Source organism: Mesocricetus auratus, unplaced genomic scaffold (assembly GCF_017639785.1).
Source record: "Mesocricetus auratus isolate SY011 unplaced genomic scaffold, BCM_Maur_2.0 Super-Scaffold_100025, whole genome shotgun sequence".
NCBI lineage: Eukaryota > Metazoa > Chordata > Mammalia > Rodentia > Cricetidae > Mesocricetus > Mesocricetus auratus.
Window position 1 is genome coordinate 25,761,074 of NW_024429206.1, and position 124,351 is coordinate 25,885,424.

General features: G+C 50.8%; 3 protein-coding genes, 1 long non-coding RNA gene and 1 pseudogene across 5 annotated transcripts; 3 read left to right on the forward strand and 2 right to left on the reverse strand.

Annotated features, from left to right (window-relative positions):
• The first annotated feature begins 591 nt into the window (after positions 1-591).
• On the forward strand, positions 592-63,661 carry Srrm3 (serine/arginine repetitive matrix 3). 2 transcript variants are annotated; one of them, XM_040731141.1, is made up of 16 exons: positions 592-771; positions 30,043-30,299; positions 33,546-33,647; positions 42,832-42,960; positions 43,039-43,119; positions 43,505-43,534; positions 44,629-44,691; positions 44,811-44,846; positions 46,004-46,054; positions 46,531-46,629; positions 47,179-47,356; positions 57,547-57,896; positions 58,203-58,427; positions 58,520-58,657; positions 59,079-59,157; positions 61,983-63,661. In XM_040731141.1, the coding sequence occupies exons 2-16, from the start codon at positions 30,067-30,069 to the stop codon at positions 62,193-62,195; spliced, it is 2,007 nt and encodes a 668-aa protein (XP_040587075.1). In that variant the 5' UTR covers positions 592-771; positions 30,043-30,066; the 3' UTR covers positions 62,196-63,661. The 2 variants fall into 2 exon arrangements, with proteins under 2 accessions (XP_040587075.1, XP_040587076.1); XM_040731142.1 differs by lacking the exon at positions 59,079-59,157 and having other exon boundaries at positions 594-771.
• On the reverse strand, positions 42,955-46,545 carry LOC121133922. The gene is made up of 3 exons (XR_005870933.1): positions 46,445-46,545; positions 45,946-46,013; positions 42,955-45,860 (listed from the first exon to the last, which is right to left on the reverse strand). It is a non-coding gene; the product is annotated as an uncharacterized LOC121133922 (long non-coding RNA).
• A 15,016-nt stretch (positions 63,662-78,677) lies between the features above and the next one.
• Hspb1 (heat shock protein family B (small) member 1) lies at positions 78,678-80,306 on the forward strand. The gene is made up of 3 exons (XM_005080371.4): positions 78,678-79,206; positions 79,824-79,887; positions 79,992-80,306. The coding sequence occupies exons 1-3, from the start codon at positions 78,822-78,824 to the stop codon at positions 80,179-80,181; spliced, it is 639 nt and encodes a 212-aa protein (XP_005080428.1). The 5' UTR covers positions 78,678-78,821; the 3' UTR covers positions 80,182-80,306.
• Positions 80,307-85,504: 5,198 nt separating this feature from the next.
• LOC101822600 lies at positions 85,505-86,119 on the forward strand (annotated as a pseudogene).
• An 11,906-nt stretch (positions 86,120-98,025) lies between these two features.
• Positions 98,026-121,723, reverse strand: Ywhag (tyrosine 3-monooxygenase/tryptophan 5-monooxygenase activation protein gamma). The gene is made up of 2 exons (XM_005080372.4): positions 121,421-121,723; positions 98,026-101,238 (listed from the first exon to the last, which is right to left on the reverse strand). Exons 1-2 carry the CDS (start codon positions 121,505-121,507, stop codon positions 100,582-100,584), a joined length of 744 nt encoding a protein of 247 aa, XP_005080429.1. The 5' UTR covers positions 121,508-121,723; the 3' UTR covers positions 98,026-100,581.
• Between the last annotated feature and the right edge of the window lie 2,628 nt (positions 121,724-124,351).

Sequence of the window (124,351 nt, forward strand, 5' to 3'; positions counted from 1 at the left end):
GGCATGACGGTTGCTGTGAGTTTGAGGTCAGCCAGGGACACACAGCAACACTGTCTCACAGAACCTCGCTGAGGAGGAAGCTTGGTATATGTCAGGTACAGGGCTGGGTGTGTGTGCATGATCCCAGCATAATGGAGACAGAGGATCAGAAGCTCAATGTCATCCTTAGTTACACAGTGAATGTGAGCTCCAGCAAGGAGTGCATGAGACACTACTAAAAAAGAAGAAATGGAGGGAGGACAGGGGGTGGACAGGATAAAAGAACTCTCTCCCCAGTGGGTTTTATTTTTACACCCCTACACAGCCTACCTGGCCCATCCACCAGGACACAATGACAAGGACATCTTTGGAAGTGTCCCCTAGCTGTCTAGCTACGCCCAGCCTACAGGGAAAATGCTGGTAAGAACTCTAGATACCGAGGGCCGTGCCCAGTTCCAAATTAATAACTGCTTTTGCTTTTAGGCAGCACTCACTAGACATGCCCCGCCCCCTGCTGGGCCCCGCATCCGCAGCACCAGGTACTCCAGGCCTGCAGAGGGCGATGGAAACCGCGGACTCCGGGATGCTCTAGCCACCAAGCAGACCAGGAGGCCGCCTCGATGGTGGTGCGCTGTCCAGCATTTCAGCAATCGGCAGCTGCGCCCGAGGGAAGACGGGGGCGCGGGGCCGTGGGGAGGCCACAGAGCAGCCTTTCGAAGCAAAAGATCGGGGACAAACGGAACCTGGAAGCCCAGCTGCAGCACCCAGAAGACTGCAGAGGTCAGCGGGGAGGTAAGAGCCTCTGATGGGGCGGGGGTGTTTCCCAGAGGGGCTGGGCTGGGCTGGACCTCAGGCCTCCCCAGCCAGAGGACCCAGATGTGCAGAGGATCAGTGTTGAGGGGCTGATTGCTGTAATTATCTGTCCGAGGGGTCGGGAGAGGTAGAATTGGAGACAGAGAATGGGGTTCTTTTCACCTAGACTGATGGAGAAAGTGTGAATTCAAGGGTCAAGGGGAAGACTCTCCTGGACATAAATTGACCATGCTCCAGCCCATCAGCATTCCAAGAAGGCCATCATCCAGTTGCCCTCCCCCCAGCTCAGGGGAAGCACCTGCTCCCGAGGGAAAGGAGACCCAGATGCAGGGACACTGTAGACACCCAATCACTTGCAGAGGTGGGGAGAGCAGGCCACCCTCCCAAAACTGGATGCTGGGCCTCTCTCCAGCAGGGGGATGCCTGCATTAGGGACAGTCTGGCCTTTTCCCCAGCTACCCAAATGCCCCGGGGAGGCAGGCGCTGGCAGTGAGAACTGGGTCTCTCACAGACTGGCATTTATTCTCACACTGGGAATCGGATTGAGGTTGCAGATGTGAAAATAGCCACAGGAGTTTGGAAGGACATTCTGCAAGAATTCTTAAGACCCAGGGTGGGTCTAGCCTTGTAGCAGATCTCTGGTAAAGGACTGTGGAGAACAACACAGACTCTGGCTTCTCCCACTTTCTTCCGAGGGCTCCTGTCTGGTCAGGGAGACCTCCTGCAGCTCTTGTTTCTGACAGCTTGTCCAGGAAGATGTGGCTCTCTCTTCCCAGCCATAACTTCTCATGCCCCCCCACCTCTCCACTCACCTGCTCCCGGCATGATCATACCTGGACTCATCTTTTATCCTGCATCAAAAGCAAAAGCGGTTACTTTGAAGGGCAGTAAGAGTTCTTCCACCCAGGGAGTCATCTTAAGGTCATGATCTGGGCTGGTACCAGGTTCCCCCCTTCACAACCCAGAAATAGAACTCTGTTGACTAGGAAATCACTCCTACAGAACACTAGTTTGGGGGTTACTTGACTTTATATCCTATACCACTCTCCTAGGTGGGGTGGAGGAGGTATTCTTGGAGGATGACTAAAGAGGGTGGATTGGGTTTTCAGAGGTGGGTGGTTCGAAAGTCATGGACTCTGAATTTAAAAAGACATGGAATTAAATGTAGGTTATGTGAGTTAAGGTAAACCCTTAACCTTTCTGAGATTGCCTCCTAATGTGTAAACTCTCTTTTGTTGTTGAGGATGACTCTTGAATTGCTTACTGAGAGAGTGGGCAGGATCTTTTGTGGTTAAACTACTGGGATAATCTATATAATGAATGGGAAGCTGTTTAAACAGTAAGGTCAGTGAGATTGCTCAATGATATAAAAGCATTTGCCTCCAAGCCTGACAATCTAGGTTCAATCCCTTGGTCCCACATTATGGAAGGAGAGAACCAAATCCCACAAGGTGTCCTCTGACCACATGTTCACCGTCACTCATGTCTCTCCCCCCCACTAATAAATAAATGTAAACTAGCCCGGAGGTGGTGGCACACGCCTTTAATCCCAGAATTTGGGTGGCAGAGGCAGGTGGATCTCTGGGTACAAAGTCAGGACTGCACAAAGAAACCCTGTCTTGAAAAGCAAAACAAAGAAAAAAAACCCCAAAACTATAAGATGCTAAAAATGCCGGATGAATGCTAGTGAAGAGATTACAAGTAAACGTTCCTTACAGAGATACAGAGAGGTGTCTGAAGTCTGGCTTTGGACTCCCCAAAGACATTTCCGTTGGGAACCATATTAATCGAGGGTATCCACCAGGTATTCACCGGCTTCCATACTTGGCATAAGGCTGCAATGAACCCAGCTAATCCTCACCAACGCTTCCCTAGGAAGATCTCATTGGTGCTTTTTAGAGCTGAGAAATGAGGCTTAGATGACTTTTTCAAGGTCACAGAGCCACTTAATCTATCTTCCCCGGGGCAGAAATATTGCTGATGACCTGTCCCAACCTCTGGTTGTCAAGGTCCAGAATACATGTCAGTCTCCTCACTCAGGATGTCAGCTTGCAGGTGTGGAAACTGAGGCACAGTTGAGATGACTGTCCCAAGGTCACTGGGATGTTTGGTGGCAGAACATACTTTGAACTGGCATCTGTGCACCCCTCCTGCAAGCCTGCCCAAGGAGAGAAGTCCCATCTGGTCACCCTGCCTCCTCCACCCAGCTGACCTCAGCAAGCCAGTGGCTGCCAGTTACCTCCTGAGTGGTTAACTCTCACCCCCCACACACACACAGCTGCCAACCCTGTTGGAATCCACCTCCTTTTCTACCCGCATCTCCTCCTCAGCCCACATATAACTCACTCTGGGGCCAACACCAGGGCTTCCTGATCTTAGAAGTAGGATAGGGAGATGATGAGGGAGGGGATTACACGGTCGCATCAATTTTTTGTTTTCTTGCAGTTCTGGGGGGGGGATCTTAGGCCTTGCACACGCTAAGCAAGTACTTTCTCATTCAACTACATCCCCAACCTGTGTCTCTGCCTTAACCTGCTCTGAACTATCACATGACTGTGACCTCCACACACCCACTCATCTGGTCAAGAGATGCTACCGTCTTCCCTCTGCAGAGGATCCAAACAAGACCTACACGTATGACATGGTTTTTTTTTTATCAAGGACTTGGTGTGCTCTAAGACTGCTGTCTCTGGGGACCAGAGTGGCTTCCAGAACACTATGCTGTTCTCAGTTCTCCATGCTCTCCTGGGTAACCAGAGCACTGTAGACTAGGAGAATTCAGGCATAACGTGGGGTGAGAAAATGGCAGGGCTGGGGACAGGAGTCCAAGGGTATTTCTGAGCCCGCTCCAGTCCTGACTTCTTGTTTGACCTTCAACAAGTCCCTTCAAATCTCCTACGCCCAGTGTCCCTGTGTAGAAAGTGATAGAATCTCACAAGATGACCACCCAAAGTTCCCATCAGCACCAGGAATTTTAAGATCTCTCTACTCAATAAATCTTACGTCAGGCAGGCTTGATAGTGAAGGCCTGTGATCCCAACTTTGGAAAGCTGAGGTAGGAGGATTTTTAGGTCAAGATGAGTCTGGGCAAAAGAATGAATTCAAGACCAGCTTAGACAACTTAGCAAGACCCTGTGTCAAAGTAAAAATAGGCCCAGAGATACAATTCAGTGGTAGATGATTTGTTTAGTAAGTGAACTAGGGTCCCATCCCTTCTAATGGGCGTGCACGCACGCATGCGTGCGAGCGCACACACACACACACACACACACACACACAAATCTGGAGGCTGAGGACAGGGCTCAGTCAGTAGCATTTGTTATCTAAACATGAGGACCTGAGTTTGGATCCCCAACACCCACACAAAAACCTGGGCACTATGGTATACATCCACAATCCAACCATTGGGAAGATGGGAAAAAAAGCTAGAGCCCTCTGGTCAGCCAATTTAGCTAATCAGCAATCTCCAGGTTTAGTGAGAGACCCTGTTCCAAAAAATAAAGTGGAGAGCAGTTGAGAAAGACACCCACCGTCAACATCTGACCTTCACATTCATATAAACACACATGCATTTACACCCACCTACACCCACACCCACACACCCACCCCCCCCCACACACACACGTGCGCGCGTCAGGAAGCCTGTGGTTCAGTCAACAGAAGCAGAAGTTACCTCCAGTGTTGTAAGGTTTGATCTATCAGCTGCTGCAGCTGAGATTTCAAAATCCACCTGTCCTTCCCAACGACAGAATCAACTTCCAGAGGGGGAAACCTAACCTAGAGAGGCCTCCTGGCTGCTCTGAGGGTCCCAGATACCATGCGGAACGAAGATTAAACACCTCTCCAGTCTGAATTTGGAGTGACCAGCTAGGACACCACAAATGCCCTCCATATACCTACCAGGGCTGTTCATGAAAGCCGGGGAGGCCCCAGCACTCTCCACACAGGACAGAAACAAGGGGGGGCTGCTGGCTGAGGGCACTTTGGGGAATCAGGGAGAGAAAGGACTTTTGCAGCTGATTTCTATGGGGAAGGCTGGACCTGAACAGGAGTGTCTTGTTAGGACAACTAATACAAGAGGGCCGGGAGTAAAGAGAGACCTGCCTGGTTGTGACACAGAGAAGGGCCGGGGAGCTGAGGGAGGGGGGAATTAATGGAGGGACCTGCCGAGGGGCAGAAGCCTCTGCAAGGAGAAGGGATTCACAGACGTGACCCTGAAGGACAAGTGTGACCAGTGAGTTGGGAGAAGGGAGCTGGGCTGTAACATGGAGAGGAAAAGGAAGGAGGTCAGGGGTCAGGAGAGGGCTCAGTAGAGGAAGCGATTGCTGCACAAACACTCGAACCTGAGTTCAATCCCCAGCCCCAATATTAAAAAAAAAAAAAGCTAAGCAGATGGTGCACACTTGTAATCCCAGCACCAGGGAGGCAGACTCGGGCAGGTCCCTGGGACTCTCTGCACAGCCTAGGCCAACTTGCAAGCCCCAGATAGAAAGTAGAGGCCCTGCCTCAAAGTACAAGGTGAAGAGACCCAGGTGGACAGCTGAGAGGGTCGGGGCTTGTGACGCCAGACTTCGTCACCCAGTTTGATCCCAGGGACTCACGAGGTGAGATGGGAAGACCAAGTCCCACAAGCTGTCCTCTGATTGTCATGCATGCCTTAGCACACGTGTGCATGCACACACACACACACACACACACACACACACGCACACACGCATGCGCACACAAATGGGAAGGAAGGTGGAGAAGTAGGAAGTAAGAGACAGGGTGAGAGGTCCAGAGGCTTTGATAGGGAGAAATTCACAGCCAGGTCTCACAACTGCAGTCTGGTCCAGCCCTGTCCATCGCGTGGTGACACCGTGCTTTCTTGCTCCTTCACTGACTTCTGGGTCACGGGCACAGGAGGACAGCAGTTCCATTTGCGCCCTAGCCCTCTTAGCCCTGCGTCATTCAAAATGAGACTCTTGGGGGGGGGTTGGGCAGCTGATCAAGGTCTGTGCCGACCACTGGCCTTATAGAAAGGCCTTCGGTAACTACGTAGACTTTGGCTCTAGAGCAGCCCCCCAGCCCCCCAGGGGTCCCCCAGTATTAAAAGCTGCCAGCCTGCGGCGATGCTTCCTCAGCAGGCAGCCTAGTTTCAGCCTCTGCCGCCCTCGCCCTGGCCTCCTGCCCACTGCAGAGGCTGCTGTGCCAGCCAAAGCCAGCAGGCAGAGCCCGGATCCCTCAGCATCTTGCTGGGGCCTCTGAAAGCTATGAGAGGCTGGGCCAAGCTCCCTGATCCTGGAGTGTCAACAGTATCTTCACATGGGGGGGGTCCCCTCCCTACCCCTGTTTCCCAGAATTACCCAGGATAGAAATAGGCAGGCAACAACACGTAGTGCTAAATTCTTTCTTTAGCAAGGCCTTGATGTATGTCAAGGGCTAGCCTAGGCTAAACTTAGACTTGCGACAATCCTCCGACCTTCCAAGTCCCAAGTGCTGGGATTACAGGTATATACCACCACCATACCTAGCACGTGTTGAATCTTTTGATTTTACAAATGGTTTTCAAGCAGGCCAAGATTTTCAACCCCTAGGAGAGAGCACTGCTTAGCATGTTCAAGGCCCTGGGCTCTGCCATCAGTGCCTTTCCCTCCTCCTCCTCCTCCTCCTCCTCTTCCTCCTTTTCCTCCTCTTCTTTGATGGGGTTTCTGTGTAGCTCTGGCTGTCCTGGAACTTTCTCTGTAGACCAGGCTAGCCTCAAACTGAGAGACCTGCCTGACTGTGCCCTAAGTGCTGGGATTAAAGGCGTGCTCTACCACCACCTGGCAACTTTAAATTTTTTACAAGGTTGGATGTACAGCATAATGGTAGAGCACTGTTTCGAATCCCCCAGTGAGGGGCTGGAGGTGTGAGTCAATGGCAGAGCCTCTGCTAGCATGTACAAAGTCTTGGGTCCATTCATTCCTAACACCACCGGAAGGAAAGAAGGAAGGAAGGAAGAAAGGGAGGGAGGGAGGGAGGAAGGAAGGAAGGAATGAAGGAAGGAAAGAAAGGAGGGAGGGAGGAAGGAAAGAAGGGAGGAAGGAAAGAAGGAAGAAGGAAGGAAAGAGAAAGAAAAGAAGGAAAAACACTCTTACTACAAAGATCTCCCAGGCTTCTCCTACATGCTCATAGCTGCATGAAATTAAGTCTCTGGGAATGCGCTGTTGGTAGATATCTGCATCCATTTGTTTTTACTCTAGCCTGAGCATCCTTAGGTGTCTTCAGGGGTTGTTCAAAAGCATACTTTTTTCCTCGTGCTGGAGCTTGAGCCCCCTTGAGGCCCTAAAAAGAGTGGGTGTGGCTATAGGTGTGGCTGTGGGTGTGGCTGCTTCCCAGCAAGCCAGGGAGAGCAGAAAGCCTTGACTGTGACCCACCTGTCTCAGGCAGGCACAGTCTCAGGGTCTGGGGGCTGTGGGATTTTTTCCTTGAAAGGAATGACTGTGAGGCCTGGGACAGACGAGCCTGAAAGTGAGGTAGTGAGGTAGCGCTGTCTCTCATGTCCTATGCCAGGGACTACAGAAGGAAGTGGCCAAAACTGCTGGTGGGGAATAGGTCACACATCCCCTGGGGAGATTATGGAGGATCTGCAGAACTTCAGAGGAAAGAACTCAGAGCTGGAACCAGATGATAACCATCTCCTAGGCTCTGCTTTCGGTTGAGCCCAGCCTCCATCCTCAGGACTGTCTCCTGTCCTGTTAAGTGGGTATCTGCCTCCTGGTGCACAAGAAGTCATGGATGATGAGTTTGACAGCAATTCCATAAGGATAAGATCCAGTATACACCTGAGACAGCAGGTGCCATCTGAGTGGATGGCTTGATACAATCCGCTTGGTGAGTGTCTCTTTGTTCCTGGGCACCCTGTCATCCCACAGGACACAAAGGTCAATCTGACCCTGACCTTGACCTTGAAGATCCCCCAGGGCAGTTGTGGGAACTGACAGTCATGGGCCTCTGAGGTCCAGCTAGACAGAATGTCTAGACAGAGCAATGTGGGTTACAGGAGGAGGCCCCTGGGAGAGGCAATGCCTCCTTTGGAGACTGATAAAGAAGGTGCCAGAGCAGTGACACTCAGGAGGGTAAGGACATGGAGGGGTGGAAAGTGCTTGGTGAACCAGAGCCAGAGGGACCCGCCTGCCATCCCAGCAATGGAGGCAGGGTGATAAAGAGCATCAGACCAGCTTGAGTACACAGGGGGACTTTCTCAAAAACCTGGCAGAGAGAGAAGAAGGGAGGCAGGAAAAGAGAAATATACCAGTCACTAAGGGCAGAGGCCAGAAAGGAACTACTGCTCACTGAAGGAGAAGCTAATGCCCACTAGGGCAGGAAGCAGCCCACGACTGGAGGGGGACAGGCCCTGCTTCTGGGAGAGTCGACAGGGATGAACGCGCATGTGCCCACGCCAGAATCTTCTAGAGAAAAAGGAAGGCCAATGGTGGGAAGAAAGCTAAGGACAGAGCCTTCAGTCTATCCCCAACTGATAGCACAGCCCTTAGCACCCTACAAAGACCCCTGGTTAGCAGAGTGTGCCTTGGGGCTGGGAGAGTAGCAGAGCCACCCCAGAGAGACACCGGAAGTATTCTGGGAGAGGTGGAAGCTGGGACACTCGGCTGGTCCTGCTGATAGCCAATCTCAGCCCCTCCCATCATCTGGTCCTAGACACCTACTCAGTAGCCTCCAAAGAACACCTCTCTTTGCTGTGCGTGTGTGTCTGTGTGTGTGTGTGCACATGCATGGGTGTGTATATGTGTGTGTTTGTGTGTGTATGTGTCCTGTGCATGTGTGTGTACGTGTGCACACGTGTGTGTCTGTATGTGCATGTGTGTGTGCACACGTGTGGATGTGTATATGTATGTGTACATGTGCCTGTGTGTGTGCGCGCGCGTGCGCGCGCGCACATGCGCGCGCATACAAAGAACAGAGTTAATGTCAGCCGATGTCTTATTTATGTATCTGCCTGTTTACTTATTTATAGTCGGGGTCTCTCACTGGCCTGAGCTCACCACGAAGGAGAGGCTGACTGGTTAGGAAGCTCCAGGGCCCTGCTTATCTCTGCCTGCCAGCACTGTGATGATAAACACACTTTCTTAGAAAACAAAACAAAACAAAGACTCTGGGGCTAGAACTCAGATCCTCCAGCTGCCCAACGAGCACTTTGCTGACTGAGTCAACCCCTCTGGCCCTGCTGTCTGCTTTTGCTTTGTTTTTATTTATTTTGTCTGTTTGTTTGTATTCTTTTAGATTTTTATTTTCACCTATTGTGCTCAGGCACACATATCCTGTGGGTATCACAGGGCAAAACCTCACAGGAGTGGATTTTGAGGATCCAACTCAGGTTAGCAGGGTTGGCAGCAAGGAACTTTCTTTACCCACTGAGCCATTTACTAGTCCAGGGTGGTTTTGTTTGTTTGTTTTTATTTTTCTGGTTTTGTTGGGGTTTGTTGTTGTTGGGTTTTGTTTTGATTTGGTTTGTTATTTTGAAGACAAAGTCTCATGTATCCTAGGCCAACCTTGAATTTGATACACGGCCAAGGCTGGCCTTGAATTCCTGATCCCCCACCTCTACCTCCCAAGTGCTGGGATTACAGATGTGTGCCACCACACCTTGCTCTCCTCCGTTGCTTTTGAATTCTTTCTTCCTCCAGCCCCTTCTCTGGAGTAGCGGAGGGCTGATGTACCTTCATTCGGTCACTCACCAAGGCTTTGCTTGGCACCCCCCTTCTCTTAGAAATTTTGTAATCCCTCATCCCCAGGCCCATGTGGGGCATGCAGGAAGATGTAGAACCACCTTGGCACTGAAGAAAACTTGCCCAGAATCCCCTGTGAAAGGCTGGGCATGGCTCTGCAGCAGAGTGCTGTCCTGGCCTTCACGAGGCGTTGAGCCTCCATCCCTACAAAAAGCAAAATGTCCTTTGTGCCTGGAGTGGGTGATGTTTCTGCAGGTGACATGGCGTAGACGGGAGTGTGTGAGGGTGGCCTCGGGTCTAGTGCACAACAGGGCTTCCTGGCTGGACAGCTTCAGAGCCAGCGTCACAGATGGGCCTCACAGAATCCATGCAGGTCTGCCAGGAGGAAGGATGCTCCTGAAGGAGGAATGGAGATGAGGGAAAGCCCTGGGCCAAGGAGCTTGGGATGGAGCGTGGGATGGAGGCAGCTTGTGGGGACGGTAGCGCCAGGTGTGGACGCAGGGTCTGTGTTTGTCCTGCAGGCAGCATAGAGCACGAACAATGTTCCCAGCGGGGACCCACGGACAGACCTGCTTGGAGAAGGGCAAGTGTGACTTAGACAGATGGAGATGGGAGGGAGATGATGCATTTCTCCGGACACGAGTCACATGACCTGGGGCCAATCCGGGACACCCAAATTCACTGCAGCATGATCTGATGATACAGCATGCCTGCCTGTGTTTCTGGAAGAGTCTGGGATAGAAAATTCCTACAACCCAACCCAAATGGTGGGTTGGGAATCTGAGTATGAGTCTAAGGGTAAATTTTGCTTTGTTTTGTTTTATTTTCTTTTTTTTCAAGACAGGGTTTCTTTGAATAGCTCAGGCTGTCCTGGAACTCTCTCTGTAGACCACGCTGGCCTTGAACTCACAGAGATCTTCCTGCCTCCGCCTCTTGAGTCCTGCGATTAAAGGCTGCACCACCACCCAGAAAAGGGTCAAATATTAAAGCACCCAGATGCTAGTACACACTGAGTTGGGAAGCAGAGAAGCAGGAAGTGAATCTCATCAATGGAGCACTCTCCTAGTATAGGGAGCACTCACCTAGCATGGTGAGGCCCTGGGTTCCCAGCCTCAGAAAACTAAGAGAAAATAAAAATGTGAAAGAATAATTCTAACACTCAGGAAACTGAGTTGTAGGATGGAGAGTTCCAGACCAGCCTGGACCTTGTCTCAACAAAAAAATCACAAAACTCAGTGGTAGAGCAGGTGCACACCTAGGCCTTGCAAAATAAGTTCTTTTTGAACAGCTGAGAACTATTGCATCATTCTTAAATATGTGGTTCCCTCTGCCGGAAATGCCTTTCTTCCTCCTCCTCTGCCTCCTTCATCTCCAGGCTCTGCTCAGACAGCTCCTGTGAGGTGTGTCAAGTCAGGCTGTCACCTGTGTGTCCCCAAGGCTCCTTCTTGTTCAGCCCTTGACATCTCTACGCTTAGTCGTCTTGGTTCCCCGTTCCTCGTTTCCCAGGTGCCAGGCTCTGCTACTTCAGTTCAGGCATCTTTCTCATCCTCACAGCATCCTGTGAAGTAGGGGTTCGCACCTGAGGGAAGCCGAGGGGTGGACCTCAGCTTAGAAGCAGTGGGTGGCGCTACACTGCTCCCAGGTGCTCAGACATTTGAAGGCAAGGGCCCCATGCTGCATAGGTTGGCCATTGGGAAGTTCATTCCCTTCTCTTTGGAGCGGCCTATAAGTTGATCATTCCCATCCAGGGCTGCTGCGTAATGTGTGGGTGGAGTCCACGATGGCCTTGGCGACGGTGATAAGCAATGAGGCTTGTGATCTGGGAAGGAGCAGGAAGTGGTCACAGATGATCCACTCTGGGACCTTAGAGCAGTCTCTCAGACAGATGCAATTCCCCTTCCTCTCCCACAGAGGTCTTCTCTGGCAGGGGTTGACTCCAGGTCCCTGTGCATGCTAAGCAAGTGATAACCCTCTGGGCCACATCCCTAGCTCCTCACTAAGGGTTGCTAAGCAAGGGCTCTACCACCAAGCGAATCCCCCACACTAGTTTTGCTTTTTATTTGCAGACAGGTTCACTAAGTTGCCCGGGCAGGCCTGAGATCCCCTGGGGATGACAGACCTGTGCTCAGAGACCCAGCTCATATTCCCCTTTCCACCCTGGCCAGGGTCTAGGCAGAGCTCATGGCAGAAGTGGATTTGAAAACTGACGGCAAAGCAGGGAAGTCAGGCGTGGGAAGGCATTGAATGGCCACCTCTCCCGGCGTGACACCAAGAGACTCACCCTTCCTTCCCAGAGAATCAAGGGCCCCCTTCACAGCCCCACTCGCCGTCCCAGAGGGATCCATGGGTTATTGTCAATGATGTTGTTAATTAACTACTTAATTAACTATTTTGGATAATCAGATTAATTGACATTAATTGGTTACCGTTTGTCGAGGACCCTGAAAAGCTGTGCCTCTCAGAGTTGAAGTGCGTGTCGAGCACTGGGCAGAGGTCTGGGAAGGAACTGTCACCATGCTCTCCAGCTGAGGCTGAGCAGGTGGCAGGCTGGGCCAGGACCAAGCGCTTCCAGGCACGGCTCGGGTCTGAGACTCTCCCTCTAGCATGCCGAGCTTTTGAGAGCTTTGGCAACTCTTCTGACTCGGTGCATCAAGAAAAGGGTTGGGGGTTGGAGAGGTGGCTTCCATGGTGAAAGCACTCGCCACCAAATCTGACATGACTTGAGTTCAAGCCCCTGGGACCCACATGGTGGGAGAGCCGAACTGAGTCCTTCAAACTGTCAGACGACATCTGCACACACACACACACACACACACACACACACACACACACACACACACACACACACACACACAATCTTTCAACCAGTTTAACTGCGTTTGGCGCCTCCACCAGGCTGAGCCTGCCTCCTTTATGAGTTAGAGCTCAGAAAAGTGTAGCTTCTCCTGTCTTTCTTTCTTTCATTCTCTTTAATAAACCAGCCAGAGTCCAAGCATGCTCTCCCCCCCCCCCGTTCTGTGCTTTCTCTCCCTTTCTCTGAAGCCCCCCCCGCCATGTAGCTGCTTGCTTTCTTGAACCCTAACCCAAAACAGCACAGCGGTTTTCTTCCTCTTAACCACCCCCACCCTGCAGCTGCCTGCCCAGTTGTGCTTTTTAATTTTCTCTCAAAATTGTAATAACTAGCATCCCCCCGCCCCCGCCTCAGATAAAACGAAACAAAAAAGAGGTTTGACATCTGGGCATAGTGGTTATGAGACTGAGACAAATTTGACGAGCTCCTGGGCTACATAGTTTGAGGCTAGCCTGGGCTACAGGGGGAGACAGTGTCTCAAAGAAAGAAAAGGCTTGAAAGGAATGGAGGGGGAGGGACTCTGGGGAATGGATCTGTTGGCAAAGAGCTTGCTACACATGTGAGAACCTGAATCTGATGGCCAAAGCTGGGCGTGGCAGTGTATAATTGTGACGCCAGTGCAGGGGAGATGGAAACGGGAGGGTATCTGGGCTCACTGGCCAACCAGACCAGCTTAATTGATGAGCTGTAGGTCCCAGTGAAGGATCCGTCTCAAAAACCAAGCTAGGCCAGCCTTGATGGCGCACCCCTTTAATCCTAGCACTTGGGAAACAGAGGCAGGAGGATCTCCGTGAATTCAAGGCCAGCCTGGTCTACAAAGTGAGTTCTGGGCTTTCACACAGAGAAACCCTGTCTTGAATCCCCCTCTCCAAAATTCATTCATTAATTTAAAAATTTAAAAATAAAAACCAAGGTAGACAGCTCCCGAGGACTGGATTGATTTCTGGCAAACCTTCATCAGAACCTACACACACCTAAGAAAAATAAAAAAGAACCAAAGAAAAGAGGAAAACTCTCCTTCCCCCATCCACAAGGGAAGTCCTCCTAAAGAGAAGCCTAATTCTGCATATGCTGTAGTGTAAGTAGGTCACCACGTAACAACTGCACACACAACCAAACTTTTTTAAAAACCCAGAATAATGGAAAGACAAACAAACAAATCTCTGGGAGGTTGGTGGCATGTGCCTTTAACCACTGGGAGGCAGAGACAGTTGGCTCTCTGAGTTCAAAGCCAGCCTGGTCTGCAGAGTGAGTTCCAGGACAGCCAGGGCTGCATAGAGAGCTTTGTTATGAAAAAACCAAGAAGTAAAAGCCCAGGAAAGATGAGCAGGAGAGGGCTGATAAAACGTGCAATAGTAAGCAGTGATGGGAAAGGCTGATTTGCATTATTTAGTCAATTTCAGCCCCGCAAGCCCACAGCGCATTTCAATGCCTGTTGAAAAAACATGACTTACCGTTTTAAATTACAGCACTTGAAACAACAACAGGAAAAATTACTATGAAATTCACCCTACGTTTTGAGAAGAAAAAAAAAGCCAGCCCACTCAAAAATGTGAGTGTGAATTTGTCTTCAGAGACGGTTTTCCCAAATCAAATGGTTCCCACATCAAATCCAAGTTCAAAGCAGAACGAGGACTCGGGAGCTACGGTCTTGTTTTTGTGAATTTTTGTAGGTTTTTACCTTACTGAGAGTGCAGGCTTGACACTCGGGTCCCCATTGACTGACCCCTTCGTGGCTCCCTGCCCCGTCTCTGGGCCTTCGTGGTGAGTCTCTGCTCTTTCTTCCTAAGAGACTACACTCTTCTTTGGTGCAGTGAGTGTGTGGACTTTTACACCAGAGATGCACATAAGTGTGTAGCAAGAAAGGTTTCATTTGGTGAGAGGATGGAGCTCCCAGTACAGGAGTGCTTCTCCGGCAGGAAGAGGGACTCCAAGCTTGAGTACAGGGATCGTTAGTGTGGAAGGAAAGACACAGGGAATGAACATGATGTGGCTTTCTGTCTCTCACTCCCTTTACTGCCCAATCTTGCAACCCCTGGGGGAGGAAGGACCAGGAGATACTGGAGGCTGTTGCCTAGCAACGAGAGTCGCATCTGGATCAATAGGGATGGCAGTGATGCTCCAGCCCCCAGCCCGACTCTCTTTGGCTCTCTCTTTGATCTCAGCTGGCCCAGCAGGAACCTGAGGGGGATGCCCAGGGTAGCCTGCTTGATTAGAGCCAAGTCAATAGAGGGAATTTTCCATAATGAGGTTATGTGGATGGAGGGGGCATCTGCCCCAGACTCCACCAACACTCTCTCCAACGGGAGAAAGCAGCTGTCTGGTCAGTACTCGCCTCTCCTACCAAGAGCTTCTGAGTTGACACATCACCTCTCAGCTCTTATTTATTTATATAATTGTTCGTTTGTTTGTTCAGTGTGGTGTGTGTGTGGGTATGTGCAGGTAGGTGTGTGGTATGTGTAGGTGTGTGTGTGGTATGAACAGGTGTGTGTGTGTAGTATGTGCAGGTGTATGTGTGGTATGTGCAGGTGTGTGTGTGTGCAGGTATGTGTGTGGTACGTGCAGGTGTGTATGGTATGTGTAGGTGTGTGTGTGGTATGTGTAGGTGTATGTGTGGTATGTGTAGGTGTGTGTGTGGTATGTGTAGGTGTGTGTGTGGTATGAACAGGTGTGTGTTAGCATGTACAGGTGTGTTTGTGAGGTATGTGCAGGTGTGTGTGTGGTACATGCAGATGTGTGTATTGTATGTGCAGGTGCATCTGTGGTTTATGCAGGTGTGTGTTCAGATGCACATGTGTTCAGATGTTGGTTCTCAGAGCTCACGTCCTCCTTTTTATTCAGTCTGAGGCCCCAGCTCGTGGAATGGTGTCGCACGCATTTAGGGTGGGTTGCCTCCTCAATTAACTTACTCTAGAAAACTCAAACATGTGTTCAGAGATCTGTCTTCCAGATGATTCCACATCCTGTCAAACTGAAGATAAAAACCATCACGGTAACCCAGGCTGGCATCCAACTCGGGGCTGCCCCAGCCTCCATGTGCTGGTGTCATACATAGGTGCCACCATGTCCAGCTTCCTCCCAAGTTCTATTGTTCTCCAGGGACAAAGAGGCCAACCCCAGATAGATCTATGAGGGAAACTGATCTCAAGGAGAAGGGATCTGGACAGCCAGTCTCTAACTCAGCTTCCTTTCTTCAGCCCAGCTTCTGGGAATGGAATCTTCTTATCCTGGGGGCGGAGGAAGCTGGGATGAATATACAGGCTCCTCTGATTTCATGTCAAAGTCATTCCCGGAGAGTGGTGCGGGTTGATCCTCAGAACCCACTGGTACAAAGGAGACAAGTGACTCTCACCCTGTAACCTTCACAAGTGGGCCTTGTTATGACGTGTGCACTGTGTGTAAGTGCACATGTTCATATATGCACACATGCATGCACACACACACAGCCCTTACCCACTGAGCCTTCTCCACTACCCACTGAGGATGACCTTGAAATTCTGGTCCTCCTGCCTGTACCTCCCAAGTGCTGGGATTACAAGTGTGCATCATCACTCTAATCTTATGCTGTGCTGGAGATGGAACCCAAGGCTTTGTGCAGGCTGGCAAGCATTCTGCCAACTGAGTCACATTCTTTTTTTTTTAAAGATTTATTTATTTATTACATATACACCAGATTGAATTGTAGATGGTTGTGAGCCACCATGTGGTTGCTGGGAATTGAACTCAAGACCTCTGGAAGAGCAGTCAGTGCTCTTAACCTCTGAGCCATCTCTCCAGCCCCCTGAGTCACATTCTAAGCCCCTAGTTCTGGTTTCATTAGCTGTCTACTGATTTGGACTGGTCTGTATGGTATTCGAGAGCAGTGTTGCCTGTTCTAGTCTATTCCAGAGTCTGTAGGCCCTGCTGCCCTGGTTGGTATTGCTAATTGAACTCCTGTCTTGATGGGGTCTGTCCCATACGAATCTCTTCTCTATGGCCCACTCTAAACCTCAGGGTCTGCACCATCACCACTTGGACTGTGTGTCCCAGACTATAGCTCCTCCTCAAGCACATAGCAGAGGCCAGCTTGGCTTCGGGAATCTACCATCCCAGCTGCTGCTGATCTGGGAATTCAAGTTGGAAGCCCTGGAGTAGGGGGAGGAGCTTGGTTAGCAGACAAGTCCTCCGTATCTCACTCAGAGACTGGGCTGGTTCCAGGGCTTGTGATGAGGATGACAATGTAGCTTGGGTAAGTGTCAAAAGTACACCAACTGGACATTGGGAGCAAGGACCAAGGACAGCTTCCACTGAAGTCCCTAGAGACGACAGTGGTAAAACACAGGAAGTGAGCACTCAAGCACTATAAACACAGGCCAGGCTTCATTCATTTATTTAATTTTTAGTTTATGTGCATTGGTGTTATGTCCACATGTCTGTCTGTGTGAAGGTGTCAGGTCCCCCTGGAACTGGAGTTACAGACAGTTGTGGGCCGCCATGTGGGTGCTGGGAATTGAACCTGGGTCTTCTGGAAGAGCAGCCAGTGCTCTTAACTGCTGAGCCATCTCTCCAGCCATAAAGGCTAGATTTTTATTAGTTAGTTAATCGGTTGCTGTGTACCATGACACAAGCATGTGGTGGTCAGAGGATAGCTTGGAATCCGTTCTCTCTTCCCACCATGTAAGTTGGAGACGAACTCAGGTCCTCAGGCTTGTTGGCAAGCAGATTTATCCACTGAGCTATTTGCCTGGCCAAGGTTGGACTTTTGCTATTGTTGTTTATTTTGACATAAGGTCTCATGCAGCACAGGTAGATCTTGAATTCACAGTGTAGCCAGGGATGACCTCAAACTATTTTTTTTTTTTACGAGACAGGGTTTCTCTGTATTGTTTCGGAGGCTATCGGTCCAGCCCAGCCTCGAACTCACAGAGATCTGCCTGCCTCTGCCTCCCGAGTGCTGGGATTAAAGGCGTGCGCCACCACCGCCCGACTGACCTCAAACTATTGATCCCCCTGTTTCCACCTTCAAGTGAAGAGATTGTCACAGTTGGCTGCTCTGTGTGAAGTCCCATACCAGGCACTAAGGACAGGAAGACAAACTAACTCAAACATTCTCTTTAGAGAGACCTCAGCCAAGCTGGGCCTTGTGGTGTATGTCTGAAATCCCAACATGTAAGAGACTGAGACAGAGCCAGGTGGTGGTGGCGCACGCCTTTAGTCCCAGCACTCGGGAGGCAGAGGCAGGCGGGTCTCTGTGAATCTGAGGCCAGCCTGGTCTACAGAGCGAGTTTTAGGACAGCCAGGGCTGTTGCATAGACAAACCCTGTCTCAGAAAAAAAGAGAGACTGAGACGGAGGAATCCTGAGTAGGTCCAATATAATGAATTAGGTATGGTGGTGCACACCTCTAATCCCGGCCCTTGAGAGGCAGAGGTTGGTGCGCTCTGTGAGTTGGAGGCCAGCCTGGCCTACACAGTGAATTCCAGGCCAGCCAGGACTACCTGGTGAGACACTATCTCAAGAACAGGGCTGGGGACAGGGCTTAGCTGGTAAGGTGCACAGAGCCCTGGGCTTGATCTTGAGCGCTGCAGACACTGGGCATGTTGAGGCAGAAAAATCAGGAGTTCAAGGCCAGCCTGAGCTACACAAGACAATAAATAATTAAACAAACAAGCAAACAAGCCGGTCACTCAGCCAGAGATAGAACATAGCAGAACAAGAGCAGAAGCCAAAAGGTGACCTCAGAGTCACATGCCCCGGGAGGACATATTTTAGAAAATCATTGGAGGCTTCAGGGAAGAGGTGACATTGTCCATTTTAGCAGGATGAATAGAGGAGTGAGGCATTCCAGACACAAGGAACGGCATAGGCTGGTGTGTTCTGACTAAAGCAGAATACAGTAGGAGCGATGGGACCTAGCCTGAGACTGGTTACCCCGAACCTCACACTGTCAGAACAGCCGTGCTTTCTCCTAGACCAGGCATGCTCATCTCCACCGCCCGCCTTGGGTCACCGTGTCACCCGTGTTCACCAGCATAGACTGGGGCTGCAGAGAAGGCGTGGGGCCAAGCTCCGGCCCAGGTCCAGGTGGTTAGACAGAGGCCTAGACTGAACAGGAGAGGGCAGGAGAAGGGACCATAGGGCATGCTGTCAAGGCACGGGGGGGGGGGCTCCTGCACTGCACCAGCCAGGCTGCCTATCTGCCCCCTAGGCCCCACCTTGGCTTCCTCCCAGGAGCCCTGGTGGAAGGAGCTCCCGCCAAGATCTTCCTCCGGCTCCAGCAGGGCCCCAGGAATCTCCAGCCACTGAATAATTGAAAGGAAGCAGTTTGGTCTTTTCCTCCCAGCCAGCATCTTCTGGAGGGTTGGGTAACAGCCGGCAGCTCAGGCTCTTCCCCAGAGACACCAAGGAGGCTGGAAGGAAGCCGCCTTAACCCTCTCACTGCCAGACGCCAGCTCCTCTGGCTTCCAGCTCTCTCAGCCCACTGTGGCATCTCCCCCTCCTCCTCTCTTCTTTCTTCCTCCTCTCCTTCTCCTTAAGTCAGGGTCTCATAGATCCCAGGATGACTCCAAACTCCCTCAATTGCTGAGGATGGTATTGAACACTTTACCTTCTGAGTGCTGGGATTACAAGTTTGTGACACCCCAATCTGTTTATGCTGGAAATCAAAACCAGGGCCTTTTCCGTGGTGCTGAGCTACACCCCCAGTAACACATGTGTGTCTGTTTTGTTTGTTGCTTTGAGGCAGAGGCACAGTCTCGCTCTACTACAGCCCAGTCTGCCCTGAAACTCACTGTATAGCACAGGCTGGCCTGAACTCATGCCTTCCTGCTTCAGCCTCCCAAGTGCTGGGACCACAGGTGTCCACCAGCTAGCTGCACAGAAATTGTACACACACCAGTTCCTTCATTCTCCATAACCTCTTTGAGAGGAAGTACTCATGCTAAGTCCCATTTTACAGACGAAGAGGCAGGGTGATGGCACAGACCTTTAATTCCAGGACTCTGGAGTCCAAAGCAGAAAGCTTACACACCCAAGGTCAGCCTGGGACGCATAGCCAGACCCTGTGTCAAAAGCGAATAAGCATGGGTAAAGGGAGACCAAAAGCAGATTGGGATGCGGCTTAGTTGGTGGAGTGTGATCCCAGCACTCGGGAAGTGGAGACAGGATGGCCAGAATTTCAAGGCCATCCTTGGCTGCCTAGACATTTTGAAACCAGTCAGAGCTAAGAGAGACCCTGTCAATATAAAAAGGAGAGACATCAGCAAGATGGCTCAGTGGGTGAAGGCACTTTCCACCACAGTTCAGTTTCCAGGACCCAGATGGTGCAAGGAAAGCGTAAACTCTTCCAAGTTTGGCCTCCACACTTGTGCCATGGCGAAAGCGCCCAGAAATAAATCCAATTTTTAAAATGAGAAAGAGAAGGGGAGGGGGAGCAAACTCCTCCAGGAAGAGCTCCCACCATCATGCTGGTCTTCACTCATTCCAATTCACCTCACGGAACACGCCTCCCCTACACACACACACACACACACACACACACACACACACACACACACACACCAACACATCCCATACATTTTAAACATCTCCTTTCCAGCCTTCATTCCTTGATTTCCCTCTAGAGGGCGCTAGAGCAACCACTCTGTGGGTAGCTTTGAAGGGCAGATTCCAAGGCTCAGAGAGCTGTGGTCATGACCCCTAGAACTCTTGGGGGTCATGGGCAGGGAGCACAGAGGAGGCATCAGTCTCTGTGGTTGCTGCTCTGTGACCACTCCTATGCTCTCAGTCTGAAGAAGCTGAGGGTCCCCATGGGGCGAGGGAGGAGACAGGGTCCTGCCCCTAGGGACATGTGAGTGTTCTGGCTTCAAAGTCAGACTTCAAAGCCAGGAGTGACCCACCTTGACCATAATGGAGCTGACTTTCTTTCCCAGCTTGATAAAAGACGTTGACAAAACATTGTTGAACCTTGGGGATTTTTGTTTGGTTTGATTATCTATCTATCTATCTATCTATCTATCTATCTATCTATCTATCTATACACATACATACATACATACATACATACATACATACATACTCTCTATTCCCACTCCTGCTCAGCTCTTTTATTATTGCCTGTATGATGGAGGATGTTCCAGGACCACAGATAACATTCACAGAATTGATTCTTTTCTCCCACCTTTATGTGGGTTCCAGGGATCAAACTCAAGGCCTCAGGCTTGCATGACAAGCCCTTTTATCCTCCCCGTTTTTAACTTGTTTGCTTGTTTATTTCTTTGATGTTTCCTTCCTGTAGTCTAAGCTGCCTTCAAAGTGTTGCAGAGTCAAAGATGATCTTGGACTTTTGGTCCTTCTGCCTCCGTCTCCCAAGTGCTGGGATTGCAGGTGTGCCATCTGGTGGACCTTTTTTTTTTTTTTTCTTTAAGTTTTTGAGATTGGATCTCTGGATCTCTCACTAAGCTGCCCAAGATGTCCTTCATCTCACCTTGTAGCCCAGGCTGGCAATGAACTTCTCACACTCCTTCCTCAGCCTCCAGAATTCTGGGATTGTAGCCACACCTGGTCATCATTATGCCAGCACCCTCCCTGACCATTCCAGACAAAAATGCAGACAAAAATGCGAGGGCTGTGCTAATCTCTCTGTATTATTCCAGTTTGGTGTGTGTGCTTCGGGAGCAAGGACAGAAGCTTGTACACTTGAGCGCATTGAGGCCCTGGGTCCTGAGAGTCCCCCTGCAAATGTAGATAGATCTCCAGCAGTCAGGGGCAGGGGAAGGCCAGAGAAGTTCTGTTCCTACTGAGCGAAAGCCCAACCACACCCCAACCCGCCCGCTGTGCTGCGTGCGCTGTCCGTGGTGCTGACGTCCTGATGAGGAAGAAGAGAGCTGTTTTGCTGAGACCAGCAAAGGGCTGGGTGGGAGGAAGGCTGAGGGAGGGGTGTGGGTGGCCTGGAACCTCTCTGTAAAAGCCTCCAAAGACTGTCTAGACTGCCCTGGGTCTGTGCTCTATCTACTCTGTTCTTCAAACACTCAAGGACTTTGCTCACTCTGATGTTTTTTTTTTTTTCCTGCATTGTTTTGAGATGGGGTCTCATGTAGCCCAGAGCCACTTGAATTCACTCTGTAGCTCTGAAGATGACCCCAAGCTTCTGGTTGTCCCACCTCCGCCTCCTGAGTGCTTCGATAACAGGTGTGCCTCGCAAGGGTTGCAGCATTTTGGTTGGCGTGTGTGGTGCTCAGTATCAAAGGCAAAGCTTCCTGCATGCTAAGCAAGCGCTCTACCAACCCAGCCACACCCTCAGCCCTTGCTCTGGTCTTTTTCTATTCTGTTATGGGGTTCCAAAACTAGACCAGTGGTGACACTTTCAGAGAATCTTCCCTTGATGTCCGGGGTCTCCTCATGCCTTTTGTGTCCAAACCAGAGCAAGCACCACTGACTGCTAATATTAATGACAGCCAGTGCTGTTTGCAAGACATTGTGTCCTGAGGTGGTATTCCCCAAACCTTCGTCTGTGACCACAACTTAGAAGGAAAGTCAGAGGTGGTGGCTTGAACCTGTAATCCCAGCGTTCAGAAGACAGAGGCAGGAAGATCAAGAGTTCCAGGAAAAAAATCTGTCTAGCACTTGGGAGATGGAGCAGGAGGACCAGAAGTTCAAGGTCATCCTTGGTTGCAATAGTTAGTTCAAGGACAACTTGGGAACACGAGACTGTGTTCATATATATATATATAGATAGATATAGATATAGATATAGATATGGAGAGTTTCGGGCCATGCTTGGCTATCTAGTGAGGCACTGTCAAAAGAAAGAAAGAGAAAAAAAACCGCATCACCTAGGGAACTATAATAATTTCACCACCAGAGATTTGGATCTGAGCTGTATCACAGCTTGATTGACATATAAAATATAGGACACCCAATTAGATCTGAACTTCAGAGAAACAATGAATAATTTTTAGAAGCTTGTCCCAAATACGAACTTCATGAAATTCAAATTTTATTTAACAAGAGAGCCTTGTGTTTTTATTTGCCAAATGTGACAACAGCTCTCAGAATTCTTAACAGAAGTCTCAGCCCAGTGTGGCCTGAATCGTCTACGATCCCTCAAATGTGTGACGATAGGGACTCTGGCCAGCTGTGTCTTCTCATGTACCCACTTGTAGGCATCATACTTTTGTTGATGTAGCTGAAGATAGCTTGGACTTCTGGCATCCTCTTTGTCATATTGACTTAAACTGGGTGTATGATCACTGAAAATCCCTCAGTGCTTCCTAAATATATTAATTCTAAACACTGCTAGCCCACTCCGGTTTTAGAATGTTAGTTGAGGGGGGCCCAGATTCAACATGTGCTGTTTCTCAAAATCCTTTCCTACCTTCATACCTTCATCCCTTTGTTTCCATCTGTTCAATCGTTTTTTGGTCTGTGACTATATTTGTGAGCTCTTCCAGACTGCGTCCTCAGGAAATCTGATCTTCAAGGTATCCCTGTTCTATCCACTCACTAAGCAAGCATGTGTGCTGTGGCCCTCCAGTATATACCTACATCTATTATGTTATTTAACCTCTGTTTTGAATACATGTGAATCAATGGATTATAATAGAAAAAGACAGGATATAGATTCCTTATCAAACTGCTAGGGCCCAGAAGTGTTTGCAGTTTCCATTGTATTTTTGCAGATTTTGGAATATTTTCATGAATGTGAACATGTAACTCAGAGACTTGTGCTGACTTGACTAAGTAGGGCACTGGATGCTGAGCTGTAATCAACCCATCCTCTTGTTTTGTTTTTTTTTCTTTTTGTCTGAAACAGTTGTGTTTCATGTATCCTAGACTGGCCTGGAACTCACTAGGTAGCCCAGGGTGACCCCAGGGTGACCCCACCTCCCAAGTGCTGAGATGACAGGTATGCACCACCAAACCTGGTTTATGGGGTACTGGGAATGGAACCCAGGGCTTCACCCAAGCTAGGCAAATACTCTACCAACTGAGCCACATTTCTGAGAAGAGAGAAAAAGAGAGAGAGAGATAAAGAGAGAATGAATGTGTGTCTGTATAAGCTCCATGTGCCTTTTGTGTCATTTTTCAGGGTTTGGGGTTTTATTTATTTGCTTGTATTGGTTTTGGTTGATTGGTTTTGGTTTTCTGAGTTAGGGTATCTCACTGACCTACTGACCTGGAGTTCATCAAGTAGTTCAATGGACTCCAGAGACCCACCTGTTCCACCTTCCCCATGAGGTGGAGCGTGCACCAAGACACCTAACACTTTATGTGATTTCTGGGGACACAACTCAGGTCATAGGACCTACAAAGCAGGCACCCTACCCACTCACTGGGTTATTGCCCAAGTCCCTGTCTTGGTTTTGGGTTTTGTTTGTTTGTTTTGTTTTGTTTTTTGAGACAAGCCCTGTAGTCTTATGAACTCCTGTAGTCCAAACTGGCCTTGAACTCACAACCTTCCTGCCTTGCCTCCCAAGCCTGGGATTACAGATATGCACCACCATACCCAACTATTTATGTCTTATGCTTGTCTTATGCACATAGCCCATAGACTACTCTCCATCTTAAATTGATTTCAATTGCATATGTGTGCCCAGGCACACAAGACACAGCGCACTTGTGGAGGTCGGAGGACAATCTGAGAATGTTGCAGGCTCTCTTTTTCCACCACGTGGGCTCCAAGGCTCAAAGTCAGATCATCAGTCTCGGCCGAAACCACCTTTACCTGCTGAGTCATCTCGAGAGCCCTGTAGGTGATGCTAAACAGTATTTTTAGTGTCTCTGTTTATACTGCAGTCCGTCACATGATTCCAGATGTAAAGGTCATGTTGACCCCCCAAAAGTGCACATTTCAGATTTTGGAATCGGAGCTGTTGAAGGTGTTTTAGCTCCCATCAGCACGGTGAGACCTTCTCCTGGTGAGTCTCATATGACTTTGTAAAAGATGACACCAAACAGGCTCGGTGGTCCATACCTATAGTCCCAGAACTCAGGATGCAGAGGAAGGAGAACCAGAAGTTCAAAGCCATCCTCCGCTATGCATGTTTTAAGGGCAGTCTTGCCTACATGACACTCTTTTTGGTGTGTGTGGGGGGAGGGGGAACAGGTCTGTCAGTCAGGTGCAGTGACCCATGCCTGTAACCCCAGCACGTGGGAAGCTGAAGCAGGAGGTCAGTGAAAGTTGCCCAACCTGGATTACATACAGAATTTCAAACCAATTAGGACTATAGAGCAAGACTCTATCTCAAGCATCCCAGCTCCCCAAAAGAGGCTGAGGCCTCCAAAGTTTCTCTCTACAGCTTTCAAGCCCTCCTGCACTGTGAGTGTGGGGTCTGCTCTGAGAAGCTAGGGCAGTGCCCGGTTACAGGCTCATAGTCAGTCAGGCATGGTAGTCAGATGCTAACACATTGAGCCTCAGTGTCCCAATGCCATATCAGAGATGTGGGCCAAAATGGCAGGGGAGTGGCTCAAACTTCCTACCTAGAACAAGACTTCCAGGGGAGGTAAACTTTGAGCTGGACTCCAGGGAATGAATAAAAGCTCCTTGTGTGGAGAAGAGGAGAATAGAAATTTTAACCCAATTGAACTACCTGAGCAAAGACCAAATGGAAGCATGAGGGCCTGGATGCTGATTTAGAATGGAATGTGGCAAGAGAAGTTTCAAGATAGCAGTGTTGCCGGGCGTTGGTGGCGCACGCCTTTAATCCCAGCACTTGGGAGGCAGAGGCAGGTGGATCTCTGTGAGTTCGAGGCCAGCCTGGTCTACAAGAGCTAGTTCCAGGACAGCCTCCAAAGCCACAGAGAAACCCTGTCTCGAAAAACCAAAAAAAAAAAAAAAAAGATAGCAGTGTTGCTCAGTGGTAGAGTACTTTCCTGCAATATGCCTGTGAGTGTCTGGGGGTGTGTGACTCTGCAGTAGAGTACCTGCCTAGAATCCCCAGTGAGGGGCTGGGGGTGTGGCTCAGTGGCAGAGCACCTGCCTAGAATCCCCCAGTGAGGGGTTGGGGTGTGGCTCAGCTGTAGAGAGTCAGGGGAAGACCCTGGCTCCCATTCCCAGCACAGTAATTTAAGGAAAAGAAGGCAGAACGAGGGGGGGTGTGGAGACAGCAGGGCTGACTGTGCCGTGTGCCCTATCCCATCCGCCTTTTGTAACGGTCTTTGATTCTCCCAGTCCTGCTCATTGAGCTCTGCTTATGCAGCCACTTGATTGACAGTAGGGATTCAAGCTCCAAGGCTACTCTAGGCTTGTAAATCTACAGTGACAGCAGCAAGTGACAAGAGATTGGGGAGGGTGGCACCAGCCAGCCGGGCAAGGAAAAGCTTCTGAAAGTTAGTGTTGCCTGTGAGTGTTGACTAGGAAGCTGGAGGAGGGCATCCTGGGAACCAGGCACGATGGCTAAAGCCTGGGAGGCTGAGGGAGGAGGAAGGTGAACTGGTGGCCAACCTGGGCTACATGGTAGTTCAAGATCAGTGTGGACTATGGAGTGAGACACCATCTCAAAAACAAAGAGCATGATGGGAGATTGAGCTACACGTTGGCAGGCCTGGAGATAAGAGGGAGGCACGATGTATGTGGCTAGACCCCGAGGCAGGGCTGTGTCACCATGATAAGACAAGATAGCAGGCTATCTGGAGTCTGAGTCAATACGTGACTCAGACTCTGTGGCCTTGGGCTGATCTTCCAGGGTGTTCATGAAGACAGAGGTCTGGGGGCAAGGAGGCCAGACAGGGTATGAGACAGAGGATGAAGATGGTGTCAGGGGAAGATAATGAGTGGATGAATGGAAACCATAGTGAAGAGAGAGGTGAGGGACCAATTTTTTGGGGGGAGTGGGGTTCGAGGCAGGGTTTCTCTGTGGCTTAGGAGGCTGTCCTGGAACTAGCACTTATAGACCAGACTGATCTCGAACTCACAGAGATCCGCCTGCCTCTGCTCCCGAGTGCTGAAGGATCAAATTTTGTATTGTATTTGTGTGTGTGTGTGTGTGTGTGTGTGTGTGTGTGTGTGTGCCTGAGTAGAACTGGGGTTGAGGTTCAGGGCTGTTCAATGGGCAGGGGTGGGCAATTGGCAAGGTTGGAGATGAAGAGAGATGGGTTTGGACAGTGTCTTAATGTCTTGTTGCTGTGTTAAATACTCTGACAAGAATCAGAAATTGTGGCACACACCTTTAATTCCAGCACTCAGAGCCACAGGCAGGCAGATCTCTGTACATTTGAGGCCAGCCTGGTCTACATATCAAAGTCCTGGCCAGAGCTACATAAGGAGACCCTGTCAAAAAAATTCATTTCCTCTGAAGAAAGCAATCTAAGAGGGAAAGCCCGCAATGCAGTGTTGCCACCCATGACTGCAGCAAAGTCCAGGGTTAGGGACTTGAATCAACTAGTCACATCACATTCGCAGCCAAGAGCAGAGAGCAATGGATTCATGTACGCATGCCAGAGTTCAGCTCACATTCACAGCCTACGGAGTGACGCCACCCACAGTGGACAGATCTTCCCACTTGAATGAATGTAATCAAGATAGCTCTCATTAGGCATGCCTACGGCCAGCTTACACTGGACAGTCCCTCACTGAGACTCCTTTCCCAGATGACTCGAGATTATGTCAAGCTCTAACCATTTGGAGCAGACTCCTTCTCTAAGATCCTAGGAACTCTCCTCGCCTGTGGAATTTGGATGGTGCTCCTATCCGTAGCTGAGAATCAGAGGCTCAGGGATGGGCACTACTACCCTCAAGGTCACACAGCAAAGAACAGAGGAGGCTGACCTAGAACCCTGTTGGCTGGAATTCACAAGGACATGGAGAGGGGCTTAAGTCTCTCTTACCACTGTCACTCTGTCCCCTTGTGAGTTTCTCCAGACGGCCCTTCCTTCTGCCTTCCCACTTCTGTGGCTCTCAACAAGAGTAGAAAAGTCAATCTTCATTCATGTGTTTCCTGGAGACAGGATCCCACTATATAACTTTAGCTGGCCTGGAACTTATTATGTAGACCAGGCAGCTTCCAGCTCACAGAGATCCGCCTGGCTCTGCCTCCCAGGTACTGGTATTAAAGGTGTGTGACACCACCCACAGCTAAATATGAATTTCTAAGTAACTTATTTATTATTATTTTATGTGCATTGGTGTTTTGCCTGAAAGAATGTTCATGTGAGGGAGCCAAATCTCATATAATGAATTTACAGACATGTGGGTGCTAGGAATTGAACCCAGGTCCTCTGGAAGAACAGCCAGTGCTCCTAACCTCTGAGCACCAAATAAGCCCCCAAATAAGAATTTTTTAAAAACTTATTTATGTATGTCTGCTTGTCCATTTGAGCACTGTGTGTGTGGTGTGCTCAGAGGCCAGAAAGGGGTGTTGGGTCCTCCATACTAACAAACTGTTATGAACAGTCCACTACGGATGCTGGGAATTGAACCCAGGTCCTCTGCAAGAGCAGCAAGTGCTCTTAAGTGCTGAGCAATCTGTTTGGGCCAATTGGTCAGGTCATTTTTTTGTGTGTGGAAGGGGTATTTCTCTGTGGCTTTGGAGGCTGTCCTGGAACTAGCTCTTGTAGACCAGACTGGTCTCGAACTCACAGAGATCCACCTGCCTCTGCCTCCCAAGTGCTGGGATTAAAGGCATGCACCACCACTGCCCGGCATGGCCAGGCCATTTTTAAAGAAGTTAATTGGGGCTGAGGCTGTAGCTCAGTTGATACAGTGCTTGCCTGGCATGTGCAAAGCCCTAAATTCCATCCCCAGGGTGGGGGTTAAAGGAAAGAGCGTTGCTGAGATGGTTCCTAACTCTACATGCCCAACCCTTCCCTGTATCCTTCCCATCCCACACCCTGAGAATGAGGCCTTCAGTTGCTTAGCAACAAGCAGAGTCTTGGAGAAAGGACCCGGAAATAGCTTAGGAGGCGGTTCCCACTGTTCATATAGAGGTCGTGTGTGTGTGTGTGTGTGTGTGTGTGTGTGTGTGAGTGTGTGTGCGTGTGTGTGTGTGTGTGTGTGTTCTACTTTTGGCCTAGCACAGTGTCAAGGCTTATTCCTCCAAACCATGCTGTCTCCCATTCCATTCTGAGCACACTAGAGGACACGGCTGCCTGGAAAGCTAATTTTCCATGTCACCTTGGGCAGTCCTTGGGGGCAGCATTTCCAGAACAAAGAAGAGGTCATCGTATTGAGACTACCCCCTGCAATGTTAGCTTTGGAAAAGTTAGCCAGGCGCAGCGGAGACTGAAAACTGCACCCGGAGCAGGAAGGGAATGGAACCTGGAGACACCCACATTTCTGCAGGGTTGCTGTGGATGCAGAACGCAAGCCAGGAGCACCCTGAACAAAGCCAGAACAGCACCCTGGGCGACGAGCCTGGTGGCTGGAGATGCTGCTTAGACATTAAGCACTTCCCTAGCAGGCCCCAAGTCCTGGGTTTCAGTGCCAGCCCCCATATGGTGGTTCACAACTACACATAAACCCAGTTCCAGGGGATCCAATGTCCTCTCTGACCTCAAACACCAAGCAACATATGTAGTGCACATACATGCATGCAAGCAAAACTCTCACACACGAAAGAAAATGGATACGTCTTAATATCTTTTTTTTCACACAATTTTTTTTCCGAGGCAGGATTTCTCTGTGTAGTCCTGGCTGTCCTGGAACTCCATCTGTAGATCAGCCCTGCCTCAAGCTCAGAAACACCTGCATCTGCTCCCACAGTGCTGGGATTAAAGGTGGGCAGGCACCACTAAGTCCTGTCCGGCAATATATATATATATATATATATATATGTATATATATATATATTTTTTTTAAAGAATGAAGCTGTGACTCAATGGCAGACTGCTTGCCTGTCATTCCTGAAGTCCTGGGTTTGATCCTCAGCACCAGAAAATAAGATTTCTTTTTGAAATCTTGTATTCATATTCAAAGGCTAGGTGTGGTGGCGCAGGCCCTTAGTCCCAGCACTTGGTAGGCAAAGGCAGACAGATCACTGAGTTCTAGGCCAGCCTCATCCACAGAGGGATTCCAGGACAGCCAGGGCTATAGAGAGAGAGAGAAGAAAGGGAGGGGGTAGGGAAGGGAGGAGGGAGGGAGGGAAGGAAGGAAGGAATGTTGTATTCATTTATTTATTGGGTTTCGTATGGAGGTCAGAGAACAATTTGCAGGAATCGGCTCTCTCCTCCTGTCATGCGTGTTCTGAGCGTTGAACTCAGGCCATCATCTAGGCAGCAAGTGCCTTTACCCTCCAAGCCACGTCTCTGGAACCATGTAAGATTTTCTTTAAAGTCACCTGGGACTGGAGGGACTGGGACCCAGTGTGTAGACAGCTTGCTCAGCATGCACAATGTCCGGGGTTCCATGCCCAGGACCACATAAGCCGAGTGTGGTGGCGCAAGTCACTTAGGAGACTGAGCCAGGAGGACCAGAAGTTTAAGGTAATACTTGACTACACAGAGAGTTGGAGAGCAGGCTGGGCTAAGGGGAAAAAAAAATGAAAAAAAACACAAAGATGCCCACACACTTTACAAATGGGGAAAGACTAGCGTGAGATACATTCATGTCCTGAAGTGATGGTGCCAACCTGTCGCCCGCTCTCTCCCTCTACAGCCTAAGAGCAAGCGGATTAGAGCCGCGAGTGGGCCCTAAACCTCCAGGATTAAGCCATATAGTGAAAGCTTAGCGGATGGCCGAGAGGTGACCACCCCGCCTTGTGTTTTGTTTGTCCCGCAGGGCCCGCCGCGGAGGACAGCTGTCATGTCCTCCACCGTGAACAACGGGGCTGCCGGCATGCCATCCCCGCCCGACGCCGCCAACGGCTTCCCGCAGCCCGGCGCCTCGTCCGGGACCTGGCCGCGCGCGGAGGAGGAGCTGCGCGCCGCCGAGCCCGGCTTGGTGAAGCGCGCACACCGGGAGATCCTGGACCACGAACGCAAGCGGCGCGTGGAGCTCAAGTGCATGGAGCTACAAGAGATGATGGAGGAGCAGGGGTGAGTGGGGAGGGGCGAGAGGGGCGGGGTCAGGGGGAGATGATGTGGGGCGAGGTCAGACTACGTTCAAGACTTGAAGCTGGGAGCTGTCAGGGGGCGGGGTTGGGGCGTGGTGGGGCGGGGCTAGGACAAGGAAGGTTGGTGTGCCGACTGCAAGGGGCTGTGTCTAGAGTGTGATGTGATGGGACCAGGATAGGGGTGTGGCCGTGAACTTGGCAGTGGTAGAGTTGTGTCCAGGGACTTGGTGTGGCAGAGCTGCACTCCAGAGCTCGGTACACCCACAAGGGGCTTGGCTGCTCTAATCGAGGCAACCTGACCTGGATGTGGTGGAGCTGTGCCCAGGATATTAGTGCAGCAGGATAGGGCATGGCCGAGACCAGTAGTAGGCAGGGAGCTTGGCCTTGCATGGTGAGTGATTGGGATGTGGCCAGGGCCTGATCGGGCTTGTGGCAGGTCCCTTGTCTGATGAGACTGAAGGTCGACCTTAGTCTGCAGTGCTGGTGTGGGCGGGACCAGAAAAGGTCTGGCAGAACAAATGCAGGGTTGGAACAGGGTGGGAGTGTTCAGGGAGACCTGGGTACCTCAGTTGGAGCCCAGGGCTGAATCTAAAGAGCACTGGGAGCCAACAATCTCATCCAGCAAGGAAGCAGGGTCTGGACCAGCTAAGTGGAGCCACAAGCCCAGGCCACCTTCATTTATCTGTTGGTTCAGACAACTCAGAAACTGTCTCTGAAGATCTAGACTAAGCTCCAGCTCGCAGAAGCCACAGAGACACGTTCTCCATGCCCTAGATATATCCAGTGTCGTGAAGCATATATAAACGTATATGACAGCTCAAGGCCTCGGTTTCCACAATCTATAAAATGGATAGAGATGCCAAGCCAGGCAAGAAAACACAAGCGTCCTTCTAAGTATCCAGGCTTCCTGCAGCTTCTGCTAAGTCATCATGACCTTTAACACTGCAAGCTGAGCTTTCCCCCTTGAACCAGTCACTGGGATGGATAATGCTGGCCTGGGAAGTCACTCCTGTCCTCAGTCATACATACAAACTCACAAAAGCACTCACATGCGCGCGCGCGCGCGCGCACACACACACACACACACACACACACACACACACACACAGAATCTCACACACGGGCATATACCCAGACACACACTTGCACTCATGCACACACATGCCTGAACAAATACACTCACATTCACAAATGCACACACATGCATGCAAGCTCACACACACACACATGCACACACAGTTTTTTCAAGACAGGGTTTCTCTGTGTAGCTTTGGCTGTCCTGGAACTTGTTCTGTAGACAAGGCTGGCTGTGAACTCACAGAGAGCTACCTGCCTCTGCCTTCCAAGTGCTGGGATTAAAGGTGTGCACCACCGCTGCTCAGATCACACACACACTTTTATTTTTTTATTTTTTATTTTTTTTGGTTTTTTCGAGACAAGGTTTCTCTGTGGCTTTGGAGGCTGTCCTGGAACTCACTCTGTAGGCCAGGCTGGCCTGGAACTCAGAGATCCGCCTGCCTCTGCCTCCCGAGTGCTGGGATTAAAGGCATGCGCCACCAACGCCCGGCTCACACACACACTTTTAAAAAGAAAAAATTAAAGTGCCAAGTGGTGATGCCTTTAATTCCAATACTCGGGAGGCAGAAGCAGGTGTATCTCTTTGAGTTCAAGGCCAGCCTGGACTACAAAGTAAGTTCCAGGACATCCAGGTCTACACAGAGAAACCCTGTCTTGAAAAAACAATAAATAGGGCTGGAGAGATGGCTCAGCAGCTAAGGACACTGGCTGATCTTCCAGAGGTCCTGAGTTCAATTCCCAGCAATCACATGATGGCTCACAAACATCTGTAATGAGATCTTGTGTCCTCTTCTGGCCTGCAGGGATACATGCATATAGAACACTGTATACATAATAAATAAATTAATTAAAAAACAATAAATAAATGTAAATAAAGGACATGTTTGGGTTTTGCTTAAAAAAATAAGCTTTTGAAGCCGGGCATTGGTGGCGCATGCCTTTAATCCCAGCACTCGGGAGGCACAGGCAGGCGGATCTCTGTGAGTTCGAGGCCAGCCTGGTCTACAGAGTGAGTTCCAGGACAGCCTCCAAAACAATACAGAGAAACCCTGTCTCGAAAAACCAAAAAAAAAAAAAAATAAGCTTTTGAAAGCCAAATTAGCCTTCTGTAAAATGTTTGTTGAGGAAAAGATAAACAAGAAAGAAGAGAGGGAAAAGCATGCCATTTCCAAGAACAGACTGAGTGGTGAGGGTTGTGCCTGCTCTGGGAAGAGGCCGTGGATCCCGAGCAGAAGACAAAGCAAGATGAGACCCTCTCCTCTCCTCCCCTGCCTATATTCTGTCACCGTGTCTTCCATTGTGAAGAATGCAAACCCTGGAGGTCATGACCCAAGATTCATTCATTAACAGACATTTTGTTAGTGCTGCATCAGTCATCGGGGGCAGCCTGTGATTCCAACTCTGAAATGCAGGAGCATTACAGGGTAGAGAGCAGCTTGGATTACAAGTGAGTTGCAAGCTAGTCTGAACTACATAGCAAGACTCTATTATCTAGATAGATAGATAGATAGATAGATAGATAGATAGATAGATGAGAGAGAGAGAGAGAGAGAGAGAGAGAGAGAGAGAGAGAGAGAGAGCTGGAGAGCTGCTCTTCCAGAGGATCTGGTTTGATTCTCAGCACCCACATGGTGGCTCACAACCATCTGTAACTCCAGTTGGAGGGGACCTGTAATAGTAATGCCAACTCTTAAATGTTAGGTGAGCCGAATAAACAGTATTAGGAAAGGTGATAGGGAAAAGAAAAATACAAAATGCAGAGAGAGGAAAGGAGAGGAATGGAGAACAAGTGTGTGGGTAGGAGAGGGGGGGAAAGGAAGGAAGGAAGGAAGGAAGGAAGGAGAAAAGGGGGGAAGGAAGGAAGGAGAAAAGGGGAAGGAGGAAGGAGGAAGGAAGGAATGAAGGAGAAAAGGGGAAGGAAGAAGGGAAGAATGGAGGGAAGAGAGGAGGGGCTGAAAGAAAGCAGAAGATGGGGAGGGGAGAGGAGAAGGGCAGGGAGAGGACACATTGAGAGAGAATAACAAAACTCCTACAAAAGAAGCAGTTACCAATGAGAGCATGCACTGTGGCCAAGGACTGGGAGCAGGTGGGGGTGAGCTGAGGTGGTGACCTAAAATCAGCAGCAAGCCCTCATGGTCTCTGTGCCCCACAGGTACTCAGAGGAGGAGATCCAGCAGAAGGTCGGGACCTTCCGGCAGATGCTGATGGAGAAGGAGGGAGTAGTGGCCAGGGAGGACCGGCCTGGGGCCCACATGTGAGTATTCGCCTGGGTGACAGGGAGGGAGAGGGCATCTCATGCTGTAATGGGGGGTTCCAGATATACTATTAGGGGCTGGGGTGAGTGACGGAGAGATCAAGGACTCTGCCCATTGGAAGTTCTGGCATAGCCCAGAGTTCAGGAATGGACTCCTGAAGCCCCTGAGGGCCATTTGTTGGCCACCTGGGTCCTGTATATGGGTCAGCAGCAGGAAGGCCCAGATCTCAAATCAAGGATCATAGATAGCTACAAGCTTCAGAGATGTTCAGACTCCAACATTACCACTGACTTGTTTTACCACAAGCAAGCTACAAGCTAATCTGTGGGTTACTTATTCCCACCTATAAAATGAACTCCAGAAGAAGCATGTGATGTGCCCTAGATTGTAGAAACCCAAATGCCAATGGGCAGGGGGCTGGTTCAACTGTTAAGCACCTGCCTAGAATCCCCCCAGTGAGGGGCTGGAGTATGACTCAGCCATAGAGCACCTGCCTAGAATCCCCCAGTGAGGGGCTGGGGTGTGGCTCAGTGGGAGAGCACCTGTCTAGAATCCCCCAGTGAGGGGCTGGAGTATGACTCAGCCATAGAGCACCTGCCTAGAATCCCCCAGTGAGGGGCTGGGGTGTGGCTCAGTGGGAGAGCACCTGTCTAGAATCCCCCAGTGAGGGGCTGGAGTATGACTCAGTCATAGAGCACCTGCCTAGAATCCCCCAGTGAGGGGCTGAAGTTATTTGGTGGTAGAATGTTTGGCTTGAACCCACCAGAGCGGGGTTGTGGCCAGGCATTAGAGCACTTACCTAGCATGCTGAAGGCCCTAAATTCAAGCCCCAGGATGGGAAGGAAAAATGTGTAGAAAATGGTGCAGGTTGAATTAGGGAGAGGGCAAAGGGTAGCCCCACGCCACAGAGTGTACTCAGCAAATTCTACAGGATGCATGCAGAGGGTAACCCCCTTGCTAATGGTCCTTTCCCGACCCAGCACTGAGGTTGTGCAGGAGGCTGCAGGAAAGGCTCGTGCTCTTTCTCTCGGCAGTGGGACCGCTTAGGAGCAGGTACCTTCCTGAGTTCCCAAACCTCTGTACACTTCTGTCTGGCAAAAACTTGACCAGTGATTCTAGATTCTGAAACAGGAGAACTGTCATACTACATATAGAGTTCAAGACCAGAGGCAAGTGGATCTTTGAGTTAAAAACCAGCCTGGTCTACAGAGTGAGTTCCAGGACAGCCAGAGCTGTAACACAGAGAAATAAGGTCTCCAAGGCTCTGTGAGCCACTATGGTTGCTAGGGAAGAGACATTTTGCTCTTGTTCTAGCGTTTATTTACTTAGTGTGTGTGCTCACATGCTTACACAAGTGTGTGTGCATGTGTATGTGAATGTGAGTGTGCATGAGTGCCCGAGTGTGCTTGTGGAGGTCAGAGGACAATTCTGGGAGTTACTTTTCTCCTTCCACTACGCGTTGGTGCTCCAAACTAAACTCATGCTGTCCGTGGTGCTGAATCTGAGCTTGCCTGCTTAGGTCTGACGCATACCGCTTAAGGATTTACCAGGATATACCGGTGAGGAAGGGCTTGCCACTGTCTGGTCACATATGAACCCGGAATCTGAGCCAGTTTTTACATGCCTAGGAGATAGAGATAGACACTCCATTACATCTGTCAAAATCCCTAAGTCCAAGGATACCATCCTGGCTGCTGGATCCCAGCTGTATGACTTGGGCAGACTCTGACTTCTCTGGCTTTCCATATCTTTATATTTAAAATGAAGGTACTGATGCCCACCTCATAGGCTAGCTCAGAGGTAGCGCACTTGCCTAGAATCCCTCAGGGAAGGGCTGGGGCATGAACCAGCTGTAGAGTGCTTGCTTGGAACCCCCCCCCCAAGCCCTGAGGGTTATTTGAAGCCCATGTGTGTGTAGTTATTTGAAGCCCATGTGTGTGTAGTATGCAGGAGGTTCTGTTTCCATCTCCAGCACGAGAAAGACGTAAATGGATGAGAGTGTGAGGATCAGTACCTGGCGCATGGCAAACACGCCCCACTGCATTAGGTGACTGTGCCATCATCTATGCACCGCCAGCAACCCATGAGCTCAGCTTCACTTATCCCCTTCCGCCTGGCTGTCTCCACGCTGCCCGCCAACTGCCAGACTCCACAGAGCCCAGTGCCCACATTTATGCCTAGGTCTCCAATCGTGACCTTCCATGATTTATAGACTACTGTTTGGGGGCATGTTAGGTAAGTTCTCTACCACACAAATATGCCCCTGGCCCCAAATTTGGAAGCTCCTACTGCTTAAACACTAAGAGTAAGTTGTTGGGGAGCTGGCACAGTGATTGGAAGTACTTGTTGCAGAGGACCCAGGTTCAAATCCTAGCACCCACATGGTGGTTCATAGCCATCCCTAACGCCAGTTCCAGGGGGATCTGAGGTCCTTTTCTGACCTCTGCGGGTTTCAAGCATGTACATGGTGCATGTACAAACAGGCAAGCAAAACACTCGCACAAAAAATAAAATTTTAAAAATCTAATTACAAAATTGAACAATGGAGGCGCACCTAGAATGAAAGTGCTCCACCCTAAGAACTTTTGGGGGTCACCAGGAGCTCACACTAGCTTCAGGACAGAGGTGGTATCACCCCTAGAAAGCGACCACCCCTCACCCTTGGGCTAACGGACTGACCTGAGCAATTGTTTCTTGTGATGATCTTCTCTCCAGACTGCCGTCAGATTATTATCCTGTCGCCATGCCTAGAAATGACCCTACAGAAGTCAGGAGAAGGTTTTTGACAGGAAGCATAGTACAATGACGTGTTGTTTGGGGACGTTTCCCTGGAAATGTTGGAAGGCGGGTCCCTTAGGTGTTGGGAGCACCATGTGCTTGTTCCCTTTCCAGACCCGTGGTCAAAGTATGTGACACAGACAACTCGGGCTGTTTTGTTCATGGTATAGGAGGTTTAATTCATTGCGGCAGAGGAAGCATGTAGGGATAGAGGCCATGCATCACTGCGGCCAGAAACTAGCAGAGAGACAGGAAGGGAAAAGGACAAGGTCAGTCTATCAAAGACATTCCCCACAATAACCCACTTCCTCCAGAAGTTCACCGAGCCTCCCAACAGCTTACTGTGTGTGTGTGTGTGTGTGTGTGTGTGCGCGCGCACATGCTCACGTGTGTAAATATGCATGTTCCATGGCATACATTTGGAGGACAACTTGCAGGGGTCAGGTCTCTCTTTTCACTGTCGGGCACCAGGGATTGAACTCAGGTCATCAGACTTGATAGCAAGTTCCTTTACCCTCTGAGCCATCTCAGCTGCCAGATACTCAGAGAGAGAGAGAGAGAGAGAGAGAGAGCGAGAGAGAGTTTCATAGTTATATAATATAGCAAAGTGTTTGAGAAAGCGTAGAAAGCAGGCTTGCAGAGGCAGTGTTTACAAGCTACTTCCTAACACAGGGTGAGCAAAATCTAGTCATCTTCTCAACACGTCTAATTTTAGACGTGGTGTGACCTCCCTGTACCTCATCATTTTATCTGCGAGATAGGAATTTTAATGATGGCTCCCATGTCAAAGGCTTGTTCGGAATGCTCAATGATTAAATGAGATAAATACATGGAAAGTGCTCCCAATACTGTCTGGCACCCGGGCTAGCAATTATCATAATAGACATAGGATCAATGTTTGCCCTGCACTTCGAGGCACGAGATGAGAGAATTCAGGCCTGATTCTTCCCTGTTCTCACTACCGTTGAAGGCCCGTGTAAGGCCAGGCGGCACGGTGACCGGGTGCATGAGCAGAGAAGAAAGACCCTTTGCCCAGAGTCCCACCACTACTTTGGCTCACTCCTCTGCTGCTTGGACCGGTCCGCCCCTGGCTAATGGAAAACAAAACAGTTAAGTAAGCAGTGTCGTCACATGGCTCAGCGGGTAAAGGGGTGTTTGCCGTCAAACCTGATGACCTGAGTTTGATCCCTGGGACTAACATAGTGGATAAATAGAATAAAATCCAGCAAGTCATCCTCTGACCTCTACAGGCACATTGTAGCACACATGCTCACACACACACACACACACACACACACACACACACACGATTGCTTCTCACTGGTTGTTCTTCATGCCGTGTGTGTGTGTGTGTGTGTGTGTGTGTGTGTGTGTGTGTGTGTGTGTGTGTGTGTGTGTGTGTGGAGGCCACAGGTCAGCCCTGGTATCTTCCCCAGTCTCTATCTACCTTGACTCTCTCACTGACTGGGCGCTCACCATTAGGCTAGACTGGCTGGCCAGCACACTCCTGTCTCTCTCTTTCTCCTCAACGCTGGGCTCACTTGAGCACATCCTTACACCCAGCTTTTCACGTGGCTCTGGGATTGAACTCCGGTCCTTATGCCTGCATAGCAAGCCCTTTACCAACTAAGCCATCTTCCCCATTTCCCTCTCCATTTTTAGTTTCTTTGAGAATAGGTTTCACGTAGCCTACACCGGCCTCCAACTTGCTGACCTGCAACTCCTGATCCCCCTGCCTCCACCTCCCAGGTGCATGCCGTTGCATCTGACTCAATGCACCCTTTCACCTCATAGCCAACCATCTATGCCTGTGTCGGTCACCTCTATGGTGGGATGGCACTCCCATCCCCCCATACCCGTCTCCCTACCTCACAGACACAATGAACCATCAACTAGGTGACGAACATGGGTTTAAGAGTAAGACGTGTTAAGTAAATCTGGGGTTCGGCACACTGAGGCCAGAGCAACACAAAAAATAAAGGCGAAAAAGTAATGATAGATGAGGGCTGGGGAGATGATGGCTCGGTGAGTAAAACGCCTGGGGCAAACGTGTGAGGAACTGCATTTGGATTCTCAGCGCACCTCTGCAAGATGAGCACCAGAGAGGCAGAAACACGTGGGTCCCAGGGGTTTGCTGCCTAGCTAGCTAGTTCTACCAGTGAGCTCCAGGTTCAGTGAGAGATCTTGTCTCCAAAAACTAAGGTGGAAGGGCTGGAGAGATGGCTCAGAGCGCTTGTTACTCTTGCAGAGAACCAGGACTCAGCTCCAGCACCCACATGCTAGCTCACGACCACCCCTAACTCCAGTTCCAGGGAATTCGACGCCCTCTTCTGGCCTCCACAGGCACTGCATGCACGTGGCGCACAGACACTTGTGTAGGCAAAACGTTCACACAAAATAAATTTCTTCAAATGCAGTTGCAAGTTAAGGAGGAAGACACCCTGGAGATGGCGCCATCAGAGAAGGGATCACAGAGGAGGGAGAAGCAGCAGAGAGTAAGGGGTGCATGGAGGACGTCAGTGGTCAACCTAACTGGGCAGTTACAAAGACCAGAAAGGTCCTGTGTTAGGCATTGCCCAAAGCAACTTGATTTTGTAAATGACCTTCATCATGTTCCAGTCTGTATCAGATAAAGCTCCCTCCTCCCACCAGCTCACCCACAGGCTACTTGTGACACCCTTTCCTTTAGCTAAAGACTGTGTTTTACATGCCATGCGTTTGTGTGGCCGAGGAGCTGTGTGAGCGGCGATGGACCTTAGAACTCAAGAGGGCTGGATGTGTCACTGGAGGGAGACAAGGACAGATGGAAGGAAGCCACTAGCTTCAAGATGAGCAAGAGCAGAGAGCTTTGAACTAAAGGATGTGGGGGTGCCTGGAGGATCACATTAGTCTATCATCACCCCAAAAGCTTCCCAAATATCTGAGTGGTGGCTCCAAGGCTGTCACGGACAGCTTGGCATTTCAAGATGGATCATAATTATTGTTTTTCAATGTGCTAGGGACTGAGCACAGGGCCTCATACTAAAGAAGAGTTTTACCACTGAGTCATACCCCTAACCCTGTACTGGGGGATTCTAGGCAGTGACTCTACCACTGAGCCATAGCCCAGCCCCTCATGGGGAATTTTCAGGTACTCTACCACTGAGTCACACCTCCAGCCCCTCACTGGGGGATTCTAGGCAGGTGCTCTACCACTGAGCCATGCCCCAGGCCCTCACTGGGGGATTCTAGGCAGGTGCTCTACCACTGAGCCATGCCCCAAGCCCCTCACTGGGGGATTCTAGGCAGGTGCTCTACCACTGAGCCATGCCCCAAGCCCCTCACTGGGGGATTCTAGGCAGGTGCTCTACCACTGAGCCACAATCCCAGCCTCCTTACTGGGGGATTCTAGGCAGGTGCTCTACCACTGAGCCACACCACAGCCCCTCACTGGGGGATTCTAGAACAGCTGCTCCATCGCTGAACCACCATCACAGCCCTCTTTTTACTTTTTAGTTTGAGACCAGGTTTCCTCTAAATTGCCAGCGACGGTATATGCATGTGTATTCATGTATGTAAGTGTATGTTCACACCCGTGTGTGTACATGTGTGGGCATGTAGAAGCCAGAGGACAACAGAAAGTCTTCCTCTATTTTTCTCTACATGAGTTTTTGTGCCAGGGTCTCTCTGTACCTGGTACTCACCACTTCTGTTGGATACTCTGGAGCCCCAGGGCTCTTCCTGTCTCCAACTTCTATCTCTAGGATTACAGGTATGTGCTGTCATGCCTGGGTTTTTATGCAGACGCTGGAGACCCGAACTCTAGGCCTATGGTTGTGCAGTAAGCTATCTGCTAAGCCCCGGCCCTTTTATTTCTTTTTTTTTGTTGTTGTTTGTTTGTTTGTTTTTGTTTTGTTTTGTTTTTACGAGACAGGGTTTCTCTGTATTGTTTTCGAGGCTGTCGGTCCAGCCCAGCCTCGAACTCACAGAGATCTGCCTGCCTCTGCCTCCCGAGTGCTGGGATTAAAGGCATGCGCCACCACCGCCCGGCTCCTTTTATTTCTTACTTTTAAAATTTATTTTGAGAGCGACAAAGGGAAAGAGAAGGGGGAGGGGTGGAGAATGATGTATCACAGCACATGTATGGAGATCAGATAACCATTTGCAGGGAGGGGTCAAGTCTCTCTGTCCATCATGGGGGCACTGGGGATCGAACTCAGGTCCTCAGGCTTGGAAGTACATGCCTTTACCTACTGAGGCATTTTGTCAGCCTTTAGTTATTTGTTTATGTAGCTATTGAGACGGGGTTTCTGTAGATTGGTTCAGGCTTACCCTGAACTTGTATGTAGTCCAGCTGACCTCAAACTCGGGATCCTCCTGCCTCCTCTTCCTGAGTACTGGGGTTACAAGCATATACCACCGTGCCTGGCGCAAAGCCTTTCTTTAGCCCTGTCACCATAGACAGTCTCCCTCCCTCCCATCCTTTGTGTGCTGTTTCTGAGTCCCTTCCAGGAAGAGGCTGTGGTGTGTAAGGCAGCAGATGCCCCCTGGGAAGTCATCACTGCTAGGGAATGCCCTGGTCAGGGGCCAGGCTGGTGTGTCCAGAGCTCCAGAGGGAGTCCTCCTTAACCCTCTGCTCCCAGCCAGGGGCTTGCTTCTCTCTTCCTGTGGAGATAAGGTCCCCAGCTGTCAGCCAGCACAGGCATTCTGGATTCCAATCTATTTTGATAATCCAAAGCTGGTACCCTTGTCTTGGCCTCTCTTCTCTGTGCGGGAAAGGGCGAGCTGTGCGTGGGTGGTCCCGAGAGTGCGTGGGTGTGGGTGTTATGTTGAAGCCAGGGAACTGTCTCCAGCATGGAAGGCGAAGAAGGTGGGGATGAGGGGGAGACAGGTCTGTGGAAGGTCATTTGTAGTCTTGATCGATTAAAAAGAAGGGAGGGAGAGAGAGAGACAGAGACAGAGAGAGAGAGCTTGGAGCTACAGATAGGGCACAGAGAGTAAAGGAGCTTGCCACTAAACCTAACAATCTGAATTTGATCCGGAGTAGAGAAGTGATGATATCAGGCTGAGTTCTGATCGCCACATTCACAGTGGCGTGTGTGAGCCCCACTCCCACATATAAGTAAATAAATAAATGTTAAAAAAATGTTCTTAAGAAAAATACTCAAAAAAAAAAGGAAAGAAAAGAAAAAAACAGTCCAGTTATTTTTAAAAAGAATTCTTAAGAGGAGGGTCAGTCAGGGATCTAATGAGGCCCCGCGTCACACTGTGGTTTAGGGACAGAGCCCTCACGACCAGGGCTCCTGTGAGTCCCAGAGAGGACGCCCGGGAGCGGGTGCTGCCGGAGGAGCCGGGAGCAGGATCAGGAATTGGACGGCTCCTGCTGGGCGAAGTGGAGAGCTCTGAGCTGCTGAGCCGGATGGAGAGAGGGTACGGAGCTGGAGGCGGGCGAGAGCTGAGGCCCCCACCCTCAGCCTCAGGCGCCAGCCGTGATTGATGGAGACAGCCGGCAGCTGGAGCTTCCAAGCGCGGAGGCCTCTGGAGGCTGTGGGGGGGGGGGGGGTGAGAGGAGAGGCTATGAATATTTCAGGGGCTGAGGCCAGGACTGAAGGAAAAGAGGAGAGAAGGGATGGGGGCCGGGGGGAGGCGTCCAGGGACCTGGAGAGGCAGATGTCAGCCCTGGGGGAGGGGAATGGTGGGGAATCCAGCGAGGGGGAGGGAGGACCCCAGGATAGGACAACGGGGCTGACAGTTCCAGGGAGGAGACTTGGTGAGGGGTGAGGAGGGGCTCAATGAGCGGGACAGATCTAATTGTTTTGTTGTTTGAGATCTGTAACCCAGCTGGCCTCGAAAGTCCCGTGCACTCCCACCCTGCCTCCGGCTCCAAAGCGCGGCGATTGCAGGTGTGCCCTAACACCCAGTTCAGGCGGCATTGCTTCCTGAAAACCAGGCGAGCACTCTGCCAACTCCCGCACTTCACTCACAGTTTTTGGTTTGTCTTGGGTGTGTGTGGTTGAGGATGGAGCCCAGGGCTCCCTATCGGTCAGTGCTGTGCAGTTGACACTGAAAACTGCATCCGCAGCGTTCATTTCTTGTTGGTTTGTTTATTCTTAGCTAGGTTGATCAGACAGGCCTTGAACTTAAAATCCTTCTGCTTCAGCATTCCTGGTAGTCGATGTAACAAGCCTGCACTACCAGGCTTGGAGTCTCTTTGTCTTTTGCAAACCACTGCCTCGGAATCTGGGCTACTCAAATCTTCATCCGGCCCTCCGGGGCTGGGGATGGCAAGCCCCCTGGTCTGCAAGTGCAGCCCCCTCTCCCCAGCCGCATATGACCCAGAGGACGTAGGCCAGGCCATGCCCAGGCTGCAGCAGCGGGAAGGCCCTTCCTCGGAGGCGGGTGGGCAGCGTCACTGTCTCTCCTTAGCGTGGCAGAGACCCCGCGGAGAATGGACGGCTTGGAGCCGGGCCTGGAGTACCCACCCTTCGATGAGGATGACGGCCCGGTGGATTGCGACTGCCCGGTCGCCTGCTACCGCGGGCACCGGGGGTACAGGTGAGCGGCCGCCGCGGCGGAGGGGAGGGCAACACCGGGCCGCCTCTCTCACCGCCCCCGCCGCCCCTTCTCGCCCAGGACCAAGCACTGGTCCAGCAGCTCCGCATCGCCCCCTCCCAAGAAGAAGAAGAAAAAGAAAGGCAGTCATCGGAGGAGCCGGTGAGAGCGGCGCATGGTCCTAGGGCGAGACTGGGAGGGGCCTTGGGGATACACCGGACACAGATGCTACCCTTGGGACCAGTTAACTTAAACCAGCCCCACCCCCTTGGATTCCTAGCCTGCAGCTTAACCCCTCTCAGTCCCGCCCATTCGATAAGCCCCGCCTCACTCTAAGCCCCACCCCCACTGGGTATTACCGTCCGCCCTGGGTTCAAGTAAACCCCATTCCAAGTGTGGGTGTCCCTGGGAAGTGGGTCATTACTGGCCCTCAACTACAACTCCCCCGTTTCTATGTCCTCCCCCTCCTCTGTCCTGAGGTACAAGCTGGGGCCACTAGCTAACACGGTCCATCTGTCTGTCCTTTCTTTCTGGCATTTACCTTCAGCAAAAAGAGGAGACTAGAGTCAGAGTGCAGGTCAGTGATGGAGGGAGCAGGAGCGGGGGCGGGGAGGGCTGGGACCCAGAGGGCGCACCTGTGGGTGGGAAGGAATGCAAGGCCACCATCCGGAGACTAGAGGCCTGGCACCTCAGGGGCTGGACACGGGACTTTCTGGTACCAGTGTTTGCATACACAGCCTAGAAATCCCAAGGACTGGAGACATCTCAGAGCTGATGAGTTTGCCAAGTGCACAGCTCTGGATTCTGTCTCCAGCACCATAAGAAAACCAGACCACCAGACCAGAAAAACATTTCTTCCCGAGCCAGGCGTGGTGGCACATGCCTTTAATTCCAGCACAGGCAGAGGCAGGCAGATCTGTGAGTTTGAGGTCAGCCTGGTCTACAGAGTGAGCTCCAGGACAGCCAAAGATGCACTGAGAAGCCCTGTCTCCAAACATCAAAAAAATAAATAATAAATTCTTCCCTTCGCCTATACAAGACCACTTTGGGGGGGGGGCAAGGTAGAAGGACCATGAATGCAAGGCTAGCCTGGGCTACACAGAAAGGCCTGTCTCAAAAACAAGCCAACACCACAAAGGAATTGAGGAGCGAGCTCACTGGCCTGCCTCTTCAAGGCGGCATGTCCCAGAAGTCAGTGAAAGATCCCAACTCAGAAAACACGGGCTGGTGAGATGGCTCAGCAGTGAAAGAAACTGTAGCCAAGCCTGATGACCTGTGTGGAGTCACCAGGAACTACCTAGTGGAAGAAGAGAACTTTCCAGAGGCTGTCCTCTGAGCTCCATGCATGCACCATGTCGTGTGCACGCACACACACTAAATAAACATATGTGGTTAGTTCCTCATAAAGATGTCCAAGGTTGACCTCTGGGCTCTGCGTGCACACAGGTGTGCATCTGCACACACACACACACACACACAGGAGGAAAGGTAACTAAGGGACAGGCAGTCGTATCAATTTTAGGAGTCTTTGCCCACCTGGTCCGTAGGCTCTCATTCTATACAAGGGAGTCTGGGCGCAATAGCCTGCCACCTCTTCCCAGCCCCCTTCAGCCACACCCATCCTCTCCCCTCTGCCCCCAGCTCACCAGTGACTCACCCCTGTGTCCACAGCTGTGGGAGTGCCTCCCCCCTGCGCAAGAAGAAGAAGGGTGTGAAGAAGCACCGCAGAGATAGGTAACTGGACCTCTCCTCTCCACACACCCCTGCCCCCTGTGGCCTGTCTCATTCCCTGGGCTGTGCCCCCCGTGGCTGTGCCCAAGAAGACTCAGAAGAATTTGTCTGCCACTCCACAGGTCTGAGTCTGGGTCCCGGAGGAAGCGACGGTACAGGTGAGCTGTGCTTTCCTGAGCAGGCACACAGGTTGCCAGACTCTTCCGGGGACCAGTCTGGCTCTGCCCTCCACTCCAGGGGACCAGTCTGGCTCCACCCTCCACTCCAGGGGTCCTTTCCTCGCTGAGCAAATGGGGCTGGAGGACAGGTCAACTTCCATGTAAAAGCCCCAAGAATTTCCAGAAAGAACTGCAAGCCCTGATGTGCCCTCTTCGAAGGACCCCCGAATTATAGGGGAAGGGGCAGGGCCAGGACAACGCATTTCTGTGAAGCGGGTGGCTCAGTGGGTAGAAGACTGGGGTGGCCAGGCCGGGGCTAGAGGTGGAGTCTCTGGCAGATGGACTGTTAGCCCTCTGCAGTTCTGACTGCCTGGCCTCAAGGAGCCCAGGCAGAAGTTAGTCAACCCAGTGTCAGGGATCAAAAGGTATAGGCCAGTCGCACCCTTTCTCTGGGAGTCAGCGAGACTTCCTTCCTGCAGCCCTGACTAGGGTCTCCGGGCCCTCCCCTTGGTGGGATTTACCAAAGGCCATTTGTACCTGGTAGTATGGAAGCCTGAAAATTTTTCACCCTACCCTTCCTACTTTCCCCATTCTGCCCCCCTCCCTCCCAGGATGAAAGGATAGTGTGGGCCTCTGCTGTCCTCTAGTGGCCACCATCCTATGTACAGTGTCTAGGACAGGACAAGATGTGTAAGTGAGCTACTTAGTACTGAGGCCCAAAGCAAGCTGAACGAAGCCCTCCATCCGGCCCTTTCCTAAATTTGGGTATTTGTTTTATTTGCTTGGGACTTGAAAGGATTTCATGCCATCAGAGAGGTTCCTACCTGGGGATGAGATGTGGCCTGAGATCCTGTGCTTCTGTGGAAAGCAGAAGGTTCCACACTGGGCATGCGTGGCTCGGTGGTAGAGGGCCCACTTACGTGTGAAACCTTTGCACCACATACACGCACACCCCTCCTCACGAAGCCTGGCTGTACCCTACCGGGCGAGGTGGACACCCAGCGAGGTTTGGGCCTAAGAGGAGAGCAAACTGAAGTTCCGCATCTGAGCATAGCTGGGCTGCAGACCACCGGTCTCAGCAGCCAACACGAAAGTGTACCTGTTACTCTGGTCACTCCCGTGCCCCGGCGCTCAGACCTGGTCTCCGCTTCCTGCAGATCGCGAAGCCTCAAGAGCAAAAGAAAAGAAAAAAACAAAGAGCGTAAGAGGTAAGAGCGCTAGGCCGTCCTCCCCGGGCTCCAGAAAACCTGGTCCGTTAGCACCCCGAAACCAACCTCTTGAGCTTATCTCAAACCGAACCCCCCAATCGTGTCAGACAGACAAGTGGAAAAGGAGCCTTTGAGCCAGTGGCCACTGGAGGAGCCTAGGCCCCCTTTCTGCCCTTTGACCTCCTCCACACCCCTCCACTCCAAGTAGACAGGTGAGAGGTGAGATTTGGAAGTTGGGGCTCTCCAGAAAAGGCACTTTCCCCTAGCTCTCAGAGATGACTCTTGGGGACCCTACATCCAGCCCCAGCCCCAATCCCATCCAGTCAGCTTTCCTAGGAGACTGTGCTGGGGGTGGGGCTGCCCCCACAGTGACCTTCCTCGGTTACTTACCCCAAGTCCCCGAGGTCAGGCCAGGCAGCCCCACCGTCAGAAGAGATAACATTTCAGTTCCGGCTGACTCCCCTTGCCCACGCCAGGCCTCACACTGAATCGCCGGGCAGAAGGTCTCACCACCGCAGCAGCTCCCACAGTCCCTCGATGACCTCACACTACAGCGACTCCGGATCACCCAGCAGGTAGGCTGAACCCTGGGGTAGACTCAAGAGGTGATGCTTGGAGGGTGGAGGTTGGGTGGGGGTCGGGTGGGGGCTGGAGATTAGCCCAGCTGGCAGAGTGCTTGCTTGCCTGGATGCACGAAGTTCTGGGTTTGACCCCCCAGGACTGCATAATCCAATTGTGGTGCATGCCTGCAATCCTCGCACTTTAGAGACGGAGGTAGGACGATCAGAAGTTCAAGGTCAATCTAGACTAGATGTAGAGTTGAAGGACAGCCTGGGCTACACGAGACCCTGTCTTCAGGGGGAATAATGTATTTAGCTCAACTCGGGGATGGAGGGGAGTGTTGTGTCCCTAAGGGCCGGCGTGCCGGGGCCAGTAGCCAGGACCAAGGTTCATGAGCCAGAAGCAAGCTGGTGCCCATCTGGAGGAAGAGCCTAAATGGGAAGTCAAGGCAGTGCAGGGCTGGCTCGCTCGGGTTGCTCCCTCTGTGAAAGCGCGAGCTGGGAGCCAGGCTGCCTGCAGAGGGGGCGTCCCACGCCGGCTCCCCCATCCCTCCGCTCCCCCAGGCTGAGCCCCAAACATCGAGATGACGGGCGGAAGACGGGCAGCCAGCGATCCAGCGGGAGCCGGTCGCCGTCCGCATCGGGCGGTAGCGGATGGGGGTCGCCGCAGCAGAACGGAGGCAGCAGGCAACGCAGCGGAGCGCTCGGGGGCCGCCCCGGCTCAGCGCACAGCCCGCCCGATGTACGTACGCTTGGCTTTGCGGAGGGTTCGCCACTCCGCTTTCGCGGGCTGCGCCGTGCAGGGTTGGGGTCTGATAGCCGGCGGGGCGGGGCCGTTGGTGGGTCACGGGTGACCGACACTCTCTCGGTTCCCAGCTCTCCGACCTGTGCTCCGCAAGGGGCACCGGGTGCCGGGAGTCACCTGGAATGCTCATTTGGATGTCGGTTGGATGTTGTTCCCACCTGGGCCTGGTGGTCTGGTGAGGGGTTAGGGGTGGGGACCTGCAGCCCTGGGCCACTTTGGTGCTTGGCAAAGAGGTCAGAGAAGGCCTGACCATAGGGATAGTTGGGATACGCTGCTGGTGATGAGCCCATGTTGCTTGCCTTCCGGGAACAGGCGTGGACAGGAAACAGTCAGTCAGCACCTGGAGAGAAGGGTCTCAAACGCCAGTGGGTGTCACGTGACATCCAAGCCCCTACCCCTTCTCTGAGTCCTTCCCTCCCCAACCCCTCCCATTAGCTCTTCCCACTTCTCTTGGGCCCACAATGAGCTTCTTTTGTACACGGCCCCAGCACTGCCCAATTTGGACCAGTGTCTCAAACCTGCCAACCTCATTTCCCAGGCTTGTCACTACCGAGACACCTAAAACACTCCTACCACTATGGTCCCCATCACAAACTGTCCCACCAGTCCTAGGGAGGGACACAAGCACCTCTAGATCTTCAGGCAGCTGAGGTGTTCCTAGGAGCCGGAACTAAACCCTGACTTTTTATTCCCCACGTGGTCCACCCCATCCGTCAGAGTATGAGGCTGAGGCCTCTCAAAGAGGGGGCTCTGCGGTGCTGACAGGGCCCCTGGGTGTGCTCGGGAACTTGGGGTAGAATAGCGGGACCCTTTCCACACCCATAATGCATGGCCCAAGATGCCTCATCCAAGTGGCGAGCTGTCCCTCCCCAGACCACCGGTCTCAGCAGCCAACAGCAACCTGTACTTGTCAGTTTCGTTTTGATTTTTTTGTTTGTTTATTTTCTTTCACTCCCTTCCTTTTCTGAAATGCTCTTCCTCCTGTGGTGTCAGAGAGGAAGGAAGGTGAAGGGAGGTAGGGCACAAAGCTTTTGTTCTCAGAATTTCTGTGGAAGAGCCTGCCTCTAAACTGTCCTAGAAAGACTGCCTGGTTCTTTGCCCAGCTCCTGGGGCTTTTGTTAGGCCCCCAGTTGAGAAGGGCACTGATGCCCGCTGGATCTGTCTTCTGAGTGTGAGAGGGCACAATGGGGTATCTTAAAGCAACCAGCAGGGGCTGGAACTGATAAGCTGACCTAAAAAGAAATATAGTGATCCCCAAACTTCCTGAGCACAGAGATCAAGGGGCACAGCCTCTCATCTGTGGCCTCCCTTATGACCCCAAAACACAGGGATTGTTTTCCAAAGCAAGGGTAAGTCCCATCCTATTTCTGGTCCCTTCTGTGGGGTCTTGGAAATCTGAACAACTTCCTTAAGGGCTGCCCCTTGCAGGGTCCTGTACCTGCAAACAAAATGAATGCAGTAACTAGACATGTCCAGCAGCAGACAAAATGGCAACAGTAACTCGATGACTGTGCAGGAGTCAGCAGTTGGTCTAGGCAACGTTTTATATCTCCTGCCCAAAATGGGACTCCATTTTCACGTGGCCATAGGAGTTTTCCAAGTGCATTATTTACATTATCACAAAGAAAAGCTCAGAATCTTACCCCTCACCCTTGCATCCTGCACAGTCTGAGACTTTGAACATCCCAGGTCTGCAACCTATACCCCAATCCTCTTTCCCTTAAAAAAAAAAAAAGACTTTGGTAGAGGGGGTTGCTAGGCAGGCTGGTCCTCCTGTACCCAGGAAGGTGAGACCAAGGGAGGGCTGGGTGTCAATAGCCTTCACCATTTTGAAAAAGTCTTTCAGCATAAGTACTGGGGGTGGGGGTAGGAGTTTACGACATTCTCTCTCCAGAAAAGAGAGAGAAAGACACAGAAAAAAAGAGAAGCTCAACATTTTTTTAACCCCACCTATGTCTTTGTTTGTTTTTTAGCCTCCCATTTGAAACGTGGTAATACTATAATTCCATATCTTGTTTAGCTGAGGGTGGGGGAATTTACATCATTTTTCCTGTTATTTTGGTGTGATTTTTGTTTGTTTGTTTGCTTGTATTTCCTTTTTCTTTATTTAAAAAAATTGTAATGTACCAAAATGCAAACTATCTTTCTGGGTTTGTTTTGTTTTTGTTTTTCCTTTTCTCTCTCTTCTGTGTTCTAGAACTTTGCTTCTATGTGTGTTACTGTAGAAGCCTTTCTTCTAATGCAGAAATAATGTTTGAATTTCAAGTCTACATTAGTCATGCCTATATCTTTATATACTTTCTTCTCTTGTGATCAGAATTTAAAAGGGAACACAACTCCAAATACAAATGGCAGCCATACCAACAACACCTGCTACATAAGAAAGCCCTCTTGTTAACTCCGGGGAGCATCCTGGAATTAGCTCAGGTTTTAAATGAACAACACTGGTGTTTTTGAGTCTGTAAAGGACCTTGCAAGAAGCGAGGGGCCACAAAGGGAGAAGGGGCTTGCCCCGTGTTACTAATTGGGTGCTGTGGACAGGCAGGGGGAGCCAGTATCAGGCCCCAGCTCCTTAGAAAGACTGGAGGAAGGAGTCTGAAGGCAGCTGCAAATTTAACTCCGGTAAAGCTGTCCAAGCTAGACAATCTAGGCTGGAGAGAACTGTCTTCTCTGGGGACAAGCCATTGCCCCAGACAATTCTCCATCTGAAGAGCAGAGCCATACCTGGTGGTGTCCACATTGAATCCTAGCACTCAGAAGGCTGATGAAAGAGCATAACAAGGTCAAAGCCAGCCAAGGTCCTGATTGGTAACTTAGTCTGAGAAAGAAAGTTAGAAAGTATCAAAAGGAGAGAGAGAGAGGCTGCCCTACCCACGTAGTTCATTCACCACAGGGACAAAAAAAGGATGAAAGCAATGGATGGGGACTTAGCTGGAAGTGTTTGCCTTGGACCGGATCACTGGCATCACATGAAATCTGGGGATAGTGGAGCACACTTGTAATCCCTGCACTTGAGAGGTAGATGCAGGAGATCAGGTATTCAAAGATAGCCTCAACTGCATAGTGAGTTCGAGGCTATTCTATGTAACCTGAGTGTCTGTCTCAAAAAAGCACTTAAATGGCGAAGCCATGGGGCTTATCTGAGAGGCAAGATCCAGCTTCGAAATTAAACGTATGGTTGTTTTTCCTTTTAAATATGCAGCTCAGCTCCCACCCTCCTCATCCTCCCTCGCTGGCCTCATTTAACCAGCCTTTCTCTCTTTGTCCGGCCTTTCTATCCCCCCATCTCTCTGTCTATCTCCTTCCATCTCTCTCCTCCTGAGTTGGGTCTCTCTCCCAAGCAACCTGCCCCTTCTCTATCCACCCTGTGGTTTCTGCATTCGGTAGCTGCTACATGCATGCCCTCTGGGGACTTTGTTATGTAGAGTTTTAGGGAAAGCTTGGCTAGTGGAGCCTGGAGTTAAAGATTTTAAAATAAATAAACAAATAAGTAAATAATGAATCTAACAAAGAATCCTGACAAGTGGCCCCTTCCATCCCTGAGGCCACGGGGCAGACTGTTTCCCCCTCTGCTGGCTCAGAGCAGGGGTCCATTTGGAATCACCATTGTCCTACATCCTGCATTCCCTGGGCAGAGATCTTCCTTTTTTTTTTTTTTTTTCAATTGTTACGCCTCTGTCCCTGAGCACTGAGAAGGTAGGTATCCCAGCCCAGCTAGGCACTTGCTCTTGCTCTCAGATAGGTCCAGCCATGCTTAGTTTGAATCTCTCCCTCTCCCTCTCCCTCTCCCTCTCTCTCTCTCCCTCTCCCTCTCCCTCCCTCTCTCCTTCCCTCCCTCAACTTTGCTCTGGGTTGACTTGTTGTTTTTTCTCTTTCCTCTCTTTAACTAATGTTTCATCCACACTTTCTCCCAATGAGCCACACCTAGCTGTCCCCAGTCTATGGTTTGGTTTCCACTCCTCCCTGACCCCTGGCGACTTTTGTAGGTTCGTCTTTCTCCTTCCCATCTGCCCTGCCTCTGCTTCTTCCTCTCCACGTCCTGGCCCAGTCCCGAGCCCTCCTTCACTCTCACTCATTCTCATTTCGTTGGCCGAATGCGTTTGTGTGTGGTCTAACACTTAATCTTCGTGTCTCTTCCTGTACTGTGCGCTTGGGGCCGATGTGATTGCTGCTGTCTGGAGAGGTTGCTGAACCCCGCCCTTCATCCTGCCAGCCTCTAGCTAGGGGTTCTGGTCACACACTGCAGCCCTCCAGGGCCCACCTAGACAGCAGGCAGTGGGAGAGTGGACTCTGAGAACCTCTTGGCCTCCAGATCCGGGAGGAAGTTCCGGCTGAGGACCAAGTTCAAAGATAAGCCCGTTGCACCCTTTGGGGCTGACTATGCGAGGCTGAATCTAGACCTAGACCAAGTCCTTTATGACAGCACAATGGAGCTCAGACGTGCTCCGGGACACCAATGAGCATCAGTACCACTGAGAATCACAGCCCCGTGGTTTAGGTGTGATAACGGAGTGAGTTCAGAGTCTGGAACAGGCACTGAACCTTGAGAACTTTCTTGGCCAAAACTCTCTGGGGGTGACATCAGAATGGGATAAAAATCTTAGCTTACCTACCCCCAGAACAGGGCCTTCTCCAAGTCCCCAGAGCCTTTTCCTCTTCTTAACTTCTGGATTGGAGCAGTTCAATGGTGTCCCTTGGTGCAGAATGATCCAGAAATGACAATTGCTAGTGGTCAAAATGACTCTTGGTAGAATGAGCATCCTATCACATGAGCCTTGTGATTGCCACTCCCGTGCTCAGCTAGCTGCTTGGAAAGTGGCAGTCAGAAGTAGGGACAACCTTGGGGACACCACCACCCCATCCTTCTTCCACCGGCTTCCTACACTACCTGAAGGTAGCCACAGAAGTATGAGCACCCAATAGCCCAGTAGCTATTTTGAGGTCTTGGTAACCCTCCATCTTCAGCTTCAAGGAAAGGGCTACATACTTCTCTCATGTTTGTCCCAGGGAAGGGTCGGGACAGTTTACTTCTCAGAATCTCTAGCTGTCTTGGATGGGTGTTTGCTGGAAGGGAGGTGACAAAGCTCTTCTTCACAGGGGGATAAGCACTGCTAGTCTGGAAGGGGAAGTGATGAGAACTTGGAGGCTCTGCCCTTCAAGACTTCCTGGATCTTCTCTTGATCTCAAATTTGTCTTTTAAAAGTTAAAAAAAATGATGCCATTAGCAAAGCCAAGAAAATAACAAGGGTATAAAGTGCTTGCTTTGCAAGCATGGGGACGTGAGTTCAAGCCCCAGAACTCACATTAGAAAGTCAAGGATGGTGACCTGTGCTTGTCTTCTAATCCCAGATCTGGGAAGGCAGAGACAGACAATCCCTGGGGCTTTCTGATCAGCCAGCCTTGCTTACTGACTAGCCCTGGATCCTCAAATAGCCCAATGGGTAAAGATGCTTGCCACTCAGGCTAGTGGCCTGAGTTCAGTTCCTGGATTCACATGGTAAAAGGAGAAAACTAGCCTCTTCAAGTGTCCTCTGTATGTGTACACACATACACGCACACACACACACTCACACAATGCACACACACACACACAAGAAAGGAAGGAAGGAAGGAATCAAAGAAGGAAGGAAATAAGGAGAGAAAAAGAAATTCCATATCCCCTGGCTTCTCTCAACCCCTAGGAAGAGTGAGGCCCAGCCAAGCCAAGGACAAGGCATGGCCTCTGGCAGGGTCATGGTGACTTTCTTGGCAGCTTCTGGAGGGACGAACAGGCTGACCTCCCCCAAGGACTCCCTGACAGTATCATCTTCCCATCTCTGCAATCCCAGGCTGCAGGGGACCAGACCCTTTCCACCTGACCCCACACCTTCCTCCCCCTGTTCTGATCCACTCAGTCTATGGGAGGGTCTTAGAGGCCAATCCCTTTGTAGGCCAGCCCAACAAAGATTCTGATCATCCCCATTTTATCAGTGGGGAAGCATGGGCCTGCCTAGTATGAGACTTAGCATAAACTCTCATAACCAACTTGAATCCCCTCAAAGGGGTTCCTCTTGGGCTAGGATGAGGTCAGTAGGCTCTAAAGGAATCGGAGGACAGTGATGGGAAACTAAGACATGACCCTGGCTTGGACTTCAATGGCCGGGACAGAAACATACTGGGAGTATTCAGCTATCCAGTCCAGACCCTTTATATCCTAATACCCTACCCCACTTCCAGTGTGAGACAGCGGGGAGTCAGGGCGGTTCTGCATGGGACTGAGGGTGTAATTCAGTTGCCACTGTTGACCTAGCACGCATGGAACATTGGGCTATAAGCCAAACAACTCATAAACCAGGCACGATGGTTCATGTCTGTAACCCTGGCACTCATGGAGGTGGAGACAGGAAGAACACAAGTTCAGTGTCAGGCAACCTGCGTCCACCGATGCAATAGTGACATGACTGGGGGTGGGGATTGAGCCCATCCGCACAAAAGATTAAGAAGTTCAAGGCCAACTTTGACTATGTATTGAATCCCAGCTGAGCTATGTGGAATCCTGTTAAAAGAAAAGCAACTAATAGGGAGCTGGGACGGTATCTTAGTGATAGAGCAGCTTGCCTGGCATGCATGAGGTCCTAGGTTCAATCCCCAGTACTGACAGGGGGAAAAAAGGTGGGAGAGGGGTCCTGCATGTCTATGGAAAGGAATATTATGGGCCCGATCTTCCTCCTTGACACCGTTCCTTGCCTTGAGTCAGGCCTCTAGCTCAGATACGGAGCGTGGTCCCGATTCCAATATGCAGCCCTTAACTACCGGCCCTGCTGCCTCCCCTGACGAGAGCAGCCTTAGAGGAGGCGGTCTGTGGTGGCCCTGAGCTGTGAGTTGCTAAGCGTTTGTTCCTAAGGCTCCCTTACCTGATATCTCTGTTTGCTTTAACAAGCTGACCACCCTAGGCATAGGAAGCATTCAAAGATCCTAGAGATGCCTTTCTCATTTGCCTCCTACACGGAAATCCCATGAGAGAACCCTGGTACACACTGCGGGCTGTGAAAGGTTGTCTTCTCGGGGGTGGGGAGGAGAGCTGAGGGTTCTCCTTGGGGTGTTTGTTGACAATGAAACCATCTTTACAACAACCAGCCTCAAACTGGGCATGGTATAAGCTGGGATTTTCAGGTGTTCAAGGTTATCTTTGGTTACATAGAGAATTTAAGGCCAGTCTGGGCTACGTGAGACCTGTCTGATTTTTTTTTAAAAGAGAAATGGAACTGGGAATGTAGCTCTGTCAGTAGAGTGCTTGCTTAGCATGCATGCATGAAGCCCTGGATTCCATCACCATAAGAACATCTGCATAAGATCACCTGGAACCCCAGCACTCAGGTAGTCAAGGCAGGAGAATCAGAAGTTCAGCTATAGCAAGAGTTCAGAGTTCCAGGCCAGCTTTAGCTACATGAGACCTTGTCTACAATAAAAATAATAAGCCTCCAGTTCTTCTAGCTTAAGCTGCTCAGAAAGTGAAGACAGCTCTGTGCGGCAAGCAACTACCAGATCATACCAACTCTGGGCACCTCTGCCTGCCTCTGCTTCTGGAGAAAGACCCGTTCTCCCATGGGAAGTCTTCATGGCCGCACTGACTCCCACAGAGCGCTCACCAGCCATGGCTAGTACTCACAGGCTGCTTCAGCCACCAGTCACAAGCTGCTCTTTTCCAGCAATGAGACCACTTCCTGGTTCTGGAGCTTTGTCGGACTCTACGGAGCCCTTCAGAGAGAGGTCTGGGCCCCTGGCCCCCTGCCAGAAACATCCAGATCCAGGCAAAGGTGATCACGTTTTGTTTTCTGTGACAGTAAGATATCCTGAAGGAGGGGCTGGAGAGATGGCTCAGAGGTTAAGACCACTGACTGCTCTTCCAGGGGTCCTGAGTTCAATTCCCAGCAACCACATGGTGGCTGACAACCATCTACAATTCAATCTGGTGCCCTCTTGTGGCATGTAGGTAGAACACTGCATATGTAATAAATAAAAACAAATCTTTAAAAAAAAAAGATATCCTGAATGAGCTCAGTTCAGAGGCCTCCTGGCACCTGGAACTCCCTGATTGACCCTGGCCCTTACTGGGGCCAGTTCCTCCTTCCTCAGTCAGCAGTATTAAGGACTTAGTGTCATGTTTTCTGCTAAAAATTGAGATTATACCCAATGTGGTACATGCCTGTGATCCCAGCATTCGGGAGACTGAGGCAAGAGGATCTCAAGCCCAAGGCTATCATGTAAAACTCTGTCTAAAAATAAAACAGCTGGGCATGGTGGTGCACGTCAGTAACCCCAGCACCTAAGAAGCGGCAGCTGTAGGATCTTGAGTCTGAGGTCATCTGGCGCTGCATATTGCATTATAGATTCCAAGCCAGCCTGTGCTACATGAGATCCTGTCAAGAAAGAGGAAAGAGAATAAAAAGATATATATGGTTGTGCATGGCTGGCATGGTTGTGAATGCCTTTAATCCCAGCACTGAGAGGCAAAAACCAGTGTTTCTCAAGGCTAGCCAAGGCTACATAGTGAGACTCTGGCTCAAACAAGCTAACCTAAGGTTAACAGGCAGCAGATGTGGCTTGGTAAAGATTGTGGAAGTATCAGGGACAGATCTGCAAAGAGAACAGTACCATCTGCCCTTGCAAGGATGGGGCCCAAGGTCAGGAGGGGCCTTCTGTGCAGGGGTGGGTGGTGAGGCTGGGGAGGGCACAGAGAATCCTGGACTATTTACCCTGAAAGAGACATTGGGAAGCAAAAGGCGAAACCCTATTGTGCAGATGGGGAAACTGAGGCCTAGACTGGGGGAATTAATTTGTCCAGGGGCCCCATGGTGCTGAGGTAGCTGCAGGCTCCTAGTTTCTCAGAGACCTTTGGATGGCATCAGGTTACCTTTCTGGTCCTAACTCCACTCTTGGAAGAAAAAAAAAGTTGCTAGCTCGTCCAGACGGCAGCCAAGGGCACTGGCTGAGGTCCAAGGAGCTGGACACCCTGGTCCTCTAGAGGTGAATCGGCCTCCTCTTGGGCCCAGAGTTGGGGTGGTTGCGTTTCTCTCTCTCTCTCTGTCTCTCTTGCATTTTTGTGACTCTAATGATGAACTTATGCTACCACACTTTTCCCTTCTCTTACACAACTCACCTACTAAAGGAGGAAGTGCCACTTTATTGGTAAGTGGACGTTAACCAAGAGGGACTTAAAAAATCAGAACGTTAAAAAAAAAAGAAATGAAATGAAAAAAAAGAAGAGAGAAACAGAAAGACAGTTGGTCAGCTACTGAACACCCCTGAGCTCTTGGCAGGGTCGCAAAACAGAGCCAAATATTAACAGAAAGAAAAAAAAATGTCAGGTTCCCCAGCAGATCATTTTGGTTTGGGTATATAATGACATTTGTGGTTTTTTGTTTCCGTTATTATTATTATTATGATTTTCTTTTTTTATTTCTGTTTTGACTCCTTTTCTTCGGTTAAATTTTGAGTTCAGTTATCTTGCCCCCTCCCCAATCTGTGTGCCGTGTGACACCCGCCCCTCTATGCCTTTTACCCTGGTGGGGGGAGCCTGGCCCTGGTGGGCTGGCCCTGGCTTGATCTACCAGTGTCGTCCCTCTCTTCTCTCTACTGGGGGGGAATCGTCTGTCCCCTATGAGGGGACAATGCCAGCCCCTCTGGTGTCCCATCCTGGAGCTCCCCCCCGCAGCCCCCACCCCCACCGCTCCGTCCCTCTTGTGTTATGCATGCCGAGAACCTTGCATGGTCTGCTATGTTGAGGCCAGAAGGTGAACACTCAGGAGAGGTAGAGGCAGGGCAGGCGCGGGAACCGTGTGTGCGATGCTCCGGGGCTGCAGCCCGCGGCCTAGGCCCGGTGAAAGCCCTCTCTCCTTTTCTCCCCCCACCCCGCTGCCCTCTCACGTCCCCCCTCGATCCCTCCTCTTTTTCTGCCCCCCTCCCCGTCTGGCTTGCACCCCTCCCCTTCTGCTTCCTCACTTCCCCACCCCACCCCATCCCCCGCGTCCGTCCGTCCGTCCTCTGCATCCACAACCCTCTCTGCTCCTGTCCCCTCTGCGTCCCTCCCTGCCCCTCTCGCCCCCCTCTCCGCCCCTCGTGCCCTTCTCTGCCTCTCTCCCCGTCAGAAGCCTAGCTCGCCCCGGGCCTGCGACAAGGTGGCCGCCGCGCCCACGCCGCCCGCTCGTGGGAAGGACAGTCAGAGCCCGCGCTCCGCGCCGTCGTCGCAGGGCCGCGGGGGCCGCGCGGCGGGAGGGGCGGCCAGGCGCCGGCGCCGGCGGAGGAGGAGGCGGCGATCGCGATCCTCGGCCAACGCGCCCCGCCGCAGGGGGCGCCGGCGAGCAAAACCCGCGCCGGCCCGGGGCTCGTCCCGCTCGCCCAGCGGGGCTCACTCCAGCAGCGAGTCGGGCGGCGGCGGAGCCCCGGGTCCAGGGCCGGAGCCGGGCTCCGAGCGAGGTCACAGCGGACACGGGAAACGGTGAGCCCGCCTCCTGCCTGCATCCCACGGCTGCACCCTCTCTCCGGTCACCCCGTGTGCAGCCCTCGTGGTCACCCCACCCCTCACTGGTCACTCCACGCGGGATGCCCCTCTCAGCATCCCACCTGCAGCCCCCTAACCCATCACCTCAATGGGGCCCCCTTGTTAGTCACCCCACATGGGATTCCTCATTCGTCCTCCGATGCATCTCCTCCGTGCGGATCCCTGCTGCCACCCACGCACAACCCTCGTCTCTCCTGCCCCGCAGCCAGTCACTTGAGCCCCGCCCCGTGCTCCCTCCTCTAGGGCAAAGGAGCGACCCCCGCGCGCGCGACCCGCAAGCGCCTCGCCATCCCCAGGCGCGCACGGCCGGCGCGGTGGCCCCGAGGGGAACAGCTCATCGCGCAGCCCTGGGCCCCACCCGGGGTCCTGGAGCTCCAGCCGCTCGCCGTCCAAATCCCGCTCACGCTCCCCAGACAAAAGGACCCGAAGTCCCAGCCTCTCCCCGTCGCCCAAGAAACCTCTAGGCCGGTAAGCGTCCCGAAGGGATTGGGGCGGGTGACCGAGCACCCGGGCTTGGGGCCCAGAGGGCGGGGATCCCTCACCACGAGCGGGTCCCACAGGGACAAAGACAGCGAAGGCCGTGTGAGGCATGCGGAGGCTGAGGCCGCCCGCACCCGACGTCGCTCCCGCAGCTACTCGCCCATCCGAAAGCGGCGCCGCGACTCGCCCAGTTTCATGGAGCCAAGGCGCATCACCAGGTACAAGGGGGCCTGGGGGGTGAGGCGGGAATAGGACTGCTGACTCTAGTTGGTGGCCAGGGAGTCAAGATTCTCGGGTCTGGGGGCCTTCTAGAATGGACCGAATCTCACCCAAAGGAGAAAGGAGGGTTTGCCAAGAGGAGAGAAACTGGAAGAGAGATGGGTTGGGGGAAGAGAAACTAATGGATTCAGGGGTCATCGAAGAGCTGGGGAGGAACGAGGGTGCCAAGGCATCCAGACACCTTGGGAAGGAAAGGTGCCATGGATCCGAGCTGGTCAGTATCTGGGTCGGGGTGGCCCCCCACGGGCATGGAGCTCAGCTCTGGGAGATTCCACTCGTCATCTGGAGCCCCTCCTTCCCCCGCCCCCTCCCCGTATCTACCACATCTTCAGTGATACGTGCTTTCTCCTTCATCTCAAGGAACCTCCTGCTGCGTGGCCTGTGGCCAGCCTGGGGGCCGCGTGGACCCGGCTCCACGGGCTGCCCAAGAGATGCCCATGTGAGCTAGTCTGGTAGTGGTCAGCTGTCTACGTCTCCGTTTCTCACTAACCTCCCAGCACCCTGGGGAACTGGTGGAGGGGGCAGAGCATCCTAGTATCTGGGGCAGCTGTCTGAGGAGCCCCATGCAGAGTGAGGAGTGTGGCTGATTTGATGGAAGACTAGAGGGGTCTGAGTCTGCAGATGAAATCACCCTAAAGCTGGGACTGGTGGCTCAGGTCTCTCATCTCAGCTACTAGGTACGCTGAGGCAGAAGGGATGGAAAAATCCAAGGTCAGCCTGAGGAACCTAGCAAGACCTTGCCTCAACACAAAATCATCAATAGACTTTACCTAGAATCCCCCATTGGACGAATGGGGTCATGGCTCTGTAATAGAGCACCTGCCTAGAATCCCCCAGTGAGGGGCTGGGGTGTGGCTCAGTGGCAGAGCACCTGCCTAGAATCCCCCAGTGAGGGGCTGGGGGTGTGGCTCAGTGGTAGAGCACCTGCCTAGAATCCCCCAGTGAGGGGCTGGGGTGTGGTTCAATGGTCGAGCACCTGACTAGGATGTGTGAGGCCCTAGATTTGATCCCTAGTACTACTAGCAAATTAAAATCACCCTGCAGCCCAGGATTACCCCAGTCTGAATAGATTACCATAGCAGACCCCAGAGTCCAGCATTACCCTGCCTTCCTGAGGCACCCAGGGGAGACTGACACACCTCCATGGCCAGATGTCTATAATTAGCTGAAATCTGTAAGAATCTTTTTAAATCCAACTCTTGATTCTCAAATTAGTTCTCCTTAGTCCTTGATAACCTGGATCTCCAAGAAGGCAGTATGGGCTCCCCCTTTACTCGCTGCTAAAGGCCAGACCACCACAATAACAATAGCAGCAGCCCCAAGACAGGTTACACACTCCAGCTGTCCACTGAGGGTCCTAAAACAGCCAGAATCTCACACCTTCCATCTGGCACCCACCTCAGGCCCTCTGCCCCAGGCTCCGCCTCCTCCCACTAACGCACACCTATTGTTCTTCCTCAGAATTAACCTTTGTGATGGGCATTATAAACCCTTAACCACTTTCTTTTCTCTGGGTCTTAGCTTTCTGCCTTCAAACTAACTCTGGGGCCAGCAGAGGGTGGGGGGGGGTAGCTGAGCAAAGGGTTGGGGTGGAGGGGGCGGAGGGGGATAGGCTGAACCAGAGACAGCAGTGGCCAGGGGTCTCCTCCTTGTTCTCTTTGAGTGACCTTAAAAATCTGAGTCTTCGGCCGGGCGTTGGTGGCGCACGCCTTTAATCCCAGCACTCGGGAGGCAGAGGCAGGTGGATCTCTGTGAGTTCGAGGCCAGCCTGGTCTACAGAGTGAGTTCCAGGACAGCCTCCAAAACAATACAGAGAAACCCTGTCTCAAAAAAAAAATCTGAATCTTCAGCCAGGTGGTGGTGGTAGCTCACACCTTTAATCCCAGAGCTTGGGAGGCAAAGACAGACGGATCTCTGTGAGTTCAAGGCCAGCCTGGTCTACAGAGTGATTACAGGACAGCCAGGGCTACACAGAGAAACCCTGTCTTGGAGAAGAAAACAACAACAAAAAACTTAAATCTTTTTGGAGCAGGGATGAGAGGGACAGAGGAACAGGGCTTAGCCATAATACTTGCAAGCAAAGAAGACATCGCTGCACATTCAGTTAAAGGAGCGTGTGTGTGGTGTGCGTGGACTGCAGTGTTCAGTCCCCACCATGCATGAATGGCGAGATAAACCTGCAGCCCCAACACTTCAGAGGCTAAAGACAGAAAGAATAGCAGGTGTGAGCTTTGATACATGAAACTCTGTCTCAAAAATCAAAGTTTGATTCCTGATGAACCTGTGATCCCAGAACTGAGAAGTTGAGGAAGATTGAAGATTACAGGCTAGCCTGGGCTTCATAGTAACTCTGTCTAAAATAGAGCTAGGAAAGAAAGAATGAAGAGAAGGAGGAAGAGAGAGAAAGTCAGTTGTGGTGGTACATGTCTGTGAATATAGCACTCAGGAAGTAGAGACAGGAGAGTCAGGAGTTCAAGGCCAGCCTTGGATACCCAGTGAGGTCAGCCTGAGCTATATAAAATCCTTCCTTGGAGAATAAAAACTAAATGAGGTTTTTGGTTAGAGAGATGGCTCAGTGGTTAAGAGCATTTACTGCCCTTTCAGAGGACCTGAGTTTGAATCCCAGCATGCACATGGGAAGCTCCGTGTGGTTCAGCTGCGAGGGGTTTCAGCAATCTCTGCTCTCCACGGCCCTGCGCATGAGTACATAAGCTCACATGCAGACGCATAATTAAAAATAATGTGTAAAGAAAAAGTTTGGCCAGGTGGTGGCGCACGCCTTTAATCCCAGCACTCAGGAGGCAGAGGCAGGCGGATCTCTGTGAGTTCGAGGCCAACGTGGTCCACAAAGCTACACAGAGAAACCCTGCCTCAAAAAGAAAGAAAGAAAACGTTTCACTCATAAAGTTCAGGGTATACCTCATGGTATGAGTATTTGTAAGGTCCTGGTTTCTTTCTACCTCAGCATTGACAAACAGGAGAAAAGGGAACACACACACACACACACACAAAACCAATAAGCTTTCATTTATTCAGAAAAATATTTCTTAGCACATACTCAGGTCAATAAAGAACTTAGCAAATCAATATGAATAAGGACACAGAAGTTTGGAACTGGAGTTGTCTCTGAGGCCAAGTCTCGGGGGGAACTTAGGCAGGAAACCCTTGCCACTGCTGTGATGGGAACTGGGGTCGAGTGAGGACCATGGGTGAGCAGAGCTTGGTGCCCTGGGTGGGCTAGGATCTACTTTTTCTCTCTTACAGTGCCCGAAAGCGTCCCATCCCCTACTACCGACCCAGCCCCTCCTCTTCCTCCAGCTGCTTGAGCAGCGACTACTCAAGCCGGAGCCACAGCAGGAGCCCAAGCCCGGGCCACAGCCACGGAAGCTACAGCAGCCACAGTCACGGGACTCGCAGCCGCTCGTGCAGCGCCTCCAGAAGCCGCAGTCCCAGCTACCACAGCAGGAGCAGCTCTGAGAGTGGGGGCTTCTGAGTTCAGACGGACACTTCCGGGGCTAGAGGGCCCTGGCGCAAGGAGAGGCTGGGGCTCTGGGACCTGAGAAGAGGGGTCTGTACCCCCCGTACTACTACAGAGGTCCCGGGTGGGGGGCAGCACGTGGGCAGGTGGACTAGGGAGGAGCTTCTTCCACAGCGATCAGCGATCCACCCACAAGGAGGAATCAAGTTGTTTAGTCCCTAAAGTGTGCCCATCCCCACGGCCCGCCCACCCACCGCGTCCAGGGAACAAAGAGCCTTTTCGAACACAAGGATTAGATCACCACGCCCCTCTCCTGCTTGAGGCCAGCTTACCAACCTGGGGCCCATTGCCTGGGCATGGCACAAGAGTCCTCTGCTGGCTGTCACCTCATCTCAGCCCAGTGGACCCCTGCACAGCTTGGAAGGTACCAAGTCCGGGACCTTCCCCCTCCTCTTTGTCTCCCACAGAGTGGATCTGCAGACAGCGGCTGTGCCAGATCTAGGAGGGGAGGGAGACCACCTAACTCCTGGTGTGTTGGCAGGCAGGATGAGGCGTTCACACCTGGCCCGTCTCTCTCTCTCTCTCTCCCTTGCCCTCATATCACGTGGTAGGCCCAGGCCACACCGTCCAGACCCTCATCAGCACAAGAGGTGGTAAATACAGCATCTGTATCTACCCTGATGTCAAAGATGGGGCTTCAGGGGCTCGGGATGTAGCTCAGTTGGTAGAGTGCTTGCCTAGCGTGCATGAAGTCCTGGGTTCCACCCCACACGAAGCATAAAACCAAGCATGCTGGTGCACGCCTGTCATCCCAGCACTCTGGAGGTAGAGACAGGAGGGCATAGTGAGTTTGAATCCAGCCTGGGGTACCGGAGACCCTGTCTCGGAAGTGAGAGAGAGACTGGGGATTCAGGTCAGAAGATAAAAAAGAACACAGACGGAAAGCCGAGGAGTTCTGTTTAGCGTGGGCTCAAACAGCGCAGTCATAGACATTGCAGGTCAAGGGCTACTGGGAGAGAGGTACTGACTGCTCTCTGCGTCATGGGTCAAAGAGTGACCCTTGAGCCAATAATAGCTCCTGGTCACACGTGTAGGACAGCATGCAGTTCACTTCGGAGCCTGCCCAAGGGAGGCCTTGCTGCCAGGCTCTGGTGGGTCAGGGTTGGTCATGGCTTTCAGAGCAGCAGTGGTAGGTTCCAGCGGAAGCCCTCAGCCTGGAGCCTGCCGGGGAAGCAGTGGTCCCCTCTAGCCCTCTTCTGTGGCACCCAGCCCTCCCCCGCTGGGGCCCTCAGGGATCTCGAAGTCTTCCTTGGCCCAATAGGGCAGATGCCCTGGGCTCTGGTGGGGGGGGAGGAGTCTGGGGTCTGATCCGGGTTCCCACCCTATCTCAGTTTCCCCTTCCCTCTTTCTCCGCAGTGCGGGAAAAAAAATTGGACTGTAATAAATACACTAGGTGCCCGGATGACAGGCTGAGTGAGACTCGGTTTCTATGACTGCGACCATCAGGGGAAGATTAGGCAGGAGGGAAAAGAGGATGGGGTCCTTCCTGGGAGGACCCAGTGGGAAGAATGGCATCAAGGAGCCCTGTCCCGTCATCATGTCCAGCCCCCTGCCTCTGAGCGAGAGATTACATAGCCTCCTGTAGGTCAAGTTGGGGGGGGGGAGATGGACTTCCTTCCTGCCTGGGGGCCTTGTTAAAATTGTGTGTGCGAGTGTGTGTGTGTGTGAGACTGTGGGTACATATGTCACCGCATGTGTGTAGAGGGCAGAGGGCAATCCTTCCACCTTCACATAAAGCTCCAGCTCCACGGCCAGACACGTAAGACAGTCATCTTCCCCTGCGGAGCCAGGCTGACAGCCCGTGTTTGTTTGTGTGTTTTGTTTATTTGAGACGGGGTCTTACCATGTAACTCTGACTAGCCTAGTGGACCAGGCTCGCCTTGAACTCTGTAATCCTCCTGCCTCAACCTCCTAGTTACTGGAATTTCCGTCATGGGCCCTCATGCCCTAGCTGGACTTTTTCCTCCTGTTTCTTTCATCCTTCTGCCTCAGAGCAGTGGATTTTAACCTCTGCATCCGTGTGCATGTGTGTGGCGTGCTTAATGTGAGTGTGGTGTGTAGAGTGTACAAGTGTGGTTGTGTAATGTATGAGTGTGTGGTGTAGTGTGTGTGTAAGACAAAGGCCAACATGAAGCGTCATTCCTCTGTTTAAGGTCCCCCCCCATCAGAGTCTCTCACGACATTGGAGCTCACTAACTGACCGTCAAGCGCCTAGGATCCCTTGTCTCTGCTTCACCACCCAGCACTAGGGCTAAAGTTCCCCACAACCCTCCCAACACTGGGTTACAGATGTTTGCCACCACTCCTGGTTTTTACCTGGGTGTGACAGAAGCAAACTCAGGTCCTCGTGCTCGCTCAGCCGGTAGTTTACCAACAGAGCCAGCTCCCAAGCCCGTAACCTGGTGCGGAGGCATGCGTTTCCTGGGGATGTGGCAGAGGTGTAGAGGGCCCCTTGCAGCTCCTGCCCACACTGGGTCTCACAGACAGACACTCTGAGGTGTTTCTAAGCCCCTAGCAAGAACATGAGTCCAGACAGGTGTGATGGTGCAGGACTATAAGCCCAACGCTCAGAAGACAGAGACAGGAGGGATGAGAATTGGTGGCCAATTTGCGGTTTACATAGCAAAACTATCTTTTAAAAAGAATTACACACATTGCCAGGTGGTGGTGGCTCGGGCCTTTAATCCCAGCACTTGGGAGGCAGAGGCAGGTGGATCTTCATGAGTTTGAGGCCAGACTAGTTTATGTACTGAATTCCAGAACAGCCAGGGCTACACAGATAGATTCTGTATCACAAAACAACACACACACACAAACACAAACACACACACACACACTCCATCTTGGCTGAAGGTGTAACGTATATGGCCCTGTTGGCTCCTTGTCTCTGGTTTAGCTACATGATAGGCAATGTCCTTTGTATCCAGTCCCTAGCGTCTGTCAGCACATAAACGTTTATCTACTTTCTTATCCTCAAAACTGGAAGGATTACCTACTTTAGCTGGAAGCTCTGCTCCTGATCCAAGTTATCCAAAGAAGCCCTGGTGATACCATTTTAGTCCTTTAGATAAATTAAAAAACAAATGAGCTAAGCATGTAGCTCAGTGGTAGGGCCCCTGCCTAGAATTCCCCAGTGAGGGGCTGGGGGTGTGGCTCAGTGGTAGAGCTCCTGCCTAGAATTCCCCAGTGAGGGGCTGGGGTGTGGCTCAGTGGTAGAGCATCTGCCTAGAATTCCCCAGGGAGGGGCTGGGGTGTGGTTCAGTGGTGGAGCTCTTAAAGAGCCTAACATTTAGGAGTCTCTGGACTGTATCCCCAGCAACACACACGCACGGCTTCTCTCCTATTTCTTTTCTCTTTTGTTTTTTAATTTATTTATTGCATTCCCTGTGTGAGTGTCTGGGCTGAATATATGTATATATGCCTTGTGAGCTCCAAGGTCAGATCACTGGAACTGGAGTTATGGGCGGTTGTGAGCCACCATGTGGATGCTGGGAATCAAACCCCAGTCCTATGCAAAAAGCAACAAGTGCTCTTAAACACTGAGCCATCTCTCCAGTCCCTATTTTCTATTTTTAAATTTTACTTGTATATGTATGATGGGGCACATGCCACAATGCACATGTGGACACCACTTTTGGAGAGTGCCTTTCCCTGCTGAGTCAGCTCAATGGGACCCCACCACTATTTCTTTGAAAGCTCAGAGACCTCCATCCTGCCAGATTCCCAGACCAAACAACCAAAGGAAACAGGAAATGTCCCCCACCATTGTTACAGTGTTATTTCCCCCAGCTATTCATTTAATTACTGATCCCCTAAGCACTTCTTTAAAATAAAATAGGACTTTTAAAAGTGTGTGCATGGGCCGGGCGTTGGTGGTGCACGCCTTTAATCCCAGCACTTGGGAGGCAGAGGCAGGCGGATCTCTGTGAGTTCGAGGCCAGCCTGGTCTACAAGAGCTAGTTCCAGGACAGCCTCCAAAGCCACAGAGAAACCCTGTCTCCAAAAACCAAAAAAAAAAAAAAAAAAAAAAAAAAAAGTGTGTGCATGTGTGTGTGTGTGTGTGTGTACACGCACGCAGTGCCCACGGAGGCCAGAAAAGGCGTTGGCTCTCCTGGAGGTGGAATTACAAGGAACTGTGAGCTCCTGACACGTGTCCTGAGAACAGAACTCAAGTCCTCTGCAAGAGCGGTGCACCGTCTTCACAGAAGAGCCCCCTCTCTGCAAGAGCCGTGCACCGTCTTCACAGAAGAGCCACCTCTCCAGCCCTCGCCCTCCAACAGTTCTTGGGTCCTCCTTGCGTGCTCAGCTCAGCCCCTGCCTCTGAGCATGGCAGTCTGAGTGAATGACACTGATTTTCCTGCTGCTCTATGACCAAGAAGCTCATAGGCCTTGCGATAACTCCTCTGTCCATCGCAGTCAAAGACGCCTCCTGGGACTCTCCGCCTTCACAGCTCCGAGTGACCTCATTGCACAATCTCTTCCCCCAACCGCTTAGCCACCTACGCCATGGAGCTGCCCAGATGCCCGGATGTAGCTGCTTCTTCTACGTCCTCCTCTGCATTCCTCTGAGCACCTGCTTGGGACTCCAGACTCTTGTCCCAAATGTTCGTGGGCATATCTATCCCTCCCCAAAGCCCTAAGAGTCTGAGGGAGACTCAATGTCCTCTCTGCATCCCAACCCCCACATCGGGATAGGCACCTTTGAAGTGTTTGTTGAATGACAGCCAAAGGAACAAGTCCAGAGACCAAAGGATAAGGGTGTTGGCAGCGTGGGAGCACTAGAGGGCGACAGAGAGTAGGGGAAAGGTGATTTAGGGGACACCTCCCTACCGGAGGCTCCCAGCCAGCCCAGTCCGGGAGACCGGACTGGGGCTCAGCTTCTCCTCTTCTCTGTTCCCCGTGGTACCGAGAGAGAGAAAATACGACAGGACCGGGGCACAAAAACAGGAAGCATCGATCCCGCCTCCGTTGCCAGGAGACTGGGAGGGACTAACCTTCCCTAGGATGGGCGTTGGGCACCGCAAGCTCTGGAACTAGCTAGCTCTTAGGGTTGGGGGTGTAGCTACTCGCTCTTGTCTTGGTCACTATCTAATGGGGCTCATATGAAGCTCACCAACGTTTCTATTCCAACACACAACATCAGGAGGCCACAAACGTGTGTGTGTGTGTGTGTGTGTGTGTGTGTGTGTGCGTGCGCTCGCTCTCATTGGCTCGTTGGGGGAGGGGTTGTAAATGTATACCTGTGTGGAAAAGCACGTATGTGTGCCTGTGGAGAGCAGAGGACAGCCTTGGGTGTGTTCCTCGGGTGCCATCCTCTTGGCTTTTTCGTTTTTGGTTTTGTTGTTGAGACATGGTCTTTCACTGACCCAGAGCTCAGCCTGGCTGACCTACATGGCCCAGGAATCCTTCTGTTTCCACCTCCCTGCTACCAGAACTACAAGCTTACAACATCATATCTGGCTTCTTTTCACATGAGTGCTAGGAATCGAACTCAGGTCTTCCTATTTGCAAAACTAGCACCTTACCAATGAAACTATCTCCCTGGGTCCCCAGGGTTCCTGTGTCCTTAATCAGTTCAATCAGTTTCCTGCAATCAAAGCCTCCATGGTAACTCAGTGCATAAATCAGGTTGAGTCTACTGCTATTCCTAATCCTTGCCTCCCTGAAATATTCCAGAAACAGACCCCCTCTCAAGCCTGCTTCTGTCATCAAAAAGTACTCATTCAATAAACTCGGCTCCTACTCACCATCTACCCAGCAAGTCACAAGATAGGAGGGGCCCCGATCAGGGCCCCTGCATCCATCCGACTGCTTCTTAAGACTGCCTGGGGGGACACCCAAACCACCCTAAGACTGGACTGCTTATCTCATGGGCTTGGGGAGCTCCCATCGCACCCTTTTCTCTTGACTTTGCACTCATTTCTGTTGATTGCTTATTTTGTTCTGTTGGTTTTTCGGGACAGGGTTTCTCCATGTGTAGCCCAGACTGTCCTGGAACTCGATCTTTAGACCAGTCTGGCCTTGAACTCACAGACATCTGCCTGCCTCTGCCTTCTGAGGGCCAGGATTAAAGGTGTACACCACCACTGCCATGACCAATTTGTTTAATTTTATTTTCTGTACATTGGCAGGAGGATCTCAGATCCCCTGGAACTGGAGTCACAATGGGAGCTGCCATGTGGGTGCTGGGAATTGAACCAGGGTCCTCTGTAAGAGCAGCCAGTGTTCATAACTCCTCAGCCATCTCTGCAGCTCAGTTTTTGTTTTGTTTTGTTTTGTTTTTTAATTGGGGTCTCACTATGTAGCACTGGTTGACACTGAACTCGCTATGTAGACCAGGCTGGTCTAAAACTCAGAGATCTGCCTGCCTCAGCCTCCTAAGTGCTGGGATTAAAGTCTTGAGCTGGCTGTATTGTTTATTTTTGAGATGGGGGTTTCATATAGACAAAGCTGTCCTCCAACTTGATATGAATTCCTGACACTCTTAACTATACCCACATACACCAGCAGGGTCAGTTTATGGTTCATGTGTGCCTGGTGCCTGAGGAGGTCAGAAGAAGGCATCACATCAACATGCTATCTGTGGGTAACGTGTTGTCCTGTGGACACACACAGGATCATAGCAGTGGGTAGGCTTGACTGCTCAGGCAAATGCGCCAAGGAGCAGGATCAGGGCTGAGTGATGGGAAAGGTCTCAGAAGAAACTCAGGGGTGAGGGAGGGTGGCAGAGGAAGCTCAGTTGATGGAGGGCTTGCCTTACATGTGTGAAGTCCTGGGCTCCATCCCCAGAACCACATAAAACTGGGTGTGGTGGCATATATCTGTAATCTCAGGTGGAGGCAGGAGGATTAAAATGTCAAGATCATGAGGTGTGACAATGCGAACCTTTCATCCAAGCACTCAGGAGGCGGGGCAGGCAGAGCTCTGTGAGTTCTAGGCCAGACAGCTGCAGAGTGAGACCCTGTCTGGTGGGGGTGGGGGAGTCAAAGTAATCCTCTGCTACAGGCTAGTCTGGACTACATGAGACCCTGTTTCAACAAAACAAAACAAAACAAGAGGGGCATGGGCTAGAGGCGTGGCTCACAGAATAAGAGCTCTTGCTCTTGCAGAGGACCAGGGTTCTGGTCCCAGAACCCATCTGGTGGTCCACAAGAGTCTGTAGTTCCAGTTTTAGAAGAGACAATAACACCCTGTTCTAACATGGAATGAACACTTACATACACCCTGGAAAACACTCAGACACCTAAATTTTTAAATAAAATACAGCACTTTTAAAAAAAAGAAAGAAATGAACAGGTACCTGGTAGAAAGTCTGAAATCAATCCAGCTCTCGAAGTGGAGGCAGGAGGACCAGAAATACAAGCTCATCTCTGGCTACACGGGAAGCTAAAGGCTGGGCTGGAATGAAGGAAAGAAAAGACAATCAAGCTGACTAAGGCGATTTGCGCTAAACCACCTAGAAGATTCTGAATTTTCTTTTCAGTTAGAAGGATTCTTAATTTTCTTTTCTTTCTTTCTTTTTTTGGGGGAGGGGGTTTGGTTTCTTTCTCTCTTTTTTTGCTGTTGTTTTTTGTTTGTTTGTTTTGCTTTGTTTTGTTTTTCGAGACAGGGTTTTTCTGTGTAGCCCTGGCTGTCCTGGAACTCACTCTGTAGACCAGGCTGGCCTTGAACTCACAGAGATCCGCCTGCCTCTGCTCCCAAGTGCAGGGACTAAAAAGTGTGCGCCACCACCGCCCCGCTTAGTTAATTTTCTTATATTTATTCATTTGTGTGTGCACATCAGTGTGCAGGTATACCACACATACTGTGGCACACGTATGAAGGTCAGAGGACAACTTGTGGGAGTTCTGGTCTCTCACTGTATTAGCCTCGGGAATCCAACTCAGCTCTCCGGGCTTAGCAGCGAGTGCCCTTACCTCCTGAGCCACCTCAGTGACCCTTTACATGGAATCTTGCAGGAAGGCAGGCTCAGGTGGTCTACAGTGCCCGGGGGTGGTAGAGGGGAGGCTCCTGATTGGATATGCGGGCCCACACAAAACTCGCTCCTGATTGGATATGAGGGTCCACACAAAATTCGCTCCTGATTGGATATGAGGGTCCACACAAAACTCGCTCCTGATTGGATATGCGGGTCCACACAAAACTCACTTCGTGCGTCTTTGCTAAAACTGAATTTAAGGGAAGGTAAAGCAGAGCCTAGAAAAGATCCAAGTTTGGTCAAGCTGGCTCTTCAGCGCTGTGCGTATTCATCCCCCAGTCCTTCCTTCACAGAACAGAGGAGCCTGCTGCACGCGGTGTCGGGCGGGGCGGGCGGGCTGGGCGGGGGATAGCAGCAGAGGAGAAACTTGATTCACAACCTGGAGCCTTCCAGAACATCCAGTCCAATGGTCTCATTGTGCACATGAAGCAAATGAGTCACATTTGCTGGCCTCCGGCCAAGGTCAAAAGCAGTCAAGCCCCGAGACTCCCTGAGCCAGACAGATTCTCTCCCACACAGCCAGAAAGAGTTGGGTTGGAGGATGGCTCCCCAGCCCTGTCACCTGGCTCCTTGTTGATCCCTTCTCAGTGATGGGGGTAGATGACCTCCAGACCAGCCTGAAACCAGAGGCCTGGCCCTGGCTGGAGGCAGCATTCTGGAAAGGGACTTCCAGAGGTGTTTCTGGAAAGACCCCCGACACCTACCAAGTCGAGTGTGTCATACTGATGACTAGGCTTATTTCTGGTCCCCAGTAAAGCCGGTGACTGGTACAATCCATCAGCTGTCAGGCTTCTGCCAGCAGCTCCCTGAAGACTCCAGAGAGTTCTCTGAGGCTGAGCCAGAAAGGGAGGGGCTGGCTGGGATGCAGCTGGCAGAGGCCTGTCAAGGGCGTGGCTAGCATGGCCAAAAATTGAGGCATCTTTGCAAAGGGAGGAGGCACTCGCTGTTCAGAGTACCCCAGACTTTGGGGTTACAGACAAGAGGAGGAGCCATTCCATAGAAGGAACCCCAGATCCAGCAGAGGGAAGAAAGGGATAGGACTATGACCTGTTTGCCTCAGAGTTCAGGCAAACTATTCTCTCTTCTCTCCCTCTCGGTATATATCTGTGGCTGTCAGGAATTCTCTCTGTAGACCAGGCTAGTCTTAAATTCACAGAGACCGGCCTGCTTCTGAATCCCAGGTGCTAAAATCAAAGGCCAGACCTCCACACTCCCCCTGTACCTCCCTCTTTCTCTCCTACTCTCTCTTTCTTCTCTCTGCGTCTTTTGACTTTTTCCCCTTAGATTTATTTATTTTATGTGTATAGGTGTTCTGCTTGCACAGATGTCTGTGCACAACACGTGTTTAGGTCCCAAAGAGGGCTTGAATTTCTTAGAGCCGGAGTGAGGGACTGGGATTTGAACCTATGTCCTCTAGAAGAGCATCCAGTACTCATAACTTCTGAGATAACCACTGAACTGTCTTTCCAGCTCCTTTGTTTGCTTTTTATTTTGAGACATGGTCTCACTCTATAACCCAAGTAGGCCTTGAACTTTTAACCCATCTGTCTCAATATATATATATATATGTGTGTGTGTGTGTGTGTGTGTGTGTGTGTGTGTGTGTGTGTGTAAAACGAAAATAAAGAAATTAAAAATATATATTGAGCCTGGCAGTGATGGTGCATGCACTTGGGAGGCAGAGACAGGGAGATCTCTGTGAGTTCCAGGCCAGCCACGTCTACAAAGTGAGTTCCAGGACAGCCAGGGCTACACAGAGAAACCCTGTCTTGAAAAACAACGACAACAACAAAAAGCTATTGAGATGGCTCATTGGGTATAGGCGCTTGCTGCCAAGCCTACTGACCTGAGTTCAATCCCAGGGACCCACACGATGGGAGGAGAGAGCTGTCTATGGCAAGTTGTTCCTTAGCTTCCAAACATGGGTCATGGCATGTGTGCTCTCCTTCAAACAAGAGTACTTAAAAGAATCTTTAATAGGCAGATGCGGTAGCCTTGGTTTTCAGATCATGAGATATAGGTTTAAGATGCCATCAGACCAGTATTCAGTTTCAAGCCCAGCCCAGCCTGTCTGACCCCAAAACCCAGTTTCTCCCCCACCTACTTTTCATCTTGGACTTCACAGGGCTGCCGGGGCCCTGCCCTTGTGGTGGGGCAGGTTGGTCATAAAACTGGTCTATTAAAGATGAGTAGGAATCAGACATAGACTTGTCATCCCAGCACTTGGAAGGCTAAGACTGAAAGGTTATCACACTAGACACCAGCTTACATTACACAGTGAGGTTCAGGCTAGCCTGGGCTACATAAGGAGACACTGTCAAAAAAAAAAAGATGAGAAAGCAGGAAAAAGAAAAGAAAATAGTAAACAAAGGAGTGGCTGGACTGTGATGGCGCACACCTTTGATCCCAGCACTCAGGAAATAGAGACAGGTCGATCTCTGTGAGTTCAAGGCCAGCCTGTTCTACAAAGTAAGTTCCAGGACAGTCAAGGCTACACAGAGAAACCCTGTCTCGAAAAACAAAATCAAAACAAAAACATTAGGGGCTGAAGAGCTGGCTTGGCAGTTAAGAGCACTTGATCACCAACACCCTCAGGGCTGCTGATTCACAACCATCTATCATTCCAGTTCCAGGGGATCCGATACCCTTTTCCGCCCTGATCAGGCACCAGGCATGGACACGGCGCATAAACATACATGCAGGCAAATCGCCCCCACAAAAAAATTTTAAACATTGAAAATATATTTCAAGGGCTGTTTAAAAGGGCTGGAGAGTTGGCCCAGTGGTTACGAGCTTTTGTTCTTGCAAAGGACTGGGTGTGATTCCCAGCACCCAGGCTCCTCATTTCCTCAGGCACCAGGCATCCGGTGCACAGGCGGGTATGCCGGCACACACTGATATACATAAGACAAAGCTAAAAAATTCTTAAGAAAAAGAATTGGCCAAATGGGTGACACGCGTTTAATCCCAGCATGCAGGAGGCAGAGGCAGGAGGGTGGGTCTCTATGAGTTCGAGGCCAGCCTGGTCTACAGAGCGAGTTCCAGGACAGCCAGGGCTGTTACACAGAGAAACCCAGTCATGTATGTGGTACACTCCTTAATCCCAGCACTCAGGAAGCAGAGGCCAACTAGTCTCTGTGGGTTCGTAATCCAGCCTGTTCTACATAACAAATTCCAGGCCATACAAGGCTACATAGTGAGATAGCATCTCCAAAACTAACAATAAACAAAATTCCAAAGCCTACGAAAAATAAAACAAAACGAATAGATGGTGGAGGAAGAGAACCAACTCATGAAAGCAATCCTCCAGCCTCTACGCCAAGGTTGTCAGGAGTCTAAGTCATACATATGCACACTGGCAAGCCAATGCTCACTTTAGTTCTGACATTCCCTTGTGTGCGTTTGTGTGTACACTCCTGGAGCGTGTGTGCCATGGTACATATGTGATGGTCAGGGGACAATTGGTGGGAACGATTTCCCTCCTGAAAAAAGAGAGCTGGGTGTACGATGGTTCATGGGTTCAACCCCAGTGCATGGGAAGGAACAGTGGGGAAACTAAGGACAGTCTCTGGTACACTACAGTATGAGCCAGCCTGGGCTAGATGACACCCAGTTTCAGAATTAAAAAAAAAAAAAAGGACCTGGACTCTGAGTGAATGAACACAGTGACTAAATGCCCGCCCCATGTTGCACAAGCTCTCTTGGCTGCGGCATCAGGCAGTACTCCTCCTGGTTTAAAGAAAGATGAAGGAAGCCCTGTGTCTACAAAGAGCTGGCAGCCCCTCCCCAAGCGGGGCTGGCCCTGCAAGGTCATGTTTAAAGGCATCCATGACACAATTGACAGCATCCTCTAGGGTGGGGCACCTGGAACTCCAGTCTGGGCTAAGGTGGGCAGGCAGGGGCTGGTGAGCCTTCTCAAAGCCCGCTGACCTCACCACAGATTTATGGAGCTGGGCATGGGCGGGGTTGGGAACACAGGCCTGGGATTCCTGACCACATCTTGGGGAGATGGCAGCCAGGAGTTTCCCAGTTACAATATGACCCAGTAATGGAGAGGACAGAGACTTGGTTCCTAAGAGACCTCCAGCATTTCTTTTTTTCTTTTTTTTTTTGGGGGGGGGTGGTTCGAGACAGGGTTTCTCTGTGTCCTGGAACTTACTCTGTAGACCAGGCTGTCCTCAAACTCACTGAGATTCACCTGCCTCTGCCTCCCAAGTGCTGGGATCAAAGTCGATTTCCACCATGGTCCAGCTGACCTCCAGCACTTCAAAGGCCTTTCTGAGATGACCCAGTCCTACCCCAGAGTTGTATAGGAAACTCATCTCTCTCACACAAGAAAACTTGGGGGTCTGGGAAAGTCAGACCTGGTGGCACAGGCCTCTAATCCACAATTCAGGGGAAGCTGAGTGGGCAGATAACAAGTTCAAGGCCAGCGTGCACTACAGAGTGAGTTTAAAGCTAGCCTGAGCGACTTAGTGGCACCCTGACTCAACAGGTAAAGCAGAGAAATGACTCAGTGGATAAATTCACTTGCTTCAGGGGCTGGAGACATGGCTCAGCAGCTAAGAGCACTTGCTGCTCTAGCAGAGGACCAGAGCTTAACTTCCATCCACATGGGGCTCACAACCCTCTGAAACCCAGGTCCAGGGACCTGGAGGCTTCTTCTGGCCTCCTCAGCACCAGGGACATACATGCTACACTTACACATGCACATACTTACATGCAGGCAGAACACCCTTATACATAAATAAAAATAGACTTTTTGTTTGTTTTTTGAGATAGAGTTTCTCTGTGTAGCCCTGTGTGTCCTGGAACTCTCTTTATAGACCAACCAGGCTGGCTTTGAACTCACAGAGATCCACCTCTCTCTGCCTCCCAAGTGCTGGCTGGGATTAAAGGCATGAAAAATAAGTCTTCAACAACAACAACAAGCAGCCATACTGCATTGCCCTGTGTTCTGATTCCCAGAACCCATAAAAGGTGGAAGGAGAGCCAACAGACCTGTCATGGCACACGTGATTCCCCCACCACACTCCAGTGCCTGCTTCCCCCACCCCACCACACTCCAGTGCCTGCTTCCCCCACCCCACCACACTCCAGTGCATGCTTGTGTGTATACACACACACACACACACACACACACACACACACACAAAATAATAATAATAAATTAGCTGAGTGATGGCGGCACATGCCTTTAATCCCAACATTTGGGAGCCAAAAGCAGGCATAGCTCTGTGAGCTCAAGGCCAGCCTGGTCTACAGAGTGAGTGTTAGGACAGCCAGGGCTACACAGAGAAACCCGTCTTGAAAAACAAACAAGCAAAAAAAATTAAATAAATTATTTTAAAAGAAAAACGACCGCCGGGCGGTGGTGGCACACGCCTTTAATCCCAGCACTCGGGAGGCAGAGGCAGGCGGATCTCTGTGAGTTCGAGGCCAGGCTGGACCGACAGCCTCGAAAACAATACAGAGAAACCCTGTCTCGAAAAACCAAAAAAAAGAAAAAAAAGAAAAACGACCAATGATGATATAGCTCAGCAGTATAATGCCTGCCTAGAATCCCCCAGTGAGGAGCTGGGGTGTGGCTCAGTGGTAGAGCACCTGCCTAGAATCCCCCAGTGAGGGGCTGGTGTGTGGCTCAGTGGTAGAGCACCTGCCTAGAATCCCCCAGTGAGGGGCTGGGGTGTGGCTCAGTGATAGAGCTCCTGCCTAGAATCCCCCAGTGAGGGGCTGGGGTGTGGCTCAGTGATAGAGCTCCTGCCTAGAATCCCCCAGTGAGGGGCTGGGGTGTGGCTCAGTGGTAGAGCCCCTGCCTAGAATTCCCCAGTGAGGGGCTGGGGTGTGGCTCAGTGGTAGAGCACCTGCCTAGAATTCCCCAGTGAGGGGCTGGGGTGTGGCTCAGTGGTAGAGCACCTGCCTAGAATCCCCCAGTGAGGGGCTGGGGTGTGGCTCAGTGGTAGAGCACCTGCCTAGAATTCCCCAGTGAGGGGCTGGGGTGTGGCTCAGTGGTAGAGCACCTGCCTAGAATCCCCCAGTGAGGGGCTGGGGTGTGGCTCAGTGGTAGAGCACCTGCCTAGAATCCCCCAGTGAGGGGCTGGGGTGTGGCTCAGTGGTAGAGCACCTGCCTAGAATCCCCCAGTGAGGGGCTGGGGTGTGGCTCAGTGGTAGAGCACCTGCCTAGAATCCCCCAGTGAGGGGCTGGGGTGTGGCTCAGTGGTAGAGCACCTGCCTAGAATTCCCCAGTGAGGGGCTGGGGTGTGGCTCAGTGGTAGAGCACCTGCCTAGAATTCCCCAGTGAGGGGCTGGGGTGTGGCTCAGTGGTAGAGCACCTGCCTAGAATCCCCCAGTGAGGGGCTGGGGTGTGGCTCAGTGGTAGAGCACCTGCCTAGAATTCCCCAGTGAGGGGCTGGGGTGTGGCTCAGTGGTAGAGCACCTGCCTAGAATTCCCCAGTGAGGGGCTGGGGTGTGGCTCAGTGGTAGAGCACCTGCCTAGAATTCCCCAGTGAGGGGCTGGGGTGTGGCTCAGTGGTAGAGTGCTTGTCTAGTATTTTAAGATGTACTTTAGTATCTTTAGCTCTTGAACAGCTGCGGTAGCACAGGCCTGTATTACTGAGAGACATGGGCAGCAGAGTCACCACAACTTTGGAACCAGCCTGGTTTGTCCGGCCCACCTATTGAGGGACAGGGATGACTACATACTACCAATTGTCCAAACAAGGTGGATAACAAATAACCAATAATTAATCATGACTCACCAGGCCCTGGGCTACATCTTCACTTATATGAGGTCACTGGATTCTCATGCCAGCGCAGTGACATCAGCCTTTGTTACCATCTCCATTTGGCAGAGGGAGAGAGTAAAGAACAGAGAATCTAACTTCTTCAGACTCCCCCACCCGGCCGCAGAGCCGGCGAACCCAAGCAGTTTGGTGGTCTGTCAGAGCTGCCACGCGCAGTGAGCCCACCAGGCCGTTTAATGTCTCACCACACAGTGTGTGGCATGTGTGGCAGATGTTTAGGATTCCAGTCCTTCAGACGAACAGACTGGAGACCAGGAGTTAAGGTCATCCTTGACTGCGTAGAGAATTCCAGACTAGCCTGGACTCCATGAGACCCACTCTCAAAAACAAAAACCAAGGGGCTGGGAAGAGGCCACAGCGGGTAAGGAGCTCACTGCGCACGCGTGGGGACTGAGTTTGGGTCCACAGTGTACAAGCTGAGGATGTGACAGCTCCGAGGAATGGCTGAGGGGAAGGTTTGTTTTTATTGTATTTATGAAGAGTCCAGAGCGGAAAGGGAAAGTAGTAGGCTGAACTTGACCAGCAGACTGGGGCGGGGCGGGGGCGGGGGTGGGGGCGGGGGGAAAGCAAAGAGACTGGGACAAAGGAGACAGAGAGAGAGGGGACCAACAGAGAAAGAGAAATCAGAGAGGACCAAGAGGATGCACAGCTGAAACAGCAGGGTCATAGGGCAATGGGAAGCTGGGGTGGGAAGGCCGCCAGCCGCGGAACTTTAGGGTAGAGGGCGGGGTCAGAGAGCCAGCATTCCCTAAGGTACTTGTGATGCAGAGTGAGCCCGGAGGCCAGCAAAGCGGCTTTGGGATGTAATAGGCACCACAGACAGTTGCACCTGACACACAGCACCTATATAAAAGCTGGGCTTGGCTGGGCATAGTGGTGCACGCCTTTAATCCCAGCAGAGGCAGGCAGATCTCTGAGTTCGAGACCCCAGTCTAGCCTACAGAGTGAGTTCCAGGACAACCATGGCTACCCAGAGAAACTCTGTCGGGGAGGGGGGAGGTTGAGTGTGGCCACCTGTGCGGCTAACTCCTGTGCTGAGCTGGAGGGGTGGGGCAGTTACAGAGGCAGGAGGGTAGTATGGAGCTCCTGCCCAGCCAGTTTGCAAGCTCCAGAGTCAACAAAAGACGCTGTCAAGAAAGGAAGGAAAGAAGGAAGGAGAGGACGGGAGAGAGAGAAAGGGAGGAAGGAAGGAAAAGAAAAATCTGTCAGGGCCAGAAAGATAGTTCAGTGGACAAGGCACCTGCCACCAAGCCTTTGCTCCCCAGGATACACGGGGTAGGAGAGGGCTGATTGGTGCTGGCCCTGAGACCTCCACAGGTGTGCCATGGCCTGTGAGTCACACAGGCCTCCCTCTGGTTCAGACCAGCGACACACAGGACCTAACTTCCAGCTGTAGTCTCAACAGAAGCATGGGACCGGCCACCGGCCGCCGCCCTTCAACCCGCGGCGTTCTGAAGCCCAGGCAGTGAATGCCCGGCAGTGGGAACCGCTCCAGCTACCGGTATTACAGTCATTTGTTTTCTCCAACTAGAGAAGTTTCCAGATGGGGGCAGAACCTTCCTGGCCCCGCCTGCTTGTCCCCTTTGTCAGTTTAGGGGGAGGAATGCAGCGGGGAGGGGCGGCCCCTAGACGGTCATTGCCATTAATAGAGACCTGAAGCACCGCCTGCTAAAAATACCCGGCTGGACACCCATAAAAGCCCAGACGGGGCTCCGGTTCGGCACTTCTCGGATCCTCAGCCCAGAACTTCTTGATCCTCAGCCCTGAGCAGCACTGCCAAGAACATGACCGAGCGCCGCGTGCCCTTCTCGCTGCTGCGGAGCCCCAGCTGGGAACCATTCCGGGACTGGTACCCGGCCCACAGCCGCCTCTTCGATCAAGCCTTCGGGGTGCCTCGCTTGCCCGATGAGTGGTCTCAGTGGTTCAGCGCCGGCTGGCCCGGCTACGTGCGCCCGCTGCCCGCCGCGGCCGCCGAGGGACCCGCTGCAGTGGCCCTGGCCGCGCCCCTGGCTGCGCCCGCCTTCAGCCGTGCGCTCAACCGGCAGCTAAGCAGCGGCGTCTCGGAGATCCGGCAGACGGCCGATCGCTGGCGCGTGTCCCTGGACGTCAACCACTTCGCTCCGGAGGAGCTCACGGTCAAGACCAAGGAAGGCGTGGTGGAGATCACCGGTGAGCCTCCTTTGTCCCTACAGGGAAAGAAGCTAGCGGGCTGAGCGCCGCGGTGGCTGTAGGGGGTGGGCAGGGGTGTGTGTGTGAAACTAAGAGGGATGGAAAGTTAGAAATGATCTCAGAGACCCGGGCCAGTGTCGTTCTCCCTAGCCAGCTTCCCTTGCTGCGCAACCCGGGGCGCAGGTTGCGCCTAAGAGCCCTGTCATCCTCGATGATAAGGACCAACAGCCGGGGATGTAGCTCCGGGTGGAGCCTTGCCGGGCCTGCGGGAGGCCCTGGGTTCCACCCACAGCAACGCACCCTCTGAAAGACCCCACTCCCAAATAAGGAAGGGCTGGGACTCCTGCCGGGGTCCCTAGTCCCAGCCGCGGAGGGGGCTTGCACGCAGCTCTGAGTGCGCCTGCGCTGGTGTCCAGCCTGGATCAAAGCCAAGCCCAGTGCCCAAATCCCAGAAACAAACTTTCTGGAAAGTTTTCAGAATCCAGAAAGTCAGGCATCTCACCGCACTCTGATTCGTGTGCTGCCTTAGAGTCCCAGCCACTCCTTAGCAGGTGGTGGGGGCTGCTAAGACAGCTAAGACAGGGTTGCCCCTGACCTCCTTCTGTCCCCACCCACAGGCAAGCACGAAGAAAGGCAGGACGAACATGGCTACATCTCTCGGTGCTTTACCCGGAAATACACGTGAGTTCTGGTTCCTTGCGTGGATGGGTGGAGGAAAGCTGATCCAGAGAGGCCCGGGATCTGGAGGGATGTGTAACCCTTGTCCTGTTTCTCTTCGCGTCCAGGCTGCCTCCCGGTGTGGACCCCACCCTGGTGTCCTCTTCCTTGTCCCCTGAGGGCACACTTACTGTGGAGGCTCCGCTGCCCAAAACAGCCACACAATCATCGGAGATCACCATTCCGGTCACTTTCGAGGCCCGCGCCCAAATTGGAGGCCCCGAAGCTGGGAAGTCGGAACAGTCTGGAGCCAAATAGAAGCCATCAGCCTGCTGCCCATCCCCAATAGCCATCACTGGCCACCCCTCTCTATCAATCTTTATGCTCTTTTGATACATGTACACTCTGTTTTTCTCAAATAAAAGTTGGAAGCTACTGCTTGCCACCGTCTCAAACCGCGGTGTTTCTGGCGGGCTAGGGATGACGTTCCTTTGAAGTCTTTGCGATGGGCTCAGCCCCTTCTTGTGTCCAGACTAACATTTCCCTAGGGAGGGGGGGAGGTAATCTGGAGATTAAAAATTTACCAGGGTGCGGGCCGGGTATTGGTGGCGCACGCCTTCAATCCCAGCACTCGGGAGGCAGAGGCAGGTGGATCTCTGTGAGTTCGAGGCCAGCCTGGTCTACAAGAGCGAGTTCCAGGACAGCCTCCAAAACTACAGAGAAACCCTGTTTCGAAAAAAAATTTTTTTAAATTTTACCAGGATGGGGCTGGGCATGATGGTGCATGCCTGTAATTCCAGCACCCAGAAGCTGATGCAGGAGCATGTTGAATTTGAGATCAGCCTAGGCTACAGAGTGAGTTCCAGAACTTCCTGGGCCACATACTTGCTGACTCCAAAACAAAGCAAAAAACAGGACCTGGGGATGTAGTTCAGAAGAGCGACTATATGGCCTACATGAAGCACTGTTTGTCCCCCAACACACACACACACACACACACACACTCACACACACTCACACATTCATAGACACACACTCACACATTCATAGACATGCACTCACAAATTCACAGACACACACTCACTCACACATTCACAGACACACACACACTCACACACACTCACACATTCAAACACACACTCACACATTCACAGACACACACTCACTCACACACACACTCACACACTCACACTCACACATTCATAGACACACACACATTCATAGACACACACTCACAAATTCACAGACACACACACTCACTCACACATTCACAGACACACAGAGACACACACTCATACACACAGACACACAGAGAGAGACACATAGAGACACACACATATCGAATAAACCAGGCATGATGGTGCACACCTATGAGTCCAGCATTCCGGAGGATCCGAAGTTCAAGGTTATCCTTGGCTATTTAGCTAGCTTGAGGCCAGCCTGGAACCCATGAAAACTATTTCTCAAAAGGAAAATAACAGGGAGCTGGAGAGGTGGCTCGGTGGTTAAGAGCACTGACTGCTCTTCCAGAGGTCCTGAGTTCAATTCCCAGCATCCACATAGCGGCTCACAACTGCCTATAACTCCAGTTCCAGGGGACCTGACATCTTCACACAGACACACATGCAGGCAAAACACTAATGCTCATATGCTCATAAAATAAAAAGAAAATTTAAAAAGTAAAACAATAGGCCGGGCGTTGGTGGCGCACGCCTTTAATCCCAGCACTCGGGAGGCAGAGGCAGGCGGATCTCTGTGAGTTCGAGGCCGGGCTGGTCTACAGAGCTACTTCTAGAACAGCCTCCCAAGCCACAGAGAAACCCTGTCTCAAAAAACCAAAAAAGAAAAAAAAAAGTAAAACAATAAAGAACAAGGTAGACCTACCACCTGTCAAGTGCAAAGGAAACTCCTCTCCCCCAAATTCTGGCACGGTACGGTTTGCCTTCATTAAAGGAGGCGTTTCCTCGTCTGTGGGGCCATTAGCGTAGCAAAGCCGTGCTAGCCTACAGGTTACTCAGCATTACGAGTATGTGTGGCTCTTTTCATTCCACCGCCAGCTCACGGACTTTCCTGCCCAGAGTCTCAATGCTCGGTAACCCTCTCTTGGTCCCCTCTCTCTTGTCTTCCTCTCTTCCTCTCCCTGCCCCCTCCTCTCACAGTGGGGTCCAGTCTGCTGGCCATGTTCAAGCTACTGCTTCATCTCCCTACTCTGAGCTCCTTCAGAACAGTCTCAGCCATACTCTCCCTCATATCTACAATAAAACCCTTCCCGCAACCTTACCTTGAATCAGTCATGCCCTCTCATCTATCTATATAGAGAGACATATATATGTGTGTGTGTGTGTGTGTGTGTATACATACATACACAGCCTTAGCTATAGAGCAAGTTCAAACCCAGCCTGTTTAAAGACTCTGTCAATGCAGCAACAGCAAAATAAACAAATAAAATTAAAAATATTATTAAAATCAATAATCTCCAAGGGAGATGGAGAAGGCACAGGAGATGCGGCAGTTTCCTGAGGTGTTGGACTAGACACACACATATACATGCACACACATACATACACACATATACATGCATACACACACATACACACATGCGCACACAATACACATACGCGCGCGCACACACACACACACACACACACACACACACACACACACACACTATGCAGAATGGAACCTGGGCTCTGAGCTCCGAGCAGAGAATGAGGATGGTGTCTGACATTTTGGTCAAAATTGACTGTGACCCTGGCATCTGCTTGCTCTGGAGAGCGTGCCTTGACTAGCCCAGGTCAAAGTAATTACTCCACCCTTGTTTGCTCTGCTCTGTCCATCCCAGGGAGGGATCTGAGGGATCCTCGGGGGCTTTGGAGCCCAGGGCCACATAACGTAAGGAACCGGGACTGCAGGGATTGCTCATGGTCTGCTCTCTCAGAGGATCAGAGCTCAGGTCTCAGCACCCATATAAGGTGCTCACAAGCTGCTGTAACTCCAGCTCCAGGGAAATTTATGCCTCTGGCCTCTGAAGGCACACACACACACACACACACACACACACACACACACACACACACTGAACTTTTAAAACATCTAAGAATGTATTATTACTATTATTGTTGATGTCATTATTATTATTATTATTCCATGAATGCAGCCAGTGGTACAGATCTGTAATCCTAGCACCCGGGAGTCAGAGGCAAGAGATTAAAATATTCCAGTCTAGCAAGAGCTACATGGTAAGACCTGTCTCAAAAAAGCCAAACCAAGCCTGGCCCAGCACTTGCTGCCAAGCCTGAATTCCAATCCTCTAAATCCCACCCAGTAGAAGAAAATCTACTCCCAAAAGCTGTCCCCTGACCTTCACATGCCCACCATGGCACACTCACATTCCTGTCCTCACAAACACACAAGCACACAAAGTAAATGAACAAAAAATAAGAAGAAAAGAGCCAAACTATGCTTAGTGCATAGGTCAGTGGGTGAGTGCTTGCCAGGCATGTGTGGAAGCCTGGGTTCCACCCCAGCACCGTCTGTAATATCAGCACTGCCAACCCAGCCATTAGGTTCAGGAGTTCAAAGCCAGCCTCAGCTATAGAGAGAGTTAGAGGCCAGCCATCTAGAGCTACATAAGACCTTCTCAAAAAGAAGAGACAAGAGTTGTGTGTGACGGTGCATGCCTGTAGTCCTGGTGTCTGGAAGGTGAAGGCAGCAAGAACCTTGAGTTCAAGGAAGGCCCGGGGAACAAGCGAGGCTCTTAGGAAAGAATGAAGGGCAGGGGAGAATGACTCAGCCGTTAAACACTTGTCATGCAAGCGTGAAGACCAGAGTTCAGATCTCTAGAATCCACACAAATGCCTGAGCCCACGTAATTCCAGCCTTGCAAGGTAGAGATAGGGGCCTTGTCTGGATATGACAATCTGGCTTGGAAGACCAGCCCCACCCAGAGCTCTGGGTTTGATTAAGCTGTCTCAATGAAGAAGGTGGAAGCAATGGAGAAAGATTCCCAACCTCAATCTTGGGTCTCCACATCCATATACAACCACATGTATTCACACCAATGTGTACAACCGCCCTCAAATGTGCAACACACACACACACACACACACACGCTCCTTCCTAAACCCACAGCCCTGCTTTCCCAGGGCCCATGGGAGGAACAATTTCCTGCAGGGACCTATCTGGCACACCCTGTCCCCTGCCACCACCAACTCCCCGACTCTCTCAGCTTCTTGACAGTGTAAGCGCCTCTGCTGGGCAGCGCCTGGGTCGGAACACCTGGAGCAGGCATGAAGCCAGGGCAGGTCCTGGCAGAAGGGCTTATTCTGGCTCAGCTGGCAGGACCAGCCTGAGCCCGTCACTCAGAACTCTGCCCCGCCCTCTCCTCACTTCCCCTCGCTGAACAGGGCTGTTCAGTTCACGTCCATCTTGAGATCCTAAACAGCCTCCCTTAGCGTAAGCCATCTCTCCGTCTCCACATGCCCATGGCAGAGCTCGGAGAATCAGGCTGGCTGGGTCCCAGGCTGGATCTGAGGGACCAGCTGTCTTGTGGCTGGCACGAAGGATGTCCTGGCTTGCAGAGGTATGACTGCATTAGAGATGGCTATGCAAGGCTGCCCTGAGGTGCCCTTGGAGTGTCTCCTCAGATAACTCTGCAGTGAGGTACAGTCACTCCCACTTAACAACGGGGTACACAGAGAAAAACAACTTGGTACAGCAAGACTCAAAGAAGAGACAGATTTGCTGGAGGGGTGTGGCCAGAGACAGGAAGACAGATTAGCGCAAGTTCAGAGGCAAGGGAACTCAAGAGGAATGAAATGCAGTCTGAAATGCAGGTGTGTGTGTGTGTGTGTGTGTGTGTGTGTGTGAATTTATTTTATGTGTATAGGTGCTATAGATATCTGATCAAGCCTGCATGTTTGCATGTGCAACACATATGTTCCTGGAGGCTCAGAGGCCAGAGAGAGCATCAGATCCCCTGGGACTGGAGCGAGAGATGGTCGGGAGCCACCATGTGGTTGCTGGGAATCAAACCCAGGTCCTGGGAAGAACAACAAGAACTTTTTTTTCTCTTCCCGAGACAGGGTTTCACTGTGTAGCCTGGCTATCCCAGAACTCGCTCTGTAGACCAGGCTGGCCTTGGACTTAGAGATCCACCTGCCTCTGCCTCCCGAGTGCTGGGATTAAAGGCGTGCGCCACCAACGCCTGACTGCAACAAGTGCTCTTACACTCGTAACCACCTCTCCAGCCCCTAGATACAGTCTTTAAAATGTTTTCAGATGACACACAGGTTTCTCAAGTGGACAAGAAGAATTAGTCTCACATACGACATCTTGCAATCTCTGTCTTTTGGGTGGCAGCTTCAGTGATTTCAGCCCCCACGAAACATTTATTCAGAAAATGTGCTACAGTGGAGATGAAGACTTAGATAGGATGGGGGAGCAGAGACTGGGCTTTCCTGGCGATTAATTGCTGTACCTTCCGGAGGCTGGAAGTGGAGTTGCCAGGCTCGTGCAGGGTGACCTTGGTCCTGTGGGAATTCTAACACATTGCCTCTTTACCAACTCTGCTATAGCTCCTGGGTCCAACACTGCATTAGAAACAGTATCTACCCCGCCCACCCTCCAGGTTTCCGGGAAGATGGCGGACATTCAGACCCTGTGTGCTTCCCTTCCCAAAAGAAACCCACAGTCTTTCAAAACAAGAAATGGATTCTTCTGGGAGGAACCGGCAAGGAAAAATTCCCCCAGTATGAGAACATTAGTCTAGGCTTCAAGACAGCCAAAGAGACCACAGAGGACACCTACATAGACAAGGAACGCCCCCTTCACTGATAACATCTCCATCCGAGGTCGGATTTTGTCTGTGTAGTGACCAAGAGGAAGATGCAGAGGACCACTGTCATTCTCTGGGACTATCTCTATTACACCTGGAAGTCCATTCGCTTTGAGAAACACCACAAAAAACATATCTGTGCAAACCTGTCCCCCTGTTTCAGGGATGTGCACATTGGCAACATTGTCACCATGGGACAGTGCAGGCTCCTGAGCAAGACCACGGGGTTCAGTGTGCTCAAGGTCACCAAGGCCGCTGGCACTAAGACGTTCCAGAAGTTCTGAGAGGACTCAGGCAACTCCCTAGAACAAATAGTTACTTTCCAACTTAAAAAAGAAACACTATCTCCATTCACATTACTTTTTGTTACAAATCTAACAGAGAGGAGGGCTTCTGGGTATTTAAGCCCAAGTTTTACAAAAAGAGGGGCTAAAGAGATAGCTCAGTACTTAAGAACACTGACTTCTCTTGCAGAGGACCCAAGTTCAATTCCCAGCACCCACATTGTGGTCCACAACTGTCTGTAACCCCAGTTCTAGGGGGCACAATACCCATGGCAAAACATCAATACATATAAAATAAAATAAGTTTTACAGAACTTAAGAAAATGAAGTGGGGGGAGGGGGATCCCCTCTCTGTATCCAGAGGCTGCTATGCACACAGCCACAGGCCACCCAGGGCGGAGGCAGCCGTACAACTACGGAGTAGTCAGCTGCTGAGACTAGGTCAACAAGAGACAAGGCTAAGGTCACACCTTGATTTTGCCTCAACTTCATAAAGTCTTAGCGTGTGCATAGTCTAGGGTTTAGTCCCCCAAGCCCAAAATAAATAAATGCATCCAAATGAGGAGAGGGAGCTTTGGTCCCAGACTTCAGGGAGACCCCCGGATTCCATGCCCAGAGGCTTTGTCCCATCAAAGAAGTAGTTTGTGTCAGGGAGAATCCCGTGGCCTTCCCAGAGTGCAGCCTGGGAATCTAGAGGTGGCAAGATCTCCAACATGTGGTGTTTGTCCTGCACCAGGAGTTGGGACTGCTGCAGGGTCTCTGTGGCCTCAGGAGGCCTTGCTTAGCAAGTCTGTGGCATCAGCTACATCAAGCTTCAGGGGCCTAGGGGTGGCAGAAGGGGACAGTTCAGTCTCTCCAAAACTGCTTGGGGACACCCTAAGATCAGCTGCATTCTGAAGGGGTTCCCATATTCTGACAGGCAAACTGACCAGGTCGAGAGGAAACACAGCGCCCACACGGGGCCCACCTCATCATCTAGGACCTGAGGGGCTGAATGCTGCAGCTGGTGTAGGCACGAACATCCCCACTTCCGCTACCCTGCTGCTCACTGACAAATCCATTATCACCAGGTGTGAAATTCTCTGCAGGCAACCTGGGCTCCCCCACCGCAGGGTCTCGGACCTCTGCTCTTTCCAGGTTCTGTCATGTCTCCTGGGTTGTCCACACCCACTCCTGGGACCACGTTCCATCTGAAGGCTGTATACTATGTTTCCATAAATTGTTCTAGGACCCCATTATGTCCACTTTGTCAGTGTCAAGTCTTGTCATCCTCTAAGCCCAGGGACTGGCTCTTTCTCCTGCTCTCCCCAGTGCTCCCAGCTTTCAAATTCTGGAGCCTTCCACTCCTGAGCCTGCGGGGCTGCCGTCTTCAATCTCTGCGACCCCAAAGCCAGCTCCGTCTTCACCACCCTTGGTGCACAGGCCCATATGGCCTTATTTTGGTATTGTTGCTGTTATTATTGGTTGACTGGTTTTCTGTCTTTTTGAGACAGGGTCTTTCTGTGTAGTCCAGGCTGGCCTTGAACTCCTTGCCTCTGCCTCCTAAGTGCAAGGATGAAATGCATACAGCCTCTTTTGCCAGCCTGTTATTTGAAATTATTTCATATATATATTGCACAGCAGGTCCTGTGTTTTTCTATGCCTCTCCTAGTGGTAACATCTGCCCTCCAAGCCAGTATCTCCTCTGGGGCCCAAATCCATGCTCTTAGGGGGCAGATGAAGGAAACAATCTAAAAAGAGGCATTATGGGAGGCTGGGACTCAGCTAGTCTGGTGTGTGAGAAGCCCTAGGATCCACGCCCAGCCTTGTGATCCCTTGCAGTGCACACACTGAGTAATCCTAGCGCTCACGAGGTGAAGTCAGGAGGATCGGAGGCCAAAGGCTAACCTTTGACTGCATGCGGAGTTTGAAGTCAGTCTGGGCTGCATGGGACCTCCTTTCACAACAGATGGAAGGTACCGCCCGTTAGGTTTCAAGCCTGGACAAATGGCTAAGCTGTCTATTTAACACCTCAGAGGGAAGCTGGCCCCCAGGTTCACTCAGTCCCTACCTGTTACGGGGCCTCCTGACCGTCGTGCCCACCCCTATCCTAAACTCCAGGCAGGGGCTGGGCTGTCCTTCCCTATATAACCAGCCATTTTGTTACCTGGTTCCTTTCCTCTACTCCTCCTAATCTCCCTTCCCCTCTCCCCTCCCCTCACAAGGCTCAAGGTAGTGTCCACTCTGGACTCTCCCAAATGTCCCTGCCTCTGACTATGCTCTCCCACAGACCTATAATAAATTTTCTCCTCCGCCACACCTAAGAGCTGTCATGCCTTCTCCTTTTTTATGCCTTTTTTCCCCATTCATTTGGTGCTGGAAACTGAGACCAGTCACCATGGCCCCCCACCCCTTTTGTGGCGGTGGTGTTTTTTTTGATACAGGGTTTCTCTGTGTAACAGCCTTGGCTGCCCTGGAACTTGCATTGTAGAACAGCCTGGCCTTGAACTCACAGAGAGCTGCCTGCTTCTGCCTCCTGAGTGCTGGGATTCAAGGCACCTGCCACCATACCCAGCCTCTTTTCTTCTTTATTTCTCTTTTTTTCAAGCCGTTCCATGTGGCAATATATTAGCTATGATTTATTAAAGCTTGCCTGAGGATTCAGAAAGCAAAGCCAGCCTCAAGCTATGAAGATCAGGCAGTGGTGGTACACACCTTGAATCCCAGGACTCAGGAGAAAGACAAACGGATTTCTGAGCCCAAGACCACCCTGGGCTATGGGAGAGTGAATCAGAGCTCAGGCCTTTAATCCCAGGATTTGAGAGCTATAAAAGGTAGAGACATTCAGTCTGAGAGTTAGTCTCCAGCCAGGTTGAGGAGAGCATAGCAGTCTGAGTGACTCTGAGGAGCAGTGACATCGGGAGCAGTCTGAGGATCGCCCCTTTGGTCTGCGCTGAGGTAGAGGTGGAAGCTAGTGGCTGGCTGCTTTGCAGCTTGAAGCTTTAGACATCATAAACAATATATCACCACAATTCTGCCCATGGTTTGAAGGGGAAAGGTCTGTGGTGGGTAAATGTGTTTAAACACTTGGCCTTCAGCAGGTGGCGCTGTTTTGTCAATTTTTTAGGAGCCGGAGCTTGCTGGAGGAGACATGGCCTAGAGTTCAGGCCTACCCTGAGTTCAATTTTCTGACCTCTGATTGTCAGGGTTGTCAGTCCGTTGCAAAGGTAGAAATCAAGCCGGCTGGCCGGGCGGTGGTGACGCATGCCTTTAGTCCCAGCACTCAGCAGGCAGAGGCAGGCAGATCTCTGAGTTTGAGGCCAGTCTGGTCTACAGAGCGAGTTTCAGGGCAGACTCCAAAGCTACACAAAGAAACCTTGTCTCAAAAAACTAAGAAAAGAAAAAAATAAGCTGGGTGGAGTCTATACGGACCTCCCCTCTAAGTTTGTCCCTTCTCTGGGTTCTCCTTGGCCCTCTTCAGCTCTCTATTCGGCCTGGACTTCCTCGGAACTTAACTTTGTCCCTCTCTGACTTCGCCCCACTTACGTAACTCTGTCCCACACTGTCCTAGCTCGTGACACCAAGCTCCCTCTTTTTGTGTAGCTGTTTGCTTGTTTATTGGACTTTTAAAGACTAATAAACTTAACATATTCATTTACAGACAGACAGATGATAAGATTTCTGTAGCCCAGGCTGGCTTCAATTTTCTATACAGTCTGGAGTGTGCCCTGCACTTCTGATCTTCCTGCCTCCACGTGCTGAGTGCAGGGATTACCTGTTTGTGTCACCTGCCCTGATGTACGCTGAAGATGGCAGCCAGCGCTCCCTGCATGCTAGGCCCGGTCTCTGCTTACCGAGTATGGGGCTACAGGTTCGTGCCACCTTCCAGGACCCAGCACCCTTTCAGTATCCCCTTGAAGACCATGATGATCTCCTGGTCTCAGGCCTTGAACTCTGCTAGTACCTGAATTCAAGGGGCACAGGCAAAGAAACCCAGACCATCAGAACAGTGATGCTGCACACCTTTAATCCCAGCACAAAAAGGCAGAGGTGGTCTGATCTATGTGAGTTCGAGGCTAGCCTGGTCTACAGAACGAGGTTCAGGACAGCTGAGACTACCCAGAGCAACCCTGTCTGGAAAAACAACAAAGAAACCAAGTTAACCACTCTGTGGGCAAATGGGGGAAAAGTTTATTCCAAACTGCCCATGCTCTCTCTCAGGAAAGCAGGGAGAATAGAGAGGGGGCAAATCTTCATGGCTATAAGAGGTTGGGAGGCAGGGTGCCTGTGAGCTGGGGTCTGGAGCTTTGAACTATGTAACAAGTACTTGTGAGGAAGACTTGGGGGAGCCTTGGGTCAGCAGGGACCTTGTTATGCTGATAGGCACAGCAGTCATGGGGAATGGAAGAACAATGTGTCCCAGGTTTCTTTTGGATCAGACAGTATCCACACAGGTTATCTTGTGTCCTGAAGCCCCAGGGCCATGACCTCGGGGAGAAGGAAATGAGCTCTGGGGAAAAGTCCCTGATCCTCAGAAGCTAGGCTGAATGTCCCAGGGCTGAGCAAGTCCTATCTAGGGAAGATGTCCACCTTCCCCAGGCTTTGAGACTGCCCCTGAATGATGCACCCTGCCACCAGAAGTCCCCAGACGCTCTCCCGGACATTCTGCAGTACCCAGGGGATCTCTGCCTAGCTTCATATCAGACTAGAGAAGAAATGGGGGCAGATGGCCAGCTTTAGGATCTGGGAAGAAGCCCAATTGGTGAAGTGCTTGTCTAGCAAGCATGGGGACCTAAGTTCGATCCCTTCTGGGGGATTTTACCCACATAAAAAATCTGAGTGTGGTGTAGCATGCTTGCAACCCCAAACCAGTGAGGCAGAAGTAGCAGAGACCAGAAGCTCGCTGGCAGCTAAGTTTAATCAGTAACCTCTAGACCAATGAGGGACCCTGTTTCAAAGGAGGCAGACTGCCATTTCTGAGCACTAACACTATCCTCTGGTCTCTACATACAGGAGTGTCCCCACATGGGAGGGAAGAAGGGGTCGAGAAAGATAAAGAAGGGAGGGAGAAAGAGAAATAGAGATTTTCAGATACTGAAAAAGAGTTCCTAAACTGGGCGATGGTGACACATGCATTTAGTCCTGGCACTCAGGAGACAGAGGCAGGTGGATCTCTGTGAGTTCGAGGCCAGCCTGGTCTATAAAGCAAGTTCCAGGACAGCCAAGGCTACACAGAGAAACCCTGTCTGGTCTCAAAAGTGTCCCTGCTGTGAGACTGGCTGTGCTCAGGCCTCTTGGCTGCCAGCCATTCTGGTATTGCAGGTCTAGCAGCCACATCTGGACTCTAGGCCTCCGGCTTCCCTGGTGCACCTTCCGGATAGAAATTGGTGATTGCTACCTAATGCTGATCAGAGCTGGCACCTGCTGGTTGTCAATCATTCAGCAACAGCCCTAGGCCACTAAGAGGCAGCAGAGGACCATTCATGTACTTGTGAACATTCAGGACAAACTGCCTGAACTCAAATCTCTGAGACCTGACCACTTTTTGTGTAAGTTTTGAAATTTTATTTATTTATTTTTAAGACAAGGCTTCTCTGTGTAGCCTTGGCTGTCTTGGAACTCACTCTGTAGACCAGGCTGGCCTCGAACTCATACAGATCCAGCTGGCTCTGCCTCCCGAGTGTTATTCACTCAGTTTGAGCTATGTGTCTGTTTATCAGTCTGTGCAGGTGAGTGCGGGTGTCCCAGGAGACCAGAGACATTGCACTCCCTGGAGCTGGAGTTGTAGATGATTACGAGCCATCCCATGTGGGTGCTGGGAACTGAGCTCAGGCTTCTGCAGCAGTGTATACATTCTAAACAGCTGGGCAACTCGGCCCTAGTGATTGTTTTTGGATTTTCAAAAAAAGTTTTCTCTGGGTAGCTCTGTCTGTCCTAGAACTCACTATGTTCTATGTGCTAGGACACCAGGCTGGTCTCGAACTCAATAAACCTGCCTCTGCCTCCTGAATGCTGAGACTAAAGGTGTGCACCACCACCAACCCCTGCTTTGTTTTTAAATATATATTTTTACTTTTATCTGTGTGTAGCCATGTGTAATGCATGCAGGCACCTGCAAAGGCCAGAGAGGGCCCCCTGGAGCTGGACTTACAAGGAGTTTTGAGCCACCAGAGGCGGGTACTGGAAAACTGAATTTTTCTAGAGCAATAAAAGCTTTTAACTATTGAGCCATCCAGCCTGTCCCCCTCCGCCTCCCACTATTTATCTGGATTTTTTTGAGACAAGTTCTTTCTGTAGCCCTAGCTGTCCTGGAACTTGCCCTGGCTCTATAAACCAGGCTGGCCTCAGAGATTCACCTGCTTCTGCCTCCCAGGTGCGCGGATTAAAGGCGTGCGCCACAACATCCAGCCTCAGCTGCTCCCCCTATAAAAACAGGGTCTCAGCTGGTGGTGGTACATGCCAGGAGACAGAGGCAGGCAGATCTCCGAGTTCGAGGCCAGCCCCGCTTATAGAGCAAGCTCCAGGACAGCCAGGGCTACACAGAGAAACCCAGTCTCAAAAACAACAAAACCCCAAAAGTAAAAACCACACACAGGGTCCATGCAGCACAGTGTTGAGCTTGCTGTCTAACCTAGAGCCATTTTGTTCCTAATCTTCCTGCCCCGATATCACAGGCATGTTTCACAGGAGACGTATGTGGACCAAAGGTTTTGTGATTGCTAGACGAGCACTCTACAAACTGTTTTTGTGTCAGGCTGTACTTGAACTCCTGATCCTCCTGCCACAGTCTCCCAAATGCTGGAATTAGAAGTGTACATGACCTGTCGGGTGTTGGTGGCATATGCCTTTAGTCTGAGATCTGCCTGCCTCTGCTTCCTGAGTGCTGGGTTAAAAGGCGTGCGCCACCACCGCCTGGCCTAGCCTTGTCTTCCTAATTCTGTGTTAGGAGATGAAAGTTAAGGGGCCTTCACTCCTCTCTTCTACTGACCTCGTTGCAAGCTGATTCCTAACTGGCCACCAGTCATTTAAAGCTGTAAATGTCTGGCCAGGGCTGGCCAGGTAGGCTGGGAAGCCTTGAATACTAAAGAGAGAAGAGACTCACGCCCTCGGGACTTCAGCTGTGCCGCCCACGCCCACCGCAGTGCCAGCGTGGCCAAAGAGCCAGCGTGGGAGGGGATGAAAATGGACAGATTCGTCATCCACCTTTGAGCCCCCACAAAAGAGCGTGTGGCCTGGGTTGCAAAAATACTGAGCCCTGGCTCCCCACTTTATGACCCAGGAACAATGTAGACGTCTTGGGGTGGTTTCCGGAAGGTAACCTGGAGATGAGGAACAGCGTCAAGCCTTTAGAAGCCAGAGAGCGGTTCCTATGGCAACCCTGACGGCAAGGACCACCTGGATCCTGCAAGATTACGTCCTTCCAGGGACAACGCCCTTGGAGGTTTTTACGCCCTAAAAAAAAGCCCGGATCAGATTATTTGGTAAAGACTACAAAGGCGAAGACCGAGGGGGAGAAAAGAGGACCGGAAAGTCGGGATAAACTCCCGCATTAGCGCTTCGGCCTGCTCAGCCCGCAGATTCCAAAGCAGGGATGCGAGTCCCAGCAACAGGCCTGCCATTGGCATGGAGGCAAAATACTGGCTTGTGATTGGCTCTTGCCGTGCGTAGGCTGGAAGGAGATCTCCCGGAGGGGTGGGGCGGGGCCGAGCCGCAGCCCCGCCTAGCTCACATCCGGGTACCTGGGCATCCCGAAATGGCCAGAGGTGGGGGTAGTGGTCACTCTAAGAACGCATGGCTCTCCTGTGCACACACGCAGGCAGCACAAGTCTTCGTCTGAAGTCCAGGTGTTTGGGGAGGGGGGCAACCAGACACCCGGGAATGGAGACCTCAGATTGGCTGGACTCGCGCTCGCTCGCTACTGCTGCCCACAGGGTCTGGGCGTTCGCTGGGAGCTGAGAGCTTCTGGAAGCAGATACCCGCACTAACAGGGACAGCTGTAGAACCTCAGTGTCCACCAGGAGGAGGCAGAGGACGACGGTGCCGGAGTCCCTGAGGGCTATGGGGAACAAATCCCAGTCTTGAGCCAGGAAAACTCCTGAATTCCAGCACCCCCAACTCCAGGGCATTGCATTCAGCCTCATTCCATTTTGTAACCAGGTAATAGTTCAGGGTCAGGCTAGTTGACACTGTTGCTTCCTTGGTCTGTGTGAGAGCAAGAGAAGAGAGGATTTATTTGTGTTTGTGTGTGTGTGTGTGTATGGAGAGGAGAGGGTCTAACTGTATAGCCCTGGGTGACCTGGCTTCGAACACACAGCAGTCCTCAGACTTCTTCCTTCGGAGATTACAGATGAATGCTGTACTCTCAAGGCTGACCGGTTGCTTTTTTGTTTTATGAGACCAGGTCTCAGGTAGCCCAGGCCAGTCTCAAATTTACAGAAGCTGGCCTTGAACTCCAGATCCTCCTTGTCGAGAACCCCCAAGTGCTGTTACTTTTTGCATCCCATCTTTTATTTCCAAGACTGGCTTCATGTAATATAGGGTAGTTTTTTTGTTGTTTTTCGAGACAGGGTTTCTCTATTGTTTTGAAGCCTGTCCTAGAACTTGCTCTGTAGACCAGGCTAGCCTGGAACTCGCCTTCCTCTGCCTCCCGAGTGCTGGGATTAAAGGCATGTGCCACCAACGCCCTGCAGGTATTTTGAACCTAAACTTGCAATTTTAAATTGTGTGTGTGTGTGTGTATACACAGGCATACGCAGAGACCAGAAGAGGGTGCTGGGATGATCTCTATCGTTTTCTACCTATTCCTGAGGCAGGGTCTTTTCCTGAACCTGGGATTTGAATTTCCTCAGCTAGGCTGGAAGGCAGAAAACACCAGTTGATGGTCCTGTGGATCACAGGTCGCTTGGCTTGCCCAGTGGGTGCTGGGTCCTGGCGAGTGTGAGTGGAACACTCTTCACATCCGGGCCACAGCTCCAGCCCTCAACCTTGAGCTGATCCCCGGACCTCCCCGAGTGCTGCGCTTTCGGGTGTGCCCCACCACGCCTGGTTCGCGCCGTCCCGAGGCTGGACTGCAGGCTCTGTGCACGCTAAGCATACGCTCCATCAGTTGAGCCACAGCCCATGTTGCTATTTTATACTTACCCAGCTTCATTTTGTCCATGACCCTAGGCTTGGTGTATGCCTTTAACCCCAGCACTTGGGGGGGGGGGCAGTGTTGTGAGTTTCCAGACCAGCATGGTCTACAGAGTGAGACGTCTTTTATGGCTCCTCTACCCCAGCAGTAGGATACGGTATGCTGGGAATTTCGCCAACATTTAAGATGACTGATATTCAAGGACTGACCTAAAATGCTTAGAGTCAGAACCAGCTGGACCCTTCATACGGGTTTACGCAGGGTTAGTTGCTGAATCTGTCTCGACTCTAATTTCCTGATTCAGGGCCAGGTTAGGATTTTTTTTTTTCGAGACAGGGTTTTCTGTATTGTTTTGGAGCCTGTCCTGGAACTCACTTGGTAGACCAGGCTGGTCTCTAACTCAGAGATCCGCCTGCCTCTGCCTCCCGAGTGCTGGGAAAGGCGTGCGCCGCCACCACCCGGCTAGGTTAGGATTTTTCACTCATCCATTACCCTCCCAGACTGAGAACTCAGCACTGAGGACGGGTGGCTGTATTTCCAGCAATCGCAGTTGCAGGACGAGGCAAAGTCTTCAACTGCAGGCAACCCCCCTCCTTTTTTTTTCTTTTTCAGGACAGAGCTTTTCTGTGTACCCTTGGCTGACGTGGAATTCGCTTTGTAGACCAGGCTGGCCTTGAACTCAGAAACCTGCCTCTCTCTGCCTGGGATTAAAGGCACATGCCACCACTGGCAAAACTCCTGGAAAAAGAACCTTTGTAAAGCACTGCTGTTCTGGTAACCACGTGGGACCCAAACGGAAAAAAAGCCAACCCTGTCATGTCTACCACGGTGGAAAAAGCTGATGTTGCTCTGTGGTGGTCAGAATAAGGTGTCTCTCAGACATGCTCCTGTTGGGAGGCCCCTGAGTACGGAGAGCAGCCACACTGTTTCCAGACATTGACAGCTTCAGACCAGCAGCATCCCTCACCAGGCCCATCGAGCAGTGGGAGATGAAGCAGAGTGGGGTTCAAACCTCCCTGTCTAGGTCTGAGGTCAGAAACCTGGTGTCCTTTCTGGGTGCTGGCTGTTTGGGCCTTGACAATGCCGGTAGTGGGCACTGCTGCTTAACGCCAGGCCAAAGGCCAAAGCAAACTCCTAAGCTGTTGGGCTGGGTGTGGTCAACACCTGTCACCTCAGAATTTGGGAGGTGGAGGCAGAACTAGGAGCTTGAGGCCAACCTGGGCTACATAAGATCCCATCTGTCTCAGACAAATCAGCTTGAATTTGTGCGTGTGCGTGCATGCACATGCACGGTGGTGGCTGGGCTGGTTTAGTTTTATTTGAAACAGGATCTTACCATGTAGCCCAGGCTGGCCTCCAACTCACACCCAGATGGTTTTGGGTTGTTGGTTTTTTGTTATGGTTTTGGTTTGACTCTAGCCCGGCGGTTCTCAACCTGTGGATCGAAACCCCTTTCTGGGTTTCTTATCAGATATCCTGAATATCAAATATTTATAACAGGCAAAATTAATTATGAAGTAGCAATGAAATAACGTTACGGTTGACGGTCACAAGGTGAGGAGCTGTATTAAAGGCCATTGCTCTAGCCCTAGCTGGCTTTTCCCTGGGAAGGCCCTGTCTTGTGTGTTGTGAACCAGCCCCCTCCTCTGTGGCCATTCAGATTGAACTGTAGGCCCCACAGCAGAACTGGAGCAATGACAGCAGGATCACTGGGCAAACTGTCTGTCCCACCTCAGGGTTCTGATTAGTCTGCTGGTTACTTAATGTCAACTCCCAGAAATAGAGACCGGTGTTACCAGGTTGGTTTTCAGAGGCCATTTCCCCACGCTTGCTCTGAGGCCTAGGCTGTCATTCTTAGCCACTCAGATCACCCTGTGAGTCAACACGAAGGCTCAGCTGACCAGCGTCAAGGCCAACACATGTGGTAATCACGCATAAATAGAGTGGGGAAAACAGCACCTCTAACAGTAATGGATCTGCCTGGCAGAAAGGCCCCACCGCGATCCCACCTTCAAAGTTCTTGGATGGAGCTCTACTGGGGGGGGGGACCAAGCACATGGGTAGATCACTCCATTGGAACCACTGTTTTCTTGAGACAGGCTCTCCCTGTTTTGGTTGCTCAGTCAGGCTTTGAACTTAAGACCCTATGTCAGCATCCAGGGTATTCTGCCCATCTTGGTCGGTATATTCTAAAAAGCCTGAAGCAGACATGCTGAGTTGAACTGACACAGGGACTAGACTCCTTGTCCTACTACTGCCTTGTCCTACCTAGTGCCTGTCACTGAGCCTCAACCCAGGCCCACCCAAGCCTCTTGAAATACTTGTGATGGGGAAACCTCAACAGAGCCCTTCAAGGTGATGGAATACCCAAGTGCTAGGACTGAACCCGGCCTTGAGCGTGTAGGCCAGCACGTTACCCGCTGAACTACATGCACCCTACTTATTGTGTATGTTTTTATTTTTCCCCAGAAGAGTCTCACGAGCCCAGTAACTTGCTGTGTAGACTGGGTTAGCCTCAAACTCAGAGCTCCCCAGCCTCTCCGTCCCAGGTGCTGGACACCTGGCTCACTTCTTGGGCTATTGAGACAACTGGAATACAGGCTGGCCCGGAATTTGTGGTTCTCCTGCCTTAGACTCCCAAGTACTGGGAACACAAGTGTAAACCACCACACTCAACTTGCTTTGTCACTGTGTGTGTGTGTGTGTGTGTGTGTGTGTGTATGTGGCTGAGATCAAACCTAAATCCACCCACCTGCTAGACAAGTGCTCTACCAGCGAGCTACACCCCCGTCTTGATTTTATGTATTGTCACGCCCCCACAGCACCACCCAGCCTCATTCCTGAGTGGGGGTGGAGGACACCCACTTCCAATCAAACCTTTAAAAACAAAGCAGTTAAACCCTATTAAACGAAGCTAGGTAGCGCTGACATCAGATCTGTGCGTTTATTTTGCTCAATGTACGACGGCTACATAATGACTCACATTCATGAATATTCCATCACTGAGGAAAACTGCTAAGAATGGTCCGTGTGCGAAATAATTCCTTAGCGAAACACGGAGTTGAGGGGGAAAAAAATCACTTGATTAGACCTTAAAAATAGTTCACTGCATAACATGACGAGAAAGCACACAGGCGCATTCAGAGAACGTCCGTGGCGTTCTCCTACACTGTAATAGTTATAATTTCACCATGACAAACACCAGACATTAAGAGTAAGCTAACACTGGTGTTTCTTTAGTCCCCTCCCCCCTGAAAAACAAAATATAGAACTGCATGTCACTATAGCAACATCCAAAACAGATCAATTTGTTACAATCACTATTTGGTAAAGCAAACTTTACCCCTGAAAGGAAAAACTTAAATTAAAAAAAAATTTAAAAAATGTTGAAGTCTTAGTTTTTTTGTCATAGGAATACATAACACCTACAGTATAAGTTAATAAATGTCAAGCTACCGTATAGAAATACAACACCAGCATGCACAATACTGCATCAATAGGACGGAGGAGCAACCGCGGCACTGGAGGCAGCATCACAGGCAGGTGCGCTTCAACAGTCAAGGAGAGGAGCAGAAACCATCTAAGCTCAAACATCGGTCTCCCGCTCTCCCCTCTTCAGGTCTACCCTCTCACATGATCTTTCTAGAACACAGCCAGGGTCAAGACTGAAATGTAAAGAGAAACTAGGTCTTGCAATTCCAGTAGATGGTTTCCAAACAGGACAAGCGGGACAAGAACATGCTCACTGCGGACACAGACAAACTAGGTGAAGTCCCACTGACCCCGTCCATGGCTCTGGTGGCCAAGCTTCCTCCCTCGGTTCTTCCAGGGGCCTCGGCTGGGGGTACTTGCTCACTAGCAAGAGGGGCCTCTGAGGAAAGGCATGCTTGGACTGGGCAGAGGGACAGTCCTACACATCACAGCATCCGCTCAGCATACTCACTTCTCACACGGGAGCTTGCTTTTGGTATGGGAGAAGGTGGCTGCCAGCTCGTTGTCTGAACACAAGGAAAGCACGTTTGGGGGGTTGCCCATCTTGGGAATCCATAGGACCATGGATCCTCTAGAAGAGAGAAACTGTACACTCTGCATGCAAGTGTATGCATGTTTATGGATAGATTTACCCACAGTGAGAAAGGGACTGGAGCTAAGTGAGACGGACCATGTAGGACACAGCAGCAGAGCTTCCTTCAATGTCATGTGTGCAGTGACCTCTCCATACAGAGGCCGATCTCCAGCATCTATGCTCTCATTCAAAAGGAAAAACCAGGAAAGCTTAGGTGAAACAGGCAGAGAGCACCCCCTAAACATCAGCTCCCCTCCACCAAGCACGTGGGGAAAGAGCTGGGTGGTGAGGGGTGGCGGGACAGCTGACTTGGGGACCAGGCTCCCACACTGGACAGGACTGAGTGAAGCTGGCTGTGATCACCCTCTACAATCACATGGCCTCCAGACGCTGCATGCCCACAGCACCAGGTGTGGGGAGACTCAGTGCCGAGAAGCGGGCATCAGGCAGTGAGTGAGGAGGGAGCCCTAGCTGCTGGGGAACAGCGTCTCTGAAAATACCAACGAGAAATGGCATACAGACCTGGATTTTCTCCATTTTCTCTGTGTGGCGCCTAACAGGTTCTATTTTTGTGGTGGGCTTAACTTAAAGAGTAAAGAAGAACTTAAAAAAAAAAAGTATCCCGCAGCCAGCTACCTGCCAAGCACCCATTAACCAAAACCCAAAAGGAGGTTCTGATTCTCAACACTGTAGGAGCTGAGGAACAGCCAGACCAACCTGGACACAGCAGGACACGGACGCAAAGCTGAGCTGACAAAGGAAAACTCAGAACCAATGGCTTCATGTCGTGTATGGCTGTCGTGTGGAAATACTGTAAACTAGAATTTAGTGTTAATACTGTCAACCCACCAGACTCCCGAAAACAGGCCCAGGCCTGACCCATCCATAAAGGTCGTGTCTTCCACTCTAAGCCTGTCCACTTGGGTAACTTTAAACTATGCCTTCTCTGGTAGTGATCACCCTGGGGAAAGGGAAAAGAAAAAACAAAATAAAAAACCTAGCACAGCCACAACAGAGAGAAAACAGCCACAGAACTGAAGACGAGAGTGTGGACAGAATTCTTACTGGAACCACAGAACACACTGAATGAGGGCCATCCATCTCCAGTTTCTCTTTGTCTTAAACCCTACCGTCTGGCAATAAGTTAAACTAAAGGCAGACTGCTCCACTTGCACGAGCCTGCGACAGTCCGGGTGCCTGTGTGAGGCCGCTGCTCCGATACCAGCATAGCAAGCCTGACTTTCCACTAGTGGTATTTTGGCAAAAATGTCAAAGAGGCGATCAAAGACAGGACAGTCGTGGGTTTCTCCCTGGGAAGGTCAGCCCTCCCTTTCCCCTCCCCCACCCGACCCCAACTCATGGGAAAAAAATAAAGACTGCAGTAGTAGCATCAGCGTGCGCTGCCAGTCCACCCGGGGCCTTAATTGTTGCCTTCGCCGCCGTCGTCGTCTTGCTGGTCGCTTGTCCAGAGCGTTAGGTTGTCTCGGAGCAGCTGCATGATCAGAGTGGAGTCCTTGTAGGAGTCCTCGTTCAGAGTGTCGAGCTCGGCGATGGCGTCGTCGAAGGCGGTCTTGGCCAGGTGGCATGCTTGCTCCGGGGCGTTCTGGATCTCGTAGTAGAAAACGGAGTAGTTGAGCGCCAGGCCCAGCCGGATGGGGTGGGTGGGCTGCATGTGCTCCTTGCTGATCTCGTGGGCTTCGCTGTAGGCCTTCTCGGACGACTCCACCACGGTCGCCCGTTTCTCCCCGGTGGCCACTTCAGCCAGGTAGCGGTAATAGTCCCCTTTCATTTTCAGGTAGAACACTTTGCTCTCGTACTGGGTCTCGCTGCAATTCTTGATCAGGTAGTTATCCAGCAGGCTCAGCACATCCTGGCACACGGCCTCGAGCTCCTTCTCGATCTTCTCCCGGTAGGCTCGGACCATCTCAATCTTCTTCTCATTGCCATCCGCAGAGGTTTTCTGCTCGATGCTGCTGATGACCCTCCAGGAGGAGCGGCGAGCCCCAACCACGTTCTTGTAGGCAACTGACAGAAGGTTTCGTTCCTCGTTGGACAGCGGTTCATTCAGCTCGGTCACCTAGGAGAAAGGAGCCCAGCATCGTTACGACAGGAGATGATGATAAGGTCATTAGCCAGGCAACTAGGATGCAGAAAGACAAACTGTGCTCTGCTGGGCGGAAGGGGACTGAGTGACAAGAAGGGAGACACGCACACGGATTCCACGGCAGAAAGCACCACTGTCTGCCTCAGGAGTGCCTGCCAGGCCAGTCTTACACGCGAACGCCCCTCAAGCGAAGTGTCAAGAGCTCCCATGTAACACGGACACACAGCACAGCTGGCATGAGATGGCCGTGTGCACACTCAGCGGCTCCCAGGAAGGGAACAAGTCTCCTCACTCTGTCTTGTCCCCTTATTTGAGTCCTAGCTCCTCTGGGAAAGAATGAGTCACCCTCAGAGACTTGAGAAAAAATCTCCTATGCTACCACCAAATGACACAGGACAGAAAGGAGGTCAACACTGGGAGACTGGGCCAGACGAGGGGCTCAGAGGGTGAAGTTGCCCCCTGTCAAGCCTGACAACTGCGGTTTGACCCTGGGACCCACAGTGGCGAGCAATGATTCTCCCAAGTGTCCTATGGCCTCCACATGCCATGGAACAAAGAGGAATAGATGGAATAGAGTTTAAAAATGGGGCCAGGCGGTGGTGCTGCACCCTTTAATCTCAGCGCTCAGGAGGTACAGGTAGGCAGATCTCAGTTCGACGCCAGCCTGGTATACAGAGTGAGCTCTAGGACAGCAAGAGATACACAGAGAAATCCTGAAAAGCCAAAAGGAACTTTAAAAAATGGGGCTGGAGAGATGGCTTAGTGGTTAAGAGTCCTAGCTGCCCTGGACCTGGCGTTCGATCCCCAGCACTCACATGATGGGTCACAACCGTCTGTAACTACAAATCCAGGGGATCTGATGCCCTCGATGCCCCCTTCTGGCCTCTGCAGTTACCAGGCACACAAGTGGTACATAAACATAGATAGGCAAAACATGCATACACATAAAACTTGAGTTCAGGGTCAGTCTACACAATAAACTTAAAGAAAAAGAGGGGGGAAAGGACCTAGAAACTGAAGATTCTGACCACTGTGGAATTTTAGCAGACAGGGAAAATGGAGTTAACACTAATGGTCCACAACACCTCCCAGGGCTGGGGCTTCAGCTAAGCAGTAGAGCACGTACCCTACTAGGTTCAACTTGCAGGTCTGGGAAAGACACGGAGGGACAAGAGAGGCACCCACTTGGCACTGGAACCAGGGCTGTGCACGCGCGTAAGCACGCACGCTCTATCACTGCACCATGCTGAGCCCAGTGTCGCTAACCTCCGACTTCCTCATCCTAACGCAGGCGAGAGGAAGAGCCGGCTGTGGTGCTGCTAGGACTCAGAGCAGGAGTCAAGCCGGAGGCGCTCTCTGTTGTAGTGGTTACTACCCTGTGCGAACACCACCCTGAACGGCACCAGCTGACATCCCGTCAGTTGGGGGCCTGACCATTTCAGGGGGACATCAGGAAGGAGCGAGAGTCTGCAGAGGCCATGGGGACAGCAGCCCTGCTTCCTGGCTTGCTCTCCATGACTTACTCAACTCAGCCTCTTTCTTTTACCATCCACGCTCTGCCTGGGGTAGCACAGCCCACAGTGGGCTGGGCCCCCCACAGCCTCACCCACAGATGACTCTAGCTGGTGTCAAGTTGATAAACAAAGCCCAAACAAACAAACAAACAAAAAAGGCAAAAGACAAGAACAAAACAAAAAACCCAAACCAGCCAGGATGCCCGTGCTCGAACTCTGGGTTCTTGTGCTTCAGCCTCTCCATGGCTGGACTGCAGAGTGGCCAACCTGCCTCACTCTTGCTCAGTTCTAAAGCCTACTCATCAGTACAAGGTAAGATTAGGTCTGCTGAGTGGTCTCGGGGCCAGCCATTCCATTTCTCTGGGTTTTGACTGCTTTATCTGTGTAGCCTCACCATTACTTTTTAGGTGGTCTTGGGTATCAAACCCAGGTCTCTGGCATGCTAAGCTAGTCCTCTATCCACTGAGCTGTATTCTGAGTATCACTCATAAAAAAGCATATATGTTCATGGGTTATCCTCAGGTGTTTGAGACTTTTTGGGGGGAGGGGAAGAACAAGGTCTCACTGCAACATAGTCCCAGCATATGGGAGGCAGAGGCAGAGTCTGAGGCCAGCCTGATCTACAGAGAGTTCCAGGACAGTCAGAGCTACACAGAAAAGCCTTGTCTCAAAACAAAAACAAAAGAGACTACAACGCAGTGCTAGCTTGTCTATAACTCATCCACCCGTCTCTGGTCTAGCGCGGTGGGACTAAAGGTTTGGGTCACCGTGCATAAAGCACCCGTGCAGACGCTGTGTGATGCAGGTGTGGAGTGAGGTCTTTGAGGCCACCTTGCATCTTATACCCTTCATCCAGCAGTGTCCCCAGCGCCACCTGCGTTTCTCATCAACAGCCACCTCTGCCACCTTCCCGGGTGGAGTGTCTCTTTGGCCGACACTTTTTTTTTTTGGTTTTTCGAGACAGGGTTTCTCTGTGGCTTTGGAGGCTGTCCTGGAACTAGCTCTTGTAGATCAGGCTGGCCTCGAACTCAGAGATCCGCCTGCCTCTGCCTCCCGAGTGCTGGGATTAAAGGCGTGAGCCACCAACACCCGGCTGGCAGACACTTCTTTAGCTCTTGATATTCCTTCCATGAAGCTGTCTGCAAAGAACTAACTCCTCAGACAGACTGGGACACAGGTCTCTGCAGAAACTGACGCCCTGCTGCGGTGCAACCCCATCACTGTCTCAGATGTCAGAGCAGCTCAAGTGCCCGCAGCCATGGAGATCCAGTTCTGGCCTTTGCCCTAAATCATGTTGTCCTTATTTCAAGAGCCTGGCGCTATTTAAAGCTCTGGTGATCTCACCAGCACACTACACCACTGGCTCAGCTCTTGCTACAGAGGACTTCTGGCTGCAGAGCCCAGAAGCAGTGGGCCATTATGGAGACAGTTTGCCTCCTTGTCAAAGACCGTAACATGGGAATTGTGCAAGGCCAAGGGGAACCTTTACCTAGAGTAACTCAGTCACATCTGGGACAGTCTCTGCGGTCTTCGCCAGGGAAAACTAAGTTAGAGGGGAAAACCTTAGGCTCTAACAAGTCTGCTCAAAGCGAAGGAAGGAGCCAGGAGGCAGACCCATCATCTGGGCCACTAAGGAGGCAAAGGATGGAGGGCAGGACGTTCAAGGAGACCGCCTGAGTACAGAGCAAGTTCAATACAAGCCTGGGAGACTTGGAGAGACCCTGCCTTAAGTAACATGAGTGGGTTGGGGGCATGGCTCAGTAAGACAGTACTTGCCCAGCATCCCCAGCACCAAAACACAAAAATAGTATTTTTTTTTTTTACCCTTAAAAATCTTAGATCAGGTGGGCATGGTGGTGGTACACACCACTGATCCAGCACTGAGGGTGGGGAGTAGAGACAGGAGGATCTTTGTGAGTTCAAAGACAGCTAGGTCTACAAGTCACCAGAGACCCTGCTGCAATCTCAAAACAAAAACAAAAGACCCTGAAGTCAGGAAGGGAGATGGTTCAGCACTTGGGAGCACTTCTGTTCTTAGAGAGCCCAGGTGTGGTTCCCAGCCAACACAACCCCCTGTAACTGCACTTCCCAAAGAATACCTCAGCATCCGTAACGCCATGCTTGCGTGTGCACACACAGTGCAATGTGCTTATGCTAAAAGGTTAATTTTTTTTTAAAACTAAACGCCTGAGTGTAGCTGCCCTCAGGTCACAGTGGGCATCGGGTCCCCTGGAGCTGCAGTTACAGGCAGTTGTGAATCACCCCATGTAGGAACCAAACCTAGGTCCTCTGCAAGAGCAGCACACGCCAACCTCTAAGCTATCTCAGGCCCCTGCACATTTTCATTTATGTTATGTGTTTCTGCTGCATGGATGTGCACTGTGTGTGGTGCCTGAAGATGCCAGGAGGGTGCTGAACTGGACGGTTGTGAGCTGTAGCTTGGGTGTGAGAACTGAACCTGGCGCCCTCATGAAGAGCTCTGAGCTTTGTTCCCTCACCATGCATGTGTATACGTGGATGCACACACTCCTGCATGGAGTGTCCGTGGAGATCAGAGGATGGATGGATGGCCTTGTAGAAGTCTGTCCTTCCTCCCATCATTTAGGTTCCAAGGATTGAACTCAATCCCTCAGGCTTGGAGGCAGGTGCCCTACCTGGCCCCAAAGCCTTTTTGGTTTTGTTTAAAATGGGGGAAATCTAGTAGTGTTCAAAAAGGGCTCAACCAAGGTAGAATGACTATTCACCATGAGATACAGAGCCAGGGAAGGTGTTTAACACCATCACTGAGTGCCCCGCGCCCGTCCCGTCCCGTCCCGTCCCCATCCCCCTTTTGGACACAAACCCTACTGTGGTTAGACTTGGCTGAACTGGAACTCCTAGAGATCTGTCTGGCTCTGCCTCCTGGGTACTAGGACTCGGTGTCCCCTCCACATGCTCTCTGCCTATCATGTGAGCGTGAAATGAAGACTACCTGTTCAGTAACTAGAAAACAGCACGTGTGAGTCCCTGTCCTTTACAGCTGAGTGACAGATGGTGGAGATGGAGCCCAGGCAAGAGTGCCAGCCTGGAACCATGGGCAGATGCTGGGTTTAAACTGCAGGGGTGGGGGGCTCCAAATTCCTACCTAACGTTTCTGTCAGTGACTATAGCACAAATAGAAAAATTACGAGTAAAAAGAATTGGGGAATCTGTAATTTCTGAACAATGTCAAAAACAAAACCCCCTAAATGACAGTTGCTCAGAAGGAGTCAGGTATTAGCACTGTCAACTGTTCTCCCAAGTCCTTACAACAGAGCAAAATCTTTCCAAGATCACCACCTATGGAAACCCTTGGGAAGCTACCTGGATGACTTTGACCTTAAAGCCCTGGAGAACCCGGTCATTCACAACACATCTGTAATGCCAACACTGAGGTCCAATACTGGGCCAGCCATAGTGGTGTATGCCTTTAATCCCAGCACCCAGGAAACAGGGGCACAGCAGGATCTGGAAATCTGAGGCTAGCCTGTTCTACCTAGTGAGACACCCACCCACACAAAAGGCGTAGTTTCCATGGGGTTTTTGAAAAACATCTTGGATATGCCAACTTATTCTTTTGAGCTAAGTTTTCAATATGCGTCTAAGCAGGCCTGCAACAAAAGTACACCACCACACCTGGTTCAAGGTACTAGGTCTTCAGAAGACTTCCCTGGTGGGCACCACTTGAACTGTACCCTGTGTGACATCCCTGGAAGCCTGTGCCTGGCCTTTTCTCTGTGGAATGGGCCTTGCCAATTTTTACAACGGAGCTTACCCACAAAGCAGAGTAACCCTGAATAGTCAATGAACCCAAGGTAACTTTCAGACCCCCAACACTGGCTTATCCTAGAAATCTTATGTCAGGGGCCTCTGGCCCTCAGCCAGCTGCGGCTGCCTCCCATACTCATAGAAAACACGTGACTCAATCCTCATAGACAGTGCGTGACTATGGACCACCCTGTTGCCTCTGTTAGCACCCAGTAGCCCAAGGGAGGACGATCATGGGCTATGTAGTGAGACCCTGCATCAAGCAGTATGACAACAAGGGAACCTGTACTTAAAGGGACACCACTTGTCAAAAAAAAATGCATGGAGCCTCACGGCTGCAAACTGTCCCGCTGCGTTGTGCCACACTGAAGACACAGGTAGGCTCCAGTGCTCAGTCTCTCCAAGAGTGTCGGATTTTGTCCTTTTTGTTGTTTGAAGCAGAATCTCGCCATGCCCTGACTGCCCTCCAATTCACTATAAAGGGGAGGCTGGTCTTGATCCTTCAACCTCCACCACCAAATGCTAGTTAGTGAGGGCCACCAGGCTCAGCTCAGGGGAGTTCGTGTCCTTAAGCAATCAAAAGGGGGGAGAGGTAGCTCAGCAGTTAGGAGCACAGACTGCTAGTGCAGAGGAATCAGGTTCAATTCCAGCACCCACGTGTCAGCTCACAACTTTCTATAACTGCGGTTCCAGGGGATCTGATGCCCTCTCCTGACCCCCAAAGGCACCAGGCACACAGTGGTGCATAGACGTGGTGCATAGACGTGGTGCATAGACATCCATGCAGATAAAGCACCCATACATATGAAAAAAGAGAGATATCAACAGCCTGGTAAGCAGGAGGTTTTGCTAACAGCTATCACGCTGGGTAAAGTAGGACAAAAGGGAACCATCCCAGAAAAAAACCCTACAAGAGTCAGGAGACATCCAGGGCATATTCAGGTCCAAGATCAAGGTTTCAAAGGGGATAAAACTGGGCTAGAACCAGGACTTTTTACCAGCCACCAATTCCATAGTTCTTTTTACAACCACCATGCAAAGTGGGCAATTAAATTCACTTTACAGGTGTGACTAAGAGTGTCACAACACTCACAGCAGCACAGGGATCAAACGCCACCCTCCTGGCTTTAATCCTGTGTGTTCTGCACAAGAGCATAGGGTGGTGCAGCTCTAGTTACATATCAAAGAAAAAGGCAATGTCACTAACAAATATTTAAAGATGAAGAATCACCAGCAGGACTCAGGAGACAGAGGTAGGAGGATCTGGGTTTGAGGCCAGCCTGATCTACAGAGTAAGTTCTAGGACAGTCAGGGTCACACAGAAAAACTGTCTTGAAAGACCAAAATTTAAAAAAATCAGAGCCGGGCGTTGGTGGCGCACGCCTTTAATCCCAGCACTCGGGAGGCAGAGGCAGGCGATCTCTGTGAGTTCGAGACCAGCCTGGACTACCAAGCGAGTTCCAGGACAGCCTCCAAAGCCACAGAGAAACCCTGTCTCGAAAAACCAAAAAAAATCAGAAGATCAACCAGGAGCATGCTCCTGCAATCCCAGCTCCAGGGAGGCTAAGGCAAGGGCAACCAAAGCCCCAAACCATCCTAGACTACATAACAGTCACTGCCTCCAAGATTTCTCTAATGGGAGAGAGATGACCACTAGTTTATAAAGTAGTCATTATTCTTGCAGAGGGTCTGAATTTGGTTCCCAGAGGACATCAGGAGGCTCAGACCCATCTAAGTAACTCCAGCTGGGGAGGATCAAACTGCCTTTTCTGGCCTCCAAGGACCCCTGCATATACATGGTACACACTCAAACTCACATGGGCGCACAAGCACATGCTCACTCACACACACGCTCACACACACAAGAATTCGTGCAGTTCTCTGATAATCTATGCATCTGTGTTCCACATTAGAAAGTTCTCCTAACTTTATAATCAGAAATGGACTCCCCACTCAACTGCAATTCTTCTGACCCTGAAAATAACTGCTGATGACTCAGCGCTTGCTGTTGTTTCTCAATATGAGAAAGAAAAGCTGGGAGAGGTGGCACAGGCTAGGCCAGCCATCTCAGCATGTGCAAGCACCAAAGCAGGAGACACAGGTACTCAAGGTTAGCCTGGGCTACACCAGACCCTGTCTCCAAACAACAACAGGGCCCAGGCATGGTGGCACACCTTTAATCACAGCACATGGGAGGCAGAAGCAGGCAGACCTCCACTGAGTTTGAAGCTAGCCTGCTCTGCACAGCAAGTTGCAGGCAGCCAGGGGTACATAGTGAGATCCTGTCTCAAAAAATAATAATTTTTTAAATCACAAGCTTTTTGAAGTCTGATGTCCAGTTCAGTTGGTGTGTATAGAGGGCTGGCTGCCTTACCTACCATGTATGAGGCCTTGTTGTGTCGTTTCCCTCCCCAACAAAACGGGGGCAGCACTTATGCTGGCAGGGACAAGCAGACCAGAAATTCAAGGTCAAGGTCATCCTGTACTACACAGTGAATCTGAAGACAGTTTGTGCCTACATGAGACCCTATCTCATAAAAAAACATGTCTATAAATAAAGCCTCCATTAAAGAGAAAGACTGACTTAGAGCAAAAAAAAAAAAAAAACCTCAAACCAACTGGCTCCAAACCCTCCATGCTCTCCACTATACAACTAGCTCTTTTCAACCGGTAGTGGGACACACATCCTTAATTCCAGCACTCAGGAAGCTGAGGCAGGAGGATGTCTAAGTTGGAGGCCAGCCTGGTCTACAGAGAGAGTTCCAGCACAGCCAGGGCTACACAGAGAAACCCTGTTTTGGGGGGAGGGGATGAGAGGAAAACAAAACAAACAAAAAACTGCCATTCACAAGCAAGGGGTGACCCAAGCCAGGAAGCTCAGCACTAGGGAGACCCAGATAGAAGGGTCATCACAAGTTCTAGGCCAACCTGGACTAACAGAACTTGTCTTTGAAAACTAAAGGGGGTGGGGGGGATCTGGAGAGATGGCTCAGTGGTTAAGTGCACTGACTGTTTTTTCCAGAGGATCCAGGTTCAATTCCCAACACCTACATGGCAGGCCACAACTGTCTAATTCCAGTTCCAGGGGATCCAACACCCTTGGTCAAATCGCCAATGTGCATAAAATTAAGTTAAATACCAAAAAAAAAAGGGGGGGTTGGGTGTGGTAGCAAATGCCTTTAATCCCAGCTCTCTGGGTACAACATAGTCTACACAGTAAATTTCAGGACAGTTTGGGGTACATAAAGAAACCATGTCTCAGGTTGAAAAGATGGCTCAGAGGTTAAGAGCACTGGCTGCTCTTCCAGAGGTCCTGAGTTCAATTCACAGCACCCACATGGTGGCTCACAACCATCTGTAATGAAATCTGGTGCCTTCTTCTGGCCTGCAGTTGAACTTGCAGGCAGAACACTGTACAAACTGAAAAAATCTTAAAAAACAAAAACAAAAATACATGTCTCTACAAAGGGGTAGGGGCACAGGGCTTGAAACCGCTCAGCAGTGAGAGACCAGCTTTGGATGTCTTGCTATCCACTGTTTTTCTGAGACATTCTCTCACTGAACCGAACTAAGCCTACAGAGTGGGAAAACGAGCTGGCCAGAAGTTCCAGAGCGCCACCCTAGTGCCATAGGGTTACAGGTGTGTGCCACGGCTCCTGTCAAGTTTATAAGGGTCCTAGGGACTGTGAGCCCCGATTCTCACGTTGGGTGGGGCAGTCTCCCCAGTTCCACACTTGCTTCTACGGGGAGGAGGCCACGGCTGCTACTGCACCATCTACCAAGCACAGGACAAACATCAAAGACTGGAGGAGGAGACCCCAGGTCAGGCCACCATCACCTAAGACACTACAGCCTGGCTCCCATTGGCAGGCGGTTCTGTTCCGTAGTTGGAGGCTCCAAAGGACCTTTTTTTCTCAGATTAGCAGCCCCCCAAACTGCTCCACGACTCACCCAGAATCACCGGACAGCATCCTAACAGACAGTTCCCAATGTTTGTAGAGTGACAGAATCTGCACAGGCTCAGCCAGACTATGGTGTCTGTGAAAACTGAACCCACCCCTTTGCTTCCAGCTGTGCAGCACCACAGATAGACTCTGGGGCTTGAAGTGCTCAGTGGTTATGAGCAACAGGCACTGTGTTTCCATAGGACCCCGCCCACAACCATGGGTGGGCCTGACCCACCTTCTGACTCCACAGGCACTGAACACTGAACACGTGGTCCACAAGCACACGCAGGCAAAACACCCACACATATAAAGTAACCTTTTTAAAATACATAAGTAGTGACCGACCACTACCACAGGGAGAAGCTTGCACTAATCTGGAGAGGGAGGGGCAGCAGCCTCAGGAGAGGCAGCCCAATCAGCTACTTAACCACTCACAACAGTGAGAAAGAAAAATCCAGATATGCCACACAGGAATCCTGGTGCTTGGTTGTCAAAATTAACTTTCTTCCAAAAATTAGGTAACCCTAAGTTGGTGAAAATGTCCTTAAACACGGCTGCACTAGCTCATACCCTCTCCTCTCTAGACTTCGTCCTGCTCCTTCAGTGACTCCTAAAGTCTTAAATCTCTGCCCCCTCCCTTCTAGTGACTTATTTTTATGTGCGGATGTGGGAGGGTGTCAGAACTCCACCCCCAGCCACCACGTGGGTGCCGGGAATTGAACCCAGGTCCTCTGGAAGGGCAGTCAGTGCTCTTAAACACTGAACCATTCTTCCAGTCACTCTCTGGCTCTTGTCACCCCCAAACAAATATAAAATATGTAATAAAATTTTTTAAAGGTTACATGTTAATGAGTTGTGTTCCAGGCCACACAGTGAAACTATCTCTCACATGATCATTGATTACAGTGACAAACCATAAAGGACCTTAGCATTACAAATGGCTATTTTGCTACAGTCCTAACTTGTTTACTAAAACAGGGTCTTGCAATATAGCCAGGGCTACACTTGCACTATACCACAGGATTCCCTGAATGCTGCCTATAGTGATAACTGAATTGTTTAAGAATCTGTCCCTTCTATACCCCCAAACTCCCAACCCCAAACCCTGCCCAGGTACCACTGCACCTAAAAAGCTTCCTGTTGAGCCAGGCGTTGGTGGTGCACACCTTTAATCCCAGCACTCGGGAGGCAGAGGCAGGCGGATCTCTGTGAGTTCAAGGACAGCCTGGTCTTCAAGAGCTAGTTCCAGGACAGCCTCCAAAGCTACAGAGAAACCATGTCTCCAAAAACCAAAAAAAAAAAAAAGAAAAAAAAAAAAAGAAAAAAGAAAGAAATTATTTCCAGCTCCCCCCCCCCCCCGCCCCCATGATAGTCCATAACTCACGATGTTTTTTGAGACAGGATTTCTCTGTGTAACAGCTCTGGCTGTCCTGGAACTCAGTCTGTAGACCAGGCAGGCTGGTCTTAAACTCAAAGAGATCCTCCTGCCTCTACCCTCAAGTGCTGGAATGTAAGGTGTAAGCCACCACTGCTCAGTTCCTTCTACCTTATTTGAGGTGGGGGGGTCCCTTCATTTCTCTCCACAGCATACACCAGGCTGTGAATTTCTGGGGATCCATCCCCACATCAACTTAAGAGCATGGGGGTTACAAATGGTTACTAACACATCAGGCTTTGGGTGGGTCTAGAAATTTTGAATTTAAGCCTCTCAGCAGTAAACCATCTCCCCAGCCCATCTGTTGCTTTTATAAAGACTAGCCTCAACCAGAGCTCAAGCAATCCCTTTACATGGCGTCCTGGAGAGCTAGACTACGGTGCATGCCACCACACCTCGTTAAAGTTGCAACATTGCTGCCATCAAAAGTTCCACCTTCCTCCCAGATCTATTTCTTTCCCGTGAGTCTGGCTTCTACCCCTTCTCTCTCGGCCATATCTTCAGGACTGATCGTAAAACTACAGCACTTACCTCCTCATGCTAAAAGTGCAAATTCTCCTTTGTTAAATGATATTTAAAGCACACACGCAAATCATGGGGTCAAAGATACTTAATTCTCCAAGTAGAACAGTCCTAATTTTTTTGTTTTTGTTTTTTTTAACTTTTTGGTTTCTCTGTGTAACAATCCTGGCTGTCCTGGAACTCTTTGTAGACCAGATAAGGCTGATCTCGAACTCAGAGATCCACCTCCTCTACCCCACAAGCAATGGGACTAAAGGCATGTGCCACCAAGCCTGGCTTAGTTCTGTTATGATTTAAACCTACAGCAGTCACCAAGCTCAACACTAAGCATTACCATCTCCACCCACTCCCAACCCACCCAGGCCCCTCATGGGAGCAGGAACTGAGGGTAAGCATCTCTTTAACACCAAGGGGGAAGGAAAGCAAATTACCTACCATCTGGATTTAATGCCTTAAGAAAACACTGCTATACTCCGAGGTTGCTAAATTTGACTGTAAAGATACTGCTGGTAATTTGAGCATCTGTGGCAAATAAAGGGTAATTTTAAGTAGTCAAAATGCCATCTTCTCAAATGGTAAATAATCCCAAAACGGGACAAGAGAGCAGCAATGTATTTAGACACAGATTGCCAATATGTTGCAAAGTGGAGAGTGTGAGTATGTGTGCATGTGAATGTGTGTGTGTGTGAGTGAGAGAGGGGAGGGAGAGAGGGAGAGAGAGCGCATGCAAAAGGCAAGTGCCCTGTGTGGTGTGTGAAGGTTTCGGGTGATTATACATGCCAACAGATTCGACTTTGTTTGAAAGTTTCCATTAAAGAAAACAAAGCAATTGTTCCAGCCAAGAAAGTAACATTGTGAACTACCTGATATGCAGTGATGAGTGTTCCAGAAAAGCCACAAATACTCTAACCACTGAGCAATCTATTTGTACAGCCTCCATGTTTGCAAGTGTATCAACCCAGAACTTATATGGCAGAGTCTGAAAGATCATGTTCCAGGACAACTCAGGATACATACTAGTATTTTGTCAGTAAGGAAAAAAGGTATTCAGGGCCAGGGAGATACCTAGCTCATCAGGTAAAGATGCTGTCACCAAGTCTGACACCCAGAGTTTGATCTCTGAGATCTCCCATGGTGTAAGAAAACCATTTAGTCTCAGACCTAAACACTCTCAATATAAATAAGTCAATGTGATAAAAAAATTTAAAAAAGGAATGTATTCATAGTAATTATATACATAAAATTAAAGCAGCACCCTACGTTCTAAATAAAAATGGGAGGGGCAGAGACCAAAGGCACACTGAGGGGTAGGGCTCATTCCAGGCCTGCATTCGAATTCTAGTACTGCGAGGAGGAAAAGCCGAACTACCCTGGAACATCCTATGAATTCCTCCTTTGCTTTATATACACGGGTGTTGTGGCTGCATGTGTGCATGTGTGCCTATGCGCCATGTGTGTACAGTGCCCAGATACCAGCAGAGTCAGACCCTCCAGGAGCTGGAGTTACAGATGATTGTGAGAAATGTGGGTGCTGGGAATCAAACCCAGGTCCTCTGAAAGAGCAACAAGTACTCTCAACTGCTGAGCCATCTCTCCTGCCAACAACTGCCAAAAAAAAAGGGGGGCTGAAGAGATGGCTCAATAGTAATTGCAGCATACTGCTATTCTGGAGGACATGAGTTTGGTGCATGTCAAATGCTTCACAATGGACCCAGCATCATTTTCTTTATAATTCTGCAGCGCTCTGTTTCTTTCTCTCTCACTCTCTCTGTCTCTCTGTCTCTCTGTCTCTCTCTCTCTCTCACACACACACACACACAGTGCATAGTGTCCACACTATACACTCTGGAGGAAGGAGAATGTTCTAATCAAACTTGGGATCAGCCTCAGCAACACAGGGAAATCTAGTCTAAGTTGAATGGAGGTGGGTGGGACTTATAAGTAGAAAAGGTGAGTAGCAGGTACACATCTGAGTCCAACTTCTCAAAAGAAAAAACAAAACACACACACACACACACACACAAAACCGGAAGCGAGCTGGGCTGTGGTATCGCACCTTTAATCCCAGCACTTGGGAGGCAGAGGCAGGTAGATCTGACTGAGTTCGAGGCCAGCCTGGTCTACAAGAGGCTCCAAGACAGCCTCCAAAACCAGAGAAACCCCGTCTTGAAAAACAAAAAACAACAACACCCCCCCCAAAAAATGAAGCCTGGGCTTCCACACCCTCAGAATACCAGCCCTGAAGGCACATCTCCTAAAGATGTTTAAATATGGCTGCCTGAGTACCACATCACGTCAGCGTTCAGAAAGCTGAGGGTACCAAAATGATTTCCATGTCTCCCAAAGAAATGTTCTAACCCTGGGCTGAATTCACAGAAGGCCCACTTAGCATACAGAAGCCCCAATTCCATCCCCAGCACTGCATAAAACTGGGCATGGTTGCACACTCCTATAATCCCAGAATTTGGGAGGTAGAGGCAGGAGAAATCCAAAGTTCAGGATTACCCTCAGCTACAATGAGCTCAGTCTGGGTTTCATGAAATCATCTCAAAAAATGCCAGTAACAGGGCTGGAAAGATGGCTCTGTAGTATAAAGAGCACTGGCTGCTCCTGCAGGAGTTCCCAGCATCCATGTCGGATGACTCACAACTACCTACAACTCCAGTTCTAGCGTATCCAACGCCCTCTTCTGGTCCCTGAAGGCATGTGCAAGCATGTGTTGCACACATACATTCCAACACACACACACACACACACACACACACACACACACATAAATCTTTTAAAAAAGCCAACCAAAATCTCTGAAGACATCCTGAACCTGTCTGTCTTGGTGGTGCCTGTAACACCAGTAGTAGGGGCGGCTTAAGCAGGAGGATCAGATGTTCAAGATTAGGTTACACGGTGAGTACAATGCCAGCTTGGCCTTTTTTTCCATATGTGAGACCATGTTTACAGATGGAAAAAAAGACCTTTTTCTTCTCTCCCATTTCACAAAGCTAATGCTACATGTCACATGAGAGGCATTGAAACAGGTGAAATGCTGCTGGTAATTTGCTTACCCTCCTCCGCCACCCCTTACAAAGGAGAGCTGGTGGCGTATGTCTGTAAACCCACCATCCAGCCAGCCTGGACTACGTAGTATCAGGCCAGCAAGTGCTACTCAGCAATTACCTTCCTCAATCAATCATCAATTAACTCAAGCTGCTACTGCCTAGCAATTGTTCCACTGCAAACTAATTAGAAAAGGAAAAAAGGCCTGGTGACACACACCATTGGCACACCACTCTGGAGGCAGAGGCAGGTATATCTGTGGGTTCAAGGCAACCCTGGTCAACATAGTGAGCTCTAAGACAGAGACTTTGCTTAAAAAAAAGGGGGGGGGAGCCGGTGGTGGTGGTGCACCCTTTAATCCCAGCATTTGGGAGGCAGAGGCAGGAGGATCTCTGTGAGTTCGAGGCCGGGCTGGTCCGACAGCCTCCAAAACAATACCGAGAAACCCTGTCTCATAAAAACCAAAAAAAAAGGGGGGGGAGCTGGTGGCACAGGCCATCACCCTAGTTCAACAGCAATTTCAAGGCCTGCTGATAATACAGACTTCAAGGCAAGTCTTGGCAACTTAGTGAAACTTGTTTCAAAAGCAAGAGGGCTGAGCATGTATCTCAGCTGCAGCATGTACTTGGCATTCAGAGGGCCTGGGTTCAATCTCCAGCCTGGCAAATAGGAAAAAGGTGGCTCAAGTCTACACGCAGATATTTAAAGGCTACATTTGTGTTACTTTTGTGAACTACCAGGACGCACTGAGTGTAAGGACACAGGCCAGCCAGGCAGCATCCCAGATGCCTAAGGATCCTGAGTTCAAGGCCAGGCTCTACTACAGTGAACTTTTAAACCATCGTAGGCCACCTGATTATGAGAGGTCTCCAAAAAAAAAAAAAAAAACCCAACACTCACAGGGGGCTGGGCAGTGGTGGCACACACCTTTAATCCAAGTGCTTGGGAGACAGAGGCAGCCGGGTCTCTGCAAGTTTGAGGCTAGCCTGGTCTACAGTGCTACTTCCAGGGCAGCTAGGACTATTACAGAGAAACCAAAATGGACTCAGGCTTGCAACTCCAAGCTCAGAAGGGTCCAATGGTTCTAACCTGTGGGCACCTACACTTACATGCACACACCCACATACTGACATACATATAAATAAAAAACGCCAACTAGATGATGCAGTTTCATAATCAAAACGATGGGAAAGGTGCCACCTCCAGTTAGAGGTGAGTGTTCCGTAAAGAAAGAACACAAACGCTATGGTTTATATGAACGAATGCCAGGCATGGTGACCGACATCCAGAACAGCATCACAAGTTTAAGGGCTACACAGGGAGACCCGGCTTCAAACTAACATTGCTGACTGCTAACAGAGGGTTGGAAATGAAGCGGAAGGCTTGCCCTGGGTTTCATTGTCAGCACTTGAAAGGTGGAGGCAGAAGGATCAGGAATGCAAGATTGTCCTCAGTTACATACAAATTTGAAGCCAGTCTGGGCTACATGAGAGCCTGCCTCTGAGCTGAAAACTACAGGAGCCAGAAACTGCTGCTCTTGAGGTCTGTTCTCAGCACCTACACGGTGGCTTACAATATCTAACTCCAGTTCTAGGGGACCTGACGCCCTCTTCTGACCTTCCTAGGTACTGCATGCACCTGGTGCACTTCCATGCTTTCTTTCCTTCCATGTTTCTCATTAGTCTGGCAGAAAATGCCAAATAATCAGCTGGAGGAGAGAAGGCAGAACACTCACTCCCAAGCTGACAAGCACAGACCAAGCCAGGACCCAAGATACATTCAACATCTCCCGACAGCTCACCAGGCTCAGTTACTGCCTGGGGAGTGTTCATGAGGGACCTACTACTCCACAGCAGGGAAGTCATTCACAACAGCCAACCATGTTTGCACAGCCTCCCAAGGCTTAACAGTTGGCTCAGATTTCAGATAAATTACTCGTTTGTTTAGATGAATGTCAAATGGCTTTTAAATGGACTCTTTAAATGAAAATACAAACCTAGCTAGAACCTAGGTCCCTTCCTCTGCCTTATGGAATAGTCAGATATTAAAAAATAAAGACCAAGGGACAACCAATTGATTATCAATGGCTGGGGGGGCACATTCCAGAGTGGGTAATTATTTAAAGCCAGCAAGCTGCAGTCCAGGCCAGGATCTCTTTTTAAACAGGTGGCCTCACTCCTCTTTGGCAGGCCTCTCCTGTAGTCCTATGCTCCTGCCTCCACTTCCCAAGTCATACCAGCTTCCCTTTTTGAACTAAATAAGGGCTTAACTATGTAGGAAATATTAAAATACCACTAAAATTATTGGACTGTGTGTGCTTAGTATGCTGTGTGGGTTTTCTTTTTTTTTTTTTTGAGACAAGAGTTTCTGCGTATCCCTGGCTGTCCTAGAACTCTCTGTAGACCAGACTGGGCACAAACTCACCACCAGGCCCTTCTTTTCAATAATACATAACTAGTCTTCATAAATGACAGCCGGGATCTACCTTTAAAAAGAATACAATGTCAACAGATGTTCAAACACAAAGGTTTTTCTTTTTCAATTAATTGGGAGGCTGGTTAAATGGCTCAGCAGGTATAGCTGTTCGCTGCCAAGCCTCGTGTTCAACCCCCAGACCTACATGGTAGAAAGAGAACTGTTTCCTCCAAGTTGTTCCTCTGGCTGGTAATTTTTAAAGAGAGGAAGGAAAAAAGAATTTAATCTTCATTTCGGCATTGTGAAGGATAACAGCAGCAACAAAGTTATATACTCTCTCAACTCCGAAGAGAGCAGCCTAAAACTCGTGACTGAGACCAGCTGGCAGAACGCCACCTCGGAAGAATCTGCAAAAGCATCATTACTCCATTAGGGATAATGGCTATTGATCTGGCTCCTGAAGAACTAGCAGAGCAATAACTTTAAAACCCATTGATCCCACCAGGAAGACCTGTTTATATAACTACGGCAGCCTTCAACCACTGCAGCCCCCACCCACCCAGTCCAGAGTTCCTAACCCAGTAACTCCAAGGAAGTGAGCACGCCGAGTCGTCCTTTCCCCCAGGAGGCAAGTACCAGCTGCCTACTTGGTCTATTAAATTCCAGAGGCTACTGAAAGCCAAAGGCAGGATAGTCCAGTGGTCGCCACTTGCCCAAAGGGACGTGTTCCAAGATCCCTAACAAATACTGTATCTCATACATACCTGTGATAATCTCTCAGACAGGCACAGTAAGAGAGCAAAAGTGGATAATTAGAAACAATTATAACAATAGACTGTAATAGAGATTGAAGACTTTATTACATTTTAATTATTCTGGACTGTGACCAACCGAAGGAAAGTGAGATGACAGAATCTGAACGTGTGGGTGAGGGGAGCTGGGATCACCCAACAAGTCGGAACCACCCAAGTGTTCTGTTCAAATGCAAGATTACACATTTGTCTTCTCTCCCAATTCAGAATACTGCCCCGTAACTATTGCTATCCTGGCCACCTACACATAGAGCCGTGCGTGAATTCCAACCGTGGCATTCCCAGAATAATTACCCTAGATGCTTAAACTAAACCTTCATTCCCTTCATCATCACCTTACAGGAGAGCTGATCAGGAGTGGTAACACTAAAAGTTTCTTTCTCTGTGCTAAGTTCTCAAATGGTGACTGTTCAGTTTTTCTGGTGCCAGGGACTGTGTGTGGAAACTGGGGGTGAGAGGGAAGGTTTTCTCAAAAGGCCACAGAAAATGTTTGAAAAAAAACTTTTAAAAGGCCTTTATTTTACAAATTGTTTTTCCCTCCATAGTATTGTCAGCAAAGCACAACCTTCCCTCATTCAGATGGAAAACACTCTGCATTGGGTTCTCTTTTTTTTCCTAACAGCTACTGCAGATGACCAGCCATCATTTTTAATGCTTTTATGAAAACCTGTCTCATGGAGAGAACACTAAATGCACACCCACCACCTCACTATGACCGGAGACATTCTTATTTAGAACGTCCTTCACTTCCTCATTGCTCGTTTTTTTTTTTAAGTGATATGGATATTGAAAAATATGAAAGTACCCTATGAAGTTGTGTTAAGGGACATTTGGGTGAATGGGCTTTGTCTAGAAGTTACTGCCCGTGTGTGTGTGTGTGGAAATAAATTTTTTATTTTGGGGATGGAGGCCTATGTGGTAGAAGCGTTCCATGCCACCTGGCTTATCAGCTCATTTCTGCATTACCTTGGACAAATGCCATCTGAAAACTCCCTACCAGCCCTTAGGTGCATTGCAGCCTCTGTGTCATTGTGTGTGACATCACTGGGTTGCTATGGATATAGGTGCGAGGTCACTCGCTCTCCTGTGGAACTGGAAATAGGGGAGAATTAGAGTCTAAATATCAGGAACTGAAGACATTTTCAGCATTTGTGACCCACTTGTGACGTCCAACTTGTATCCTTTAGTTGTTAAACCGTTACAAAAGGCAACTGTAACACACTAATAAAACAGTATTTCTGATCTTAAGGCCAATTATTTCTCATGAAAAAAATTGTTGCTCGTTTAATTAGGAAAGGACAAGCACCTGGCCTTTTGAAAACACTAGAAAAAATTAACTAAAAATTAATGCTATCTGCTCCTTCACTTGAAAGGGTTAACACGCAAGGCACCCTCCAGCATGCACTTCACAGAGATGCACTTAACAACCTTTGTTACATAAGGTAGGAAGTTAAATATGGGGTGGGAAACCCAATTATTAATTTTTCTACTTCATTTTGAATACTCAGAACTGCCCCTTCTGCTGGCAAGCTGGTCCCCAATCCATTAAAGAGTGCAACGGACAAAATGGTGCAAATAGGTAAGATTTTGCATCTCAGACAAAAATGCGACAACTGGAGATCGGGATCCTCTTCTCATCAGCGTGAGGATGCAGTAGGTCAGAGGAAAATAGCCTCAGACACACTTACCAGGAAAAAAAACCCACAACCCTCCTCCCAGCCTCCACCCTGTCTAGGCTCTCTGCAATATGACAAATGCAGAATCTTCTGGAATGACTTGATACTGCCTCCCACCATCGCTTTGTTTGAAATATCAGATCAGACGGGATTTTTTTTTACACTTATAGGAATTTCGGAGACTCGTGCCTACATTCAGAAGAGAAACCACATATGTCATAATTGAATCAGCATCCAAAGGCATATTTAACCCTTTTCAATGAGAAATGAAGATGCACACAGCGGGCCATGAACGGAAATGCCAGCGACACACTTATCCCTCCCTCCGTAAAAGCCAGAGAGAGGACTTGCTTTGGGAAATGGGTAAAGGGAAGCCTTTTGTTAGGAAAAACGTGAACAAGGTGGTTTCGATTTTACACCATTAAGCCCGAGTTTTTTTTTGGGGGGGGAGGGGATCTACATTTTTTTTCTTCCCGAAATGTTCAATGTTCTTTAAAGAATGTGTCAGTGGGGAAGATGATGGGGGGGGGGTTGGAGTGGGGAGGCGGAAAACTGGGAGACCTGCTGAGTGAATGGGAAAGGCGCCGCCCAGACACCAGGGAGAGAAAGAGGAACCGCATCCATGCGGTTCCCCCGCCCCCACGCCTGAGCTGGAGGAGGGGAAGTGGGGCACAAAGGATGCGCACGGCCCCCAACCCAGATCCCTGGACCTTCAGGGTCACACAGAGACCCCCCCACCCTCCCCAGCAGAGCCCAGCCACGCAAGACCCCGCCCCAGCCCCGAGCTCGGGGAGGCTGGGAAGGAGGCCGCGTCACCACTCGGGTGCCGAGCCGCTCGTTAGGACCCGTCCCTAATCCCTCCAAGGAGTGCGATGGAGAGGTGACCCTACGGTCACGACGAGGCCACAAGCCCCTGAGCATGCCTTCCACGCCCAGAATCCCGGGGTCGGGAGCGGCTGGGGCGAGGCAGGGGGGGAGGGGAGGAGACACTCACGTTCTTCATGGCCGCGGCCATATCATCGTAGCGCTCCGCCTGCTCGGCCAGCCGGGCTTTCTGCACCAGTTGCTCGCGGTCCACCATCTTCGCGGGGCTGCAGCGGGTCGGCTGGAGAGAAGGGAACCGAAGACCGCCTTGAAGGGCTTTAGGGAAAGAGAGAGGCGGCTTGGAGCCCGTGTGTCGGAGGGCCGACGCACGAAGCAAGCTGCTCAGGCGAGGGCGAGCAAGAGGCGGCACGAGCTGCGACCGCGGGAGCCGGCGCAAGGAGGCTGCAGCTCTAATGCGTGCCGCGGGCGGACAACCCCCTGCGGTCCCGCCCACACGAGTGGCGTAACGTCACCGCCCACTCGCGCATGCGCGCGCCCCGCCCGGCCCCGCCCGACCCTTCCTTTCCTGGGCTTTTCCCCTATCGGCACGCTCCTTGTGGCTCCCCAATTCTCCACTGCTCTCTAATGTACCCCTTTCTTCTCCCCGAATCCTTCGCCTCAGTTTCTTCAAATCTCTCTCCTCGCCCCCCTGAGCGCCCCCCACCGTTTGCCCAGCCTATGGCGCGTGGACTCCTGGGAGAAGTAGTTCGACCCGCCGCGAACTGACCGGCAGAGGAGACCAAGGACAAAGGGGCGGTGGAGACTACATCTCCCAGCGGGCGTAGCGCAGGCAGAGGCAGACCGGGTGGGGTAGGGTCTAAGCCCGCGGCCGCTGGGGACCCCTGGCGGGGATGCAGCCTGCAATAGTCCAAACGAGTGCTGATTCACGGCCCCGCCCCATGGCCTCTGGCCAGTTGAGTGGAGAGAAGGCCAGGGCCTCAGTTATGGACTCTGTGAAACGGAGGTTACGGAACATGCTCGGAGGATCGGGAAAGAACATAGATAGAGTAGGTAAAAGACACCGTAAATCCAAACTGCCCAGCCACCACCATCGAAAGGGTGAGGCTGCCCGAGAGATGGCTGCGTAAATGATGCAACTTTTATTAGAGGACTGTCTCACACACGCGCCAAGGCTGCAGTTTCCAGTGATGCACTTTGACATGCGGCTTCACTGGGTGAAATCATGGAATGACACATATCCGCCTTGTACATTTGTTAGGCTGGCCCTGGGGAAATCCTTTCTTCCTCTCCAGTGCTGAGTACTGAAGATTCAATTCACTGACCCAACACTTGCCTGAGCTCACTACCTCCCTATAGTTTTGACTGCGGTTTTTTTTCGTTTGTTTATTTTGTGTTTTTCCAGAAAGGGTTTCTCTGTGTAGACCAGGCTGGCCTCGAACTAACAGATCTTCCTGCCTCTGCCTCCCCTAGAGCTGGAATTTACTTACTGATAGGCTGTCTGGTGTTTCATGAAATTCTACTGGGGTCATTAATTTCCAAGGGACGTTGAATGATAGGCTAAGTAATTCAGGAGTTGGGAGGTGAGGTCTGGGTTTGTCGCTTTAGTTTTCAGTCTTAGAGTGCTGAGACTACAAACCAGGGTCTTACATGACTGCTCCCAACTGAATCATATTCTCTAGCTTGGAATTGGCCTTCACCTAACCCCTCCTCTGCCCAGGAATTAATCCTTTTGTTTGTTTGTTTGTTTGTTTGTTTATTTTGGGGGGGGAAGGACAGGGTTTCTCTATGGCTTTGTAGGCTGTCCTGGAACTAGCTCTTGTAGACCAGGCTGGTCTCAAACTCACAGAGATCCGTCTGCCTCTGCCTCCCGAGTGCTGGGATTAAAGGCTAGCACCACTACCGCCTGGTGAATTAATTCATTTTTAAATGATAGACAAAGACTCTACATTATTTTACTGATCCATTTTGTTTGTATAGTTGGTGGTGGTTCCTTTGTTTTTCCAACTTTCTCTTTTATGTAATACAATGCCCATTGTTTTCTGTTTTGAGACCTCGCTTCACATAGTTCAGGCAAACTTCCACCTATGTAGCCAAGGAGAACCTTAAATGCCTAGTACCTGCCCCCAGCTCCCAGGTACTAGGATTGCAGGCACCTCAGGTGCATGGGTATGTGGCTTTGTTTTATTTATTTATTTATTTATTTATTTTCTTTTGAAACAGCCTCACCCTGTAACCAGGCTAGCCTGAAACCCACTCTGTAACTCAGGCTAACCGTAAATACCTGGCCATGTGTGTGCCTCAGCCTTCAGAGGACACAGGTGTGAGCCACTAGTCCCTTCATAAGACATTTTAACAGTGGTAGAAAATGGTGAAATCTATATTTTGTCTTCGTCACTATTGAAGAACAGAAATCATTACAGGACCTGGTCTACAGCACGTATGCAGAACACATAGCATCAAGCAATGAATGACGGGCCTGGAGAGGTGGCTCAGAAGTTAAGAGCACTTGCTGCTCTTGCAGAGGACCTGGGTTCAGTTCCCAGCACCCTCATGACAGCTTACAACCACCTATACCTCCAGTTTCAGGGAACTCTGATACCCTCTTCTGACCTCCAGACACCAGGCACACTTGTAATATACTTACATACATGCAGGCAAAATGCTCACACACATAAAATGATAAATTAAAATTTTAAACCGGCCGAGCGTTGGTGGCACACGCCTTTAATCCCAGCACTTGGGAGGCAGAGGCAGGCAGATCTCTGTGAGTTCGAGCCCAGCATGGTCTACAGAGTGAGTGCAGGACAGCCTCCAAAACAATACAGAGAAACCCTGTCTCGAAAAAAAATTTTTAGCAGGGCGTTGGTGGCGCATGCCTTTAATCCCAACACTCGGGAGGCAGAGGCAGGCGGATCTCTGTGAGTTCGAGGCCAGCCTGGTCTACAAAGTGAGTTCCAGGACAGCCTCCAAAGCCACAGAGAAACCCTGTCTCGAAAAACCAAAATAAATAAATAAATAAATAAATAAATAAATAAAATTTTAAACCAATGAATGATGTAGGTATCACATCAAAACCCTCTAATCCTAGCACTTAGGAGAC

Coding starts and splice junctions, on each gene's coding strand:
- Srrm3 (XM_040731141.1), top strand. CDS start 30,067: ATGTCCTCCACCGTGAACAACGGGGCTGCCGGCATGCCATCCCCGCCC. Junction 44,692..44,810: donor AAGAAGCACCGCAGAGATAG/GTAACTGGACCT, acceptor GCCACTCCACAG/GTCTGAGTCTGGGTCCCGGA. Junction 46,630..47,178: donor GACTCCGGATCACCCAGCAG/GTAGGCTGAACC, acceptor CCGCTCCCCCAG/GCTGAGCCCCAAACATCGAG.
- Hspb1 (XM_005080371.4), top strand. CDS start 78,822: ATGACCGAGCGCCGCGTGCCCTTCTCGCTGCTGCGGAGCCCCAGCTGG. Junction 79,207..79,823: donor AGGCGTGGTGGAGATCACCG/GTGAGCCTCCTT, acceptor CCCCACCCACAG/GCAAGCACGAAGAAAGGCAG. Junction 79,888..79,991: donor TGCTTTACCCGGAAATACAC/GTGAGTTCTGGT, acceptor CTTCGCGTCCAG/GCTGCCTCCCGGTGTGGACC.
- Ywhag (XM_005080372.4), bottom strand. CDS start 121,507: ATGGTGGACCGCGAGCAACTGGTGCAGAAAGCCCGGCTGGCCGAGCAG. Junction 101,239..121,420: donor TGGCCGCGGCCATGAAGAAC/GTGAGTGTCTCC, acceptor CCTTTCTCCTAG/GTGACCGAGCTGAATGAACC.